Genomic DNA, 141120 nt, shown 5'->3' with positions numbered 1-141120 from the left:
GTCCAGACGGTCATTCCAGGGTGGCCCTCCCGATAAACAAGATTATCCAATCTAATGCCAAAGCACTTTGGCAAACCCTGTCCTCCATCGCCCCCTCCCCCAGCCAAGGGAATGGAGAAAACGTATTTTATCCCCACCAAAGGATACGAATATGTCTTCACTCACCCTGCCCCATGTTCTCTCATGGTGGACACAGTTAATGAAAAGGAGAGAGAGGGCCAACAGGGGCCTGCCCCAAAATCAAAGGAGGCAAAATGCACGGACCTCTTTTGGCAGAAAAATTTATTCTATAGGGGGCCTCTCACTTTGAATTGTGAACCAGCTTGCGGTTCTCAGCAGATATAGTTTTATAATTCGTGGTCTGCGATCCTTCAGTTCCAGGAACTCCTCCCATCTGAGTCCCACAAAGAATTGGGGCCATTGCTGAGGAGGGTAAGCTGGTAGCCTGAACCTCCCTCCAGAGCTCCCTTGACACTGCAGACGCGGCAGCTTGCACTTTGGCCTCCGGCATTGCCATGTGTCGGAACGCATGGCTCCAGACATCCGGCCTCCCACCTGAAGTGCAACCCACCATTTAGGATCTTCTGTTTGATGGCCAGGGCCTGTTTACTGAGCAAACTGACTCTCACCTGCATACCCTGAAAGACACAAGGAACACCATAAAATCCTTGGGTATGCATACTCTGGCAACTCAAAGCCATTTAAGCCTCAGCCTCCACAACAGTGCCTCTTCCCGCCCAGACCTAGGCAGGACTTCTCCCATAGGAAAGCAGGTACTCATGGCATAGACCAGTGGTCCTCAACCTTTTAGTCTGGCAGGCGCCAAACAAAGGACTGTGGCAGCGGTTAAGCATCCGCTGAAATGCCACCGAATTTCGGCGGCGACGCCTCTCGATGACATCACTTGTCAGCAGCAAGCAGCGTCATCCAGAGGCGTCGCTGCTGAAATGCCGCTGAATTTCAGCAGCATTTTGGCGGATGCTCGACTGCCAGCCAGGATGCGGGTGCATTTAGGTGCCCCCACAGGCACCACATTGGGGATCCCTGGCATATACCTCCTTCAGGACAAAGCTAGGGCCAATCTGAGCCCCCCCTTACCCCAACTCTAAGTGCCCATTTTGAAGGTGCGTTCAAGGATGGACTACCAGTGCAAAACCCGGCCAACTATCCCTTCCTGAATTGTCTATCTCGTTTCTACGATGCCTGGTCCCTTATTACATCGGACAGTTGGATCCTTGGCACAATAGAGGCAGGATAGTTTATCCACTTCCGGTCTACCCCCCTTTCCCACCATCCTTCCCCATCCCTCTTCAGGGACCCCTCTCATTAGCAACTTCTCATCGAGGAGGTATAGACACTCCTCACCCTAGGGGCAGTGGAGAAAGTGCCCCAAGAGCTCAGGGGCAGGAGTTTCTATTCACGCTACTTCCTCATTCCCAAGGCAAAAGGAGACTTAAGGCCAATTCTGAACCTCAGGAAGCTCAACGAGCACATTTGTCAACCTGAAGTTCTGCATGGTCTCCTTGGCCACAATCATCCCCCCCGTGAACCAGGGAGACTGGTATGCCGCCCTTGATATGAAAGACGCCTACTTTCACATCTCAGTCAGCCAATCCCACAGACATTTTCTCCGGTTCGTGGTGCACGAGACGCTCTACCAGTTCACAGCCCTCCCATTTGGCTTGTGCAGAGCCCCTCACGTCTTCATGAAGTGCATGGCGGTTGTGGCAGCTTTTCTTCGCCGTCATCACGTTCAAATGTTCCCTTACATCAATGACTGGCTTATTTGGGGTCGATCTCACCAGCAAGTCCAGTCTCAGGTGCAGTTAGTCATGGACACATTCAATCGCTTGGGCATCATGCCTAACGCCAGCAAGTCTGTACTCTCACTGATACAGACAATAGAGTTTATTGGAGCAGTCTTAGACGCGACCCAAGCTCAGGCTTTCCTCCCAGAGGCCCGGCGTCTAGCTCTAACAAACATAATCAACAACCTCTGCAGGTTCCCCAGTCTCAAGCTGCTGGGTCACATGGTGTCCTGCACCTACATAGTGCAACACACCAGACTATGTCTCAGACCCCTACAGATGTGGTTGGCATCTGTATATTGACCGGACCGCGAAAACCTAGATATGGTTCTTACAGTCCCGAGCCCCACGCTTGACTCCCTGCATTGGTGGCTGGACCCTCAAATGGTAGGTACTGGGGTCCCATTTCATCCTCCCCACCCTGACCCTCATGGACGCATCCACGTTGGGATGGGGGGCTCACCTCAAAGACCTGACAACGCAGGGTCTGTGGTAGGAGTACGAGCTAACTCTCCATATCAATATCAAGAAACTCAGGGCTATCCACCTTGCATGCCAAGCATTCCTCCCCCACCTACGAGACCATTGCGTAGAAGTTCTGACAGGCAACACCATGGCCATGTTTTATCTGAACAAACAAGGCAGAGCCCGGTCATCGCCGCTCTGCTATGAAGCTCTTCTGTGGGAATTCTGTTTAGCCCACTCCATCACTCTCCAAGCTTCGTACCTGCCAGGTGTTCAGAACGTGTTGGCGGACAGTTTGAGCAGATGCTTCCTCATGCATGAATAGCTGATTCACCCGGACGTCATCTACTCGATCTTCTGCACCTGGAGGTTTCCCCGTATCGATCTGTTTGCTTCACGGACCAACAGGAAGTGCCCAGCCTTCTGCTCCTTCCTGGGTCACAGACCAGGCTTGATCACGGATGCTTTCCTGATCTCATGGTCAAGCCAACTACTCTACACTTTTTCACCATTCCCACTGATCCACAAAGTACTTCTCAAGGTCCGCAGGGACAAGGCAGATGTCATACTGGTGGTCCCTACCTGGGCCTGCCAATGCTGGTATCCCACCTTGTTGGATCTATTGATATGGACGCCCCAACGTCTTCCTCTCAGTCCTGACCTCATCTCGCAGAACCACGGTCATCTCCTACACCCGGACCTTCAGTCGCTCCATCTTACAGCCTGGAGCATCTGTGGTTGAACCAGGCTGAGCGCGCCTGCTCAGACTCAGTACGGCGCGTACTCCTGGAGAGCCATAAACCCTCTACCAGACTCACTTACGAAGCTAAATGGAAAAGATTTTCCACTTGGTGCACCCAGCGGCAGGTATCCCCGCTCCAAGCTCCAACCCCTGCATCCTGGACTACTTAATGCACTTGAAAGACCAACATCTCACCTTCGGTTCCCTTAAGGCTCACCTCGCGGCCCTTTCAGTATTCCATCCAGGAGCAGCAGGGCTCTCAGTGTTCGCACACCCGGTCGTGTGGCACTTCCTGAAAAGTTTTTGGAAAAGATCCACCCCCTGACGAAACCTCCCATGCCAGTCTGGGACCTGAACTTGGTTCTCTCCTGTGTGATGGGTCCTCCTTTCAAGCCACTGGCTTCCTGTTCACTCCTCTACCTCTCCTGGAAGGTCGCCTTCCTAGTGGCCATTACTTTGGCATGCCGGGCTTCCAAGCTACGAGCTCTCACATGTGAACCACCTTCCACAAGGATAAAGTTCAGCTGAGGCCTCACCCAGCCTTCCTGCCAAAAGTGGTATCTTATTTCCATGTAAGCCAGGACATTTTCCTGCCAGTTTTCTACCCGAAACTGCAAGCCAATCTTTGGGAGCAGCATCTTCATTCACTGCACGTTAGAAGAGCCTTCGCCTTCTATATAGACTGTGCAAGGTCATTCCGTAAGATGACCCAGCTGTTTGTCGCCATCACGAAACGAATGAAGGGCACTCTGGTCTCTGCCCAGCAGATATCTTAATGGATTACCACATGTATCCATACCTGCTACAATTTGGCAAAAGTCCCTCCTCCTGCTGTTACAGCTCTCTCCACAAGGGCTCAGGCATCGTCTCTGGCCTTTCTGGCAAATGTGCCCCTTCAGGACATCTGCAGGGCTGCCACATGGGCCTCAGTGCATACCTTCACGTCTCACTACGCCATAGTCCAGCAATCCTGCAATGATGCTGCTTTCGGCAAGGCTATTCTTCAGTCCACACTACCTTGACTCTGACCCCACCTCCGAGGTAAGGCTTAGGAGTCAGCTAACTGGAACTGATATGAGCAAGCACTCGAAGAAAAACCGGTTACTCACCTTTTTATAACTGTTGTTCTTCAAGATGTGTTGGCCATCTCCAGTCGCTCCAGCTATAGCAGGCACCAAACCGTGGCCAGCAGAGAGTCCTACTCTGCATGGCAGCCACAGTGGCCTCCTCCGGGACTATGGCAATTCTGGACCCCATGGGCCTACCATCAGCAACAGGTCACCATTTCCAGAGCATCCAAGTCTGGGCATTCCAGGCAGCACCATTCCAAGTCGCCACACAGGCACACATCAATGGCAAGAGAGGCCACTCTCTCTAGGCTGCCCTTGGATCCCCAAGAGCAACTAGCGATGGCAGGCCCAGTGCCCACAGCAATACCAAGCACTATGACCTCAGGAGGTGTCAGCCTCGTTGGGCCCTGAGGTGACCCAGGCCTACAGGGACCCACAGGAGGGTATGGACGAGGGTAACCAGCAGCAACTCACATCCTCCTCTTCTCCAGGCGAAACAGTGGTGGGTACATCAGTCTCAGGACCGCCACCAATCTACCACAGGGCTCACCAGGAGCTGCTCTGCAGGATCGCCCTCAATATGGGCCTCCGGGTGGAAGAAACGGTCAAGCAGGAGGATGCGATGGTGGACATCCTGGCTCCCGAGGGTCCCTCCAGAGTAGTGCTCCCTCTCATAAAGACCATATAGACAAATTACAACACCATATGGCAAACCCCGGCCTCTATCACACTGACAGCCAGAGGGTAGAAAGGAAATACTTCGCCCCATTCAAGGGCTACGAGTTCCTGTTCTGCCATCCAATTCCCCACTTCCTGGTCATTTCAGCAGTCAACGAAAAGGAATGGCAGGGCCAACAAGCCTCAGCTCCAAAGGCCAAGGACTCAAGAGGCAAAGCGTCTGGACCTCTTTGGTAGAAAGGTCTACTCATTTGGGGGCCTCCAACTACTTATAGGCAACCAGCAGGCGATCCTTAATAGACATAACTCCAACTCTTGGACGGCCATGTCCAAGTTGAAGGCTCACCTGCCCCAGGCCTCACAGTCAGAGTTTGCCGCATTAATAGAGGAAGAAAGGTGGTAGCCAAGACTTCACAGGAAGCCTCCTTCAATTCAGCTGACTCTGCGGCCAAAACCATTGCCTGAGGGGTAGTCATGCAATGCTCAATGTGGTTTCAGGCATCAGGCCTCTCTCCAGAGGTCCAGAACACCCTCCAAGACCTCCCCTTCAAGGGCTCAAGTCTTTTCTCGGAGCAAACAGACTCCAGGCTGCACAGCCTTAAGGACTCTAGGGCCACCCTGAAGTTGCTAGGGATGCATATGCCGGCAACCCAGACAAAGCTCTTCAGGCCCCAGCCTCTGCAGCAGAGGCAATATCAACCCCACCCCAGATATGAGCCGTATCGCAGGCAGGGCACAAACAACAGACATAGACTGCAGAATAACATGCCTAACCAAGGCCAGAATAAACCCCAGCTTGGAAACAAGCAAGGGTTTTGAAGGCGCTCTCAAGGACAGTATACCAAACCAGTACCTACATCCATCCCCTCAGTTTTTAAACTGCCGGTCCCGTATAACATTGGACAACTGGGTCCTATGTACGGTGCAGGTGGGATACTTCCTCCAGTTCTCCTCTTTCCCTCCCTTCCACCCCACCTTCCCCATCCCGCTTCAGGGACCCCTCTCACAAGCATCTCCTTATGCAGGAGGGCCGTTCACTCCTCAAGATAGGGGCAGTGGAGGAGGTTCCACAGGAGCTAGGGGGAAAGGGGTTTTATTCCCATTACTTCCTAAGCCCCAAGGCAAAGGGGGATCTTTGACCCATTTTAGACCTTCGCGGACTCAACAAATGTATGGCCAAACTCCAGTTACGCATGGTCTCCCTAAGCACTATAATCCCATCACTGGATCCGGGAGACTGGTATGCTGCCCTCGACATGAAGGACACCTATTTCCACATCACCATCCATCTGGCACACCTCCGGTTTGTCATAAATCAACATCACTTCTGGTTCACAGTTCTCCCATTCGGCCTGTCGACAGCCCCCCACGTGTTCACAAAGTGCATAGCAGTAGTGGCAGTCTTCCTGCAGAGAAGGCAAGTTTGAGTCTACCCATACCTCAATGATGGCTACTGACAGGTCGTTCCAAGGACAAGGTCCAGTCCCACGTGACAATGGTCATGAACACCTTTCACAGACTGGGACTCCTCCTCAATGTACCCAAATCGTCACTCATACCTACCCAAAGGAGAGAGTTTATAGGAGCAGTCCGAGACTCAGTACAGGCAAAAGTGAGCCTTCCAGAGCCCAGGTTCCAAGCCATAGAGCAGATTGTCAAAACAATGCTTCAGTACCCCACCACAACAATCAGGTGTTGCCTGCAGCTAATAGGACATATGGCAGTATGCACGTATGTGGTCAAGCATGCCTGACTAAGACTCAGGCCCATACAAGCGTGACTCGCACTGTCTTACCGCCCATCCTGAGACCCCCTGCACATTGTGGTGATGATCCCAGGGCAGGTACAAGAATCCCTGCATTGGTGGCTGGACCAACCAATGGTCTGTGCTGGGGTCTCCTTCGCCAAGCCCTAGCCTTCTCTGACATTAGTAACAGATGCATCAGATCTGGGCTGGGATGCATATTAGGGGATCTGAGGACACAAGGCTTGTGGTCGAGGGACGAGATACCTCTCCATATCAACCTGAAGGCGTTCAGAGTGGTTTTTCTATCCTGCCAAACCTTTCACGCCACTTTGCAAGATCACAGTGTGACAGTCCTAAAAGACAACACCACCGCCATGTTCTACATAAACAAACAGGGCGGAGCCCGCTCCTCACCCCTTTGTCATGATGCTCTTCTCCTCTGGACTCCTGTATAGCCCAATCCATTCAGCTGGAAGCATCCTACCTTCCAGGGGTAGGAACGAGCTGGCGGATCGATTCAGCAGGTCATACCATGTGCACGAGTGGTCAATCAGATCGGACATCATACAGTCAGTCTTCCATAGGTGGAGTTATCCTCAAGTAGACCTCTTTGCCACCAAGAGCAACTCACAGTGCCCTCAGGTCTGCCCATTCCAAAACCACAGTCCAGGTTTGATTGCCAACGCGTTCCTAATACCATGGGGTGAGGGGCTGAAGTATGCCTTTCCTCCTATCCCACTGGTCTACCGGGTCCTTCTCAAAATTCGCAGGGACAGGGTGATGGTAATCATGATTGCCCCATCCTGGCCATAGCAGCGTTGGTACACGACCCTCCTAGAGCTGTCCATAGATGCCTCAATAGCCCTGCCCCTCTTCCAGGATCTGATCACACAGGACCAAGGGCACCTTCTCCACCCGAACCTGCAGTCTCTACATCTCATGGCTTGGAAATTCCGTGGCTAAATCCCATGGAGAGCCAGTGCTCTCAATCAGTGAGACAGATTCTCCTTGGTAGTGGGAAACCTTCCACTAGGGCTACCTACCTGGCAAAGTGGAAAAGGTTTTACTGCTGGTGTGAACCCAAGCATCTTCAACCACTCCAGGTTCCTGTCATGGTTATTTTGGACTACTTCCTACACCTTAAGCAACAGGATCTGTCCCTTTCATCCATCAGGGTACACCTGGTGGCCATTTCAGCTTTCCATCCAGGGGAGTCTGGGCATGCAGTGTTTTCAAAGCCCATGGTGGGGTGATTCCTTTAAGGGCTGGAGAGGGTGTTCCTGTATTCTTGCCCACCAGTCCCAGGGTGGAACCTGAACCTGGTCCTCTCCAAACTCATGAGCCCACCGTTTGAGCCCCTAGCCACTTGTTCCTTCCTCTACCTTTCTTGGAAGGTGGTGTTCCTGGTGGCCATTACATCGGCAAGGAGGGTGTCCAGATTGAGAGCTCTCACCTCTGAACCCCCGTACATGGACAAGGTGCAGCTTAGACCGCACCCCAAATTCCTCCCCAAGGTGATCTCCCAGTTCCACATGGGACAGGACATTTGCTTGCCAGTTCTTTCCAAAACCCCACATGAGCCCGAGACACTGCAGCCTACACATGCTGGATGTCCGAAGAGCCTTAGCATTCTACATAGGGTGCATGAAACCTTTCCGCAAATCAGCCCAATTGTTTGTTGCCATAGCCGATAGTCGTAGCCGATAGAATGAAGGGTCTTCCAGTCTCTGCGCAACACATATTGTCCTGGATCACAGACTGCTTTTGCACATACTACGAGCTGGCCAAGGTTCCAGCCCCAGCAATTACGGCCCATTCAACCAGAGTGCAAGCATCTTCGACTGCTTTCTGGTGCAGGTCCTCATCCCAGACATCTGTAGGGCAGCCACCTGGTCTTCAGTGCACACATTTACAGCTCACTATGCTGTCAACCAACAGGCCAGAGATGCGGCGGTCAGCAGAGCTGTTCTTCAAGCAATCGTTCCATGACTCCTACCCTCCTCCAATAGTAAGCTTGGAAGTCACCTAATTGGAATGGACAGGAACAGTCCTTGAAGAAGAAAAGACAGTTACTTACCTCTTGTAACTTGTTCTTCGAGATACGTTGTTCACGTCCATCACGTCCACCTCCCTTCCTCTCCGTTGGAGTCAACAGCAAGAAGGAACCGAAGGAGGGTCGGGCTAGCAGGGTACCATAAACGCCGCCATAAGGGTGCCACTCTAGGGGGTTCCACTGCCATCCTGACGGGCACTGCCAAGGGAAAAAGTTTCCAATGTACGTGCATGTGACGCGTACACACACCTAATTGTAATGGATGTGAACAGCACATCTCAAAGAACAACAATTATGAGAAGTAAGTAACTGCCTTCTTTCCATTTTGTAGTCTTTAATTGCTAAAGGAGATGCTCCTGTATTTTTCTTTAGTCTTCTACCTGTGAAGAGCATTTCTGATTTAACAAGCTTTTCTCAAGAAATTTCATACTCAAATGCTTCTCTGTGCTGAAAAAGACAAGTCCAGGGCCTCATTAATATCCTTACTGTGCAAACAATGCAAACATGAGTGGAAAAATCTCTTTATAAAATCAGAAATTCTATTCACTAAAGACAAAAGTACAACATATCCATTTTAGCAATGTACCTTATTTCATGTAGTAGACCATTTTAAGAACTAACAGCATGTAAATAAAACAGCTGATGTAATTTTTAAAATAATGTATTTGCCCTGTCTTGGACCTGTCTAGGTTCCTCCCTAGACTGACTATCCTGTAGTGTTCTCACCACAGGTGCCAGCTTCTTCCTTTTTCCCCTGGAGTGCTCAGCTCAGGCCTCACCCCCACCCCTCCTCTTCCTGCCCCCATTCTGCCCTGCCTCTTCCCACTCACTTCCACCCCTTCCCCCAAGCACGCCTCCTCCCCCTCACTCCCAGTGCCTCCTGCATGCCATGGACAGCTGATCTGCAGCAGGTGAGAGGCACTGAGGAGGAGGGGCAGCTGGCTGATGGTGAGTGCTAAGCACCATTTTTTTTCCCTATAGGTGCTCCACAGCTGGAGCACTCACGGAGTCAGCACCGATGGTCCTCACCTAGGATCCTGGGTCATTCTTGTGGTCTGGCCTGGTGCTGGCCATCTCGGTTTAGGCTTTCACAAGGTGCTTAGCTCAATCCTTTCAGGTGTTCACTATCATTGAACTGCCTCAATATTTAGAGCCTATTGTGAGAACGCTGAAAGTTTCAAGTTAAGTACCCAATAAATGGTGGCCCCTTCTGAAAATATGGCTGCATCTATTTTCAGATGCTCCACCACCAAAACACCTGGGCCCTTTCTAAAGCTTTGGTATTACTCAAACATTTCCCCAGCTGCATTACCTATAGTAGTGCCCCATCTTCTGAATGTTTCCCTCTTCAGCTGGATCTCTGCAACCTGGTGCTGTGTCCTGTGCCTTCCTGTGCACTGTAGAAAAAATTAATTAAATCAGTTGTGGCTTGGCAAAGTCTCTCTCTGGTGCTGAGTGACAAGGTAAGCTGCTTCCAGGACAAAAATCCTACTGCATTTTACTCACGCACACAACCTGCCAAAGAAAAACCTCACTTCAGTGCCCCGTGATCATTTTTCATGGGATGTGTATGGGGAGGAACAAAAACAATGAAGTGGATAGGCACTTCCTGGCTCTTTGGGCTGAGAGGAAGGAGCCCTAAAAGCTGCATCAACCACTGAGATATAATTGTGAGAAGGGAAGATAATCTGCAATACAGGGCAAATATCTGAACTAGGGCTAATAGCTGCAACACAAGGCTCCAGGTACTAATTCACTGATGTCCTCAACAAAAGAAGCAAATAGCAGATGTTAGAATGGGTTGTTTCTTTCAACTTTTGTGTCAATTATTTCAGCCGTGAGCAATTAGATTAAGGCGAAATAGAGGTACTATTAACCTCTCCCAGCTCTATGCTGCCCTTCAGTGCTGATTCACAGTACTGCTGCTGTTCTTGTCCTGGGTCTCATTCTTCCCCACTGGCTCTGCTGATTACTTTCTGTCTTTGCACACGCATGCACACGGGCCCCCCGGCTGACTTCTGTACCCTGGTCTCCAAACAATGATCTCACTGCCACATTCAGCTGGTGAGAAACTATAATAAAATGGAGGAAAATAAACACATGAGGGGAGAGTGAGGCTGCTGATTTAGGAGCTAGGAATTTGCCTCTTGCTGTCTCCTGCATTGTGTATCTGATCTGAGAAAGTGACAGCTTGACCTAGTGCTTTCCTAGTTGAGACTCTTGCTATGCTTGTTCCTCTGGAAACAGTCTGGTTCCTGCAGATGTTGCCTGCTGAATACATGAATAGCTCAAAGGAACATACATTCGTAGATTCCAGGGCCAGAAGGAACATTGTGATCATCTAGTTTGTCCTCCTGTATAACATAGGTCATAGAACTGCCCCAAAATAATTCCTAGTGCATAACTTTTAGAAAAACATCCAATCTGGATTTTAAAATGGCCTGTGAAGAAGTATCCACCACCACCCTTGATGTTCCAATAGTTAATTACCCTCACTGTTATGCCTTATTTCCAGTCTGAATTTTGTCTATCCTCAACTTTTTCAGGCATTGGATCTTGTTATACCTTTGCTAGATTGACGAGCCTATTATCAAATATTTGTTGCTCTTGTAGACTCCTAGAGACTATAATCAAGTCACCCCTTAACCTCTTTATTAAGCTAAGCAGGCTGAGCTCCTTGAGTCTATCGTTATACGTCATGTTTTCCAATCCTTTAATCATATTCTCATAGCTCTTCTTTAAACCCTGTCCAATTTATTAACATCCTTCAATTGTGTACACCAGAACTAGACGCAGTATTCCAGTAGCAATCACACCAGCATCAAATACAAAGGTAAAATAACCTCTCTACTTCTCAAGATTCCACTGTTTATGCATTCAAGGATGGCATTAGCCCTTTTGGCCACAGCGTCACACTGGGAGCACATGTTCTGCTGGCTATCTACCGTGGCCCCCAAATCTTTTTCAGAGTCACTTCCCAGCAGAGAGTCCCTCAGCATATAAGTAGGGCCTACATCCTTTGTTCCTACATTTACATTTAGCTGTATCAAAACGTATTGTTTGTTTTGCACCCAGCTTACTAATCGATCAAGCTTGCTCTACAGCATTGACCTGCCATCTTCATTATTTGCCACTCCCCCAGTTTCTCTGTCACCTGCAGCCTTTATTGGTGATGATCTTATGTTTTCTTCCAGGGCATTGATAAAAATGTTAAATGTTCTTTGAGTGCTTGCTCATGTCGATTCCATTCTACGTGTACGCGTGCCCATGTGCGTGGTCGTCTGAGATTTTTTGCCTTAGCAGTACCCATAGGGTCGGTTGTGGCACCCCCTTGAGTGCCACGCTCATGCATCGGTATATGAGTGCCACCGGCCCTACATCCTCTCAGTTCCTTCTTACTGCCCGTGGTAGTTAGTTAGAGTGCCTTTCCTTGCATAGCAAGGGCTAGCGGTTTTGTCTCTTCTGACTTTGAGCTTTAGGGCCTTGTAAATAGTTGTTTATAGTAGTTAGTGTTAAGTAGTTGTTTGTTAGAGTCCCATCAGAGACTTTGTCCCAGGTGAGGCATGCCCCATTCTCCGGGGTTTAAGCCCTGCACAGACTGTAACAGGCCTATGCCTGTAAGTGACCCCCACAGCAGCTGCCTCAAGTGCTGGGGGGAATTGCATGTAAACGACAAGTGTTGTATTTGTAAAAACTTTCAACCCAGGACTCCCAAAGATTCATTTGAGGGCTCTCCTCATGTAGGCTTCCCTCCGACCGGCTTCTGAGCCATCCTGGCCAGATTCGACTGCTAGTACCTCGTTGCATGGCGCACCCCTGTCACCGGGCTTTGTCCAGCGCCACTCTCCGTCACCGGTGCCCAGTAAGAAAACTAAGAAGCATGGCTCCCCGACACCAGGCAAGAAAGGCCATCAGGCAAACAACCCAGTTCAGGCCACCCGGCCATGCCGGAGCCACGCAGATGTGCCTCCTCAGTCAGAGCCCTTAGCCCCTTAAAGGATCCACCACTGACTCCCAGGAGTGGTAGGGGACCCAAACTTTTGGTGACACTGATGCCTTTCCAAGCTCCACCAGTCCCAAGAGAGCAGAGGCCTCCACCGCCACCAATGGCACCATGTGTGTTGAAGGAAGCAGCAAAGGCTGCATACAAGGGCAAGCCAGTTGCCAAGACCTCCCAGAGTGCAAAGGCATGCCACTTACCCCCTGGAGCGAAGGCAGCATTCTCCATTTCCATGTTACAGATCTCTGGCATCGCAGCCCAGATCCTTTGGGCCTAGCCCTTGGTCACTGGCACCACGTTTGTGGTCCCGAGCATCTCAATGTGAATCATCTACGGGGAGGTGCCAGTCACCATACTATCAGCACCGTTCACCCTCCCACTCGTCGTCCTCCCGGCGCAGATCTCCATCACCTGCCCCATGGAGCACTCCCTGTCGTGATACCAGTACGCCTGAAACTAGCACTTGTCCTCCCACTCCAAGCACCTGTCTCCGGTGGTGACGGTCATCAGGCAAACACAGGTGCTGACAGCCCCTCCATGGTCACCAGAAGGGGATTTCTCCAGCATAGAAGGGCAGTTCAGTCCATTGCTGAGACTCCACTGGTGCTATTGAGCACCAGAGGCCACATCTACGTCTACAGACCACTTTGGTAGCACAGCCAGTGGTCAGTGCAGTTGCCCTATTAGAGTGCATGGGGTATACCAGTGATGCTGATGCCCCCTTCACATCACTCAGCTGCTTCCACCTCAGAGCAAAAGTTGACGGCACCAGTGGCACCAGGATCAGTGCATGAAATGCACTTGGAGGTTGGGATAGAGGAGAGAGTGCCCACCGCAAACCTTCCTTCCCCCATGGGAGATGATGTCCCGGGGCCTGCCCCCAGCGCTACAATCATCCTCATCCCCAGACAAGACAGTAGAGGGACCCTTGAGGGCCAGCCCACTGGACAATTTTAAGGAACACCAGACCCTGCTTCCACGGGTGGCTGAGAATTTGGGCCTAGAGGTGGAGGAGATGGCCGAGCAGGCAGATACCTTGTTCAATGTGCTCTCGGGCTCTACTCCTGCCCGTGTTGCACTACCAGTGCATGACAGGTGTGATGTTGCACCCCATAATGCTTTATGGGAATATGCTTATGAAATAACTGGAATATGTTTTATGTTACATATGCCATGTAACGTATCTCTGTAAAGGTTATGATCTACTGAATATATTCATCCTATTTGTATGCATGTATCATTTTTGTATTCGAAGTTATGAATATTGGCTGTGTACTTGTTTAATTTTAAGTAGCCTCAGTGAAGCAGTTGGTCAGCTTCTTGAGAAAAGACTGTTCTCAGTAAGTGCCCAATCAAGAAACACTTAAGCCAACAATGAACTTGGGGACACCAATCCACATCTGAGTTTTCCCAGGAATGTGGGCTGGCTGGTAAGGAACTCAGGCATGCATGGACATGTGACTTGCCCATGTGACTCCAAAACTCCATCTTGGAGCTGAATTTTGCATGGGGGCGGGTCTCCACCCACAAGAGAAAGTCTCTTTAAGCCCCTGGGAAACCCCTCTCTTTTTGTCTTCAGCTGGCTCAAGAGAGAGCCTCTCCACCCCCAAAGGTTACCTGAAAGAGACTGTAACAAAGGACAGTAACCACAGGGGTGGAAGTGATTGCTGGACCCAGACTGGGAGAAGACTAGTCTGTAAAAGAACCTTATTGGAACATCTCTGAGGGTGAGATTTCATCTGTAACCACTTTCTTACTGTATTAGGCCTAGACTTGCATGTTTTATTTTATTTTATTTTGGTAATTCACTTTGTTGTGTCTGTTATTACTTGGAACTACTTCAATTCTACTTTTTGTATTTAATAAAATCACTTTTTACTTGTTAATTAACCCAGAGTATGTATTAATACCAGGAGGACCAGGGGGAACAGCTGTGCATATCTCTCTATAAATGTTATAGAAGGCGAACAATTTATGAGTTTATCCTCCAATGATAGAACAAGAAACAATGGGCTTAAACTGCAGCAAGGGAGATTTAGGTTGGACATTAGGAAAAAGTTCCTAACTGTCAGGGTAGTTAAAGACTGGAATAGATTGCCTAGGGAAGTTGTGGAACCTCCATCTCTGGAGATATTTAAGAGTAGGTTAGATAAATGTCTATCAGGGATGGTCTAGACAGTATTTGGTCCTGCCATGAGGGCAGGGGACTGGACTCGATGACCTCTCGAGGTCCCTTCCAGTCCTAGAGTCTATGAGTCTATAAGCTTTATACAGGGTAAAATGGATTTATGTGGGGTTTGGACCCCTTTGGGAACTGGAAATCTGAGGGTTAGAGACAGGAACACGTCTTAAGCTGTTTTCAGTTAAGCCTGCAGCTGTTGGGGGACGTGGTTCAGACCTGAGTCTTGGTTTGTAGCAGGCAAGTGTGTCTGACTCAAACCAGGCAGGGCACTGAAGTCCTCAGCTGCTGGGGGAAACAGGCTCAGGGGTAGTCTCAGCCCATCAGTTGGCAATTCCCAAGGGGTTTTCTGTGATCCAACCCCTCACAACAAGGGGTTCTGAACCCTGTGATCCATCTCTCTCACCTCCAAAAGGGCCAAAAGGAAGTACTTCATCCCAGCCAAAGGGTTCAGGTACCTTTATACCCACCCCTCTCCAGGCTCACTGGTCGTCTCTGCGGCCAACGTGAAGGACAAGCAGGGATGCACCAGTTCAACTCCCAAAAATAAAGAGGCCAAAAGACTGGACCTTTTGTGGAGGAAAATGTATTCAACTGCCAGCCTGCAATTCCAGGTGGCGAACCACCAGGCCCTCTTGGGCAGGTACAATTTTGAACTTACGGAGGGAGTCTCATAAGTTAAGGAGTCCCTCCCTCAAGGGTTGGCCCAGGAATTTGTCACCCTGGTGGAGGAGGGTACTGTGGCTGCAAGATGCTCTCTCCAAATGGCATGGGATGTGGCTGACTTGGAGGCTAAATAGCCATCCGGAAGGAATTTGTACTAAGGTAGAAAGGTCCGGTATTTTTCCCACTTCCTCTTTCCCCCCATGCAGAGTGAGGCACTACTGATTGGCCGCCTGGGCCTGATTGAGCTGCTCCCATTGAGCCTCCAGCAGCCTCAGCACGCTGCAGGGGAGGGGCTGTGCGCTGGCAGCATGTTTAACTTTGGCTCCACGGGCAGCCAGCGGCTGGAGCTGCATGGTGGTAAGAGGAGTCCTGGGGGGGCAGTCAGGGACAGGGGGAGGGTTGGATGGTTCGGCGGGGGGACTTTCTGGGGGTGGGGCTGTGGAGAGGGGCTGGGGCAGTCAGGGAGCAAGGGAGAGTAGATGGGTTGTGGGTTCGAGGTGGGAGGAAGTGTAGGCCTCTTTCCAACAGCAAAACACAAGCACATAAAAGCCGGCCTTCAGCGTGAAGTACTATCAGATGGCCCAGGCAGCCTGCACGGCGCCCAGCCCACAGAGGTGGGGCACTCTGCTTGCCTGAGCTATATTATTGATGCATTTCATTTGGAAGATGCATCCCAAGTGATTTAAAGGCCCCAAACGCAGCTGAAAGAGCTGGGAAAGTTGCAAGCTTTCTCTGCTGGGCTTTTCATCTGGGATACAATGCAAACCTGCTTGAGGCACCGCACAAGATTTATTGAGGAAGTTCATGCATCTCCCACCTTAAGCTCTTCTAAGCTTGCAGCCATGGCACAAAAGAATTTGGGAGCAGTTAACAGTTATGTGTGGTTAAGAGATTTTCATTTCCCTGGGCCCTGCTGCCCAATGCCACAGGGGAGATTGAGTGAGTAGCCTCACTTGTCCTCTGCAATCCCTTCCCTGCTTCTTTCCCTTGTGTTTGCAAGGGTCTCATTAGCATACATCTGAATGCCTCTCCCCCAGACCTTCCCTCCAGAGACAGCCTCCTGGCTTCTCCTTCTTCCTCACTTTCTCCTCTCTGTCTCTCTGTTTTTCCTCCATGTCCTGTCCCTTTGTCTTTACTCCCCACCTCCGTGCACTGTATTAAGCACATCTCTGCCTCTCTTGTTTATGGGCTCTGTGCTGGGATGGCAGAGGCAGAGCTATTGTTGTGTTCTCTGCTAGGTCTGTTTGTATCAGACTCTAAAATCAAGCGCTCCCTTTGATAGCAGTAACCCTCTGCCTTCTGGCTAAACACTAAAGCCAGGTGCTAGGGCAGAAGCAGATGCCCATGTACCCTCAATGGCAGGAGCCGTGGGTGGTCCCTCACCCCCCCCTACACTGTGGATTATGTGGTGTGTCTGTGTATATTGGGGTCCTTACAGGGGGAGGGGAGCAGTTGGATAGGCGTGGGAGTCCTGGGGGTCTGTCTGGGGGTGGAGGTGTGGATAAGGGTCGGGGCAGTCAGGGGATAGGTAGGCTCCTAGGGGGCAGTTAGGGTGGGGGGGTCTCAGGAGGGGGCAGTCAGGGAACAAGGAGCAGGGAGGATTAGGTAGGAGGTGGGGTCCTGGGGGGCAGTTAGGGACAGTGGTCCTAGGAGAGAGGCAGTCAGGGGACAAGGAGCGGGGGGGGGGGTGTTGAGGGTTCTGAGGGGGGCAGTCAGGGGGCGGGAAGTGGGAGGGAGTGGATGGGAATGGGGGTGGGGTTCCCCGTCCTCTTTTTTGATTGTTGAAATATGGTAACCCTACCCAACAGGGATGACCTAGACTGAGTAGTCAGGGTGCGAGATTGCATCCAGTCATCACTGGATTGGTGGTTCGACCCTGGGTCGGTGTTGGAGAGAGTTCCTTTCATGGCCCCAGCCCCATCATTGACACTGGTCTGCGATGCTTCAGACTTGGGCTGGGGAGCCCACCTGGGTGAGCTCAGTACCCATGGCCGCTGGTTGAAGGATGATCTGGTTCTCCATATCAACATCAGGGAGCTCAGAGCAGTTCGCCTGGCCTGCCAGGCTTTCTTGTCCCACCTGAAGGACAGGGACTCATCAGTTATAGGTCCTGATGGACAATACCACTGCAATGTATTATATCAACAGGCAGGGCAGAGCCAGGTCATCGGCCCTTTTCCAAGAAGCTCTCCGTCTTTGGGACTTTTGTGTGTGGAATGCCATTCATCTGGTAGCTGTGCACCTGCCAGGGACCAGGAACGAATTATCAGATCGCCTCAACCGGACCTTCTCATCTCGCCACAGGCACTTGCTCCACTCAAAGCCTGTCAGTGCAATCTTCCAGAAGTGGGGGACTCCCCAGGTGGACCTGTTCGTGTCCAGGCAGAACAGGAAATGCCATGTTTTCTGTTCAATCCAGGGGAAAGACAAGGGTTCCCTGTCAAATGCATTTCTCCTTCCATGGTCAGGGGCTCTGATGTACATCTTCCCGCCAGTGCCATTGATTCACAGAGTCCTAGCGAAGATCAAACAGGATAGGGTGAAGGTTATCCTAATAGCCCCTGTGTGGCCTTGCCAGCAGTGGTTCGGCACGCTACTCAAAGAAGAAAAAATAGTTACTGTGTAACCCTTCTGCCAGGCAAAGCCAGCAGCAACTAGGGCCGGGTTCAATATCTAGGGGTTCCTTTCCAATGATACAACACAGAACCAGCTTGACCCCCACCCAGTGACCTGGGAAAATTACACATCACCTGTGGGTGCCTATGAGAGACAATACTTCCCCACTTGCAAGCACAGAGTCTGTGTGTAGCAGAAAAACTTTTAACAAAAGGAGGGCAGTAACTGAGCGTTAATTTGGGAAAACACCACAAACAGGGTTCATAAACCTAAACCATCAGCAGAAGACTCACTGATCACGTAAGATGGGCAGTGTCCTTTCCCCCTCAGGTTCTTAAGTCCTGCAACCCAAAATTCCCTTTAGGATGCCCATCCCTTCTCTGCACTCCACTCACTGTCCTCGGTCAGTGCAGACCTAGAGTTCAAAGGCGCATCTGCAGAGTTCACCTCCCACACTGGGTGGAGGTAAAGAGGTACCTTACTCGCTCCACTGCTTGGGCACTTGTCCGCCAAGCCTCTCCAGCTCTCGTTTACCAGCCAACTGTCAGCCACCTTCAGCTGCCACATGCCCGTCTGCTGTGACCTCTGCACATCAGTCTCTTAGTGATTTTTAGCTATTGGCAGGCACAGAGCTGTAACAAGGAATTTTTGCACCCAAGGCAAGGGCCAGCTCCAGGCTCTTCAGCAGCAGGTCCCTGAGTCCCTGCCACCGAATTGCCACCGCCGCTTCCCAGAACTCAGGGACCCACCACCGAATTGCCGCCGAAGCAGCAGCAGCGGTAGAGCTGCACCCCTCCATATTGAATTGTGAGTATAAAAAGATATATAGAGTAGGATTCAAAAAAGTATGTAGGCACCTGACTTCCATTGAAATCAATGGGACTTAGGCACCTAGCTACCTTTGTGAATCTCACACATTCTGTCCATACCATGCACAGAATAAGGCAGGAATCCTGTGGGGGAAGAAGAGGGGAAGAAAACAGTATGCAATCATATAAGACTATCATAATGTGCAGGGGCCAACATGAATTCTGATGTTTCCTAACTTTCAAGTGCTTGACTTTAATAAATATTCCTTTTAAAAAAATTAAGGTTGTAATATAATAATATTAGGTGCCAGTTAAGGCAGAGTTGAGTTTTACAGCTGAAGCAGCAATTCGGTCCTCTTAGGTATGAGAGATACAACCTAACCTCACAAAAATTACAGCAATTCAAGTACAGAATGTGTTTTCTGAGAATTTAAAAGGAAATCTGTTGTTTAGATTAGGAATTAAAAATAATGAAATGGATCATTTAACACCAAGTGTCAGACTTGGTGTGCCCCTAATGATCTCACTAGCAGGATGCCACAGTCTTCAAATTTCCCACATAGTTAAAATTCACTGAAATCTTGTGCATAGGTTAAATTTGAATATGTTATGTTTGGATTAACAGTCACTTTCCCCTTTATGCTTCATAATGGAAAGTTCCTCATTTAGCAAAGGCTGTGAAGGGGTGTCGGTCAATGGTAAAACGATAGCACGGGGGTGGGCAAAGTTTGGTCCTTGGGCCACTTTAGGCTGGCCCGCGAGCTCCTGTTGGAGAGCAAATCTGGGGTTTGCCCCACTTCGGTGCTCCAGCCCAGCCATGGGCACCGGGTCGGGGACTGCACCACGTGGATCGGCCCTGCTCCAACACTCCAGGCGGGGATCCGGGTTGGGGGCTGCACCACGCAGCACCTGGAAGCAGCTGTATGGTCACACTCCGGCACTCTAGCAGGGTCAGGGTCTTCTCCACTCATAGAAGCCGAAGAAGGAACATGCCACTGCATCCGGGAGCCATTTGAGGTAAGCATCGCTCGGCGCCTGCACCCCTGAACCTCTCCCTATGCCCCAACGCCCTGCCCCAGCCCTGATCCCCCTCCTGCTCGCCAAACCCCTCAATCCCAGCCCAGAACACCTTACTTCACCCCAAACCACTCATCCTAAGCCCCACCCCAGAGCTCGCACCCCAGTTAGAACCTGCACCTCTTCCCGCACCCCTGCCCCAGCCCTGATCCCCTTCCTGCCCTCTGAACCCCTTGGTCCCAGACTAGAGCACCCTCCTACACCCCAAACTCCTCATTCTCAGCCCACCACAGAGCCCACACCCCCAACCCCAATTTTGTGAGCATTCATGGCCCACCAGACAATTTCTGTTCCCTGATGTGGCCCTCAGGCCAAAAAATGTTCCCAACCCTGCTATAGAGAATTGTATGAAGAATTGCTTTCTTTCAGAATGGTTGCCAGTCTCCCATTCGTCTCAGTCGGTGGCCATTTTGAGAAATCTCTTTCCTCCTCCCCCTTTCTCATTTTTCCTCAGTGGAACAGAGTGTTTCCATCTCCTCACAAAACAGGGGTTGGGGCTACCCCTTTTCACTCGGGGCAGCTGTAACTTCAGCCTAACTGAGAACAATGGGAGATGATTCATGACAGCTAAACTTTCAGTATGAAAAAGAACAGCAAAAAACGACCATTATCTTAAATTAGAGAGACAAAGTGGGTAAGAGGTAAAATCTTTTATTGGACCAACATACCTACAACTACACTGCATATATTATCTTAAATATCTTTCCAAAAGCCACCTATTGCATGAGAACCACTGAACAGGTAGGTCAGGAGCAGAGGGGACATTGGGAGGGGCATGAGTGCATACATGGTAACATAAGGAGGTGTAGGGAGATTCAAGAAACAAGGATTTTGGAGGACGGGGTGCAGGGAATCGGATATGTGTGCCAGCTGTTTTGCACTGCTCTGGCAAAACAAAGCCTATACACCCACTTTAGCTGGCTACTGTTTTCCAGTTGCATTGTGCTGCTCAAGAGTAAGCTAAAGCAGTTAGAAAGTACAGGAGAATCTGGCGTTAACAGTTAAAATTAAAGTCATTTCACATCTTTAGATGATTTGAAATATTCCATGCTAACATTCTTTGAGGTTTTTTACTGTTTATGAATGAAGTTTAACAACCAACATGGGAAATCTGAGACAAAACACATAAAAAGGAAGTTAAAATTGAGATTATATATATGTAATTTAGGGTAGAAAGGGACATTGCAATATTCTCAAAACTAAATGTTAAACTCAGGAAATTAAGAGTTAACAGGTTAAGGGAGCCTTAATTTCAAAGAAAGCCAAACGAGCAATTTCTGATCACACGTCCTATAGTGCTGCCAGAAGAGGTGGGGGAAAGTGAAAAATAATCTAGTGTGTTTTAAAACTCAGTTTAATCTAATCTGGATCCACATACACGAAAATGCCTTATTTATAATCCTGTTGTTTTTGCACTGGGTCAGTGCAAGGGCAGAGGGCAAAGTTCTTGTTCCCTGAGAGATGCCATCTTGCTGGATTGGAGGTACCAGTTCCTCTTCTTCCTTTCTGCAGATTCCTTTCAAGCCTGGCTCTGCTGGAAGCTGGATGGGTTAGTGTGGATGGGCACAGAGGGGCAGTGACACTCCAGCGCTTGATGGGAGGAAGGGTAATCACCTGGATGAACTGAAGGGAGGGGGCAAGGAACACAGGGAGGTGAATCAGGGTGGAATAGGACACTCTGGATCTCACCCTGTCTCCTTTCTGAGTCTGTCTCTTTCTGTCTCCTTTTCTCAGAGGTTCCTTTCCCAGCTGCTGCTCTTGGATTCTGAATCCATGCTGGCTGAAGATAACATGAGGGAAGGATCCACTTTTGGACCTTAGTTGCTCCCCTCAGGCCCACCAATCCTTCCTTCCAGAGCACATGCTGTCTGGGTAGCCCTTTGGCATTGGACCCTGGCCAGTCACAAGTGGGCATCATCTGGAGAGTGGTCATGGAAGGCAATGCCCTGGGCTGTTTTGGGCTGAAGTTGGATTGGACTGGAATGTTCAGTGGCCTTGGATGCAAGCTCTGGAGGGGCACAAAGAAGCGAGCATTGAAATGAGGGGAACAGGTAGGTGGGACCAAAGGGCAGGGGGTCATGAATGATGTGGTGGGAGTTGGAGTTGAGGACATCTGAGTGCTGGGTGGGCTGGGAGCAGAGGAATAAGGGGTTGTGGAGCTAAGTTTCTCTCTTCATGAGATGTGGTGGTGAGAGATGTGGTGAGGCTGAGCCTTGTGGAGGTGGGTCATGTTTTTTTTATTTATTATTTATATTATTGTAGTAGGGGCGGGTGGTGCACAGATGGCAGGATGGCTCCAGATTGCTGTGTGGCTGAGGTATATTGTTTTTTCCTAGGCACAGGAGTTACAGACACTCAGCCTGTTATTTGGGACAACTCATAACAAAGCGCCCAGTATATATGCACTTGAAACCCTTCAACTCCTTTTGTCTTGTGCTCCAAACTGGAAACTGGGACAAGGGGGTTGTAACTTGTGCAGACAGTTGAACACAACCACCCCCCAACTGTGCCATTACCTTTCAGTCTGGTCTGATAGTGCCCCCTTCTTATGCCGTCCTGCACCTCTGTCAATACTCCTCAATCCTCACCTGTTGCCCTACAGCTCTGCCCATGCTCCTCAAGTCTGACCTTACAGAAATCCTAATGCCCCTGTTGTTCTCTTATCTATATGAACAATGTTTTAGTTTCTGTGTTTAAGGACAAATTTGGTAATTAAAAAGATGGGTAATTGATTTGTCTTGTAGAGTTAAATTAGCCCAACATCAGTAACAGTAAAACCTTATCTGCAAAAGACCTTTTTTGACTGGTGGTATTTGTGAAAAAGAGGTATGTTGAGAAATGAGGGTGATAGGAACCATAGAGGTGAAAGACCCCTGTATTCTGCTCCTCAAGCCCCTGAGATAGCCAGTCCCCCTGCCCTGGAGTCTACTGGAACCACTAAGCTAAAAGTAAAAAGCCCCTGAGCCCCTTGGAGCCTCACATCCATTTTTATTCTCCTGCCCCATGAATCTTTATTTGGGTTGGTTTTTTTGCCAGCAGGTGGCAGCAGCATCCCAGGCATGGTGCAACCATCTGGTGTCAGTTTACTGACATGTTCTTTCATGCTCCAGTTTCCCCTTTGGAGATTCAGTCAAGGGGCTCCAGTGTTTCCACTGTACTAATCATGATCATTCCACATCTCACCACCAGTTTAAGAGACTGGCTGAATCCAGACACATTATTTGCTGAGGAAAGACTCCCCAGCCCTGTACTGTCACAGAAAATCTTTCATTCTCTCTGTCTTTCACTCGTAGCCTCACGTAGACACTGTTCTGTTGTGTTCACCTCACCAGCTGTCCCAGCCTGACCTAACACTTATGTAACAGCCATTCAAGTCTCATTCCTGCCCTTGCCAAATCCCACATATGAATCTGCCATCCCTTCTTCCCTTTCCTAACAGCAGCAAAGTCACAGAAAAGCCAGAGCCTTACAGAGAGGTTGCTAATGAACCGGCTGCTGATTATGCATTCCCCTTGTTAGACTCTCATACCCAGGTCCTTGGCAGCCCAATTAGGAGATGACTGGGAACAAATCCCTCCATCTCTCTGTGCCCATCTACTAGCTTCACATTCAACTCTTCTCTCCTGGCAGCCTCAGAGGAAACGGCTTTCCAGTCCTAGAGGCCTGGACAGAGACAAGAAGATGGCATATTCCAAACCATAAGTGATCTCTTTCCTGCCATCCATCACCACCCTCTGACAAACAGAGGCTAGGGACACCATTCCTTACCCATCCTGGCTAATAGCCATTAATGGACTTAACCTCCATGAATTTATCTAGTTCTCTTTTAAACCCTGTTATAGTCCCAGCCTTCACAACCTCCTCAGGTAAGGAGTTCCACAAGTTGACTGTGCGCTGTGTGAAGAAGAACTTCCTTTTATTTGCTGCCCATTAATTTCATTTGGTGGCCTCTAGTTCTTATATTATGGGAACAAGTAAATAATTTTTCCTTATTCACTTTCTCCACACCACTTATGATTTTATATACCTCTATCATATCCCCCCTTAGTTTCCTCTTTTCCAGGCTGAAAAGTCCTAGCCTCTTTAATCTCTCCTCTTTTGGGACCCGGTCCAAACCCCTACTATTTTAGTTGCCCTTCTCTGAACCTTTTCTAACGCCACTATATCTTTTTTGAGATGAGGAGACCACATCTATACTCAGTATTCAAGATGTGGGCGTACCATGGATTTATATAAAGGCAATAAAATATTCTCCATCTTATTCTCTATCCCTTTCTGAACAATTCCTAACATCCTGTTTGCTTTTTTGACTGCGTGGATGTCTTCAGAGAACTATTCGCGATGACTCCAAGATCTCTTTCCTGATTACTTGTAGTTAAATTAGCCCCCATCATATTGTATGTATAGTTGGGGTTATTTTTTCCAATGTGCATTACTTTACATTTATCCACATTAAATTTCATTTGCCATTTTGTTGCCCAGTCACTTAGTTTTGTGAGATCTTTTTGAAGTTCTTCACAGTCTGCTTTGGTCTAAACTATCTTGAGTAGTTTCGTATCGTCTGCAAACTTTGCCATCTCACTTTTTACCCCTTTCTCCAGATCATTTATGAATAAATTGAATAGGATTGGTCCTAGGACTGACCCTTGGGGAACACCACTAGTTACCCCTCTCCATTCTGAGAATTTACCATTAATTCCGACCCTTTGTTCCCTGTCTTTTAACCAGTTCTCAATCCATGAGAGGACCTTCCCTTTCATCCCATGACAGCTTAATTTACGTAAGAGCCTTTGGTGAGGGACCTTGTCAAAGGCTTTCTGGAAATCTAAGTACACTATGTCCACTGGATCCCTCTTGTCCACATGTTTGTTGACCCCTTCAAAGAACTTTAATAAATTAGTAAGACAGGGTTTCCCTTTACAGAAACCATGTGGACCTTTGCCCAACAATTTATGTTCTTCTATGTACCTCCAGTGTATTCTCCTGTTAGGAAAGACCAGGACTAGGTGCTGTAGAGGGGAGCAGTGGCGGTTATCTCTCAGTTACTCTAGTTCTGGTTCCCCCTTACAGGAGGCAGAAGTATTGGCTGTGGGGAGAGTGTTGGCTGGTATTCAGGCTTGAAGTATAGTGGTTTGCAGCTGTTGTGGTGGTCGGTCTTACTTGCCCTCTCCCCTCTGCACAGAAAGCTCCCAACGTTTGTGTATACTCAGCAAACACAGGGCCTTGGGTTTGTGCAAATGCTTAAGTAATCCTAGAAAGGTCCTCTGTCCCCTCTTCTTTCTAAGTCCTCTATAAGGTTTTGCCCAGGATCTAGCCCATCTCCTGGTGAGGCAGAAGTGCCAAATTGTTCCCACTTCCCTGGTTCCTCTTTACTGTTGTGGTATAAACCACCCCTGTGGCCTTTAATTAAAGGTCATAACTTCAATTGGAGCTAAACTTAGCTCCCTCCCACTTTCATAGCACTGGGAATAGCAGCTGGATAAGAGGAGTTAGATTACTCCTCAGCCAGGTGATTTGTCTCTGCCCTCCCCTTGGTATCTGCTCTGCTACCCACTCCCATCTGTGCTTTCCCCTGCTGCCTCTTATCCCTACAGATCCTGCTCTGCTGACCCACACAGTCCTGGAAGACTGAGCTCTGATATGAGGGCTGGGGAAGATTTTACTCCTCATTTATTACCCGTATACATCTCCATAACCCACATATTCTCATGAAAGGGGCACTCCTTAGATATTTCAAAAAGGTGTAGTTTCAAATACCCTCCAGCTCTCAATCCTAAAATGGGATGCCTATTCTGCAGGCATCTTGTCCCATGCTGGGCACTGCTGAGATGAAGCCTGTATAGCGGGCATCCCAACTTGGGCTGGGCGTAGCCAGGGTGCTGCTGTGAGAAAGGATCCCAATCTGGGCTAGGCAGGTGTAGCGAACGGATGTGAAGCAGGCACTGTATCCAGGCAGAGCACTGCCAAAGACAAGTTGTTGGAACTGTGGGCGCTCCCCCTTCACACACACAATTGTGTCATTACCAGGCCCTGGCCTGTTCTCCAGCCAATGAAAATGCACTGCCACGGCTGCTGTGAGCAGGCTAGTCAGGTGGTAGGCAGGATGTCCGCAGTCACGTCCTAGCGGGTAGGAGCCTCCCAGTGCCTTATTCAAAAGTTACTCATGCTTGCTGAGCGCAGCCTGATGGGAACCTGGCCTGAGGGTGGGGAATGCCAGGCCAGCCAGCCTGGGAAACACAGTCCCATTCTAAGCATGTCTGGCTGGAGCAAATCAGGGGAACGCAGAGCCAATGAAAGTCCAGGGCAATTTTTGCTCAGGAGGGCTCGGGGCCAGCAGCACTGTAAGCCTCCTTGCAGCTGTGCTGAGCCGAGGGAAAGGGGCCCGCGGCTCTAGATCCTCCCTGTAGTGTCCTGGCAAGTTCCTGAGGGGGTAGAATCGGTTTGGGGGATTTGTGCCCTCTGATTCCAGCTGGTAGCTTGTCTGAGCGACAGTTGTTCCCTATTCTTTCCAGGGGCGGGGGAGGGGCGGTTGTGCAACTCCCACCCAGCCCCCAGCTCAGAGCCGAGCCGCTGGGCCTGGCCTCTTGCCATATTACCATAGTGTTTATAATTGAGGTGCATACACTTTCCTGCCAGTCTTCGGTGAGCGGAATAGAAGAGAGCACCAGGTGTAACTCAACCTGAGTGGAGACACACCCCTGGCTCACACCAGTGAGAGACCCATAGGTCCCATCCCCCATGCAGGGCCTTTGAGAAAGATGGGGAGGGGCTTCCAGAACCCTTGCCCTCTCCCTGCGTGAAAATGTCAGAGCTCCTGAAAACAGGTGCCCCCAATAGAGGGATCCCTTCAGGCTCCTGTGTGCTTCCCCTCCTGCCACTGTGTCTCCAGCGTCCTGTGCGATTCTGTCCTCATGCAGCTGACCTTTCCTGGCCCACCATACAGCAGAGGGGCTCATCGGGGGATGCACAGGAGCCAAACAAGCAAGTGCAGATAAAACCCCACTGAGAAACCCTGCTATAGTCCTTCAATCCTGTGTTATAATCCTGTGCTATTCCATTCGTGGGCTCCTCACATACAGCCCTAACTATGTCCATTAGGTGTAATCTGCAACCTTCCTGCGATTTCACTCACCAGCGTGCCCCATTCCCAGACACACAGGGCACGCTACTGATTATTTGTATTACTGTAGCACTTAGATGTCCCAGCCAGGACCATGGGTCCCTTGTGCTGGGCACAGAACATAGTGACAAGCCTCTTTCTATTCCAGTCAGCCCCTGCCTCTACAGCTCTCCTAGTGCCCCTCAGCCTTGATGGCTGGGCCTGTGTCCTGGGTGCTGTGTTGGGCTAGCTGTGTTTGTGGATACAGTGTAGCTGGTGAATCTACTGCCTGTGTCTCCTCTCACACACGTGCACGAGATTCATGGTAGGGTGACCAGACAGCAAATGTGAAAAATTGGGATGCAGGAGGGGGGTGTAATAGCAGCCTATATAAGAAAAAGACCCAAAAATCAGGACGGTCCCTATAAAATCAGGACATCTGGTCACCCTAATTCACAGGTTGGAGTCTCCCTCTGCCTCCCCCTTAACAGCAGATGGGGACACAGGAGAGATCTGAGTGTGACTGGCTGTGTGGGGCTTGCAAGAGACGGGAGAGGGAGAGGGAGAGCCCCCACCCCGCTTCTCCTTTGCAGGCCAGGGAGTGCAAGAGAACAGCCACAAATGGGCGTGGGAGGCGCGCAACGCAGCAGCATTAGGGCTGCACGTACACGGCTCTCTGCTGCCCTCCGCCTCTGATTTGACGCTTTCTCCAAAGGCCGGGCCCAGCAATTACCATACGGGGCTCTATAAAGGCCGGGGCAGCGAGCCTGTCTCCTTCTACCTTCCCCCTACTGCAGGATCGCGGCTCAGAGGCAGCCCCCAGGTAAGAAGAGGCTCCCCACAACGTGGAGCCGGAAGACGGCAACCAGGGTGGCCTCCCGCTGCGCTCCCGGGCAGCGATGCTGGCGGCTCTGGGGTGGCAGGGGGCGGAGTGCGGGTTGCTGGTGCTGGAGGACTAAAGATCGCGCGGGCCAAGAGCGGGGGGGGGGGTGGCTGCGGGGACAGGAGGGAGGGGGCCAGCGCTAGGGCCGCTGAGAAGTTGTAGGGGCAGGTGCACGTGAGGCGCTGGCTGATTTCGGATTCTCCTTTGTGCTCAGGCGGGCGGAGCAAAATGGAGGCGAGGTGACAAAACCCGCTGGGGTGGGGGTGTAGCTGCCCGATGTGCAAGCAGAGCCGGGAGTGGAGTGTGGTGGGGGCGGCGCGGAAGCTGGCGCTGGCCCGGGGAGAAGGAAGTCGCGCTCCGGGGGAAGTGGGTTTGGAGGCCCCGGCAGGGCGCCTGTGTCCCGCCCTGCACGCACGCGTGGGGCTCTGGGGCTCTGACCCCCGCCCGGCGGGGCTTTCCGGCCCGGCGCCGCGGCTGAAGTGCTTGGGGCTAGTTTGCTGACCCCCCCCCCCCCCCGGGAGGCGCAGCCGCGGCAGGGTGCGTAGCTGGAGTGCGGCTCCTGCTGTCCCCCGCGGGTGTCTCAGTGTCTCCCCCCCCGCAGGAGCATCTCGGCAGAGACGATGGTGAAGGTCGGAGTTAACGGGTGAGTCTCTGCAGGGGCGGGTGCTGGGCGCGGCGGGGCTGCCCCCAGGGCAGGGTAAGGCCCGAGTGTGTGGGGCGGGGGAGGGGGCTGGTCTCCAGCGCTGAGGTGGGGGGGGTCCCCGCGCCAAGGGCGCGGCAAGGTCGCTTGGGCCGCGGCTGGCCTGCACCCCCGCCCCCCTCCCGTTGCGGGCTCTCGGCGGGACGGTCCTGGCCCGGCTGACTCACTTCTCCCCGCGGCTGCTGGGGGGAGGGGGGCCGTGACTCACCCCGAGCGGGAAGCGCCGCTGCATGCCGGGCTCCTGCCTCCGCCCCGGGAAGGGCGCCCTGGTATCGCGTGTCCTCCCCGGGCCCGGGGAATGTGACCTTCTCCTGCCGCGCCGCGGAGTAACCGGAGCCGGGGCCCGGGGTAAATTTAGCGCCCGACCTTTGGGGGCGCGGGGCGGGGGCTCTGCTCATCTCTAATCTCTGCTCGCCCCTTGCAGGGCTGCGGCTCCCTGGGGGCCCCCCCTAGCGGCAAGTAGCTCTCTTCCCTCCCCTCCCCCCACTGGCCGGGGAGGGGCTACAGTAGCGCGGGGGTCTGAATCTGGGGTAGCCTCTGGGAATGAAGCCAAGCCTGAGCTCCCCATCAGAACAGCTCCCCAACCGCTTCTGTTCCTCTCCTAGATTTGGCCGTATCGGCCGCCTGGTCACCAGAGCTGCCATCAACTCTGGCAAAGTCCAGATTGTAGCAATCAATGACCCGTTCATTGACCTCAACTACATGGTGAGTGGGACCCTGATCTCTAACTTCGAGCTTGCTGTGTGGCCTGTGCAGGTGCTGTGCTGCAGGTGGGGTGGAAAGGGGTGGGGAAGGAATGCAAGTTGTCTGACTTATTTAGTATGTGCATTCCCTGTGAAAGCCAGAGAACAACCCAGGGGGTGAGATGAGATTTAATAGGACCGGAAACTCCCATTTGAGCTAAATACAGATGAGCAAGATCACTACAGGCTGCAGCAAACTACACCCACGAATTCCTGTGGTTAAAATCAGAGTTGAGGGGCATTAACAGACCTATGAGCGGGCTTTTGAGGATTGAAACAGGGAAGTTTTTGAGAATGCAGCCAGCGCTTGACTTCGGTCCATTTCTACTTCTAGGTTTACATGTTCAAATATGACTCCACTCATGGGCGTTTTCATGGCACTGTCAAGGCTGAAAATGGAAAACTTGTGATTAATGGAAACCAAATTACCATTTTCCAGGAGTAAGTGTGACTCTTCTTTGCCTTTCCTTTGGAGCTATGGGAGAGGGCATTTGACAACCTTGCAGTTCCTAAACGATTTCTCTCCTCTCAGGCGTGATCCTGCTAACATCAAGTGGGGAGATGCTGGAGCAGAGTATGTTGTAGAATCCACAGGAGTTTTCACCACCACAGAGAAGGCCAGCGTGAGTGATGGATCACATCTGGCTTGGGTATGGGAGGAAAAGAGTGTAGGGATGACTCCATCCCCTGCAGGTGCAAGTGGGTATGTACAGACTTCTCCCAGTCTGAGGCTGTATTGCAGTGGAGGTGTTTTGGTTTTTGCTTTTTTTGAGGGGAGAAGGGGCAAGATATCCCAAATGTGCTGCTCTACTGGAGCTGTAGAGGAGTCTATTAATGTTTGTCTCCCCCAGGCTCACCTGAAGGGTGGCGCTAAGCGTGTCGTCATCTCTGCCCCCTCAGCTGATGCACCTATGTTTGTGATGGGTGTCAACCATGAGAAATATGACAAGTCTATGAAAATTGTCAGGTGAGGATGGGGGGGAATCAGAGTTGAACCTGAGGTGCAGAACTGACTGTTGTCCTCTCCTGTGAATGTGTGTGGCGAAGATGAGGAGTGGTTGGCCCCTCCTGCAGAGGGACTGCCTTCTGGGGGGTGGGCCCTGACTGCCTCTAGCTGACTCTGCTTCTTGTCTGTCTTCCAGCAATGCTTCCTGCACCACCAACTGCCTGGCTCCTTTGGCCAAGGTCATCAATGACAACTATGGCATAGTGGAAGGTCTCATGGTAGGTGATCTGGAGGCACAGAACCCCTTATTCCTGAAAGCCCCCAACACCAGCTCTCTGTGGGGCAAACTACAGAGCTCTGGATGGTGCCTCTTTCCCCAATCCACAGTTTTGGGTGAAGAGGGATGGTGACTGTGATCCCACAGCAGGAGAGACAGGTTCCCTATGCTACCTGGAATAGAGGAAAAGGGAAGGTTGGGGGAGGAATACTTGAGCTCAGTGGGATGAGGCTCTGTGTAAATGTTGATTCTGTTCTACCCCCACCCTCTAACTTTCAGACCACTGTCCATGCCATCACAGCCACACAGAAGACTGTGGATGGCCCCTCTGGGAAGATGTGGCGAGATGGCAGAGGTGCTGCCCAGAACATCATCCCAGCATCCACTGGGGCTGCTAAGGCTGTGGGCAAGGTCATTCCGGAGCTGAATGGGTGAGTATCGGTTACGTGCATCCCTTGCTTTGGGGCACAAGGACATCAGAAGGGGCAGGGAACCTGCAGCTGGCCCACTTTGCCCTCTCCCCAGTAGGATATGCAGAAGTCCTGGATATGCAAGAACCTGTTCTGATCCACTTGTGTGTCTCACAGGAAGCTCACTGGAATGGCTTTCCGTGTTCCAACTCCCAATGTCTCTGTCGTGGACCTGACTTGTCGTCTGGAAAAACCAGTGAGTATTGCAGGAAGTGGACCAGGCAGGCCCTGGAGCCTGCACCTCTAATGTTTCTGTCACCACCTTAACCTATGGGGCAGGGAGCAGCTGCTTTGCAGCCTCCATCCTATTTGGAAGTAGCCCTTTATGTTGCTTGTTTCTTATTGCTCTAAAAGATTATGCAAGAGGCTGCCCCTGTCTGGTGTAGTTCCTGGCACAATGGGGTCCTAGCTATGCATCTCAGCTGTGCAGTCTCAACTGGCAGCAATCTTCCCCGGGAAGCAGCTACTACTCCATGGGGTCTGGGATGCTCTGACTTCTCTCTCTTTCAGGCCAAGTATGATGACATTAAGAAGGTGCTGAAAAGTGCCTCTGAGGGGCCTATGAAGGGCATCCTGGGATACACCGAGGACCAGGTAAACTCTCACCATCCTTTCAACAGATTGGGAGAAGAATGGAGTGAATACCTCCTCACATGAAGGGGGGTGGGGGGAAAGGAAGCTACCTCCCTGGGAGTGTTAATGTATCAGGGTGTCAATAACACTTTTGTGGGCTTGGATGGAGTTGAGGACAAAATGGGTGTGTGAGACAGTCTTTTCCTTTTCCCTCCTCACTTGCAGGTTGTCTCCAGTGACTTCAACGGTGACAGCCACTCGTCTATCTTTGATGCAGCTGCTGGCATTGCTCTCAGTGATCACTTTGTCAAACTGGTCTCCTGGTATGGAGAAGAGAGGCTGTGGAGATGAGGGATTTGGAGGGTGGTTTCTCTGGGATAGGTTGGGAGTCCAGGGGAGACTTGGGGGTCATTAAGGGGGTTGGCAAGGATCCTATCATGGCAAGCTTTGCATTCTCTCCCTCTATTGCCTCCAGCTGGAATTTTAGGTTGAAAACACTTTGCAGCTAGCAGCAGAGTTTTTGGTTGGCAAAGAGGCAGTATCTGCCTAGGAAGACCTCATATAGAGTGAGGTTGACCCCTAGTATCTGAACAACTGCTGTCTCAACCTTTCTCAGCTGGAGGAATGGAGGTTGTTCTGGGGCTTGGGGGGGAGACCCCCATGGGGGACATACAAGGGGTCTGTCCATCCCTAACTGCTCCTTGTCTACTTCTGTCTCCAGGTATGACAATGAGTTTGGATACAGCAACCGTGTTGTGGACTTGTTAGTTCACATGGCATCTAAGGAGTAAGCCAGGTGCATAGATCAGCCTGTGCCTGGGGAATGAGGTGTGTGTGGGGGAAGTCTTACTGGAGACCCTTGTTCCTCTCACCCCTCTTCTTGCCGCCACTCAGCTCTGCAGCCTGCAGCAAGAACCTGGTTCTGTTCCATCTGTCTTCCCCATTCCTCTATGTGTATCTGAAGCTTGGGGGAGGTGAAGAAGCTAACAGAAGCTGACCTGTTTCTATACCACATTTTTTTTTTCAAATAAAGTAATAGCTGTCCTAAAATATTTGTTTCTGTCTGTCAGGAGATGCCACAAAGGGCTCATAGCATGTGTTACTGTGGCCACTAACATAACCTGGGACTTTTCCACCACCCCAAATGGTAGCTACTGGCCAGGAAGTGCAGCTGTTGCAAACTAAGAATATTTCATATAAGACTAAAACTAAGGTTTAATCCAAGCAGTCAAACCTTGGGAAATGTCAGAAAAAAGGCTGTGCAGGGTGTGGTTAGACTTTTTTGTGGGGGTGGGAAGAAGACACATGGTGTTCCCTCTGTGTGCTGCCCCAGCCCTGCACAGACAGCTGGCATGGGTGACCACAAGGTCCATTAAGGAACGAAAGCATCCAGCCAGGTTTGTCAATGAAGCACAGGACTAGTGTCCCACAGACTCTACTGCACCACTAATGCATGTAGGCCTGTAACAGTGGACCAGCTCAGTGAATGGTGGGACTTTCCATTCCTCCCTAGGCCAGACAAAGATATTCCCTCTGATACATAGTACTGCTCCTTGATGTGGCTAACTTGTTTGCATCTGGGTATAAAAATGTATTATCCATCACCATGTACATGTTGGTTTAATTAAAACATTTCTATTAAGGTCAGGATGGCAGCATGTATCTTTTAGGAAGGGTCAGTGTGCTCCTGCTATTCTTGAGGAATGTTTTTGTACCATCCCTGATATCGGGATGTATTGATACCACTTAATATCAGGCTGTGCTTGCATGAGTACTTTGTGACACACACATTCCTAAGTAGTGCTAATTTGCAATATAAGCCCTGTTCTTGGGAGATTCTGGGAGCAGGCCCTACCTCATACCAGGGCTCTGATACAAAGGTTTAATGTTTCAGGCTTTCTTCCTGCTATGCAGGAAACCTTAAATCTGCCTTTTAATGATCATATGGAGTGCCTTTTTTAATCCCTAGTACCAGGGTCGGCTTTAGGAAGTGTGGGGCCCAATTCGAACAGTTTTGATGGGGCCCCAGCAGGGAAGACAAAAAAGGCCACGTTTTTAAAAAAAAAAAAAAAAAAAAAAAAAAAAAAAAACCACTTGGGGCTTGTACTTATTGGGCGGTGCTCCGAGTCTTTGGCGTCACTTCGGCGGGGGTCCTTCACTCGCTCCAGATCTTTGGCGGCACTGAAGGACCAGCTACCGAAGACCCAGAACAAGCGAAGGACCCATTGCAGAAGTGCTGCTGAAGACTCGGAGCGCCACCAGGTGAGTAAAAATTAAAAAGTTGCCTCTAGCTAGGGAAGAGATTCTCACTGGGCACGGGGCCCAATTCGGGGGAATTGGTGGAATTGGCCTAAAGCTGGCCCTGCCTACTACCTATGCTTTATTCATTCAGAGCACATGAACAACAAATGAGATGGGGTTATATGAAAGAAGTTCTGGTACAGTTCTTGTGTGATGCTGGGCCCTAACTTTCAGGGGCGGCCACTAATTGTGTTCTCAGTATCACAGTTGACAACTAAAGCCTGACTTTCAGATGTGGTGATTGAACGACTGCAACTGAAGTCTGAGAATCCCAGGTGCTTAGCAGCTCTGGGAAATATCAGAGCCTGGGTCTGCCAAGTCGGGCACTTCTACAGAGGTTTAGCCTTCATCTTTTTCCTCCGTTGCCTTCTAAAATACTTCCCTGCTTTCTAGCAGTATTAAGGTAAGTAAATTCATTAATGAGGTGAAGTACTTGGCTACTGTGGGTGTCATGAAAATAAAACCTGTTCAGTGCAAGGTTTGGGTGGTGTATGATTAAGGATGTGGCAGTACCTCTGTAATGGAAACAAGCAGCTATTAAATATTTTATGCTCAGTCCCTGATCACTGTCCATCTTGTGTAAGAAATGAGGTGGGAGGACAGTTCAGTATATCAGGTAACTAGGCATTGTAGCTTTTTTGGTTATAATTTTGCAAAGTCAATCCCAACTAAAAGTTCCCTTTGAAATATTTGGTTCTGTTGCTCATATGAGTGTAGTCTAAAATTCTGTATTTTACAGAGCTGCTAGAAAGAGAAATACTTAGTTACAAATGTAGCTCCTGGCCTCATTTACTATCGACTATCTACCATCCAAACAATGCCCTGAAAACATAACTTACTTTCACAGCTCGCAGGTGAGCTAAGAGGCATATTACTATGCTTATGTTACAGCGAAGGGCAAGTGAAGCATAGCTTAAGGCAAAATATATCCACTAATTTTGGGTACCTAATTGAGTTCACCCGAGTCTTGAATCTTCAGAGTACTTAGAAAGTGAAAGATAATGCTATGTGGCTAGCAAAGCACTTATTGGCCTCAGAAGTGAGTGTTCAGCACTTCTGTAAATCAGAGCCCAAGATCTCAAATTAGGCATATGGGGGATGGGGGGGGGGAAGAAATGCCTGCCCTGTTCTAAAGCCTAATCTAATTCATCACACATCCATGATTCAGTCTGACTGAATGAGGCAGGGGCCCTGTGGAAAAATTAGTATCTAATCATGTAATTAAAGACTATCAATGGGGTGGGTGGGTGGGTGGGGGCCTGTGTAACTTCAATTCTGGCATTTCCTACCATCTGAGGGCATTACTACACACACACAGCTATACTGAAAAGGGGAGTGATTTTCCTAGGCTTGTGAGAAGGGAAACAAAACAACTTTCACTGTGTGATATAGTATTATCCATGTGGTTCATTAACAGGATTAGGGTCAGTTAGGTGATTATTTCACTTGAGATTGTTACTGGTATCACTTACCTCACTAACAGTTATCTGGCAGTGGAGGGGGGCTAAGAACTTGCCAGCAAGTTTCACAGCTGCTTGTGCCAGTGGAGGAATAAAAAGACTCTGAAATATTAGAGTCTCCTCTAGCTCTGGAAAAGAACATGCTCTAGCGGTCATTGTCACTTCTGCCCATTGAGCTTGTTCTTCTCCTTCCCTGGGATCTCCAACTCCTTAGCCTTGCTCCATTTTCCTTGGCTAGTGAGTCTGCTTCCTGCCTGAGCTTGGTCTCTCAGTCTCTATCCCCAATCCCTGTGGCTTTTTATCCCGTCTTACTCTCTACCCATGCTCTTTACCCATGTTTTCCCTAATTTTGTTCTTGGAAATGACTGAATTTTTTGTTGAAACCTTCCAAAAAAATTCAGCTGGTCCCTGATTGCTGGCATAGGAAGTGTCAGTCTGAATGGTTAATAAACAACTGAAAACGTATATTCTTATAATAATGAAGTGTCAGTCAACTATAACCAGCACATTGAGCTATACACAGCACAGACCTATCCCTTAAGCTAAAGCAGGGGGCAGCAACCTTTCAGAAGTGCTGTGCCAAGTCTTCATTTATTCACTCTAAAGTTTTTCATGCTGGTATTACATTTTAACCTTCTTAGAAGGTCTCTTTCTAAAGTCTATAATATATAAGTAAACTATTGTAAAGTAAATTTTTTTTAAAATGTTTAAGAAGCTTCCTTTTAAATTAAATAAAATGCAGAGCCCCTAGACCAGTGGCCAGGACCCAGGCACTGTGAATGCCACTTAAAATCAGCTTGCGTGCCACCTTTGGTACCCGTGCCATAGGTTGTCTACCCCTGAGCTAAAGGAACAACTGGAACATACTTAAGAGAGGACACTATCCTGGGAAGCAGTGCCTCTGAAAGAGGATAATCAGCTGAGCATGAGGTCCTTGTACAACACTGTAGCCAAAAGGACTAATGCATGAACAAGGGAATCTCAGGTAGGAATAGAGGTTATTTTAGCTCTAAATTTGGCACTGGTGCAACTGCTGCTGGAATATTGTATCCCGTTCTGGTGCCTACAATTCAAGAAGAATGTTGATAAATTGGAGAGAACGATTAATGAGTTAGAAAACCTGCCTTATGGTGGTAGACTAAAAAAGCGCAATCTGTTTAGCTTAACAAAGAGAAGGTTGGGAGTGACTTGATCACAGGCTGTAAGTAGCTGGGGAACAAAAATTTAACAGCTCTTCAATCTAGCAAAGGTATAACAGGATTCAATGGCTGACAGTTTAAGCTAGGCAAATTCAAACTGGAAATAAGGTGTAATTTTTAACAGTAATTAAGCACTGGAACAATTTACAAAGGGTAGTGGCAATTTTAAAATCAAGGTTGGATTTTTTTATTTTTTTTTTAAATGCTTTAGCTCAAAAGAAATCATTGTGGGGGAGGTGTATGGTCTGTGTTATATAGGCGGTCTGCCTAGATGATCACAGTGGTCCCTTCTGGTTTTGACTATTATGACTCTATTAAGTTTGTTTGTCTCTGTGGAGCTGTGGCGCACATTGCCAATGGGTTACAGAACAGCTTTCTAGACAGCAGTGGCATGTGTGTTATCAAGATTCCTGGATCCTACTTCTGTTTCTGAAAGGATAGTTTGGTGGTGGTTGGCTTGCAGGTATGTGCAATGTGGTCAGAAAATTAAGGACCAAGAATGAAACAAGTTCTACTGATGCCAGGTGTAAATGGTGGGGGTTTTTTTCTGTGTATATTTTGAAGGTGGCCAATTTGTTTATGGATTTGTGTGAGGCTAGCACGAGGCCCTGTTCTGCAACCCAAGACTGTTGTGTCTTAAAATGTGGTTGCTGCTGCTTTTATATTTATATAATATTTTACCATGAGAGAAATGATCTCTTTTTCCCCTAAACTAGTTCTTAAAAATGTTGGTATTGTTTTTTGCTGGAATGGTTCAAAACGCTTTAAGCTCAGGCATGGACAACTTTAGCCTCAACAGTTTGGCAAATTTATAAGCCACTGAAAATAGATTACACAGATTGTCTGAGTGACTATGTGCTTTGTCTATAATTCAGTGTGTGTATTTAAAAAAAAAATTAGAGCGTCTACACTTAAAATGCTGCATTGGTGCAACTGTGCCACGGTAGCACTTAACACCGATGGGAAAGCGGTCTCCTATTGGCATAGTTAATCCACCTCCATGAGAGGCAATATACTGCTGGCTACACCAGTGCTTAAGTCGGCATAACTACATCAATCAGCGGTGTGGATCACTGGGTATCTGTCATCAATATCCATGTGCACTGGTCGGGTGGTGCATGATGCTTATATCATTAAGAACACAGGACTGTTTAGAAAGCTGCAAGCATAGATTCTTCTTCGAGTGATTGCTCATATCCATTCCAGTTAGGTGTGTGCGCCGCGCGTGCACATTCGTCGGAAAACTTTTACCCTAGCAACTCAGTGGGCCGGCAGGTCGCCCCCTAGAGTGGCGCCGTCATGGTGCTCGATATATACCCCTGCTGGCCCACCCGCTCCTCAGTTCCTTCTTACCGCCCGTGTCGGTCGTTGGAACAGTGGAGCGTGGCTTAGCTGACCTCCACTTCCCTAGCTACTCGTAGTTCTCGTATATAGTTGTTATCCTTTTATACATATATTTGTATAGTTATACATTTTTTCTTTGCTAAAATAGTTAGTTTAGTAATAGTTAGCGGAGTTCAGGAAGTAGCCCCTTCCCTGCACCCGGTGCCGGAGCCCATGCACGGCTCACCGGGTATTAAAATGGACTCGGCATGCCAGAAGCCGATGCCGAGGGGAGATCCACATGACTCCTGTTTGAAGTGCCTCAGGGAATCACACTTGACAGCTAAGTGCCCCATTTGCAAGGCTTTTAAGCCGAGAACAAGAAGGAGCGGGACTTTCACTTACCCCTCCACCTTTGGCACCGAGTGATGATCAAGCGGCTGGCAGAAGCGCCTCCTCGGCACCGGACCCCGCTGGTACTGCCAAGGCCTTTCGGCACCGGCCGTCGCCGGCACCGAAGTCAACTTGGCACCACTCCCTTCCTCCGAGTTCGAGCAAGGGAGATTTAGGTTGGACATTAGGAAAAAGTTCCTAACTGTCAGGGTAGTTAAACACTGGAATAGATTGCCTAGGGAAGTTGTGGAATCTCCATCTCTGGAGATATTTAAGAGTAGGTTAGATAAATGTCTATCAGGGATGGTCTAGACAGTATTTGGTCCTGCCATGAGGGCAGGGGACTGGACTCGATGACCTCTCGAGGTCCCTTCCAGTCCTAGAGTCTATGAGAGAGCCTACAATTCCTGCTGGTGCCTGACGGCTCCCCAGCATGCACCGTGGTTGAGCCCCCTGCTCCTGCTGCTTCCGTGCCACCCGCATCGCAGCCAGAGAGCTCGTCTAAGTCGGATCGCCCGGCACCGACACCTGCAGAGGCACCGATGACATTGGCACCGTCGATCCCGGTCCCACAAGGGCCGTCGAATCCGGTGCCTGACAGCTCCCCGGCACGCGCCGTGGTTGAGCCCCCTGCTCCTGCTACTTCCGTGCCAATGGCACCGCAGCCAGAGAGCTCGTCTAAGTCGGATCGCCCGGCACCGACACCTACCAAGGCTCTGATGACCTCGGTGCCGTCGAATCCGGTGCCTGACAGCTCCCCAGTATGCACTGTGGTTGAGCCTGCTGTTCCCTCCACGCCGGAGACATTACCAATGGCGAGGGATCTCATTGCCATGACAGAGTCGATGCTGCCTGACCCCGGCACCGCCGGTGCGGGTAATACAGTCTCTTCATATGACCGTCCTCTGTCAGCACAGCAGAGCGGCACCGTTCATGATCACGGACCCGCAGACGCTCCAGGTCCTGTCGGCATGCCCGACACCACTTGCAGTCCCGGTGCTGTTTTCCTCATCGGTACTGGGCACTCGCCGCACCGGTCGGTATCCCGTTCGCCGACCCGCTACTATCGGCACCGTTCTGACTCCTGGCACCGAGACAGGTACCGTGACTCCCGTAGCCTCTCCCTGAGCCTCGAGATCTCGGTCGACCTCCCGGCACCGTTCTGGTTGCAGGTCTGGATCTTGTTCCAGGTACCGGTGCTGGTCCCCGGTGCCGAGTTGGGCAAGGTCAGAGACTCTGCCCATGCCTTCTTTTAGTACCTCCATGGCCATCCAGAAACGCATCCGTGTCGTCCCACATGCTCAGATCTTATGCTCAGGACCACGATTCTGATACGCCCCCCGACAACCTGAGGTGGAGGAGGTCCCAGAGGTAGAGGACCCGGTATGGTGCCCTCTAAGGGGTACGACTACTCGTCTGTCCGCTCTCCTCTCTGCTCACTAGTCTTTCAGTCTGTTAAGGAGAGGTATTGGGAGGCTTGGCGAATGAACCTATTTGGCCGCCAGGTGTGCTCTGCAGAGGCCCTGCAGCTCTGGGTAGCAAAGCAACAAGCCTTGCTTAGCTGCTATAATTATAGCACCTGGGTGAAGGTATTTTAGTTTATGGAGTTTCTCCCTCAAAACTCCCATCAAGAGTTCGCTGCCGTCTTGGAGGACGGGGGAAAAAAGTACCCAGAGCGTCCCTCCATGCCTCGTTGGACGCAGCAGACTCAGCAGCCAGGACTCTGGCCTTTGGTGTTGCCATGAGGTGCATCTCATGGCTTCAGGTTTCAAACCTCCGGCTGGAGCTGCAGTATGCCATTCAGGACTTACCCTTTGTTGGTAAAGGCCTCTTTGCGGCAAAGACAGCCCCAGGCTGCAAAGCCTGATGGACAACAGGGTCCTAATGCGCTCTCTCAGCATGCATATGCCAGTGACCAAACGCAGGCCTTTCTGTCCCCAGCCGCCATACTCTGTGCCTAGCCAGAGATAGGACTTTGGCAAAAGGCGAGGCCAAGGTGGTCGCAGACAAACGTCAGGACCCCTAAAGAGCCAAGGTCAAGGTCCCTCGCAATTACCACTGGGACCAAAGACAAACCTTCCAAGGTGCTCCTGAGGGCGGTGTACCAGTCACAGGCCCGGATCCCAATTCCGCTTTCTCCTGGCGTGGCCCCAGTTAATTTCAGATTGCTGGGTCCTGCGCACGGTGGAGCATGGATACCACCTCTAATCTGTTCCAACCCTGTCCCCCTTCAGGGACCCCTCTCACGAGCATTTCCTCATACAAGAGGTGCAGACGCTGATGGACGAAAGGGGCAAGGGGTTTTACTCCCGTTATGCCCTAGTCCCCCACTCGAACGGAGGTCTCAGACCTTCCTAGTCCTGCGCGGTCTCAACCAGTTTAGGATAAGGTTGGAGTTCCGCATGGTATCCCTGGGAACCATTATCCCATCCTTGCCTCCTGGGGACTGCTATGCCGCCCTCGATATGAAGGACGCGTACTTTCACATCGCCATCTTCCCTCCACACAGGAGATACCTCCGCTTTCTAGCCAACCGTCAGTACTTCTGGTTTACGGTCCTGCTGTTTGGCCTTTCTACAGCCCCACGGGTATTGTCCAAGTGTATGCCCATAGTCGCCGCCTACCTTCGCTGATGTCGGATATGCGTTTTCCATATCTGGATGATTCGCTTATCCAAGGAGACTCCGAGACACAAACCACTCAGCACGTGGTCATTGTCATGGTCTTATTCACAGGTCTAGGCCTGATGATTACTATAGAGCAATCCACTCTGGTTCCCACGCAGAGGTTGGACTTCCTAGGGGCTATCCTGGTCTCCGATCTAGCCGGAGCCTGCTTACCACAGCCGCGGTTTTAGGCGATGACAACAATCATCCGAGATCTGCAGGCTTTCCCAACGACCTCGGCTCGCACTTGTCTCATCTCCTGGGTCCATGGCTGCCCGCAAGTTTGTAACCAAACACGCCAAGCTCCGCCTCCGTCCTCTCCAAGTCCGGCTCACCTCGGCGTACCGCCCGGACAGGGAACCAATGGTCATGGTAGTCACCGTTCCCTCGAGCACCTTAGGCTCCCTAGAGTGGTGGCTAACTCCCTCCCTGGTGTGGGCAGGGATGCGGTTCCATCCACCCCAGCCCTCACTACCCCTGACGACGGACCCGTCATCTCTCTGCTCGAGTGCTCATGGTCACCTCCAAGCTTAAGGCCTTTGGTCTTCTTGGGAGCTGGCATTCCACATCAATGCCCCAAAAATGAGAGTAGTCCGCCTGGCGTGCCAGGGGTTCCAGCGGCAGCTGCGAGGCCGTGGTATCTTGGTGTTTACAGCCAACGCAACGGCCATGTGCTTCATAAATGACCAGGGAGGGACATGGTCCTCCCCCCCTTTTGTCAGGAGGCCATCCATTTCTGGGACTTTTGCATGGCCCACTTGATGGAGCTGGTGATGTCCTTTCTCCCAGGCGTTCGGAACGCCTTGGCGCTTTGACTCAGCAGGTCTTTCCTGTCTTACGAGCGGTTACTCTGCCCCATGTGAGGCGTTCTGCTTTCCAGAAGTGGAAATTTTTCCTCACATAGACCTGTTCGCTCACCGCGAGAGCAGAAAATGCCAGATGTTCTTCTCCTTCCAAGGTCTCTCCTCGGGATCGATCTTGGACGCATTCCTGATGCCGTGGAAAGGCCAACTCCTTTATGCCTTCCCACTGGTTCATTAGGTCCTACTCAAACTCCGCAGGGGCAGAGCGCTCATCATGATCACTCCAGCGTGGTCCAGGCAGCACTGATATATACCACATTGCTCGGCCTGTCAATAACCAACCCAATTACCCTGCCACCCCACCCAGACCTCATCACTCAGGGCCACGACAGGCTTTGTCACCCGGACCTGCAGCCTCTTCGCCTCACGGTGTGGCTGCTGCGTAACTGAGCCGGGGTGGCAGGAAGCCTTCCACCTGGTCAATGTACCTGGCCGACTGGACGCGTTTCTTCTACAGGTGCAATACGCTCGATCTTGCTCCTACTGAGGTCTCGATCCCCTCTATTTGGCCTGCCTCTGGCCTTCAGCGGCAGGACCTGGCGGTATCATCGCTGAGGGTACACTTAGCAGCCATCTCTACCTTCCAGCCAGGCTAAGGTGGACGTTCCGTGTTCCCACACTCTATGGGTTCGAGGTCCCTCAAGGGCTTGGAGCGCTTGCACCCTTGGGTGCGCCGCCCAGCCCCAACCTGGGACCTCAACCTAGTTTTAACCAGACTTATGTCTCCCCCATTCGAGCAGTTCACGACCGGCCCTCTGCTATGCCTGTCTTGGACACCAACTTTCCTCGTAGCTGTTACATCGGCCAGACGAGTCTCCGAGCTCAGAGCTTTTACAGTGGTTCTGCTGTACACTAGGTTTCACAAAGACAAGGTGCAGTTATGACCACACCCGGCTTTCCTCCCTAAGGTGGTTTCGGCCTTTCATGTTACCCACAGCTCAACGCAGTGGGCGCAACAATTGCACTCCCTGGACATCTGTAGAGTGCTCGCATTTATATTGCGCTGACAGAACCTTTTCGTAAGGTGCCCTAGCTCTGTCACGGTAGCAGACCAAAGGGAAGGCTTGCTTGTTTTCCTCTCAGAGGATCTCATCTTGGGTGATGGCGTACATCCGCACTCGTTATGATTTGGCTCATATTTCCCCAAGCCACATCCGTGCATTCTGCTAGGGCTCAGGCTTCATCTGCCGCCTTGCTGGCTCGTGTTCCTACCCACGAGATCTGTCGCACAGCTCCATTGGTCCTCGGTCCATACCTTTGCTTCGCAGTATGCCCTGGTTCAGCAGTCAAGAGATGCTGTAGCCTCTGGCTCAGCAGTTTTCATTCTGCCACATTTCACTCCGACCCCACCGCCTACGTAAGGCTTGGGATTCACCTAACTGGAATGGATATGAGCAATCGCTCGAAGAAGAAAAGACGGTTACTCACCTTTGTAACTGTTGTTCTTCGAGATGTGTTGCTCATATCCATTCCACACCCGCCCTCCTTCCCCACTGTCGGAGTAGCCGACAAGAAGGAACTGAGGAGCGGGCGGGCCGGCAGGGGTATATATCGAGCACCATGACGGCGCCACTCTAGGGGGCGGCCTGCCGGCCCACTGAGTTGCTAGGGTAAAAGTTTTCCAACGAATGTGCACGCGCGGCGCACACACCTAACTGGAATGGATGTGAGCAACACATCTCGAAGAACAACAGTTACAAAGGTGAGTAACTGTCTTTTTTTCCCCTATTGTTGGCTTACCATTGGTGATGTTGAAAGGCCAGTAGTGGTCCTAGGGGACTTAGCCTACTCCTTCCCCAGGCTCATGAAGCCGTACATTGGCCACCTCCACAGCACCAAGGAAAGATTCAGCTACTGACTCAGCAGGTGCAGAATGACAGTTGAATGTGATTTTGTTAGAGAGAAGGGGCACTGGCTTTGTAAAAGCACTGGTTTGGACCTCAGTGGTCCCCAGGCATGTACCTGAGTGCCTGTGCAGCACTAAATAGATGGCGGCGCAGCCATGCAGCTTACAGGGAACTAAGTGACCTAAAGGTCCCATTTGGCCTTAAACCCTATTGAAACTATATTTTTTATTTATTTTAATCAAGGAAAATCAAAGCAATATTATGTGAAGCAGCCTGCCAGATAATTTCATTTTGTGACAAATTTCCAGGTTTTGAAATTTCTTTGTTCCACATGGGCACTGACTCTCTCCTATGAAGTGACTAGCAATCTCTGGACCCAAAACTCCTTCCCAACAAAGTGCCTCATTGTTAAATATTTTTCCTTCAACAAAAGTTCATTTAGTCAAAAATGTTCTGCCTAGCTCTAAACTAGTCAAGTTGCACAAAACCACAACGAACAATGCCAAACATACACATACATTTGGTCACTTTCCATTGCCATAACAATTCTACCTTTCTCAACTACAAAGTTCACATGCAGACAACCTGAACTCTGTGAGACAGGTTGTCACACACACCTCTCTCTCTGCTCCGGGGAGCAATCCAGGAGCTGTGGGAACCACTTTGCCCCTTACCCATACGGCTGAGCTAGTCTCTCTCACACTGCTCTGCTGGTGGTTCAGCCAGCTGCTCCAGGCCCTGTTATCACCCAGCATGACAGCAGGTGGTGCCACACACCCAACTGAGGTTGCTGAGTGTGTTACCTAAGCCACTCAAGGACAAACAAAAGATAACAGCCAATTTCCCAGCTCCCCAGCCTTGCACCCTTGTTGGAGTATAAACCCAGTATTATACGGTCTTGCACTGCACAGCTTACAATGCAAGCTCATTAATATAGTTGGCGTTCCCCTCCATCTTGGAAAGATATGTGACAGGCTTTGTTTACAGAGCTGAGATTTTCCCAGACATTTCACTCAGAACACTGGTTAAGATAAAACATGTTCATTAACTATAGAAAGATAGACTATAAGTGATAACAAACAGATCAAAGCAAATTGTATAGCAAATAAACAAAAATGCAAACTAAGCCTAACATACTAGCGCAGGGGTCGGCAACCTTTCAGAAGTGGTGTGCCAAGTCTTCATTTATTCACTCTAATTTAAGGTTTTGTGTGCCGGTAATACATTTTAATGTTTTTAGAAGGTGTCTTTCTATGTCTATAATATATAACTAAACTATTGTTGTATGTAAAGTAAATAAGGTTTTTAAAATGTTTAAGAAGCTTCCTTTAAAATTAAGTTAAAATGCAGAGCCCTCCAGACCTGTGGCTAAGGACCCGGGCAGTGTGAGTGCCACTGAAAATCAGCTCTCATGCTGCCTTCGGCACACGTCCCATAGATTGCCTACCCCTATACTAGATAGATAGGATTTGAATTAGCAATTCCTCACACTGACTGATGATAAAAGCAGTCTACCAGGTTTCCCCCACACAGGCTAGAAATCCTTTTAGCCTGGGACCAGCACTTCCCCAAGTTCAGTCTTTGTTCCTCAGAAGTTCTCTTGTGTGGGGAGTAAGGCCCAGAGATGATGTCACTCCCCACCTTATATAGCTTTTCCATATGGCAGGAACCAGGAGTGTAGCGAAGGGGGTAGCAGGGGGAGTGGCTGCTCCCCCTGAGCACATTATCCAAAAGTGGCACCTTAGGCCCCAACCCCATGGGTGCTCCTGCCCCTGCCCAAGCCCCAGCTCACCTTGGCTCTTTCTGCCTCCTCCCCTGAAGGGTCTGCCCCACTTCTCCCCCTCCCCCTGCTTCCTGTGAATCAGCTGTTCGCGTGGGAAGCCTGGGAGGATGGAGAAGCAGTGCGGCAGCTTTGCACTCAGGCCCAGTGTGGTGGAGCCAGAGCCGAGATGAGCTGGGGGAGACCACCCACACCGCAGCAGGTAACCGGGGGGGGGTGGCGGGGGTGGCGCAGGGGAACCTTTCCTTGCCCCAGTTCACCTCTGCTCTACCTCCACCTCCCTGGGCCTGAGCACGAAGCCACCGCTTGCTTCTCAGCCCTCCTAGGCTTCCCGTGTGAACAGCTGATTCATGGGGGGGGGGGGAGGGCTTTGAGCTCTGCCTGACCCGGTGCTCCAAGCGCTGCACCGTGGTGGTGTGGCCCAGCTCCAGCCAAGCGGTGCGACTGTAGCACCACCAGCCACTTACAGGCAGCGTGGTAAGGGGGGTTGGATAGAGGGCAAGGGAGTTCAGGGGTGGGAGGGTGGATAGGGGTTGGGGCAGTCAGAGGGCAGGGAATGGGGCATTGAATGGGAGCAGTCAGGAAGGAGGGGTGGTTGGATGGGGTGGCAGGGAGTAGTCAGGGGAGAGGGAAGGGGGGTGGATGGGGCAGGGGACCAGGGAGAGACATCAAGGAACATGGGGGTTGGATAATTGACAGTGTAGCTGCAGGAGAACCTGATCTGTGTACTTGTGCCGGAGAGCACGCTCTGCTGTACTGCTGGGGAACTCAGCCTGTACAAGGAACGGCTTGGAGGGGATTGTTCATGGGGACAGTCCCAGCCCTGCGACCGCACCCACTGGCAGCTGCCTCCCTAGCTGGACTCCAAGGACTGGTAGCAGGAGTGGAGCTGTGTGGCTCCCAAGCAGAGACATGGGTGAGCTCTGTCCACCAAGATGAACCCTGGATCGGCTGTGTCAGCCCTTAGCCTATAGCAGTGACTCTTAAACTTTTGACCCCTTTCACATAGCAAGTCTCTGAGTGTGACCCCCCCCTTTATAAATTAAAAACACTTTTAAATATATTTAACACCATTATCAATGTTGGATGCAAAGCAGGGTTTGCAGTGGAGGCTAACAGATCACCCCCCATGTAGTAGGGTCATGACCCCCTGAGGGGTCTGGACCCCAAGTTTGAAGGCCCTTGGCCTATAGCACCAGCTGGGCTCTGCTCAGTGTGTGCTGGCCACATGGGCTGGAACCTCGGGTCACAGCTTTTATATAGCACCTTTTTTATTTACCTTCTTGTTTTTATCAGGCTGTGTAATCCGGGGGGCGGGGGGCAAAGAGGGGGATGAAAAGGGCTGAGCGCCCCCCTTTGTCACTGCCATGGCAGTGCCACCCCTTAGCAGCACACTTCCCTATCCCTCCCAGCCTGGGGCGCAGTAGAGATTGCTGAGTTTATGTAGCAGAAGGAGTTCCCCTGATGGAGCCCTTCCTCCCTTAGGCAGGGGAAGCCCAGCTTTGTAGGGGGCTAGGAGAGTTCAGGAAAGATGCTGCTCTCCAGACCTTGTTTCTGCTCTTAACTCCCCCCCACCCCCCAGTTGGGAACTGATGGCACCCCCAGAGCCTGGGTACTCTGTCATTCTGCATCTTGCTTTTTCCAGTCTCAGCTCTCTTCTCTGACTGCCGCAGAGATGCCCCACTGAGGGCATCACTGAGTTGCACTGTGCTGGGCGCTGTCTGCAGCCTGGACTCTTGATAGGTTGGCTTTAGTTTTGAAGGTGTTTTTTTTTAAAATGTTTTCAAGCTGCCTCCCCCTCCCACAACATGCAGTGCCGGGGAGGGGAAGGGTTGGGCCCTTCCTGCTGCCTCAAGATGTTCAAAAAAGTCTTTGGGGCCTTTATTTTTTGTCCACATTTGTTACCTTTAGAAACAGTCTGCTCTCCCCTGTTCCTACTGGAGGTCTCCTTGGAGGAGCAGAGAGTTGGGAAGGTGGGGAAGGGGGTATGGCTTCTGCCTGCTGATGAGAGAGGACATGCTGGGGCCTTGCACAGACCTCTTCCACCTTGAGTGTCTGGAAAAGGCTTGGCTTCTGCGCCAGTCCCTTCCTATCCAAAGAGCTGTGGCTCTTGCTCTCTAACATCACAACTCTGCTAGACCCCAAGCCCTTCAGAATCCTCCAGCTCAGGATGGCTAGCCCCTTGCACCACTGTGGCTCCGTTTCTATTTTTAGCACACTAGCTTGATCAGCGCTAGCACAGGTATGTCTACACAAGCTGGAAATTACACCTTCCTTTTCCAGTGTAAACATAGCCCAAATCATGGGGATACTTCCTTTTGTCCACCCTCTGTATATATGGGGAGTGGAATTATTGACCTTGTATATATGTAATGGTGTTTGATGTTTGTAAGACAAGGTATAATAATCACACTTCCAAATTGCAATGAACTGTGGAAAAGTTCCTGTTTGGTGTGAGAGATGTTACTTATACCTAGATGCACTCCCCTTCCCCACCCCCAGCCCTACACATGCTGGCTTGGGAATATCACTGCTGTAGTGTCAGCTTTTAAGACACTTTTCACATGCACCACTTCTAGTATTATGGTAAGTTAAAACAAACTACAGTACATTAGGACATTAATATTCTATTACAGTGTTTGCATTAGCATATTAAAAGCAATAATGCTTAACAGACCAGTATATCCAGGACATTACTAGCATACTTTTCCCCCACTGATACATAGTAGTTGCACTGTCATCTCCCATAGCTACTTATGTTGCAGCTTTTTTTGTTAAAACTACATTGAGAAGAAAGACTACTGATTCTGAACTTGTTTAATGGTTACTTTCTTGCTAAAGGGTGTAGTGGGGTGCAGGCTTGGAGGGAGGAAGGTTTCTATGATGTAGGCAAGATCAGGTGTTTTATCCAAAACCAGAATAGGGTGACTCTTCTCCTTCCTCACATTTTGGTTGAGGATTCCATCGATAAAGGGATTGGCCTCAAATACCTGGTTGTAGGATTCTTCCATGGTGTAGTTTTCACCTTGGGTGGCCCAGTCCTCATTATATTAAAGCATGTACTTTAGTCTTTGTAATTATCTGTTATAACTCTGTAGCTTTTTATGAAGGCGGGAGTAAAATAAAAGTAGCTGCAATAGTTCTACAGTTAATTAAAACTGAAAATTTACATAATTTAAATCAGACTCCTAATCTTAACTTTTGCTTGATAAATAAATCCATAAGAAAACTCTGTTGGGGAAACTGCTACAGTTTACTTAGAAAGTGTGCTTCTCCTATATAGGTCATAAGGATCCTACCTGTCTGAATACTGGCTGCTCTTCCTTTCTTTGATCTGCAGAGTGACTGATGCTTTTCAGGTATCAGTAGTGGGTACAGGAGGGTTTCGTTGCATCTTCTTTCTTGGCCCCAGCTACTGTTCTCCCTTCTTGTTGTATTGATTGTGGGTGGGTGTCTCTCGCCTTTTTTTTAAAATCTCATATGCTAGGAACAGTCTTGTCCTCTTCTCCTCTCCTGATGTCAGCATAGATGCAGGCAGCGCAAAATGTACTACAGTCATATAGTGTCTCAAATGGAAAGCTGCATTTCTCTGACCTGAGGTTTGAAGAACAATGTAGAACTAGCTATTTTATGGGATGTCTAGATTTTGTTCCTGTAGTAACAGAACTTGTGATAGGAAAGCAGGAAGAGGGTGTGTGTGTGTGTGTGTGTGTGTGTGTGTGTGTGTGGCTTAAATTGATTAAAAACTCTAACTTTCAGTGTTTCAAAAATGTTAGACTGCAACTTGTGTCAGAGAGATGTCTTTTGTTTAAAAAAAAAAAAACAACCCATGAATAAAGCTACTTTAAGGGAAATTACTGCTTTGTCCAACCCTGAAGAGCAATGAGATCTTTGCTTACCAATTCTCATAAAACTTCTATTTGTCATGCATTTTTGGTGGCTTTACTATTACGATCTATTATAAATAAAGTGCATTTCATTGATTTTAAAATGAAATTAGTAACTGGAGAAAATAACCAGTATTTTTTTTAAACCTGTGACAATTATAAACTACTGTATTCTGTCATTTACTTTCTAGAATCTAAAGTATATCTAAGTATAATCTAAAGTTTTCCTGTGAAATGCTGGCTGTTCAAACCCTTCTGAGGCTGGATCATTCTTGTGGTTTTTATTTAAAGTACAAATAAATATGTATAACAAATTTAAAAGTATGTAATTAGTAATTTGATATCTCGAATGGCACCTCTTCTTATGTGTTCACTTCCCCTGTTAGAACCTGGCTACGTCACTGACAGGAACCCTTTGTTCCAAGCTAAGTTTCTAGTCCAGTTTGTGTAAAAATACAAATTCCAAAAAGGAGCTTAGTGTTATGTGGACCCCTGCATGCCTTGCTGGGTCATAGCAGCCATGACTCATAGGTTGGATGAAATGTTCACAGGAAGGCTAAGCTCTTCCATGGTCCATTGTCTTTGCTGATGATCCATTAGCACTGTCTAGCTTCTTCACTGTTGTACTCGAAAGTCTATCCAGAGTAAGCACATTTGAAATACAGATATACAGTCAATGTTCATAACTTTAGATACAAAAATGATACATGCACACAAATAGGATAATCATTTTCAGCAGATTATAACTTTTCCACTGACAGTCTTGTACAAAATGCATCATAATTGTCATAATCATATCACAATCATACCACTATGATGAATATGGGGGTGCAATGTCACACTCTGTCCCCTATGAAATGATATGAGAAAGAATGTATGTGTCTTCCAGACAGGAAAAAAAAATCAAAATAATAGACACCCAAGAGATTAACACGGGCATTCTGATAATGCCACTCAGACAAACGAGCCTCAGTGGTATTTGTCTAAAACTAACCTTTATACATCAAAATAGTTCTGTATAACAGTGTGTACAATGCACAGTGTTCATGACCTGCCATCGTTTACAGAGTCACAGTAAGAAAACTTAATATTTATGCAATTTTTACAAAACATGTAGAATTTATTTAAAAAATAAACCCATCACACTATGGAATTATATATGTGTATGTATGTATGTATATATAAAACTAGAAAATTAAAATGAGCTCGTAGCCTACATTTGTGAGCTGGATAGAAACATAGTGTCTTAATATAACATCTCCAAAAATAGCATAACATTCACAACTAATCTATTTCCACATGTAATCGTGTTGTACACAGATTCGTCATCTTACACTTTTACTGCACACACAAAAATAATTGTTTATAATGAGCTTGTTATGCAGCACAGCTGTCAGAAAGACAGCTACTTATAGATTGTACTCAAGCCACCCCCTAACTGTCTTTTCCTTAAGCTATATAGATTGAGCTCCTTGAGTCTAGCACTCTAAGGCAGGTTTTCTAATCCTTTATTCATTCTTGTGGCTCTTCTCTGAATCTTGTCCAATTTATCAACAGGCTTGGCTTCGTGAACTGTGGACTCTAGAACTGGACACAGTGAGATGTTGCACTCGTGTCAGATATTCCTACTTGAGATTCTCCTTTTTATGCCTCCAAGCTTTGCATTAGCCCAGCGATACTCAAACCTCAATGGTTCAGGAGCTAAATTAGTCCCCAAAAGTAAAAGAGCCACAGTAGTGTGACTTCATTGTTTCATTTATAATTTTATTATATGTATAATTCTCACAGCAAAATGGCTGAGCCAGTATTGTTTTATTACTATAATTAACTACAATTGGTTAATAACCTAGTAAAAGCATCCTGACTGGTTAATAATTAAATCAGTGTTTTACTATGTGCTACAAAGAGTAGCAGGAGACACATTAAAGGCGCTTCAGTCTGAGGATCTGGCTACATATGGATAGGGCCCTACCAAATTCACGGTCCATTTTGGCCAATTTCATGGTCATAGGATTTTTAAAATAATAAATTTCATGATTTCAGATATTTAATCCTGAAATTTCAGTGTTGTCATTGTAGGGATCCTGACCCAAAATGAGTTGTGGGAGGCGTGGGGTGGAGTTGCAAGGTTATTGTAGGGAGGGTTGCGGTACTGCTACCCCTACTTCTGCACAACTGCTGGCAGCAGTGCTGCCTTCAGAGCTGGGCAGATCGAGCGAGGCGGCTGCTGGCCAGGAACCCAGCTGTGAAGGCAGTGCCACCACCAAGAGCAGCGCAGAAGTAAGGATGGCATGGTATGGTATTGCCACATTTACTTCTGCGTTCCTGCCACTAAGGGTGGCATGGCATGGTATGATATGGTGGGGTGCTGCCTTCAGAGCTGGGCACCCAGCCAACAACTGCTGCTCTTTGGCCACCCAGCTCTGAAGGCAGCACAGAAATAAGGGTGGCAATACTACACCCCTTCCCCCCAAATAACCTTGCAACCTCCCCACAAGTCCATTTTGTGCAGGACCCCCCAATTTAAGAAACACTGGTCATCCCTGTGAAATCTGTATAGTATAGGGTAAAAACACACAAAAGACCAGATGTCACAGGAGGAGACCAGATTTCATGGTCCGTGACATGTTTTTCATGGCCGTGAATTTGGTAGGGCCCTAACTATGGACCTTCAGCAGCACAGTTGCACCACTACTAGTGCAGATGCTCTAAGCTGATGGGAGAGAATTCTGTCAACTTAGGGTATATCCACACTACGGGATTATTCCGATTTTACATAAACCGGTTTTGTAAAACAGATTGTATAAAGTAGAGTGCACGCAGCCACACTAAGCACATTAATTCGGTGGTGTGCGTCCATCTACCGAGGCTAGCATCTATTTCCGGAGTGTTGCACTGTGGGTAGCTATTCCGTAGCTATCCCATAGTTCCTGCAGTCTCCACTGCCCCTTGGAATTCTGGGTTGAGATCCCAGCGCCTGATGGGGCAAAAATCGGGAAAGCAATGGCAGACAATCATTTCGTGCCCTTTTTCCCTGGATTGCCCTGGCAGACGCCATAGCACGGCAACCATGGAGCCCGTTCAGCTTTTTTGTACTGTCACCGTATGTGTACTGGATGCCGCTGACAGAGACGATACTGCAGTGCTACACAGCAGCATTCATTTGCCTTTGCATGATAGCAGAGACAGTTATCAGTTGTTCTGTATCAGAGGGGTAGCCGTGTTAGTCTGGATCTGTAAAAGCAGCAAAGAATCCTGTGGCACCTTATAGACTAACAGACGTTTTGGAGCATCAGCTTTTGTGGGTGAATACCCACTTTGTCAGATGCATGTAGTGGAAATTTCCAGGGGCAGGTATATATATGCAGGCAAGCTAGAGATAATGAGGTAGTTCAATCAGGGAAGATGAGGCCCTGTTCTAGCAGTTGAGGTGTGAAAACCAAGGGAGGAGAAATTGGTTTTGTAATTGGCAAGCCATTCACAGTCTTTGTTTAATCCTGAGCTGATGGTGTCAAATTTGCAGATGAACTGAAGCTCAGCAGTTTCTCTTTGAAGTCTGGTCCTGAAATTTTTTTGCTGCAGGATGGCCACCTTAAGGTCTGCTATAGTGTGGCCAGGGATGTTGAAGTGTTCTCCTACAGGTTTTTGTATATTGCCATTCGTAATATCTGATTTGTGTCCGTTTATCCTTTTCCGTAGCGACTGTCCAGTTTGGCCGATGTACATAGCAGAGGGGCATTGCCGGCATATGATGACGTATATTACATTGGTGGACATGCAGGTGAATGAACCGGTGATGGTGTGGCTGATCTGGTTAGGTCCTGTGATGGTGTCGCTGGTGTAGATATGTGGGCAGAGTTGGCATCAAGGTTTGTTGCATGGATTGGTTCCTGAGCTAGAGTTACTATGGTGCGGTGTGCAGTTACTGTTGCGAATATGTTTCAGATTGGCAGGTTGTCTGTCGGCGAGGACTGGCCTGTCATCCAAGGCCTGTGAAAGTGTGGGATCATTGTCCAGGATGGGTTGTAGATCCTTGATGATGTGTTGGAGAGGTTTTAGCTGGGGACTGTATGTGATGGCCAGTGGAGTCCTGTTGGTTTCTTTCTTGGGTTTGTCTTGCAGTAGGAGACTTCTGGGTACACGTCTGGCTCTGTTGATCTGTTTCCTTATTTCCTCATGCGGATATTGTAGTTTTGAGAATGCTTGGTGGAGATTTTGTAGGTGTTGGTCTCTGTCTGAGGGGTTTAGAGCAGATGCGGTTGTACCTCAGTGCTTGGCTGTAGACAATGGATCATGTGATGTGCCCGGGATGGAAGATGGAGGCATGAAAGTAGGCATAGCGGTCGGTAGGTTTTTGGTATAGGGTGGTGGTAATGTGACCATCACTTATTTGCACCGTGGTGTCTAGGAAGTGGATCCCCGTGTAGATTAGTCCAGGCTGAGGTTGATGGTGGGGTGGAAGCTGTTGAAATCGTGGTGGAATTTTTCCAGAGTCTCCTTCCCATGGGTCCAGATGATGAAGATGTCATCAATGTAGCATAGGTAGAGAAGGGGCGTGAGTGGATGGGAGCTGAGGAAGTGTTGTTCCAGGTCAGCCATAAAAATATTGGCATATTGTGGGGCCGTGCAGGTGCCCATAGCGGTGCCACTGATCTGGAGATATATATTGTCATCAAATTTGAAATAGTTGTGTGTGAGGATAAAGGCACAGAGCTCAGCAGCCAGTTGTTCTGTAGCGTCTGCTGTGCCATTGTAAATTGGCAATGAGATGAAGGTTATCTGTCGTTCTGTACCATCTGCCGTTGTCATGGGTGCCCCTGGCTGAGGTCTGCCAGAGGTGCAAAGACAAAAATGGGAATGACTCCCTGAGTCAATCCCTCCTTTATGGTATCTAAAAATAGTCAGTCCTGCCTAGAATATGGGGCAAGTGTACTAGAGAACCAGTGTATCGGAGAACCAGAGAGCACAGCCGCTCCGTGTCAGATCCCGCAGAAATGGTGAGCTGCATGCCATTAGGGGGTGTCCCTGCAACAACCCCACCCATTGCTTCCCTCCTCCCCAAACCTTCCTGGGCTACCGTGGCAGTGTCCCCACCCCCATTTGTGTGATGAAGTAATAAAGAATGCAGGAATAAGAAACACTGACTTGTTACTGAGATAAAATGAGGGGGAGGGAGTCTCCAGCTGCTATGATAGTCCAGGCAGGACATTAAGCAGTGTGGGGGAGAGGAGCTCAGCATCCCGCTGCTATGATAGTCCAGGCAGTACAGAATCTTTTCTTTACACAGGAAAGGGAGGGGGCTGATGGAGCTCAGCCCCCCGTTGCTATGATGAGGATGGTTACCAGCCATTCTGTACCATCTACTGGGAATGACCGGGAATCATTGCTATTTTTACCCAGGCGCTCCCAGCCAGCCTCACCTGAAGCCGGCTAGGAGCACTCATGGGCTGATAATGATGACGGATAGCAGTCATATTATACCATCTGCCACAGAGGAGAAGAAGGTAGCGGATACTGCTCTTCACTGCCGCAGCATCGCATCTACGAGCAGAATTCAGTAGACATAGGGTGACATTGAAAAAAGTCAAGAAACGACTTTTTTCCCTTTTCTTTCACGGGGCGGGGGAGGGGGTACATTGACGAGCTATACCCTGAATCACCCCGGACAATGTGTTTGACCCTATAGGCATTGGGAGCTCAGCCAAGAATGCAAATGCTTTTCGGAGTCCTCAGTCCCCCTCCCTCCCTCCATGAGTGTCCATTTGATTCTTTGGCTTTCCGTTACGCTTGTCACGCAGCACTGTGCTGTGGCCTCTGTCTATCATAGCCTGGAGATTTTTTTTTTCAAATACTTTGGCATTTCATCTTCTGTAACAGAGCTCTGATAGAACCGATTTGTCTCCCCATACAGCGATCAGATCCAGTATCTCCTGTACGGCCCATGCTGGAGCTCTTTTTGGATTTGGGACTGCATGGCCACCCATGCTGATCAGAGCTCCACGCTGGGCAAACAGGCAATGAAAATCAAAAGTTTGTGGAGCTTTTCCTGTCTATCTGGCCACTGCATCCGAGTTCGGATTGCTGTCCAGAGTGGTCACAATGGTGCACTGTGGGATACTGCCTGGAGGCCAATACCGTCGATTTGCGGCCACATTAATCCTAATCCGATATGGTAATATTGATTTTAGCGCTACTCCTCTCGTTGGGGAGGAGTACAGAAACTGATTTTAAAGGCCCTTTATATTGATATAAAGGGTCTTGTTGTGTGGATGGGTACAGCGTTAAATCGGTTTAACGCTGCTAAAATCGGTTTAAACACGTATTGTAGACCAGGCCTTAATTATTCCAGCCCATGTTAATGGCACTAGCTATGTCGGTGCTTAGGTTAGCGTAAGCTATGTTGCTTGACGAGGAGGCTTATAAGTGACACAATTTATACCGACATAAGCTGTATTGTGTACATAGCCTGCATATCACTGCCTTAGCCCTTTTGGCTCAGAATCATACTGAGAGCTCATGTTCAGCTGATTATCCACCATGACCCTCCGAAACTTTTTTTTAGCATATCTGCTTCCCAAGATAGAGTTCCCCATCCTGTAAGTGTGGCATACATTCTCTGCTTAGTGTTTCCTTCCCCCTGGTTATCAAGCCATCCAGATCACTCTGCATAAGTAATCTCTTCTCTTCAGTATTTACCACTCCCCCAATTTTTGTGGCATCTGCAAACTTTATCAGTGATGGGGGGTTTTTTGTTTTGTTTTTTGCGTGATTATATGCAGGGCCGTTCCTAGCCATTCTGGTGTGGGGGCTGGGGGGGGGGCAGGCCTCCACGGGGGGAGCTGGTGCCCTACGCAGCTGCTTACTGTGCGTATGGGTAGAGACGACCCTGATTGTATGTTTTCTTCCAGGTCATTGATAAATATGTTAATAGCCCAGGGTCAAGGACTGAGTGCTGCCAGACCCCACTAGAAACACACTCTGATCATTCTTACCGCTGCAACCATGTCATGGTATAATTCCCCAATCTGAACCTTAGAGCCCAAAAGTTGGGGTACCAACATGAATTCCTCTAAGCTTAATTACCAGCTTAGATCTGATAGGCTGCCACCACCCAAATATATAGTGTTTTGGGGCACTCTGGTCCCCCCAAAAAACCCTTCCCTGGGGACCCCAAGACCCAAATTCCTTGAGTCTCACAACAAAGGGGAATAAACCATTTCCCCTCCCCCTCCTTTCTTCCTCCCAGATCTTTCCCGCTCTGGGTACACTAGGAGATCACCGTGATTCAAACTCCTTGAATCACAACACAGAGAAATCAGGTTTTTTCTCCCCTTTCTCTCCCCCTCCCAGGCTTTCCCTCCCTGGGCTATCCTGGAGAGAGAGACAGATTCAAGCTCCGTGAATCTAAAACACAGAGGAAATTCACCTTTCCTCCCCCACTCCTCCTTCCCTTCTCCCACCAATTCCCTGGTGAGTACAGACTCAGTTCCTTTGAGCCTTAACAAGGGAAAAAAAATAATCAGGTCTTTTAAAAAGAAAAGCTTTTAATAAAAGAAAGAAAAAGTAAGAAATCTCTGTAAAATCAAGGTGGAATATTACAGGGTCTTTCAGCTTATAAACACTAGAAAGAAGTCTCACCCCAGCACAAATACCAATCAAAATCTGTCCAGCAAAATACACATTTGCAAATAAAGAAAACCATCAAAAGACTATAACCGCCTTTTCTACTTAATACTCACTATTCTGAATATATAAGAGACTGTAGCAGGGAGATTGGCAAGAAACCTGGTTGCACGTTTGGTCCCTTTCAGGACCCAGAGAGAACAACACAAAACCCAAAGAACACAAACAAAGGCTTCCCTCCACCGAGATTTGAAAGTATCTTGTCTCCTGATTGGTCCTCTGGTCAGGTGTTTCAGGTTCACTGTTTGTTAACCCTTTACAGGTAAAAGATACATTAACCCTTAACTATCTGTTTATGACGGGGGGCGGGGGAGCAGGCCTCCACGGGGGGAGCTGGTGCCCTACGCAGCTGCTTACTGTGCGTATGGGTAGGGACAACTCTGATTGTATGTTTTCTTCCAGGTCATTGATAAATATGTTAATAGCCCAGAGTCAAGGACTGAGTGCTGCCAGACTCCACTAGAAACACACTCTGATCATTCTTAGGGTACCCAGGACTGGGAGTCACCTTGTTACCCCCATGCCTCCACTGTGATGGAGACTTGCTTGTGCTTAACTCTGACATGGGTGATGTTGTGGTGGGCATCTGCTATAGACCACCAGACCAGGAAGATGAGGTAAACAAGGCTTTCTTCTGACAACTAACAGAAGTTTCCAGATCACAGGCCCTGGTTCTCATGGGGGACTTCAATCACCCTGATATCTACTGGGAGAGCAATACAGACAATCCAGGAAGTTTTTGGAGAGTGTTGGGGACAACTTCCTGGTGCAAGTGCTGGAGGAACCAACTAGGGGCCATGCTCCTCTTGACCTGCTGCGCACAAACAGGGAAGAATTGGTAGGGGAAATAGAAGTGGGTAGTAACCTGGGCTGCAATGACCATGAGATGGTCGAGTTCAGGATCCTGACAAAAGGAAGAAAGGAGAGCAGCAGAATACAGACCCTGGACTCAGGGGCGGCTCTAGACATTTTGCCGCCCCAAGCACTGAGGGTCCGCTGGTCCCGCAGCTTCGGCGGACCTACCCTGCGGGAGGTCCACCGAAGCTGTGGGACCAGCGGACCCCCTGCAGGCAAGCCGCCGAAGGCACTCTGCCTGCTGCCCTAGCGGCGACTGGCAGAATGTTCCCTATGGCTTGCCGCCCCAGGCACGTGCTTGAAGCGCTGGTGCCTGGAGCCGCCTCTGCCTGGACTTCAGAAAAGCAGACTTTGACTCCCTCAGGGAACTAATGGGCAGGCTCCCCATGGAGGCTAATATAGGGGGGGAAAGGAGTCTGGAAGACTCCATCCCAATGTGCAGAAAGAATAGTAAATATGGCAGGTGACCAGCTTGGCTTAACAGAGAAATCTTCGGTGAGCTTACAAGGAAGCGTACAAGAAATTGCTCGAGCATGCAGGGGTGTAATCAGGAAGGCCAAAGCACAATTGGAGTTGCAGCTAGCAAGGGATGTGAAGGGTGATCGGTTTCTACAGGTATGTTAGCAACGAGAAGGTGGTCAGGGAATGTGTGGGACCCTTACTGAATGGAGGAGGCAGATGATGTGGAAAAAGCTGAAGGACTCAATGCTTTTTTGCCTTGGTCAACGTCAACTCCCAGACTGCTGCACTGGGCAGCACAGTATGGGAAGGAAGCGAGCAGCCCTCACTGGTAAAAGAACAGGTTAATGACTATTTAGAAAAGCTAGACGTGCAAAAGTCCATGGGGCCAGATGCAATGTAGCTGAGGGTGCTACGGGAGTTGGCTGATGTGACTGTAGAGCCATTGGCCATTATCACTGAAAACTCATGATGCCTGAAGAAGGTCCCAGGTTATTGGGAAAAGGCAAATATAGTGCCCATATTTAAAAATGGGAAGAAGAAGAATCTGGGGAACTACAGACTTCACCTCTGTCCCCAGAAAAATCATGTAGCAGGTCCTCAAGGAATCCATTTTGAAGCACTTGGAGGAGAGGAAGGTGATCAGGAACAGCATGGATTCACCAAGGGCAAATCATGCCTGACCAACCTGATTGCCTTCTGTAATCATATAACTGGCTCTGTGGCTATGGGGAAAGTGGTGAACATGATATATCTTGACTTTAGCAAAGTTTTTGATATGGTCTCCCACAGTATTCTTGCCAGCAAGTTAAAAAAGTATGGATTGCATGAATGGACTATAAGGTGGCTAGAAAGCTGGCTAGTGATGAATGGCTCGATGGCTAGTTGGCAGCCTGTATCAAGTGGAGTGCCACAGGGCTCAGTCCTGGGGTCAGTTTTGTTCAATATCTTAATTAATGATCTGGATGATGGGATGGATTGCACCCTCAGCAAGTTCGCGGATGACAGTAAGCTACGGGGAGAGGTAGGCATGCTGGAGGATAGGGATGGGGTCCAGAGTGAGCTAAACAAATTGAAGGATTGGACCAAAAGAAATCTGATGTTCAACAAGGACAAGTGCAGAGTCCTACACTTAGGACGGAAGACTCCCATGCACCGCTACAGGCTGGGGACTGACTGGCTAAGTGACAGTTCTGCAGAAAGGGACCTGGGGATTACAGTGGACAAGAAGCTGGATATGAGGCAACAGTGTGCCCTTGTTGCCAAGAAGGCTAACAGCATATTGGGCTGCATTAGTAGGCACACTGCAAACAGATTGAGGGAAGTGATTAATGAGGCCACATCTGGAGTACTGCATCCAGCTTTGGACCCCTCCCCCAATACAGAAAGGATGTGGACGAATTGGAAAGAGTCCTGTGGAGGGCAATGAAAATGATTAGGGGACTGCAGCACATGACTTATGAGGAGCAGCTGAGGGAACTGGGCTTATTTAGTCTGAAGAAGGGGAGAGTGAGGGAGGATTTGATAGCAGCCTTCAACTACCTGAAGGGGGGTACCAAAGAAGCTGGAGCTAGGCTGATCTTGGTGGTGGCAAATGACGTGACAAGCAGCAATGGTCTCAAGTTGAGGTGGGGGAGATTTAGGTTGGATATTAGGAAACACTATTTCACTAGGAGGGTGGTGAAGCACTGGAACGGGTTACCTAAGGGGTGCGGGGGAGGGTGGAATCTGAATTCGTAGAGGTTTTTAAGGCCCGGCTTGACAAAGCCCTGGCTGAGATTAGTTGGGGTTGTTCCTGCTTTGAGCAGGGGGTGGGACTAGATGACCTCCTGAGGTCCAACCCTAATCTTCTATCATTCTATGACACCACCAGCCTGTTGGCCACGCAAGCACTGCCCTCTGGGCTATGCTAGCCCTTATTTTGCCTTGCAGGTTAACAACAGGTGCACTCCAGTCCCCGAGTCCCTCATAGGGTCCACACACTTATCCACTGAACACTCAGATACACCAGGTCTTCTGTCCACAGAGAGACAGTGTATTCATCAGCTTGTCTGATTCAACACTAGGATCAGCACTTTGCTTAATATCACAGCACTTAGCGATATTTACAATGAAAACAAGGATAAGTTTATTTTCAAAGATGCAAATGGCTACATATAAAAACAAAGTCATAACATGCTTTATAGAGACTAAACCAACAGGTTAATCTCACCCTCAAAGTCCTCTGCAGTGTTTCAACAATGGCTTGTTGTGATCCCATTTTCATAAATAAAGGTGCTATCTGTTCGCTTTCTAGGTGCAGGATAAGAGGATGTCATCTTTGCCTTCTACATGTACTCCCCAAAGTTCATTATCTTTGCATACAGACCGGCTAACCACCTGTGGTTTATTTTTCCTGGGTGCTTCTTCCTTGTTAACTTCACATCTCTTTGCTAGCTTCTGACTTTGCATGTAAATAGGCATCCATTGTATTAGCTTACAATGCTTAATTTATATCTGATAGATATACATTTCTTACCTCCTGTTGGGAGGAAAATCTGCTTTTCAGCCTTACCTTGATATTTAAAGAATATTTTTCAGTGTGTATATATATATATATATATATATGTGAGAGAGAGAGAGAGACAGCTGTCAATTAATTGCAGTTAACTCAAAAAAATTAATCGTGATTAATTGCACTTATAACAATAGAATACCAATTGAAATTTATTAAATATTTTTGGATGTTTTTCTACATTTTCAATATTGATTTAAATTACAACACAGAATAGAAAATGCACAGTGCTCACTTTATATTATTTTTTATTTCAAATACATATACTGTAAAAATGATAAAAGAAATAGTATTTTTCAATTCACCTCATATAAGTACTGAAGTGCAATCTCTTTGTTGTGAAAGTGTAACTTACAAACGCAAATTTTTTTTTGTTACAGAACTGCACTCAAAAACAAAATGGTGTAAAACCTTAGAGACTACCAGTCTATTCAGTCCTAATTCTTGGTCAGCCAATCACTCAGACAAATAAGGTTGGCTACAATTTGCAGGAGATACTGCTGCCTGCTTCTTGCTCCCAATGTTACCTGAAAGTGAGAACAGGCATTCACATAGCACTTGCCAGATATGCTAAACATTTGTATGCCCTTTCATGCTTCAGCCACCATTCCAGAGGCCATGCTTCCATGCTCATGATGTTCATTAAAAAAATAATGCATCAATTAAATTTGTGACTGTACTCCCTGGGGTGAGACTTGTATGTCTCCTGCTCTGTTTTACCTGCATTCTGCATATATTTCATGTTATAGTAGTCTCGGATGATGACCCAGCACATGTTCGTTTTAAGAACACTTTCACAGCAGATTTCACAAAATGAAAAGGGATTTCTAAAAATAGCTACAGCACTCAACCCAAGGTTTAAGAATCTGAAGTGCCTTGTAAAATCTGAGAGGGATGAGCTGTGGAGCATGCTTTTAGAAGTTTTAAAAGAGCAACACTCCGCTGAGAAAACTACAGAACCAAAACCACCAAAAAAGACCTTCTGCTGGTGGCATCTAACTCAGATGATGAAAATGAACATGCGTCAGTCCACAGTGCTTTGGATCATTATCAAGCAGAACCCATCATCAGCATGGAAGCATGTAATCTGGAATGATGGTTGAAGCATGAAGGAACAAATGAATCGTTAGTGCATCTGGCATGTAAATATCTTGCAATGCCAGCTACAACAGTGACATGCGAATGCCTATTCTCGCTTTCAGGTGACATTGTGAACAAGAAGCAGTCAGCATTATCTCCTGCAAATTGTAACTAACCTTGTTTGTCTGAGTGATTGGCTGACCAAGAAGTAGGACTGAGTGGACTTGTAGGCTCTAAAATTTTACATTGTTTTATTTTTGAATGCAGGTTGTTTTGTACATAATTCTACATTTGTAAGTTCAATTTTCAGGATAAAGAGATTGCACTACAGTACTTGTATGAGGTGAATTGAAAAATACAATTTTTTCTTACAGTACAAATATTTGTAATAAAAAATAAATATTAAGTGAGCACTGTACAGTTTGTATTGTGTTGTAATAGAAATTAATATATTTGAAAGTGTAGTAAAATATTTAAAATAAATGGTATTCTATTGTTGTTTAACAATTAATTTTTAATTACTGGTTTTTTTAAATTGCTTGACAGCCCTAATATATATATTGTGATAAAGTTCCTCCTCTACCTGGGTGGGTCTTGCACTTATTGGTAGATTTTGCTTGCCTCAGAGATTCATAGTAGCCCTCAGTTTGGCCACTTTCATGGCTCAAATCTGCTGTTCATTCAGATAACCTCATCAGTGGCCAGCATGGTGAAAAAAGAGTAAGAACAATCGCTGCAGTTTCTGCTGATCCGCCATGTGGGTCAGGGGAACAGCCCAGATACCTTCCCCTCTGGTGGAACCTCCTGTGTTGGATGAGGAGTTGGGAGGTTTGGGGGGAACCTGGCCTTGCCCTCTACCTCAGGTTCCAGCCCAGGACCCTGTGGACTGCAACTGTCTAGAGTGCTTCCTGGTACAGTTCCACAACAGCTACAACTCCCTGGGCTACTTTCCCATGGTCCTCTCCCAACACCTTCTTTGTCTTCACCACAGGACCTTCCTCCTGATGTCTGTTAATGTTGTAATCCTCAGTCCTCCACTAGCACATCCTCTCACTCCCAGCTCCTTACACACACCTCACTGACTGGAGTGAGCCTTTTTAAACCAGGTGTCCTGATTAGCTTTAATTAATTCTAGCAGCTTCCCAATTGGCTACAGGTCCCCTTATTATCCTGCCTGCCTTAATTAGGTCTAGAAAGTTCCTGAGTGTTCTGGAATAGTCCCTGTTATCTTACCCAGGGAAAAGGGACCTGCTTAACCTGGAACTAATGTATCTACCTTTGAACAGTCTCTTGTAGCCATCTGGCCTGACCCTGTCACATATCCTCCCCTCCTCTGCTCAACATCACAGGGTTGGGCAACTTGGGAGGTCAGGCAGTGTACTCGCAATAAGCTGTCTGCGTTGCCATGGTGGCTTCCGGCCCAGTGTTGTATGGTGAATTGGAATGGTGGTAAAATGAATTCTTTGTTGAAGTCTGGGGCTATGAAAGCACGCAGTTACTGCAGAGGGCTGTTCGTAGATCCGTGAATGCGTTCTTTGCAGTTTCAGTTCACTTTACCAGGTCTGGACCCCTGGCTTTTATCAGGTCTGTCAGGGGACTTGTTTTGGTAGCAAAATGGGGAATAAATAGCTGGTAAAACCCCACCACCCCCAGGAATGCCCGGACTTGCTTTTTCTGATTCTTCCGGGGCCAATTTTGGATAGCTTCCAGTTTGTTCAGTTGGGGCTTGACCACGCCCCTTCTTACAATGTAGCCAAAGTATTTAGCCTCAGCTATCCCTATAGCACACTTGGCTGGATTAGTTGTAAGGCCAGCCCATCTTAGCATGTTCAGAACTGCTTCCACCTTTTCCAAGTGGGTCTCCCAGTCGGGGGTGGGTGTGTGTGAGAATAATCACATCATACAAGTATGCAGCTGCATAACTGGTATGGGGCCACAGGAGCTTGTCCATAAGATGCTGGAAGGTGGCAGGTGCCCCACGCAGTCCAAAAGGAAGAACAGTATATTGAAACAGACCCTCTAGTGTAGAAAAATGCCGTCTTTTCTTTCGCATCTTTCACAAGGGGAATCTTTGTATCCCTTTGTTAAATCAAGGGTGGTCAAAAATCAGGCATTGCCCAGGCGATCAACTAACTCATCGATGCAGGGTATGGGGTATGCATCAAAGCTGGATATCTCGTTCAGTTGGAGGAAGTCATTACAAAAATCTAGTGGTGCCATCGGGTTTGGGCACCAACACAATCTGGCTCTACCAGTGACTGTGGAACTCCTCAATGACTGCTAGTTCCAACATCCTTTTTACCTCTGCCTTGATCTCCTCTCTTTTTGCCGCTGGGAGCCGGTAGGGTGTTAAAGTTACCTTTGCCTCAGGGTCTGTGATAATGTGGTTATATGCTTCGGTGGGCCGACCTGGTTTGGTTGAAAATACATCCTGGTACCGGTTGATCATCTCAGTTACTGCCTTCTTCTGGTTCAGTGTCAGATCAGGGGATATCCTGAGCTCTCATGTAGGTTATTTCCCTGGGTCGGGGGCCTCTTGGGTCACCACACATGCCTCTCATTGGTGCCAAGGTTTGAGGAGGTTAATGTGATAAATTTGTTCTTGTTTCCGGCATACTCGCTGCCGCACCTTGTAGATTATTTCCCCTACAGGTTCAACCACCTAATAGGGCCCCCACCATTGGGCAGCAGCTTGCTTTCTGCCATGGGTACCAACACCATCAGCCGATCCCCTGGTTGGAACTGTCGGACTTTTGCCTGGTGATTGTAGTGGGTTCTCTCGGCCTCCTGCACCTTTTCCAAATGTTCCAGTACAATAGGGGTGACCCGGGCAATCTGGTCTCACATCTGCAATACATGTTCAGTTATGCTTCTCCCCTCATTGGGTTCCTCTTCCCAGATCTCTTTGGCAATATCTAATAGGCCACAGGGATGGCGTCCATATAACAATTCAAAGGGTGAAAACCCAGTTGAGGCCTGAGGTACCTCCCGGATAGCAAACATAAGGTAAGGTAGTAGGGTGTCCCAGTCCTTCCCGTCCCGACTTACCACCTTCCTTATCATTGCCTTGAGGGTTCGGTTAAACCAGGGGTTCTCAAACTGGGGGTCAGGAGGTTATTACGTGGGGGTTGCAAGCTGTCAGGCTCTCCCCCAAACCCTGCTTTGCCTCCAGCATTTATAATTGTGTTAAATATATTAAAATATGTTTTTAATTTATAAGGGGGGGGTCGCACTCATAGGCTTGCTATCTGAAAAGGGTCACCAGTACAAAAGTTTAAGAACCACTGGATTAAACCTTTCTACCAGCCCATCAGTCTGTGGATGATAGACTGAAGTTCTCAGGGTATGTATATGGAGCAGCATACAGAGGCCCTTCATTAGCTTCAGCATAAATGAGGTTCCTTGGTCTGTTAATATCTCCTTTGGTAGCCCCACTTGGGCAAAGATCCCCACCAACTCTTTGGCTATTGTTTTAGAGGCTGTGTTCCGCCGGGGGATGGCTTCTGGGTAGCAAGGAGCATACTCCAAAACAAGTATATATTGGTGGCCCCGAGCCGTCTTCTCCAGGGGTCTCACTAGGTCCATCACTATTCGCTCAAAGGTGACCTCTATGATGGGAAGGGGTACTAAATGTGCCCTCCGGTGGGGACGGGGACTGTGCAGCTGACACTCCGGGCAGGACGCACAGTACCTCTGCACTTCTTCAAGTACCCTGGGCCAGAAGAACCATCGTAGGACTTGTGCCAGGGTCTTCTCTACCCCTAAATGCCCCCCCCAAAGATGACCATGGGAAGGCTTAATATGCCATTCTGGTGTTATTGAGATACTAGGAGCTGTTGTACCTTCTGCCCCTGTACTGGCGCAACCTGGTACAAGAGAACCTTCTTCATTATGAAGTAGGGTCACAGTCCCTGTGTTTTTCCTTCCACGGGGACCCCATCTATTTCGGTCACCTCCTTCCTAATGTTGTCATACCTTGGATCTTCAGCCTGGTCCCGTTCAAAATTTTCTCTCCTGGGGCTGGTCTGTCCAAATTCAGTCTCTGTTGCCTCTCCTGGTTCAGAGATATTAGGGTGGGGGTCAGGCTCGGGTGTTTCCTCCTCCGAGGCAGCCTCCTTTCCAGCTACCCTGGTCCACCTGCCTACAAGGGCGACCCTCTGTCCCTGGGTCAGGATCCGAGTCCCCAAGGCCTTAGCTGCCCTTTCCATTTTCATCATTGTACCTGACTTGGGAATGGAAAACAAATCGGGGGATATTTCAGAAAAGACTGGGGGTTGACAGTCTACTGTGGATGCCTCACTAACTTCAGGGTTCCCCTCTTTCTCCAATCCTCCTACTGGGAGTAAGTGTCCAAACCGTGGGAAGTCCCTCCCTATGAGCACCAGGTATGGGAGTTTAGGGACTACACCTGCTGCTACCGCAGTAGTGTTCCCCTGGCTTTCAGTTTTTACTGGGATTGTGGGACAGTAACTAACTGTCCCCTGGATGCATGTTATCCTCATACATTTAGCTTGCAGCAGCTGACTATGCTTCACAAGCTTCCCTGAGATAAGCGTGATAGCACTCTTCGAATCAACCAGTGCCGTGGTCTCTACCCCATCTAGTTTCACTGGTCTGGTGTACACATGTGGGGTTAGTGAGACCCCACAAGGTGGATTAGGGAGCATGGATCTGCCCAGTTCCCCAGGTTACACTGCATAGGCTCCTCACCATTGGGACACTGTGCAGCTATGTGTCCCCACTCCCTGCAGGCGTAACATCTGTATGGGGCCCTAGGCATCCCCCGATCTCTTGGTTTGGGCAGTCTAACATCATGATCCTCTTCTTCCATCAGTGCTCCAGCTCTTTGTGGCTCCTGGTGAGCCTTCAGCCCCTCTCTTTTTCCACCTGGGCTCTCCTGGTGGCCCAGTTACCCGAGCTCTAGGGCTTGGTGCTGCTAGTTTAACCTGGGGTGCCTCTGGTTGGGGTCAGCTCCCTCGCCGACCTTTGCCTCTCTACCAGTGCGACAACCTCGTTGTAGGTGGAGGGTTCGTTCTACCTTACCCAGGCACGAAGGTCTGGCAGTAGCCCCCTCATGTATCAATCAATGACCAGAACCTCTAGTGTCTCTTCAACCACTTGTGTGTGAGATGGATGAGGTCATAAAATTGGGACTGTGGGGTTTTGTTTTCCTGGTACCTCCACTTGTGATACCGCTTACGTAGTATTTGTACATATATTTCATAATAATATTAATGATGAGTGTGATCCCGGCTTTCGTTTAATACCTCACATGACATTCTTTGGTGAACCAGAATGGTCGTACTTGAATCAGGACATTCCTGTAACTCCCTTGCCAGTTGGCATTAATGAGTTCTTGGGTCCCACACAACCCCATTTGATGATGCTTTCCCCATGAGACCTGTAAGTTAGTCAGTTTTTAGTGTACTTACTTGTACTATGTTAATTTTGTAACATTCTAGTTTCTTAATCAAAATATTATGCTGTACCAAGTCAAATGCCTTATAGAAGTATAAGGATATTGCATCAGCACTATTACTTTTAACTGAACTTGTAATCACATCAAAAAAGATATTAAATTAGTTTGACAGGATCTATTTTCTATAAACCCATGTTAATTGGTATTACTTCTATTACCCTCCTTTAATTCTTTATTAATCAAATCTTGCATCAGCCATTTCATAGTTTTGCCTAGGATTAAGATTACAAACAGTGAAAAACAAAGATTAATTCCTCAGGAACATTAACATTCAATAGAGGGGAGGGTTCAGAGCATTTGGCTGTTACCTTAGTGACTGTTGTTGTTTCTAGGCTATATGTATAAGAAGATTGAATGGACATGTGTTGATTCATACAGTTTAAGGGACAGAAGGGACCATTAGACTACCTAGTCTGATCTGCATATCAGAGGCAATTACATTTTATTCTCTTACTCCTATATTGACCCCAATACCTAAACCAAATCTTCCAGGAAAGGATTCAGTCTTGATTTGAAGATATCAAGAGCTGGAGAAGCCACCTCTGCCCTTGGTACTTTGTTCTAATGATTAAATTTTTTTGTTTTATTTCTAGTTTGAATTTGCCTGGTTTCAGCTTCCAAGCCACTGGTTTTTGTTATGCCAGTCTCTGTTAGATTACAGGGCCTTTTAATACCCAGTATTTTATCTTCATGAAGGTACCTATAGATTGTGATCAAGTCACCATTCAATCTTTGTTTTGATTGATCTCTTTTTTGGTCTAAATTACTCCTCACAATCAATGTCTCTCATAATTTTCTTTATTTTTGAGAAGTTAGTCATTTTGAAGCACCAAGAATATAGATTATTCGTTAGGACTGTCCTGTTTGCTCATATTGAATTAATCATGTCATGATCACTGCAGCCTAGGCAACCATCAGTCCAGTGATTAATTCAAACTTAGTTGTCATAATGAGGTCTGAAAGGAGGTGGATCCTGTGCTGTGTGCATTAGAAAATTATCATCTATAATTTTTAGGAACTCTAATGGATGTTTTACTACTTGTTGCATGAGAACTCCAGAATGTGTGTCACAAATTGCAGTCCCCTATAACACACTTCCCCACCCCCCCATACATTACAGACAGGTGCTTGGAGAGAAACTCATCTTGTTCTCTGGTTTGAGTTGGTGGTCTGTAACTGACCTCCACCAGTATCCTTTTCTTGGGGTTTGTTTCTTAGCACATTGATCCACATGTATTCAAGAGCCTGTGGTTCTGAATTATCAGTAACTCAAAAACTAAAACTTTAATATAGAGTTCAACCTCCACCCCACTACCTTTTCCCCCTCTCTGTCCTTTCTAAATAGTTTGCGATCAACATTTTTAACTTTCTAATCATGCAAATCATCTCCCAGGTTTCAGTACTGCCAATTATATATCACATTTCCTTTTCTCCATGAAAATTTCCAAGTCCTCTTGCTTGTTACACAAAACCATAGCATTGGTATACAAGCAATTGAAAAAATGTCATCTTTTCACATTCTTTGCCCCTTTGGTTCAATTTGTTCATGACAGAGTTTGCGTTTGAATTGTATTTGCCTTCTTAATACTTTTCTCTTGCATTGCTAGCCCAACATTTTCCTGGCTACTCCAGCAAGTCTCCCCTACCCATGAGATGCAGGCTGTGCCATTAGTACAGCCTCCTTTCCCACTGGAGCATTGACCAATGCTCTACCCAACGGAAATCTTCAAGTTCACACCTGTTGTTCAGCCAGTGGTCACCTCCAATAGCTTCTGCCTTCTCTCACTCACGGGACCAGAAATATCTCCACTTCATCTTTTCTCTTCTTCAGTTCCCTTCCATGATCTCTGATATCTTTTATAATCTGTGTAGTTCCATGTGATGCCATATCATTGATTATAATTTATTATAAATGTTATAATTGTGACAGGCAGGGCAATTTCCTGCATTATTCTGGACAAACCTTATTGAATTAAGTTGAAGCATCTTAGGTGCTCATTGTATTAAAAATGCAAAGGTTTATGCACTCTTGGGGGATTGTAGGTAACTTGTCTAGGAGAAATAACTAATGCAAATGTTGGGAAGTGTTATGAGATTCAAAAGACTCTTTTAAACAATGGGTAGAAAACAAGAATGAATTGTTAGTTGAGGTGGTTTCCTAGGAAATACCTGTGGGGAGGGGAATACCAATGCCCACCTCCAGACCTGACCCTTTAAAGCTTCCTTCATGGGGAGGGCACCTTTATCTATGAATTACCTAGTCTCAGAATCAAAAAGCCCAAATAACTCTCAGACTCACAGGTGCAGTGGTTCTGAACCAGAACCGTTATGAATAGCAGTCACTAAAAAATCCCTTGGTGGGATTTGAAGGACCGTTCATTGACCAGAGCCCTTGCTGGAGTTAGGGAGTGGTCTCTGGTAAGCTTGTTAACAGGTGTGCAAGTTCTTTTATTGTTTTAATATGTTTTATCTGTAATACTTTACCCTATGAATAAATGTGCTTGCTTAGAAGGAGCAGTGTGGTAACTTGACTGTGTCAATTACACTGTTTACCATACCAGAGGAGAAAAGTAAAGCAGACCTGCTTAGAAAGTCTGGCCTTGCTGGGAAAATCATGAATGGAGGTAGAGAGCTGTGCAGCCTGGAAATACCCCAATCAGGAGGGAGAGAGGGACATGTGTCTCTGCCCATGAGAGGGTATTGCTGGGGAGACAAAAGCCTAATTATGAGTACCCTTGGTGGACCACAGAAGGGGAATGGTGGTGCAGTTGCCCTGAACTGTGACTAGAATCATCAATGGAGATTTGCCAGAGAACCTCATAATATATCCAATCTTGCAGTTACACCTTGTATCCAGGGATACAACACTGAGGCCATGGCTACACTGGTGCTTTACAGCGCTGCAACTTTCGCGCTCAGGGGTGTGAAAAAACACCCCCGAGCGCTGCAAGATACAGCGCTGTAAAGCCTCAGTGTAATCAGTGCCGTAAGGGATGTGGTTTAGGTGCAGCGCTGGGAGAGTGGGAGAGCTCTCTCCCAGCGCTGGCGCTGCGACCACACTCACACTTCAAAGCGCTGCCACGGCAGTGCTCCTGCAGTGCTGCCGCGGCAGCGCTTTGAAATGTCAAGTGTAGCCATACCCTCAGTCTTGATGTCCTTGTGTCCCTGGCTGAATTCTCTGTCCATTGCTTTCTTAATATGGAGTCATCAATGCTTGCTTTAGCAGGATGGTTGAAGAACCTCTCTTGGTAGCTGCTTACTTTATATCACAAGGACACCCTTTAAGCGTGTCCCCTGTTTTGTTCATCCAGAAACAGGTTTCTCAGTAGTTTACTCACTGAGTATCTGCTAGTAATTGGATCCTTCTAGCCAGGTTGAATGGCTTCTTGGTCTGTTTCCTTTCTTAGTCACAAATCACCATTCCACTTCCTCAGTGTTTATACTCTCTTCAGTTTCTTACTGTGATCCTTTCCCGCATGGTGTCCCTGGCAATGATTTCTGAATCTGATTGTCCAAAAGATCTCCGTTTTCTCAGCTGTTACGTACTGTTGAAACTCACACTTCCAGACAACATATCCTCTCTTCCAGCATAGCTACCAACTTGCACGTCATACACTAGATCTCTCTTCCATCTTCCAGCAGAAAGGAAAACATAGCACATAAAAGGGCAGGTCACAGCAGGTGTGTGCAGAACTATAACTAAACAGAAGGACCCACAGTGCCTCCGAAACTCCCATTTGCCACTCCTGATCAAAGGTTCCCTTGACAATTGATTTATATACAAAGTCTTGCTGCTCAGCGTCACTGTTCAGGACAACTGGACCTGTATTCCCTGCTCTGTGGTCCAGCAAAAGCACCTGCTCTTAAGAATCTGGCTGTCAGCCATCACCTCTCTTCGATTTAGACAAGCATCTCTCCCCTTCCTGACCGGGGATCTTCCAGGCTGCACAGTTCACTGTCTACACTTTTCAGAGTAGCAGCTGTGTTAGTTTGCATCCACAAAAAGAACAAGAGTACTTGTGGCACCTGAGAGACTAGCAAATTTATTTGAGCATAAGCTTTCGTGGGCTACAGCCCACTTCTTCGGATGCATCCGAAGAAGTGGGCTGTAGCCCACGAAAGCTTATGCTCAAATAAATTTGCTAGTCTCTCAGGTGCCACAAGTACTCCTGTTCTTTTTGTGGATACACTTTGAATTCCCTAGCCAGGCAGATTGCCTCTGCTGGACTGCTCTGCTTTTCTTCTCTGCAGCTATAAACAGGGTAATTGCCCAGTTATAAGGTACCACACAGCTTTTCTTAAGCAAGCATATTTATTCTTGAGGTGAAAGCATTACAGAACAAACATAATAAAAATAAACGAACATACATGCATACTAATGAGTTTACCAGAAATCATCCCAGCAAGGGCATGTGAAGAGCCCTTCAAACCCCACAAGGGTTTTTCGTGTAGTTACAAGTTCATAACTACCTTGGCTCAGAACAAGCACCTCCATGAATCTGAGACACTCCAAGGCCTCTTACCTTGTCCTAATGTAACAGGTGATCAGCAGACAAAGGCAAAGCTTCAAAAGGCTGAGCTCTTGCACAACTAGAGGGGGTACACATTTGCATAGATCTCCTGCTACAGGACTTCCTGGGAAATGAAGGACGTAGTTTCAGATAGTCCTCTGAAGTGTATAACACTTTCCAGTAGGGCTTTGGAGCGGAGCCCGGAGCAGCGAAACTGCAGGTTTTTGCCTGGAGCTGGAGTGGAGCCAGAGCACAGCTCCAAAGCCCTGTTTCCCAGGGTTTGTATTAGTCATGTCTGCCCCCTACACACAACCCACAATAACACAAATATTTTCATTTTTAATACAACGAACTCTAAAATGCTTAAACATAATTCAATAAGGTTTATCCAGGATACTGCGGGAAATTGACATACCTGTTACACTCGGCTCTACCCTTCATTGATATGGAAGGATTAACCACTTGGAGACTTCAAACATTGGGGCTGATCAAAGACCCAAGTGCCCCAGTCACATGGTCCTCACAGAGACAAACAAATGGTCCAAACACACAACCTCACCCAGTTCCATTTTCTAAAAGCAAGGCGGAGGAAAAATCAATTCTTTTTTTAAATGTAAAAATCAGATTAATAAAAAAATGCTATTTTGTGTATTTTTTGAATTCCAATCATGAGTAATAAAATTAACTATCTTCTAGTAAACAAGAAATAGGTCATTCACCATTTTCTAACATAACAAAATATAAAAATTAAGACTCTGAATAACTGTATGTTAAGCAATATAATTGCTTAAATAATATATATGTATGTATGTGTCCTCCTGGTTAGCAAACAAAAGCACCAAATTTAGTGTAAAGGCTATCATTAGTTCCAAATCAATGTTTTAATGGTTACCACTCAATGTGAAGGAATCTTTAAGAAAATAAACAAACAACAAACAAGATTCAAATGGATGATTGAAACTAAGGTTTCCTGCTTGCCAACTTAAATCATGATTTGAATTGGTGAAGCATTCAGTGCAGCCTGAATCAGCCAAAATGAGAATGTTCTGCAACATACAGTGAACCTGAGAGACCAGTCTTCCTTCGTCTGGAAGAGTACTACCATCCCATCCCACAACAGATGAGAGACAGAGTATTTTCCATTATCCTGTAGCCAGTTGTTAGTCCTGATGAATGTCAAATGTCACTTTAACAACAAGGAGTCCAGTGGCATCTTAAAGACTAACAGATTTATTTGGGGATAAGCTTTTGTGGGTAAAAGGTTTGCAAGGAGATAGTGAGTGAATTCTCAGTTAAGGGTACTGGACATAGAGGTTAATTCCAGGTATGTGATGAGAGCAGACATTGCCCCTGTGCATAGTGTCACAGGAACTCCCATTGCCAGCAGTGGATAAGAATGTGCTGAGAGCATGGGGAAGGGTGACAAATGGGAGGGTAAGGCAGGTTCCTGTGGGGTCCTTGAGCAAGGGTCAGAGCAGCATAAGCCCCGTCCTTGCTTAGAATGGAAGCTCAGCAGAGCAAGGACCAAGTCTACTTTTTTGTTATTTTTAAAACCAAGCCTAGCGCATTGGAGGGAGCCTCTTGATTGCTACCACAATCAAAATACTAAGTGCAGTCCCTGGAGGGCAGTGTGACCCCAGCAATGGGCCCTCTTACCCACCATGTTCCCCACACATGGTGATAGACAGACGGAGGGATGGAGCATCATTAACTCCCCTCTGAGACTCCAGCAGAAGCTGCAGCAACAGACCCTTCCCTGCAGCAGTGCCCAGGCAGTACCCAATGTGGCCTGCCTACGGGAAGCTTCCTCTCAGCAGTGCCCTCCAAATCCCATGCCAGCTAAATAAAACCCCACACAGCTGTAGAAAAAGGGCATTATTGTCCCATTTAATGAGTCCTCATTTCCATCACAAACATACACACTGTCATCACACCACAGATGCACAGCAAAGCAAAGTGCATGGAGGGGGCAGGAGCCAATGGCCCTTTCCTTGTCCCCAAGGAGAGAAGAGGCTCTCAGTACCTTGTGTGCTGTGGTGCAGGGACCACGGGAGTGTTCAACAAGCACAGAGGGCAGAGAGAGTCCAGCACTCGGTCCAGTTGGCACCAACGTTTGCAGAGGGACACAGCTCCAGTTCTACTTCTGAGCAGCACAAGGGGTGCAGAGGGAGACACGTCAAGTATACCAGGACAGGGGACGGAGGCAGTGGTCCCCAAGAGACAGGTCCCAGGGGATGCTGCTATAATAAAGTAGGATCCTCCCTGTCTGAACCCCAGTAAGATCCAAGTGGGGGAGGCCAAGACAGAGGTGGGGAGAGGGAAGGGGACCCTGTGTGAGGGCCCTCAGCTCTAGCTAGCTGTTCTCATTTACAACATGTCCTTTCTGCGTAAATTCTCCACCCTTGCCCCAAACGAGGAGGGATTTGATAGAGTTCTGATGGTGGCTCCCTGTCAGTCTCTCCCAGCCACAGTTCAGACACCCCTGCTCTCTGCCTTGCCAGGAGTGGGCAGGGCCTCTCAAATAATTATCTGATAGAGGCATCCGCTGGGAGGTCATGATTGGACTCCTCGGTATCCTCATTCAGGGCTGGTTCACTGTTAGAGGGTGGTGTGAAAGCAGGAGACTTTCTGAAAGAGAACAAAGGGCAGGGGTCATGTAGGCACCAGACTGGGGGCGGAGGGGGTGGGCAGGAGAGAAGCAGAGCTATTATAACTAGGGCTGTGGATTAATCACAGTTAACTCATGCGATTAACTCAAAAAAATTAATCTCGATTCATTGCAGTTTTAATTGCACTGTTAAATAATAGAATAACATTTAAAATATATTAAATATTTTGTATTTTTTCTATATTTTCATATATATTGTATTCTTGTTCTAATTGAAATCAAAGTGTATATTTTTATTACAAATATTTGCACTGTAAAAATGATAAAATAGTATTTTTCAATTCACCTCATACAAATACCATAGTGCAATCTCTGTCATGAAAAATGCAACTTACAAAGGTAGATTTTATTTTGTTGCATAACTGCATTCAAAAACAAAACAATATAAATCTTCAGAGCCTACAAGTCCACTCAGTCCTACTTCTTGTTCAGCCAATCGCTAAGACAAACAAGTTTGTTTACATTTACAGGAGATAATGCTGCCCTCTTCTTATTTACAATGTCACCAGAAAGTGAGAACAGGCATTTGCATGGCACTTCTGTAGCTGACACTGCAAGGTATTTATGTGCCAGATATGCTAAACATTCGTATGCCCCTTCATACTTCGGCCATCATTCCAGAGACATGCTTCCATGCTGATGACGCTCGTTAAAAAAATGTGTTAATTAAATTTGTGACTGAACTCCTTGAGGAAGAATTGTATCTCCCTTGCTCTGTTTTACCCGCATTCTGCCATATATTTCATGTTATAGCAGTCTTGGATGATGACCCAGCACATGTTCATTTTAAGAACACTTTCACTGCAGAATTCACAAAACGCAAAGAAGGTACCAATGTGAGATTTCTAAAGATAGATACAGCATTCAACCCTAGGTTTAAGAATCTGAAGTGCCTTCCAAAATCTGAGAAGGATGAGGTTGTGGAGCATGCTTTCAGCAGTCTTAAAAGACCAACACTGTGACGCGGAAAGTACAAAACCCGAACGACCAAAAAGAAAAATCAACCTTCTGCTGGTGGCATCTGTCAGATAATGAAAATGACCATGAGTCGGTCTGCACTGCTTTGGATTATTATCGAGCAAAACCCGTTATCAGCATGGATACATGTTCTCTGGAATGGTGGTTGAAGCCTGAAGGATCATATGAATCTTTAGTGCACCTGGCACATAAATATCTTGTGACGCCGGCTACAACAGTATCATGAGAACACCTGTTCTCACTTTCAGTTGACACTGTAAACAAGAAGCGGGCAGCATTATCTTGTTCAGCACTGGCTGAACGAGAAGTAGGATTGAGTGGACTTGCAGGTGCTAAAGTTTTACATTGTTTTATTTTTGAGTGCAGTCATGTAAAAAAATTCTACATTCATAAGTTTAATTTTCATGGTAAAGAGATTGCACTACAGTACTTGTATTAAGTGAATTGAAAAATACTATTTCTTTTGTTTTTTTACAGTGCAAATACTTGTAATCAAAAACAAAGTGAGCAAGGTACACCTTATTTTGTGTGCTGTAGTTGCAATCAAAATATTTGAAAATGTAGAAAATGTCCAAAAGTATTTAAATAAATGGTATTCTATTATTGTTTAACAGTGCGATTAATCATGATTAATTTTTTAAACGCTTGACAGCCCTAATAACAACTGATACCTAGGGGGTGCTGTAGAACCGGATGGATTCCTCAGGTACTGGAAGGGGTGTAGTTAACACTGGGAAGTTAACATGTGACATTATATGGGTCCTGTAGAGTACCACTGAGAGGGCAAGGGGGTTATATGGAGCCTAAATAAACGCTGGGGCCAGTGATGGGGAGCTTTGCTCAGAGCAATATCCTGGCAGTATTCTGCGGAGAGGGATATGGGGGAGGGAAGTGACACTGTGAGCTCATTCCAGCAGGGCCCAGCCCAGAGCTGCACTGACTTTATACTCCTACAGGCTGGAAGAATGTCCCAGCAGATCAGTGATGCTCTGTTCCAGGCTCTTTTTAGATAGTGATGACATCTGTCAAAGCTGACAGCTGAGCACGATTCATCTGCCATAGGCACCTGGTACCAAATTCAACTCCTGTGAGGAGTCTGCAAGATGGTTACAGCTGATCATTCAGAGTCCAATCCAGTTGTGACAGCCAGCCTGGCCCCTCACCCATCAATGCACTAGCTCCCATTCCTCTGCGAGAACTGGGAACAGAACCCAGGAGCCTCAATTCCCAGTCCCCCTAGTAGTGCCCACTCTTCTCCCAGCGCTGGGAGTAGAACCTTGTCTGTGTGGCAGATAGAACAAACCTAAGTGCCTTCCTCTCCAAGTACAAGGTGCATTTCTTTGACTTTGCCTTCTCGAACAGAGGATACAGAGTAACATGTACATTCAAAACAAGTAATGCCCCCCAAACCAAAGCACTGCACTGGCACACTTCGCTCCCAGGGGAGAGGATGAGTGAATAACCACCTCGTGACAAACACGTCCTCATGATGCTTCATCTGGAAGGCATTCAGATACTACAGCGAGGAGTGCAGTACACAAACCTATACAGCACAGAACTGAATTGAACTCAAGAGTCCTAACTCCGTCCCCTGACTCTGAGCCACTAGATCCAATGCCCCCGCCCCCAGAGCTGGGACTGGAACCCAGGAATCCTGGCCCTCCCTCTCTTGGAGCTCACCTGTCTCCAGACTGGGTGATGAGCCGGCGGCAGGTCTCCATCTGCACATCCAGCCCACGCTTCATGCTGCACATTTCCATGTATTCATGCAGGTGCCGATTCATGTCATTCTTTGCCGTTGCAAGCTCCAGCTGCACAAAGAGGAGCAATGAGGAGCTGAACCTGCCAGCGTAGCACTCTCTGTGCCACATGGGGACACTGCATACTGTCCCAGCCAGCCCGCCAGAGGACACTGCCTACCTTCTCCTCCCACCAGGGGACACCACCCAGCTACACTAGCCAGTCAGAGGCAGACATCCACAATTACCGATTTTCTTGTCCCTCCTGGGGTCTATTCCTACATCTCCCACCTCCTTGTCCGCCCTCATCTTCCCCACTATGTCCTTCTCCCACCTCTATTTGGTCGATGGTTTCCTGATATTCTTTCTCGCGGCTCTTGAAGAGTGACTCTGTGTCCTTAATCACCTTCTCCAGACAGTCATCCTGCTGCTGGGGGAAAAGAGGATGCCATGATGTTTGGAGACAGGGCAGTTACCAGAGATCAGAAAGCACAGAGTGAGAGATCAGAGAAAGACTCAGCAGCAACAGAGAGGGTGAGGAAAGGGTAGAGAACAGAGACAGACAGTGACACAGGATTGGGGGGTGGGGGGTGTGCCCCCAGTTCACACAAATCCCATTTAACAGGCCACAACTACAGCCTGACCTCATGTTTGCATTCACCCCATATTTGCTGGTACAGCTACACCTATACCCACTTGATCAGCCAGGGCTCTCCCTCCTAGCAGCAAGGATGGGACAGACAGCCTGGAACCAGTGGCAGTGTGAAGTTTTGTCCCACAAAAGCACAGCATTGCCCTGAGACATTGGGGATTGTGGCAGAGAGACAGCCCCCTATCCTTAACAGCCCCTGCCCCGAGACCCCACAACTGTTAACCCACCAGGGTCAAGGGGAGCAGCTGGAGTGCTGGCTATGCAGGGGCCTTGGCCAACTGGACTTTCAGGCCTCATCTTAGGTGGTGCAAAATGAGTTTCCTTCTCACTCAAGGGCTGACAGTCTCGTAGGCAGGGTTAAGGGACAGAATGAGGGGTCACTGGAGCCTGGAGCAGCTAGAGATGGCACCTTACCAGCTGGGTAGGATTTTTCTATGCTTGCTGGCTTTGGCAAGGACCTCAGACAAGAGGCCTTAGGCCAGTCTGAAAAGGAGATCTGGATACATTTTACAGGGGCAAGGCGGTGTAGCTAACTGGTGGGGGGAAGGCCATGTAGGGCCTACACAGGGGTGTTCGAATATTCTGCATTTGAATGAGAGCTTCGGGGTAACAAACACTCAAGACTGCACAGCAGTGGGGATTTTAACATTCAGAGGGAAGAAAAAGAAGTAAGAAAGGATACAGCTGTGGGTAGGAGAATGGACATGAGGAGGAAGGGTAGTGTGGATACCAGTCTAATAGGTGATACTGGTGGTAGAATGTCTGTGCCTAAAAGGGTTAAAAATGTTAGTGAAGCCAAACGGCAAAAATTAAGATGTTTGTATACTATTGTGAGGAGCCTAGGTAACAAAATGGAGGAACTACAGTTATTGGTGCAGGAAGTGAAACCAGATACTATAGGGATAACAGAAACATGGTGGAATAGTAGTCACGACTGGAGTACAGGTATTGAAGGTTATGTGCTGTTTAGGAAAGACAGAAATAAAGGCAAAGGTGGTGGAGTAGCATTGTATGTCAATGATGAGATAGACTGTAAAGAAATAAGAAGGGATGGAATGGATAAGACAGAGTCTGGGCAAAAATCACATTGGGGAAGAAAGCTGCTAGAGCCTCCCCTGGGATAGTTCTTGGGGTGTGCTACAGACCACTGGGATCTGATTTAGATATGGACAGAGACCTTTTTAATGAAGTAATTACTAATGGCTATTGTGTGATCATGGGAGTGGGAGCCTTTAACTTCCCAGATTTAGACTGGAGGACAAGTGCTAGTAATAATAATAGGGCTCAGATTTTCCACGACATGATAGCTGATGGATTCCTTAGTGTCTGGGGATTGGTCCTGCTTTGAGCAGGGGGTTGGACTAGATGACCTCCTGAGGTCCCTTCCAACCCTGATATTCTATGATTCTAAGTAGTTGCTGAACCAACAAGAGGGGATGCTATTTTAGATTTGGTTTTGGTGAGTAGTGAGAACCTCATAGAAGAAATGGTTGTAGGGGACAACCTTGGTTTGAGTGATCATGAGCTAATTCAGTTTAAACTAAAGGAAGAACAAACAAAAATAGATCTGTGACTAGAGTTTTTTATTTCCAAAGGGCTAACTTAAAAAAATTAAGGAAATTAGTTAGGGAAGTGGATTGGACTGAAGAACTGTGGATCTAAAGATGGAGGAGACCTGGAATTACTTCAAGTCAAAGTTGCAGAAACTATCAGAAGCCTGTATCCCAAGAAAGGGGAAAAAATTCATAGGCAGGAGTTGTAGACCAAGCTGAAAGAGCAAGCATCTCAGAGAGGTGATTAAGAAAAAGCAGAAAGCCTACAAGGATTGGAAGATGGGAGGGATCAGCAAGAAAAGCTACCTTACTGAGGTCAGAACATGTAGAGATAAAGTGAGAAAGGCCAAAAGCCATGTCGAGTTGGACCTTGCAAAGGGAATTAAAACCAATAGTAAAAGCTTCTATAGCCATATAAATAAGAAGAAAACAAAGAAAGAAGAAGTGGGATCACTAAACACTGAGGATGGAGTGGAGATTAAGGATAATCTAGGCATGGCCCAATATCTAAACAAATACTTTGCCTCAGTTATTAATGAGGAGCTTAGGGATAATGGTAGGATGATGAATGGGAATGAGGGTGTGGAGGTAGATATTACCACATCCGAGGTAGAAGCCAAACTCAAACAGCTTAATGGGACTAAATCAGGGGGCCCAGATAATCTTCATCCAAGAATATTAAAGGAACTGGCACATGAAATTGCAAGCCCAGTAGCAACAGTTTTTAATGAATCTGTAAATTCAGGGGGTGTACCATATGCCTAGAGAATTGCTAACATAGTTCCTATCTTTAAGAAAGGAAAAAAAGGTGGTCTGGTCAACTATAGGCCTGTTAGTATGACGTCTGTAGTATGCAAGGTCTTGGAAAAAATTTTGAAGTAGTTAAGGACATTGAGGTCAATGGTAATTGGAACAAAATACAACATGGTTTTACAGAAGGTAGATTGTGCCAAACCAACCTGATCTCCTTCTTTGAGAAGGTAACAGATTTTTTAGACAAAGGAAATGCAGTGGATCTAATTTACCTCGATTTCAGTAAGGTATTTGATACAGTTCCACATGGGGAATTATTAGATAAATTGGAAAAGATGGGGATCAATATGAGAATTGAAAGGTGGATAAGGAACTGGTTAAAGGGGAGACTACAACGGGTCATACTGAACGGTGAACTGTCAGGCTGGAGGGAGGTTACTAGTGGAGTTCCTCAGGGATCAGTTTTGGGACAAATCTTATTTAATCTTTTTATTACTGACCTTGGCACAAAAAGTGGGAATGTGCTAATAAAGTTTGTGGATGACACAAAGCTGGGAGGTATTGCCAATATAGAGAAGGAGCGGAGTATCATACAGGATGATCTGGATTACCTTGTAAACCGGAGTAATAGTAACATGATGAAATTTAATAGTGAAAAGTGCAAGGTCATGCATTTAGGGATTAACAACAAGAATTACTGTTATAAGATGGGGACACATCAGTTGGAAGTAACAGAGGAGGAGAAGGACCTTGGAGTACTGGTTGATCACAGGATGACTATGAGCTGCCAATGTGATATGGCTGTGGAAAAAGCTAATGCGGTCTTGGGATGCATCAGGCGAGGTATTTCCAGTAGAGATAAGGAGGTGTTAGTACCGTTATACAAGGCACTGGTGAGACCTCATCTGGAATACTGTGTGCAGTTCTGGTCTCCAATGTTTAAGAAGGATGAATTCAAACTGGAACAGGTACAGAGAAGGGCTACTAGGATGATCCGAGGAATGGAAAACCTGTCTTATGAAAGGAGACTCAAAGAGCTTGGCTTGTTTAGCCTAACCAAAAGAAGGCTGAGGGGGGATATGATTGCTCTTTATAAATATATCAGAAGAATAAATACCAGGGAGGGAGAGGAATTATTTACATTCAGTACCAATGTGGACACAAGAACAAATGGATATAAACTGGCCATAAGGAAGTTTAGACTTGAAATTAGATGAAGGTTTCTAATCATCAGAGGAGTGAAGTTCTGGAACAGCCTTTCAAGGGGAGCAGTGGGGGCAAAAGACATATCTGGCTTCAGGACTAAGCTTGATAAGTTTATGGAGGGAATGGTATATGGGATAGCCTAATTTTGGCAATTAATTGGTCTTTGACTAGTAGCGGTAAATATGCCCAATGGCCTGTGATGGGATGTTAGATGGGGTGGGATCTGAATTACTACAGCAAATTCTTTCCTGGGTGCTGGCTGGTGAGTCCTGCCCACGTGCTCAGGGTTTAGCTGAGTGCCATATTTGGAGTCAGGAAGGAATTTTCCTCCAGGGCAGCTTGGCAGAGGCCCTAGGGGGTTTTCGCCTTCCTCTGCAGCATGGGGCACAGGTCACTTGCTGGAAGATTCTCTGCACTTTGAAGTCTTTAAACCATGATTTGAGGACTTCAATAATTCAGACATAGGTTAGGGGTTTGTTACAGGAATCAGTGGGTGAGATCTGTGGCCTGTGTTGTGCAGGAGGTCAGACTAGATGATCATAATGGTCCCTTCTGACCTTAAAGTCTGATTCTATGAATCTTTTAGAAATGCGTGAGTATTTGTGTAGGAATTAGCATAAAGAGGAATGAGGGATCCACACTGTATCAGAGAGAGAGACAGAGGGCAGCTGGAGATGGGCTATGACTGGAGCATAAAGCTGGTGTTACCTCCCCCTGCACCTCTGCAGCTGCAATAGCGTATCCGGAGAAATCCTCCCAGAGCAGCAGTGTTTCCTCTGTCTCCTCCCATGTGAGACTGTCACAGTCATCCTCAAAATCATACTCCCTCCTGGGGACAAGGAAATCACATGTTAGCAAAGAGAGGGGAACTCTCCCAGTAGGAAGAACTACAAAGTGTGAGGCTTGAATACTAACTGTGGGGGAATTCCCAATCCTGGCTTTTCCCCAAAGGAAGGTGCTGTAATGCAGTGGTTTTCAAACTGTGGGTCACGACCTAGTACTGGGTCACAGAATAGAAGGCACTGGGTAGCGGCAGCTCTGGTCAGCATTGCTGATCGGGCCATTAGAAGTCCTGTCTGCGGTGCTGCCCAGCTAAGGCAGGCTAGTTCCTACCTGTTCTGATGCCGCGCTGAGCCCTGGAAGCAGCCATCAGCAGGTCTGGCTCCTAGGCGGGGAGACCACAGGGCTCCGCGTGCTGCACCAGCTCCGCACTCCCATTGGCAGTGCCTGCGGGTGAGAGCTGCATGGAGCTACTCGTGCACCTCCGCCTAGGAGCCGGACCTGCTGCTGGCCACTTCTGGGGCACAGCGCGGTCCGCAGTGCTAGGACAGGCGGGAAGCCTACCTCTGCACCCCAGCTGCACCACTGATCAGGAACCACTGGAGGTAAACACGTGCCCCAACCCCCTGCCCAAGCCCTGAGCCCTCCCCTCAAACCCAGAGTCCCCTCCTGCACCCCAAACTCCTCATCACCAGCCCCATCCCAGAGTCTGCACCCCCAGCCCTGAACCATGACCCCCTACTGCACCCCAACCCTCTGCCCCCGCCCAGAGCCCCCACCCACACCCTTAATCCCCTCATTCCTGGCGCCACCCCACAGCCCTCGCCCCTGAGCTCCTCCCACACCCCAAACCGCTCATTCCAGTTCTGCTGGGTCACAGGCATCAACAATTTTCTTCAGCTGGGTCGCCAGAAATAAAGTTTGAAAACTACTGCTGTAATGAACATGGAAGAGCCATTGGCTGTGGGGGAACTTTCAGCTACACCCGTCCCAGCCTCTTCCAGCACGGGGAAGAGCAGTAGAGAACAGGGCAGGAGAGCTGGCTATGACAGAACTCACAGTGGCTCCAGTCCCAGCCTGTCTCAGCAGCAAGTGTGGGGCAGAAGTAAGGGCTGGGCTACACTCACAGCTGGTTTAGCATCCTCTGCATCTCCTCATTGATGCTCATGGCTGTGGTCTCTTCATCTTCCTCCTCTTCAGGCTTTTTGGAGGCATCGTTCTCAGACAGCGACGTGTCCTCATCACTGATCAGCTTCCGCTCCCGCTTCCGCCCCGCCGTGGCTGGGACCTTAATGGGAGACAAGTGCAGAGACTACAGAAACAAGGCCGGGTCCAAGGTCGGGTTGTTGAGAAGATATGGAGGGAAAAGGAATGGCACAGGGGTAGGAAGATAGGGAAAGTAAGAAAGAAAGAAGGAAGGAAGAAGAAAGAGTGAGAGAGGGGGGCTTATTATGATTAGGTTAAAGATGGTGCAATGGCTAAAATGTGATTTTAGAATATTTTAAAATTAAAAACTATGCAACTAAAGATGGAATCTGTGAACCTGATGAGAAGAATGTGGTTTAATTGAAGAACTCAACCCTCCCCGCCCCCAGATCCAGAGACAGAGGAAAAGAGAAAGGCAGAGAGGAAGAAGAGACAGTCTAAGTGAAATATGTCGATATTTACAGTCAAACCTCAGTTTACAGAAAGTGTCTAAATTGTACATATTCTTAACCGAGTGAAACTAACCAGCTGCTTCTGTACGGGGGGGAGGGAGAGAGAGTGAGACAGCGACAGAGCGAGAGAGACAGGGAAAGGGACAGAGAGAAAGGCAGAGACAGAGAGAAGGTGGGGTGGAGAGAGAAGGGGTTAGAGACAGACACTTTGCACCAGGTCTCCCTCTTCTGCAGCTGCTCTCAGGAGTCCCAGCGCCCAGTATCTCTGAATAACGAGTTGGGTGAATATTCCTAATGCCTCAAGTAACGTCAGGAGCTCTCAGCCTCCTCCTCTTGCCTCTCGGCCTGCTGCTCCCCACCCCAACACACATAACCCAATACGGAGAGCAGGTGAACTCGTGGAACAAGGCTTATGGTGACTGAGCCCCTCCTCTGCAACAGGCATGCAAGTGCTTTGGTTTCTCCCCTTGGCTGGAAGCTCCTTCCCCCAGTGGTAGCTGTTTCACAGCAGCAGGTGTGTCTCACCTGAAACATTTTGATCATGTCCTCACAGTTACGCTGCTGTGCCACGTCACACAGCTTGGCAGTGATGTCAATGCGCCGGCAGATATCCATGTCCACTTTCATGGCCTTCTCTTGGATCTTGGTATCCAGCTCTGTGAGGTTCTGACCCAGTGAGCACCAGCCCAGCACATGGTGGCAAGGGGACAGAGGAAAAGGATAGTTAGACAAGGCACATGGAACCCTCTGGCACAGAGTCCTGACAGAATTCTCCTGGGCATTGTGAGGGAGATCATCATGCTGGAGACATTATAATCAGGGCCAGGCACTGTCAGGGCATTGCTGAGGGAGCTGCTGCTGGAGGCTTCCCCCATGCACTCAGGTTGGGCGCTGCTGTGTCACTCTGTAGACATTCCTTGTTCGGCATTACTATGAGGAAACGCACAGCAGGTCTGCTGAGCCATTGGATGGGTTCACAATGTCTTGGCCAGTGGCTGAGGGTGTATGCTGGGTGGACAGGGGCACTCACATTGCTCATCAGTCCCTTGAAGACAACCAACTCTGCCTTGAGCTGCTTCACCTTCAGGGCCAGCTCCTCCTGGCACGCTTCAGCCTCCTGGGCCTCCTGCTCAGGGGAGAAAGGGAAACACTGGAATCAGTGCCAAGGAAATGAGGCTAGAGTGCAGGGAGAGTGGGGATGGGCCCCTCACCTCATGCAGCTCAGTCACTTGGTCCTGCAGCTGGACACGCACAGTATATTCCTCTTCCCACCTAGCGAGACAAATGTGCCAATTACACCCTGCCTGCCCCACAGCACCCTCTGCTGGGGAGGGCAGAGCTGGAAGCTGCAGCTTGCCTTCCTCACTGCTGAACTGCGAACTACAGGATCCACTCTAGTCATACAAGGAGAGTTGGGAGTGGGGAAAAGAATTTGATGCCCTTCCTTTCCAAACAGCTACAGCTGTTGGATGCATGTCACGCCTTCCAACCATGAGCTGGTCCTGGCCACAGACTCTACTGATCTCAGTCAGAATTCACCAACTGTCTTTCACGTCACAGTGTGAGGCTCTCAGGACACCAACCACAAGCCGTATTTAGCAGCTGAAACGCATTCCCCCCAGGACCACATTAGATCAATTGGCAGATCTAGCCCATTGTCCTCTCTGCCCATTCCCACCATGCCAGTTCAGGCGAGTGGCCTCCAGCCTGGGTTATACTGGGGTTTGCTGTACAGGCAGTAACAGGCGTTGGGCTGTATCGGGCACTGAGGGGCTGCAACAGTCTGTGCTGTGCTTGTGTTATATTTATATATAAATATGCTGTGTTATTAAATTGGGCTGTACTGGGACAGTGGATAGCCAAGCTCTGCAAAGGGCTCCACTATACAGGGCTGTACTGTGTTGTGATGGGCTATGCTGTGTGGTATAACCGGCTATGCTATAATCCCCTGTATTGCACTGCAATGGGCTGAGCAGCATTGCACTGTGATAGGCTGTGCTGAACTGGCCTATTTTACGCTAGGTTGTATTGGTTATTCAGGGATTATGTTACACCGGGTTGTACTGCACTGCAGCTGGGCTGCAAAGGGCTGTTCTGCCCTGGTTATGTTGGGTTTCAACTGGTTGTACTATACTTAGGCTGTATTGTGTTGCAAAAGATGGCTATATTAAGCTGTATTGCTCTGCAACATGCTGGGTATGCGGCAATTATTGCAAGATGACTGACAGTTTTATGCTGGTTGTGTTGTGCTGCAATGGGTTACAATACTCTAAGCTATATTTCATCACCAGGTGTTGCGCCATTCTGTGCTATATTAGGTTGTGTGGGACAGTTCTGTGTTGCGTTGTATTGCAGTGTGTTGATCCATGTTTTGTTACGTTGTGCTGGGTTGTATTTCACTTTGCTAATTAACTGTATCCTCTTCCATGTGCAGTTCATATAGGTTGGTGGTGCACTGTATTGGCCCCTGTTCTATTGTGTTGAACAGCGCAGCATAAAATTGTTGCTATTCCATTTCCTTTAGGTGAGTGGAATTCTCTCATTGGGCTGGGAACTCAAGAGTTGCCAACTCTTGCAATTTTATCATGATTCTTGCAATATTTGGTGTTTTTCTTAAAGCCCCAGCCCCTGGAGTTGTATAACATGAGAATCTCAGATTTCGTTTTTAACATAGCACATTTCTAGTGCTCGTGGCTGGGCAGAAAAGTCTGAAAATGTGAATCCTAAAAGATCAGAAACCAGATGGCAAATAGAGAGAATCCCACAGTTATTATGTTTTTAAGCCAGTCTCCTGATTTCTGGTGCCTGACATTACTTTGGAACACCTGAGGTTGGCAATATTGCTCAATGTGTTAGAAAATGTACCACTCTAAAGCTGCATGCTGGCCTTTTTTAGATACCCCAGACCACTGCCCTGAACAAGCAGGCAGCCCATCCTCCATCCGCAGGATAAGAGTCCATGGGGGTTCCTCTTACCTTGATAGGGGAGAAGAGGAAAAAGTGGAGACAAAAGAGATACACAACAGAGGGAAGGACAGAGATAGAGACAGGATGTATTTTACATGGGAACTGATCAAAGTTTCCCCGACACAAAATACTTCAGTATCTCTTCCTCTCCCTCCAGATCTGGCTTACAGTGCTTTCTACCTCTCTTTCCATTACTCAACCTCTCTCTCTAGCTCCGTCTACACTAGGAAAGTGACCCATTACTGAAACAGCTTTGAAGTAGTGATTCCCCATAACCATTATGGTGTAGAACAGACAGAGATTTCAACACTGGATAAGAAAATGACAGTGATACTTAGTGGAAGCAACACTTCTGTGTATCCTCTCCATCCTTCACCCCCTGCTTACTCTTTCCCTGGCACCCTCTCTCACTCTGTTTCTCTCCTCCTCTCAGCTACTCTATCATTCCCATCTGCAATGCACCATTCCTAATAACCACCTCCCTGAACACTTCCCCCACACAGCCCAGACCAGCCAAGAGGCTCCAGCCAGCATCCTGGATGTCCTGTGGACTGTGAGCAAGGCTTCCTCCTGTTACCCCGTCTCATCATCCCAAGTCTCCACGGGGAGCCACAGATCCTTCCTTTGTATGCAATGTAACACACACATCACTCCAGCATCGCAATATTCCAGTAACCTGCCTGAGGACCAGATAATGTGAGGGGAGGAAGACAGAAAATCTGAGAGATCCTCTGCCCCATATAGACCAGGCCACCCACTAGGCAACACTAGGCCAGCATCTCCAACCCATCCCCTCCCACGCCAAGGACAACACCCAGTCCTTCCCCATCCAACCATCACGACACCATGAGGAAAACAACATGAAAAAAAAATCCAATCTGCCTATAAAAATCAGTATCAGCCAATCTGGTACCATGAACAGTAAAATGTCTTAATTATCATCACGTGGTCATTGTGGTGCCACTAGTGGACAGAGTTAAGGTTGTTTGGGTGCCTTAAACTGTATATTTCCAACCTTAACATGTTTGGGTGACACTTTTAAGTTTAACCTTAACTCTGGATTTCCTCGGTTTGTAATACAAAGTTTGTGGATAATCACGCCATATCTGCCATGTAGTTTATTCTGAATTACTGATATGGAGTCTCCATCTTAACAACATCTTATCATTTGTGTCTGGGAATACATATATATACATGGAAGAAAGGGAGAAAGCAGACAAGACTGGGCTCCCAGCTGCATGATCCTTGGCAGTTTGCACACATGTTTTCTCCCCCTAAGATCATTGACTCATCATTTAATTTTATCCACCCTAAATGTGGTTCCCACCCAGTCTCTTGTCGCTGCTTCTCCTCCCTTCTTATTTCCGATCCCCTGCAAGCTGTGTTCTGCTCCAAAGTCCTGTCCCTTTTAAGAGAAACGTTCCTCATCACACTGTTGGGAGCTCAGCAGTCTTTGGGGCTCCTTTGGCCAAGGGGAAGATATTCAGCACTGCCCTATGCCCTTCCAGAATGCAAGAATTTCATTCTCAAAACTCAAACTATTCAAAAACCAGGAAATACTAAGTTAATGCAACTCTTCCTACAAAACACAACCGTAGCTGTGTCCCTATTAGGATGACAAGGGGAACAAGGAATTTCCTGGGTCTGAAGCATTGAAGTTTAGGAAATTCAACTCTTATTGCAGGAGGACATGAGGAGCCCATGGCCTGGGTGAGCTCCTGCAACCTTAATTCCATAGCATTACATTTTTGCATATGAACTTCCCCTGTTTTTGAGAAAGTGAGGGGCCATGACTGAAGGGAAACTGCAGCAGGGAATGGGAAAGGTTTCTTGGGCACACCTTATCACCTCTCAGGCATTAGCTTCCACAGACCTCCTCCTAGCCTCCAGCAGGGTTAGAAGCCCAGTGAGAGGAAGGAAGCGGGTAGTGGAGATACCTTGGGAAAGTCAGCTATCAGTTAAAGACTGCATGGGGTGGGGGGAGATCCCCAGAATCCGGGCCTCAGAGTGGGGCCCATGTAGCGGAAAGGGTCTCTGCACTCTCCTTGCCCCCAGGAATGGGAGATGGGGAATCCCAGAAGCTCTTCCACTGATGTGGGAGAAGTGTGTGGGAAAGGGGAGCCCCATAACCTCCTCCTCCCAGTCGGGACCATAGGAGGATTACAGCTGCAGCTGTGCATCTCAGAAGGTTCTCGATGCGGGGAAGGGGTTGTGGGGCTTCTCTTTATCCCAATGTAAAAACAGGTTACACCAAGCACATCACTAGCCCCCAGGCCTGCAGCATCTCTAACCACCCACCTGTCTCCTCCCAATGTACCTGCAGAATCACCTACACAATGCCCCTTTGAGTGCTGGGGTGAATACGAGACCCCTTCAAAGTTCTTCAGCATCAAGCCAGCTAAAACCAACTCTTGAACTGTGAACAAGCCAAAACAGGCTGATCATGCTCCTGAGGAGCCGAAATAGTTTACAGTTTTGGAAACCACCGGAGACTAAAGCCCAGGTCCTCAAGGGTATTTATACACCTAACTCCCATTGAAATCGCTGGCCCCTAAATACCTTTGAGGATCTGGGCCTGAGTGACTTGGCTAAGGAAACTCAGGAAGTCTGTAGCAAAGGTCCGAACTGGGTCTCCTATCATTAGTGCCTCAGGGCGGGCTAGTTCTCCAAAACACTCCAGAAGGATGGCCAGCTCCAGATGTACAATTTGAGTGACTGCTAACCACCACAGAGCCAGTCTGTGGAGGGGTTTCAAGAACAGAAGCCAGTTCTCCTGGGTCCTACTCTCCATTGTCTTAATCGCAAGACCTTGTTTCTTCCTACAATCTGTCCTTCATTATCACACCTATTACATTGACATTCCAGCTTGTATGACTACAGCCCTGGGCAATTCAGTTTTAGCATACTAATTTCAAAAGGCTAAGGGCTGAATGGATGATACCTGAGTTTGCTGTATTAGAGACCTGGATTCTATTCCTAGCGCTGATAGCAGTGACACTAGGCAGCATCACTATTACATGATCTGCAAAAAAGGGGCAATGGTAGTTGCCTGCCCCTAGGAAAGGGCTCTAAGCCTGCACTTCATAATAAATAATAATAATATGTATGTCGTGCACAGAAAAGTAACACTAGCAGTCCATAAAAGAGAAGACTTGAACTCTTGAGCATCTGTTTCCTAGTCAAGTGCACCTTCCTCTGAGTATCATAGAACAGTCTGGTCCCCCCCTACCCCTTCCTGTTCCATACATAGCTCACAGGACTTCAGCTTCCTGCTCCACAGAGACAAAAAGAAACCCTGATTATTTTTTAATTATCTGGATTGTGGCACCTGACAGCTAGGGGTTAACAGAGCTATACATTTTATTTGAATACTGACCTTAGTTTTGCCCCTTTCTTTGCTTAAAAAATCCCCCCAAAGCATCACAAGAACATTTTGTTTGTTTGTTTGTTTTTTAATTCACACATCATTTGGCTGTGGGGGAGGTGAGCAAAGAAATGAATGTCTCTAGGATCCCTCAGCCAAGTTACCCCAAATTTGCACCCAACTCTACCCTAGGCCCTGAACTGGGAACTGTTTGTTTTCAGGCTGATCTTATTAAACATATGAATTTTAGAGCAGTTTAAAACTTGACATTAAACAGAAATGTAGTTGCCACCTTAATTAGAGTAAAACAAGGACTTCTGGTTATATCAAAAGACTACCCAAGAACTTCGGGCACAAGCCAACCACTAGCTCTTGGGGTCAGGAGGAAACTTTCCCTGGGACTGGTTACCTCATCACTGCGCCCTGCAGGGTTTCCTGCACCTGCCTCTGAAACAGCTGGCGCTAGGATAATGGACTAGATATGCTACAGGACTACATTCTTATATGAGGTTTGGAGAGGAAGGACAATAGGGAGAAAGGGGGTTAGGTGGCCAAGAGACAGTCCTATCAGGGATTTCTCCAGAGCATTCCAACTACACAGCAAGGTCCACACTCTTGGAGATTTTCTCTTTGCCCTTACCTCCAAACTTCATCTCCTCCCTGACTCCGACTCAGCCCCACTCCCTATTTCCCTTGTAAGCCCAGTCTCCTTACTTGCTGTATCATCTCACTCAGAGTTGCTAACTCTTAATTTTTTCTTAAAGTCCCAGCTCCTAGAGTCATGTTAATTCAGGAGAATCTCAACTTTCATTAAAAAAAAAAAGTTTCAGGCCCTCATGGTTGGGGTGAAAAGCTGGAGAATGTGACCTGAATGCAGCATGAATGCTCAAAAACCAGAAGACAAATGAAAAGAGCCCAGCACTTACCATTTTTAAAGTTTTTGTGATTGGTATCCTGATCTCATGATTTTGTGGGACCTGACTTATGATTTTGAGTGCTTGGCGTTTGCAATCTGCATTCACTCATGTCCCTTTGCACCATCCCACTGTTTCTGCTCTCTCACCAGTGCTAGTTGTCACCTACTCACCACCCTCCTCCCTACCTTACACTCCCCTGCAGCCCCTGCACTTTCTCACCTTCAGGTGTATTCACCCCATTGCTCCCTACCACTCCATTATCTGCCCCCCTCTCTTGCCTGCACTGACACGTCTCCCAGTTGCCCTGGGGCTGTCACTCACTCCCTGCCCCCATTCTCCCTTCAGTCTCCTGCCTGCGCCAGACTCACCCTGCTCCTTCTCTCACCTGCGTTTGTACTCGTCGCGCTCCCTCTTCACCTTGGCCAACACATTGTAGAGGGCCCGGATCTCAGGGGTGATGGTGTCGATCTGCACGCCAACCCCGTCAGGGTGAACCCACGAGACCCCTGGCCCCTGAACCAGGGTGGTCTCAGGTCCTGGGCCCAGCCGACGGGCCTGCGAGAAGGACCAGATGGTGCCTGGCATGAAGCGAGATGAGGATGAAAAGGGGCTGCCAGACAAGGGAGGAGGCTGGGAAGAAGGCGTGAATGGCACCCCAAGGTGGCAGCTGGGAGAGCCCAAAACCCTAGAGGAGGCACCGAGCCCAGCGGGCCGGGGGCTGCCCAGGGCAAGCCCCAGTGGGCGAATGGGGCTGACGAAGCTGGTCTGCACCGCCTGATCCCGGCGCTGGACAGCCCGCTGACGGCTGCCCCCCTCCTCCAGCGCCTGCTGCAGCTGTTTTTCCAGCTGCCGGTTCCTGCGCTCCAGCTCGTGCACCTTGGCCAGGAAGCAGCGGAACCGCAGGTTCAGGGTCTTCAGCACGTTGATGTTGGAGCCCAGGTCATTGCGGAGCGCCATGGCCGCGGGGGGGGCCGGGAACGGGGGCGCTGCCGAAGCGGGGCCCAGCTCGCCGCCGAAAAACTCCCCCAGGGGCGCCGGCGGCGGCGGCTCCTGCTCAGCCAGGCCCTGCTGCTCTTGCTGCAGGAGGAAGAGGTTGGGGCCGAATAACGGGTTCATGGCTGCGCCTGGCCCGAGGGGAGCGGAGCGAGGGGGGCCGCGGGGCCAATCAGGGCCCTGGCTGCCGCAGGGCCGCTGTCAGGCAGAGGCGGGCCAGGGGAGGGGGCTGCGGGACCAGTCCCAGGCGGAGCGAGGGAGGAGAGAAGGAGGGAGCCGGCTGCTGCGAGGGGCGGGGCGGGAGACGCTGCAGATGGGAGGGGTCCGGGAATGCAGCAGAAGCGGCGCCGGTGCCTGCACGTAGAAGCCGGAAACGGGGAGGGGGGGGGAGTCGGAGCCAGGCACAAAAAGAGAAAATCCTCCGCGGAGGGGGGCGCCTCACTCGCGTGCCCCACCTGAGAGGAGTCCCGGGTTTTCCCTTGGGCTAGGGGTTCTGCAGCCCACGCGGGGCTAGGGGGAGTCAGGGCCACGCCCTGGTTTTCAGACTGGGGCAGCCTAGTGGTTCGTCCCTCTAGCCTAACATCCTGGCTCTGGCAGTGGCCAGCACCGGATGCAAGAAGCCCCGCAGGAGGCAGCGATGTGCTGGATAATCTGCTGTTGCCTCCAAGGCTCTCCTCAGTGTAGTCCTACCCTACCGCGCTGGCCTATGAATCATTGAGACATCCAGCTCCTGCCTTCTCGCCAACAAAAGCCTTGATTCTCCCACAAGCCCTGGGTGCTTTCTCCTCTGCAGCCCGTGAAATGTAGGGGAACCTCCCCCTCAAACCGTATCCACTTTCAGATCTATCCAGGCGTGGGTCACCATCCTCATGGTGCCTACAGAGAGTCGCCAGCTGATGATGGCTAGGCAGATGATTGGCAGAGCTTTTGTGTATGCAGCTAGTCTATGCAATGACATGCTGGTGTTGTTACCGTAGTCCTTCTCTCACCCCGAAATTGCTGTTTAACTCACCTGTTGAGTCTTGCCTTTATGATTACGCTCTTTGAAGATTACCTTTACTAGACTGGGACTCAGAGGAACTGGGAGGCAGAGAGTCTATGTCCAGCTCTGCCACTGGCTTCCTGAGTGACCTTGGGCAAGTCACTTAATCCCTGTGCCTCCATTTCCCCACCTGCAAACTGGAGATTCAGTCTTTAATGAGATGATCACAGGCTGTTTTTCTCACCGGACCCCTTTCTCATTCAGTGCACAGCTAAATGAGCAGCTATTATATATTTTATTTACTCCATGTTACTCAGTGTACAGCCCCAGGCCTCATTCATTGCACACTGTTCAAACCCTGCTCTGAAGACAAAAATTATGTATTTACTCATAGGCTTTTCTGCAGCTCTCACCACTATAATAGCCAAATGCTTCACAAACTTTACTTGATCTTTACAGCAGCCCTGTGAGACGATGGGGTTTTATCCTCCTTTTACAGACAGGGAAGGTCAGACATGCCTAATAATTTTAGATGCCCAATTTGAGATACCTAGGACTTGATTTTTCAGAGTACTTAGAGCGGCACTGATCAAAATCCAGCACTTCTGCAAATGAGACCCAGAAAATGAGAAGCACACAATTAGCAATGGCCTGTGAAAAGTCTGGTTGCTGTGACTTGCCCGCAGCCCAGCCTCAGAGGCAAGAATAGAACTCTCCAGGGCAGTATTCAGCTGCCATGAGGCCATCCTTTCTCTCCCTGCAATCCTTTCTGCAACAAATAAGATGGGGGGTCCTACAGACAGCAGTTTCCTTCACCACACAGAACAGGTCCGTCATGTGCAGTGAATGAGGCTAGGGATGCTATAGAAATAATAGTATGTGATCACATAATTAAAGACTGTATCATAATGCATCAGCCTAAGGGAGGGGGGATGGTGAATTAAAGTCACACAGGCAGCCTTAATTATGACACTTTCTAACTTATGTATTCCTGACTTTACAGCCTTAACATATTCTTTTAACCCATCATCCGCTCCAGTTAACTAGTTGCTTGTTCATTTTGCTCCAGCATCTTTTCTTTTGCAACTTCAATTGTTGACAGAGCCTCAGCGTTATTACCACAAAACAGCAGGTATCTCGTAACATCCTCTGTGGTCAAGACTAAGCCAAAGAAATGATATGCATCTCCATAATGTCTTCATCCCAGCATGGCTGGCCCCTGTAAATGATGCAGGTCCACCACCTCTGTGCCAGGCAGAACAGGTACAATTAAGAGCAGGGCTATAAAGGACCAGGGAAAACCTAGGAGGAAAGACACCTTGTGAGCTAGGGCTGGCAGTCTCTGTGGAAAGCTGCAGAGTTCTCTACAAGCCCTCCTGAGGAAAGGGGGGGATTTCTCAGGAAGCCAGGATAGGGGCTAGCCTGCTGACTTTCAAGAGTGAAAGTCAGTGCTGGGAGACTGGAGCTTAGAAAGCCAGTGAAGGGCTGGCCGGCTAGCTGGCTGGCCTTCCTCAGCTAGAGAGCCATGGCCAGAGAACGTGTGAGATGGCTAAAGATAAAGAACAACAGAGGGAATATGCTTGCAGGCTATTTGAGCCAAAGAGGGCTGAAGCCTGGGGCTGAGGTGTAGTGAGGGACACAGGCTACACTAGAGAGCTGGGGTGTGCTGAGAGCTGCTGGGACTCCATGCGATGTGCTTTCTGGACTACAGCTATGAGACTTGGGGTATGGTTTACGTGCATGGGGGTGGCTGTTGTTGTTGTAGGAGCAACAGTGATCTGTATGCTCTGTATAACCTGTATGTCCAAAAGGTCTGTTACACATCCCCTGCCCCCCCCCTTTTGTCTTCTCTCCCTCTTTGAATACCTGTGAACAGGGCCGGCTCTAGGCAGCAGTGCTCCAAGCATGTGCTTGGGGCGGCGCTTTCCAAGGGATGGCACTCTGGCTCCTTTTTTTTTTGCTTAGAACGCAAAAAGCTGCGAACTGGCCCTGAGTGGAGGTGAGCTGCGGGGAGGGGCGCAGGAAGTAACCTGAGGGGGGCAGACAAACTGCTCCCCCCCAGCTCACCTCTGCTCCACTGCCGCCTGCTCCCCAGCGCTGCCGCTCTGCTTCTCCCCCCCTCCCACCCAGGCTTGCTGCTGAATCAGCTGTTTTGCGGCAAGTCTGGGAGGGAGGGGGGGAGAAGCAGAGCGGTAGCAGCACAAGTGGAGCAGAGATGAGCTGAGGCGGTGAGGGGCATGGGGGGGGGCCACAAGAAGTAACCCTGGGGAACACCCCCCCCAGCTCACCTCCACCTCATCCCCCACACACAATGCATGGACACTGTCCGAGGTTGACTGTGACCACCCCATCTCTAGTCGCAGGCTATGAGGAGCAGGTCCTTAAAAGAGGAAGGGGACATGAGCTCAGGAGTGCACTCATAAGATTGTACCTCCCGTAAAGGCGCTTTGCCCAGATCACCTGGCCAGTGGTTTGCCATGTTGCATTCCATCGTGCCCCGGGAAGACTTACCTTCATCTCACCATCCATTGCTGTGCTGTGGGACGCTTACCTTGAAGGATCCTGACATCTCCAGCGCCGTGCCTGTTCTGGGAGAGTGTGTGACCCCCTCCTCCCCTTCTTTTGAGCTGAGCTGTCAGTATAATAAACGTGCTGCTTTCTGCCAAACTCTGGTGGGTCATTATTCCTCCCTAAGCTTACTAGCAGACCCAGTTTTGGTTAACATTACTGGTGGAGAATACAGGCAGCTTCGTGTAGGATTAGACCCAAGAGTAGGAGTCCTCTGGTCAGGGGCGGCTCTATGTATTTTGCGGCCCCAAGCATGGCAGTAAGGCGGCTTTCGGTGGCTTGCCTGCGAGAGATCTGCTGGTAACATGGATTCGGTGGCATGTCTATGGGAGGTCCAATAGTCCTGTGCCTTCGGCATACCCACCTCCGAATTGCCAAAACCGCGGGACCAGCGGACCTCCCGCAGCCACGCCGCCGAAGACTCTCTGTCTGCTGCCCTCTTGGCAACCGGCAGGCCACCTCCCCATGGCTTGCAGCCCCAGGCACACGTTTGGTGCGCTGGTGCCTGGTGCCACCCCTGCCCCTGGTGCCCCCCGGTAGTCTCTTGAGTGGGTCTGGCTTGAGCCTGTGTAAAAAGTGGTAGGCTAGAAACCCACTGCAGGGAGAAAAGGATGCTGCTACTAAGTATGCCACTGTGGGGCAATGGGAAGAAAAAGGGAAAGCAGCCTGAGCAAGAAGACTCCCCCCCACCCTTGGGACATGGCCCTGTTGCCTGGGGCTCCAAAAGAAAGGGGCAGACCTCTGGATGCTAGGGGCGGTTCCACCTGGGAGTACAATTCCTGAACTACAGCTCATGTTGAATAAATATGTATTTATATACAGTCCCAATAAGGCGGGACTGGATCGTGCAGCTGCCTGGCTGCTGTGGCAAGCAGGCTGGCAATGGCAGGTGGCAAAAAGTCAGCTTGCCACAGAAATAGATTCACTCAGGGACCGGTGTAATGAGCTGGAGAAGGAATGGGATACGTGCAAGGCACAGGTTCTGACTGCTAACGCCCAGGAGTCTTCCCTCTCTGTAGCCACAGTACAGGTGACGGCAGCAGAGGAGTGGGAGTGGGTGGAAGTAGAGAATGCCACTCTGAGCCAGGCAGTTACCTGCTGAAGAATCTGGTCCTGGAGGGGTCCACCTGGGAGAACAGGGTCCGGGGAGCTTATTCAGCCTGAGTCACTGCAATTGGGGTGAAAGCCCAGGGGGGTGCAGGATCATATAATGATTGTGACAGGGATATCTGGTATGATTCGGATCCCAGACACCATGTTGCGGCAGTCTGGAGGGTGGTCTGAAACTATGGGCCTGCACCTGCAGGAGGCAGAGCAACCCCAAGTACCAGACACACTGTGGCAGAGACTGAGTTGATTCCCGCTCAAACAATGGAGTTAGCAAAAACCCTGGGTGGCCCCTCACGCTGCAGGTGGGCCTGGGATATGGTGACCCTGTGTTTGGATCAGGGTCAGAACCTAGCTGAGACCCAACAGGTGTTAAAAGCCACATCCTGGTTGGGAGATTTAGCAGGGGCAGCTCATCAGCAGGCCGGTCATGCCACACACAATATCTTTAATATGTTGGTGGGGATGGCACCTGCTTGGAGCATTGTTGGCAGTTTGTCTTGGTGGCTGCTGCACCTGGGGAAGACCCTGTCTGGTTCGTAGAATGGTTCTCCTGGAATGCTTGTGTGGCTGCCACAGCAGGCGGATGGGCAGGTACCCCCGAACATAGCTCAGATAGCCCTGCCTCTGGAAGAATTGAGGCTGGTCACCCAGGGGGTCCCCATACAGCAGGTGATTGGGAGGTGGAGACCCAGGGAACCCGAGGATGTGGAAGCCCTGCTGGATGCAGTCCGGCAGGCTTCTCTCATCTCCGTGCCTGTGCTAATTTGTTTCTAAGCTTCTATCTTTCAGCCTCTGAACCAGATCATCAGAGCTGCTACCAGCTGAAGAGTTATAAAAATACCATGGTTATAGTATAGCAACAAAGTCAGTGTTGCATGTTCTGTGTCTGTCTCTGGTGGGTCTCCTGTGCTAGCATTGGGTCCAGAGAGAGGGGATACTATACTAGACAGGGTAAATACCTTTTCTTCTACTTCCCCCCATCCCCAACCAAATTATCAGTCACATCCACCTCAGTCCAAAAGACTTTGGTCCCCAATGCATTAGGTTTATTTTTTGTTAGGTTCTCTAATAATCATTGTGTTGTTGATAATAAATTTTCTCATACTGTTAATTCCACACTTTCCTCTATTCACGTTGGTTCTACTTCCCCAAGCCCTGAAGGGTAGTTCATCGGCCCCCATAACCTGTAACACGCATTATCACCCTCTAGTGGGATTTTTGACCTTGGCCCATGATTGTAGGGCCCTGTCTTTCAGGTCTTGGGTCTGTTTCCTCCCCACCCCCTAGGACCACTTGAGAACAACTGTTAGTTATACGGGATTCTGCAACGTTTTAGCAACTAGATGTTGGTGAATTGCTATACTTAACTAAGTTCTCTGTTACTAGGTATCTTCCAAATCAATTTAATCTTGCATGACAACTGTGGTACTCCTACAAATCTTATTTGTTGTGTGTACTTAAGGGTTAGGGTTGACGTTTATTGTTTGATGGCTATTGCAGCATCCAACTTGGGCCTCATTTTGTTTGTCAATGTACCCAATTGTGCTAGGCATAGGGCAGGTGCCAGGGTTTGTACGAAGGTTAGTAGCCTTCCAGCAGAAGCAATTCCCTTCCATCCTTTGCTAGCCCCACTTATTGAGCCACATCAGCCAAAGGGTGGATGAAGAGGCAAATGAACCAAGCTGTAAGGCAGCCCCCATCACTGGCCCAGGAGAGAAAGAAAGGGGCATAAGAGAAGGGTTTGAGAAGGAGGAGCGAAGTGACTGGAGTGGATGACAGAAGACTGGGAAACAGGAGGGTCAGAATAAGGGCAGGACACAAAGCAAAGAGGTAGTGAGGGAGAGTGATGGGAAGACAGAACAATGGAAGCCAAGTATAGAGGGAGAGGCCACAGTGCAGCACAAGAACAAGTGGCTACAGCTGAACATTTACTGCAGGGTCCAGTTACACTACACGGAAATAAATTCCTGCCTTAGACATACAGGGAGAGAGAGAATTTGATCAAAGTATAAATCTTTAATGAATTAGGATCTATCAATCCAGCATCCCAACCCCATGCTGGGGGAAGTACACTGGGCTGCAAGTCCAAAAAATGCTCCTTCTGTAGGGGTAATAGTTGTCCCAGACACTTACTGCTAAAGCAACCATCTGCACAAGATAGCGAAAAACAACCCTACATGGGTGGAATCTGGAGAGTCCCTGAGCTTCAGCCTTCAAGGAGAATGTCCCATCCCTGCAACTCTCATGAATCAGACACCAAAGCCCAGAGAGGCAGTCCCTCTTATTGTCTATTTGGGTGCACTCTGTGCTGCTTCCTGGCAGGTGGCCGAGCTCCTGGACGCTGGGGAAAGGGCCTTTTATGCCTTTGCACAGAACCTCCCTTTGAAGGGGGCTGCCGCTGCTTCTTCTGCCCCGTGGTGACTTTCAACTTCTCAAGTTTTTTCCTTTTAAGCTGTGGCTCTGCAGCTACTTCTGGAGCAGATGCTGGACTTGCTGTTTCCACAGTAGATTCCTCATCTAGAAGAAGAAACAAGAGAGTCAGAGAGGAAAGCGCAGATGTTGTGGTGAGCAAACAGTGCTGCCTGGATGGCAAGCTCTCTGCTGCTCCACACCAGCCAGCATTGTACATGAGTAAGGTAGCAGAGCAAGGGGGAGGGATAGCTCAGTGGTTTGAGCATTGGCCTGCTAAACCCAGGGTTGTGAGTTCAATCCTTGAGGGGGGCCACTTAGGGATCTGGGGCAAAAATCAGTACTTCGTCCGGCTAGTGAAGGCAGGGGTCTGAACTTGATGACCTTTCAAGGTCCCTTCCAGTTCTAGGAGATAATATCTCCAATTATTATTATTATTATTAGCAGCTCTGGAGCTCAGTTACCTTTCTGCATTTTGGGGATGGCATTAGAAAATTTCTTGAGCTTGGCGATGAAGAACCCATCCATGTTGTGGGTGTGAGGGTAGAAACGCCGTGTGGATTTGAGGGATGGGTGGAAGCGATGCTCCTTGAACCTGAGGGGAGAGAGAAGGAGAGAGGAAATATTAGTTTCCTAATTAAAGTTGAGGGTTAAAAACAGAGCAAACTTCCCTGATAAATCATCTGGAGAAAAGGGTAAAAAGTGAGGTGGCAAAGTTTGCAGATGATACTAAACTGCTCAAGATAGTCTGCTTCAGTCTTAACTGAAGAACTTCAAAAAGATCTCACAAAATTAAGTGATTGGGCAACAAAATGGCAAATGAAATTTAATGTGGATAAATGTAAAGTAATGCACATTGGAAAAAATAACCCCAACTATACATACAATACGATGGGGGCTAATTTAGCTACAAGGAATCAGGAAAAAGATCTCGGGATCATCGTGGATAGTTCTCTGAAGACGTCCATGCAGTGTGCAAAGGCGGTCAAAAAAGCAAACAGGATGTTAGGAATAGAGAATAAGATGGAGAATATATTATTGCCCTTATATAAAATCGATGGTACGCCCACATCTTGAATACTGTATACAGATGTGGTCTCCTCATCTCAAAAAAGATATACTGCACTAGAAAAGGTTCAGAGAAGGGCAACTAAAATGATTAGGGGTTTGGAACGGGTCCCATACGAGGAGGGATTAAAGAGGCTAGGACTTTTCAGCTTAGAAAAGGGGAGACTAAAAGGGGATTTGATAGAGGTATATAAAATCATGAGTGGTGTGGAGAAAGTGGATAAGGAAAAGTTATTTACTTGTTCCCATAATACAAGAACTAGGGGTCACCAAATGAAATTAATGGGCAGCAGGTTTAAAACAAATAAAAGGAAGTTCTTCACACAGCGCACAGTCAACTTGTGGAACTCCTTGCCTGAGGAAGTTGTGAAGGCTACAACTATAACAGGGTTTAAAAGAGAACTGGATAAATTCATGGAGGTGAAGTCCATTAATGGCTATCAGCCAGGATGGGTAAGGAATGGTGTCCATAGCCTCTGTTTGTCAGAGGGTGGAGATGGATGGCAGGAGAGAGAGATTGCTTGATCATTACCTGTTACGTTCACTCCCTCTGGGGCACCTGGCATTGGCCACTGTCAGTAGACAGGCTACTGGGCTGTATGGTCCTTTGGTATGACCCAGTATGGCTGTTCTTATGTTCCTCCCCACAGCCCCCACAGACTTAAACACACACCTGGTGAATCCTTCCTTGCCAAAGTCCAGCCCTGTGGGCACCAAGCGAACATTGCGTTTCTTCAGGGCATAATCCACAACCCACTCATTCTCTTCCACCTGCCAGAGACCAAGCATTAGAGACAGACTCTGTGGAGACTCTTTGAATGAGAGCTCCCCCAGCACACGGGCCAGCTGCCTGGCACCCAAAGGGAACTCACCATGATGGAGCAGGTACAGTACACTACGTAGCCCCCCGTCTCGGAGGCAGCATTGACTGAGTCAATAGCACTGAGAATCAGCTCCTTCTGAAGATGAGCACAACGCAGGACATCCCTCTCATCCTGAGAGACACAGAGGGGGGTTAGAACACTTGAGCTATGCTGATCCACTCCTTCCCCTGGCCTAGCTCACTTCACCCTCTATGCCTGCTGCGAATGGAGGTGTGATGAGAGCAAGAGCCACCAGTGGTGAGGTAGCAGGACTTAGGTGGGCTTCTACCCCTAAATCTGGTCCCAGAACAGTGTGTGCGAGGGAGACAGGTCAATTTCTTCGGGTTTCTCTGATCCAGACATCTCGGTGCAAGGACAAGAGTCCAGAAGCCCCGCTCTTCCATGGCCTGCGGGCAAGTTCACATCTCACTCTATACCTTACACCAGCAGTTTTCAACCAGGGGCCCTCCGGGGGGGTGGGAGGCACAAGTTTCAGGGTGTCCACCAAAATAAACCAGACATCAGGGCCAGTGTTAAATTCACTGGGGCCCAGGGCAGAAAGCTCAAGCCCAAGCCCCTTCTCTCTGGGCTGAAGCAGAAGCCCAACCAACGTAGCTTGGGTGGGGCTCCTTGTGTCTGGGCAATCGCTCCCCTTGCTGCCCCCTAACACCAGCTCGGCCCTGGCTTTTAATCTACTGACAAACAATTGTTGTTGCATGGGTGGACAATGGAATTTTTATAGCATGTTGTGGGGGCGTGCAGGGGGGAACCTCAGAAGGAAAAAGTTTGAGAACCCCTGAACTGCACCAGAAATCACCCAAGCTCCTTTCCATCTTCTCCTGAGCCGCCCCCACCCAGGCTGCTCACCTTGTTGGTTTTGACAGCAGGGTCCTTGGAGATGACACCTGTGCCACTGCAGGGAGCATCAAGGAGGACACGGTCAAACCCACCCAGCACCTAGAGGTGGGTGGAGAGACAGAGGTCTTGGACTCAATTCCATTGAAAGGACAACAAGGGGGACAACGCAGAAAAGGGGAAATTGTGGGGGAGGGAGGGAAGAGAGATGCCCCATTGCTTTCTCCCCCACCCCATGTGCATTCCTTTCTTGTGAGTCACCCACCCGCTGCATACAGTCAAGGAGACCATAGCTGGATTCCATGAAGCCTTGTGACGGCCACAGCAAGCATGAAACTACCCAGTGGCTGCATACCATGGGGAACTGGCGTCCATCGCAGTGGCTCAGGACGGCATTGGTGACTCCCAGACGGTGCAGGTTCCCCACCACACTGCGCAGCCGCTCAGCACTGCTGTCGTTGGCCAGGATCACACCTGTGTTCTTCATCAGCTGAGCTGCCAGGGGATGAAGGTTACATCAAGACCCAATGCGCAGCCCCACCACTCCCAATCAGCAGCAGGAATACCCCACCCCTCCATTCCCCGGTGGACCCCTCACTGTCTCCCACTCCTACCAGGCAACCCATCCCCCAGCTTCCCTCTATTTCCCTGTTCCCACGCATCCCCACAGACCTCTTTCCCCCAGGCTCTCCTCCCAAACTCCAGGGCCTTGGTCCTTCCCTCATCCCCCAACCCCCGTCAGGTACCTATGTAGCTGGTCTTGCCTCCTGGGGCACAGCACATGTCCAGGATGCGTTCATTCTCTTGGGGGGCCAGAGCCATGACAGGGAGGAGGCTGGAAGCTCCTTGTAGCATGTAGTGTCCAGCCAGGTACTCAGGGGTGGCACCTGGGGGGTGGAGGAGAGGTGAAGAACAGAGCCATGAGAAGAGGGGAAGCAGCCAAAAAAATGAGTCAGTCAGCTCAGCCCTGTGAAGGGAGGGTCAGTTTCTCACCAATGGGCACAGAGGAATCGTAGACAACAAGCCCAGTTTTCGACCACTTCCCCAGGGGGTCAAGATTCACACCACGATTAATCAGAGCCTGAAGATGAAGACAGAGGGGTGAGATCTTTGCTCCATAACTGGGACAGAGGTTGAGGGATCACGATGCTTTGCTCACCTGTGCCAGGTCTCGTCGCCGTGTTTTCAGCGTGTTGGTACGAAGTGTCATGGGGCGAGGAACCTCATTAGATTCTAAGAAGTTGACCAGCTGGAAACAGAGTCAGAGTTCAGGGCCAAAATGCACCACCAGATCACCTAGACTGTCTTCCTGTACATAACAGGCCACCCACCAACCCCTCCCAGTACTTGCAAGCTATGCCCAACAACCAAAATTAGAGTAAAGTATTACAACCATCAGGAGACTAGACTATTGTGTGCTACAAGCAGAGAACAGGAGGGAGAACAGGAGGAACCAAGATGCACCAATGCCTGAGGCCTCTGCAGTGGCAAGGAAGCATTTACAGGAGATATACCCAGATAATCCCAGCAAATGATCCACACTCACATGCTGCAGAGGAAGACAAACCATCCCTCCTGCTAGGTCACTGCTAATCTGAGCTGGGGGAAAATTCCTTCCCAAACTCATGAGGTGATCAATTAGATCCTGAGCATGTAGCAAGAACCAGTCAGCCAAGCACCAGACACACAATGATCAATACCACCTCTGAGCCTTGGCCCACCCTGTCCATGGACCCTTCTCCAGCTGTGGCCATCTCTGATGCTTCAGAGGAAGAAAAAAAACAGAACACATTGCCAGGGGGGAGTCCCTTCCTGACTCCTGCAGGTGACTAGCTGAAATCTCGAAGCATGAGATTTTACAAACATTGGACATGAACCAGAAGGAACCTCCAGGACTGCTAAGACCTGCACTCAGCCATATAATTCCACTGATAAATTTGTCCAACTCTTGTTTTCCCCCATAACTTCTAGAATCTGTTCCAGAACCTGTCCTCTGATGGTTAGAAACCGCCTTCTAATTTCCAGCTTGAATTTGTTCACGTCCAGTTTATATCCACTTGTTTTCGTGCCAACATTGTCCTTTAACTTAAATAGCTCTTCACCCTCCCTGGTGTCTACCCCCTATGTAGATGTATAGCGCTATCATATCCCCTCAGCCTTTGTTTTGCTAACAAGCCAAACTCTTCCAGTTTCCTCCATTCCCCGTTTAAATTAATCTTTGTTGAACATGGGAGACTAGAACTGTACACAACATTCCACATGAGGTCTCACTAGTGCCTTGTATAAAGGCATTAATTCTTCTTTACTGGAAATGCCTTGCCTCACATCCTAGCCTTTCTCACAGCCGCATCATGTTGGTGGCTCAGTCACCTGTGATCGGCCCATATGCCCAAGTCGCTCTCCTCCTCTGTTGCTTCCAACTGATGAGCACCCAGCTAATAGCAGACCCTATGGGCATGAACTTGCCCTTTGCGCTATTAAATTTCCTCCCATTTCTGTTACTCCAGTTTTTAAGGTCATCCTATTCCTGTATAATATTCTGAACCTCCTCTGTACTGATCATGTCTCCCAACTTTAGCAGCAGCAAATTTCATTAGCACTATTTTTTGTGCCAAAGTCATTAATAAAAATATTAAATACAAGGTCCCAAAACCAAGAGGAACTCCATCAGTTCCTCCATCCAGTCCAATAGTTCACCTTTCAGCATAACTTGTTGCCTTCTCTGCTTTAGCCAATTCCTTATCCACCTGACAGTGCTTGGACTGATTCCCCATCCTTCCTAATTTAACTAACAATGTTCCATGTTCCTGTGTCAAACAGGCTGTCGAAGCCCAGAAATATTAGATCTATTTAGATAAATTTAATTATTCTTTTCTTCACAATTTGCTCTAAAGCCCTGCATGCTACTGAGGTCAGACTACAAGGTCTGTAACTGCCCGGGTTACTTTCTTCCCGTTTTCTTAAATACAGGTACTGTAGCTATCCTCCAGGGGAGGAAGGGGAGAAAAGAAAATGAGATAAAGAAAGGGGAAGGCAGCAAGGAAGCCAGATCCATATCTGGGAACTGGGTGGGCAGACGGGTGAACACCAGTCAGTGTGGATGTAGGCTGGGTGAATCAAAAGAACATAAGAACGGCCGTACTGGGTCAGACCAAAAGGTCCATCTAGCCCAGTATCTGCCTACCAACAGTGGCCAATGCCAGGTGCCCCAGAGGGAGTGAAGCTAATAGGCAATGATCAAGTGATCGCTCTCCTGCCATCCAGCTCCATCCTCTGATGAACAGAGGCTAGGAACACCATTCTTTACCCTTCCTGGCTAATAGTCATTTATGGACTTAGCCACCATGAATTTATCCAGTTCCCTTTTAAACATTGTTATAGTCCCAGCCTTCACAACCTCCTCAGGTAAGGGGTTCCACAAGTTGACTGTGCGCTGTGTGAAGAAGAACCAGAAGCATACCTGGACCTGGGTGGGGTTCATACCTCAGGGAGAGGGAAGAGCTCCATGAGCTTCTTAAGCAAGAAGTCACTGTAGGAATAGTAGGCAGCAAGGTCCTGGTGTAGCAATGCGAGGTACTCCTGCCGGGCACGTCCCGTCTCCCGCTTCACCTTGAAGTCCTGCAGCACCTCCACGTTGTCCTTGATACGCTGATGAATGAGGTGCAGGTCAGGTGGCTCAGCAGGTAATGAGGCAGTTAAGGAATCAAGAAAGAGTCACATGACCCTGGGCATTGCTCAAATGTGAATTATTGTGTGCATACCAAGCCATGCAATGCACAGCTGCCTTTAGTGGATGACTTTCAGGCTACACATATGGCATCACAAATGCCTTTGCTGTTATGCTGGAGTGTGCTACTTCCCCTCTCCCCCCAATCACACACAAGCGCAATCTAACACATGCAGGTGATATGGCTCCTGTGATACACTAGTGCAGCCTATCATAACCAATACACCTCCTCTATGCAACACACATGTACAACCCAACATGGTTCTGTGCAAGAGTGTTGGTGCTCATCTGCGTTGTGTACACAGTTTATGTGCACCACACACGTTAGAGGGAAGGATATTCTCTTTCTCGATCTCCTCACCACTGGGTAACACAAATTGCTCATCTATCTCCATATTGAGCTGCAGGTCTGTGTCCTCCTCTTCCTCCTGCCCCTTGCTTTGGCTGCTCACCCGCTCCTCCTCTTCTTCACTGTCATCCTCATTGAGACCTTCCCTGAGCATAAGAGAGGGAAGGGTTTGCATTTACGCATGGGAACCGTCATCCTCTCCCTCCCCCCACGTAAGCAGAGAAGTGTCCATTCTGGTACCCACAATTCCAGAAGGATGGTGATAAATTGGAGAGGGTTCAGAAGAGACGTGAGAATGATGCAAGGATTAGAAAACCTGCCTTCTATTGATTAATTAAGCTAAATACATAGGCTCAAAGAAACAGTTAAGGGGTGACTTGATTACAGTCTATAAATACCTACAGGGGGAACAAATATGTAATAATGGGCTCTTCAAGCTAGCAGAGAAAGGCATAGCACAATCCAGTGGCTGGAAGCTGAAGCTAGAGAAATCTAGATGGGAAACGAGTACATTTTAATGGTGAGAATAATTAGTCACTGGAACACTTTAGCAAGAGTCGTGGTGGATTCTCCACCACTGGCAATTTTTAAATTAAGACTGGATGTTTGCCTAAGGAACATGCTCTCGGAATTATTTTGGAGAAGTTCTATGGCCTGTGTTAACACAGGAGATCAGACTACATGACCACAGTGGTCCCTTCTGGCCTTGGAATCTAGGCATGCTAGAAATGTGTGTGGGGGGGGTGGGGGTGGGGGGTGGGTAATGGAAGAGACAGCCTCACCCCAGCCTAGGAGAGAACCTGCTGGCCTCCAGCTCCTGAAACCCTCACCTGCCAGACTTCTGCTTCCGGGCGGCTTGTTCGATGGGCAGCAGCTAAGAGAGCCATGGGAGAGTTAATGAAAATATGGCATCAGATGGCAACTCCCTGTTACCCCCATTCCTGCCCCTATAAAACCCACTCACTCTATGCGAGAGCACATACAGACCAGCAGCAGGTGAAGGCAGGATTAAGTATTCTATCCCTGGACCCATCTCCATTCTTGAAGTCTCTCTCCCATGGGGATAAAGTCTTTCAACTCCTCCCACCCACCCCAGGCCTCCTCCATCTCAGTGATAAGGTCATGATGTCTGAGTCCCACACTACCCCCAGCTGGGGAAGTCTCAAGTGTTTACTGTAACATGCAAGTCAGGAGTTCCTACCTCCTCTTCCTCAGAGGACGAGGCTCCATAATCATCCACCATCTCCTCATTGCTCCCATCATCCCCCATGCTCTCCCAGGCATCCACATCCTCATCTCCCTCACTTTCACTGGACTTCAAACGCTCTTCTTCATTATCCCCAGCAGGCTGTGATCTCTTGGCCGGAGTTAGTGAAAGTGAGCAGAGGGTGCCGAGAGGTGCTGGCCCCCTGCATTTTCCTCCTTTCTGTGGTGATGGCTGCTCTGCAGCTGCAGGCAGAAGAAAAGGTTAATGATTTGTAACAACCCCCAAAACCATCTTGTCTGTTCAATGCAAAATAAGAGGGATGGGAATTCTGCACTGTAACTTCTAGCTAGAAGGGCCAATTAATTCTCTGTCCCTCAGTTTCCTCACATTCAGTCAATGGGGATTTATGATACACATCCCTTTTTCACAGGTCTAATATGGACTTTAAAATTCTATTTGTTTGTTATGATATTTCTCTTGCTTGTTTCCAAGTTCGATTCTTATGCTACATCAGCATGACACCAGAGCACCTTTCACAATGCGTTATGTGGAGCAGCTAACAATGGTTTACATGTAGTTGTTCCTTTCTCCGTTCCTTCCTTTTTCCAAGGGGGAACACCCTTTTTTTTTTTTTTTTTTTTTTTTTTTTTTAAATCTATGATGTGGTATGAGTTTGTATTAGTGAAGGCAGGTCACAGAAACATGTCCTATACTTGTAATGGAAAATAGTGAGGTTTACAGTAGTTATAGAAAGGATGGTCTTGTAGAAGGCGGCACTGGATTGGGACTCTGCAGATTTGGGTTCAGTTCCTGACATCACCATAGACTGTGCGTCTCTGAACTGGTCTCAATTTCCAAATGTAAAATAGGGGTCACAGTATTTTTGTTCATGTCATCTGTTTAGATTGTAATCTCAGAGTCAGGGAGTGCCTTTCACTATGTTAGTGCAGTGTTTAGCACAATGAGGTTGTGATCTTGGTTGGGACCTTTAGGGTACGTCTACACTGCAGCTGGCAGTGTGCCTGCCAGCCTAGGCTCGAGTAAAAATAGCAGTGTACACACAGCAGCACGGACAGAGGCTCAGAGCCACCACCCAAGCTTGGACCCAGGAGGACGGGCAGGTTCTGACTTGGGGGGCTAGCCTGAGCCACCATCTGTGCTGTAATATTTATGCTGCTATTTTTAGCGAGCAAGAGTGAGCAGAGCTAGCACTACTCTGTCTACCTGGGCTGGGAGGCTCACTTGCAGCTGCAGCACAGACATACCCTTTGGCACTGCCGTAAACACAAACTCTTCATTCTCCTCATTACTAAGTGGTTCTTGGATCTGTGAAGATTTCCCTCTACACTTTTGGATTAGTCCCCAAAAATTCCCAGATCCTTCAGTGTATCCTGAGCCCAGGTTATTGTGCACCCTGAGGTCAAAGACTAAGACCATTGCATTTGAAGCTGTATTTTATGGGGAACCAGCATAGAAAGCAGAAAATAAGTCTGATGTGCCTGCTCTCAGTGTTACTGAGGAGAGAGAGTTTTAAAAATCCAGGTTTTACAAAATTTAATTTGAGCCAAAATTAAGTTACGGTGGTTACAAGGCGCTTCTTAGTCCTGTGCAATGTATGTGTTTAAAACCCTGGCTACTAAAGATGCCCACAACACCCTGGAGGTCAGGTGGGAGCAGTTGAAAGAGATGTCCACTGCTTAAAACGACTTAAGCTATGCCAGACTCCTGCTCTGCTCACAACTGGGGATGAAAGTGAGATTTAAGAATTTAGAACATTCGGAACTCTTCATTAGAAAAATGCTTTTAAATGATTGAAGTCAACTCATTAAACACGTACTTGAGCTGATGCCATCCATCTCCCCCTTATCTGTTGGCTTCTTTAGCTGAAGCAGATTTTTCCTAGCTTGGGTTTTTCCTGACTCCATTCGTCTCTTTGCAGCCCTGAAAACACATGGACAAGTGAACAAAAAGAATAAATGAATAGAAAAACCTTCTGATGTCAGAGAGCCTAACAACCCCCTCTGACCTGGGTCTGCCAGATTGCAAATAGTGCCTTGGATTCTATCCTCTCTAGAGGAGAAATTAATTCACGTATTTGTACACTCACCTTTTTCGTGCATGGCTGGATAATTTGTTTCCACTGTTACCAGTAGCTAGAAACAAACAAAGATGAAAGATAATTAAGAAACTGGTCACAGAAGGAGGACAAACAATAGGATGATGTCCTTATTTAAAAGCCCTTACAGGTGTGATTGCGTGTGGGAAGTGCATGCATGTGTGTGTGCATGTGCAGAAAATGTAGAAAAGGAAACAGAAACAAAGACACTTACCTGGGGGAAGAAATTTGGCTAATTCTACCTCTGCTCCCTTCTGTTTGCGGGCTTTGCGCCCTGGGCCACGTTTTTCCTTCCTCAGTACATCAAGCTTGCGCCCCATAGTACTGTTCACCTTGTGAGGTAAGTGAAGGAAAAGGAAAGAAGGAAAATGAGATAAAAGAAAATAGAACAGACCCCCTCCACACACACACATTTACCCATATAGCATGGCAACCTCTGGGGCGATTCCTTTAGGACAGCAGTTCTTCCAATTGCATGTCTCAGTCTCTCTAACACAGTGGTTCTCAACCAGGGGTCCATGTACCCCTGGGGTTACACAGAGGGCTTCCTGGGGATACTTCAATTCATCTAGATATTTGCCTAGTTTTACAACAGGCTACAGAAAAAGCACTAGAAAAGTTAGTACAAACTAAAATTTCATATAATAAGTTGTTTATACTGCTCTATATACCATACATTGAAATCCAAGTACAATAATTTATATTCCAATTGATTTATTTTATAATTATATGGTAAAAAATCAGAGAGTCAGCAATGTTTCTGTGTGCTGTGACACTTCTGTATTTTTATGTCTGATTTTGTAAGCTAGGAGTTTTTAAGTGAGGTGAAACTTGAGGGTATGCAAGACAAGTCAGCCTCCTGACAGGGTAGTCTAGGAAGGTTGAGAACCACTGATCTAACACACTCCCCGTTCTAAGGCATCTTTGGTTAAACCCCATGCTCCTGTATCTCATTTCTGAGCTCTCAAATCTCCCTTCCCAGAAACCACTTAGCTCAGGGTCTTCTCCAAACCCTCAGCCTCGGAGTTTTTCCCAGTTCAATCACAAGGAGCCCGCGGCTGGATCCCCCCGTCAAGGCCCGAGCTCTGCTGGAGCTTTCACCCCACGTTACCACCCGGCCCGGGGCCCCTGCACGAACCCCGGCCTCCCTCCCGCGCGCTACCCCGGCTGCGAGCCAGGCTGGGGGTGTGGGGACACGGGCAAGGCACCGGGCACCGGGCCTCGGTGAGAGCAGCGGCTGCAAACCCCCACCTACCTTCCGGCCCCACGTGCTCAGCAGCTACTTCCTGGGCCGGCCTGAGCGTAGCTCTCGCTCCACGCAGGCTCAGCCCGGCTCCGCCCTCGCCCTGGGATTGACCGGACGCTTCTCCTCCTGCCACCCCGCCATTGGCTAGAATCGCCCCCCCCCCCCCAATTAGGCAGCCTGCCCCACCCCCACCCCTTCCCCTAGCCGAAAAGAGGCATAATGGAAGCCCCTTCCCGGAGTGGGGGTTGTTCGGCTGGCTTCGGAGTAAGGTAGGTGTGAATCTGGAGTGCAGCTGCGATCCCAGAGTAATCCCATGTGTTGGGCCAGACAGCTGTAAAAGCTGGAGGCTTAGTCTACCCCAGGGGTCAGCAACCTTTCAGAAGTGCTGTGCCAAGTCTTCATTTATTCACTGTAATTTAAGGTTTGGCGTGCCAGTCATACATTTTAATGTTTTTAGAAGGTCTTTCTATAAGTTTGTATATTATAACTAAACTATTGTTGTATGTAAAGTAAATAAGGTTTCTAAAGTGTTTAAAAAGCTTCATTTTAAATTAAAATGCAGAGACCCCTCCCTCCCCCAAGACCAGTGGCCAGGACCCAGGCAGCGTGAGTGCTACTGAAAATCAGCCCGTGTGCTATAGCTTTCCTACCCCTGTTCTACCCTGCAAAGTTAGGGCAGTATTGGTGTCAGGCAGGACTCTAGAGAACCTCCCCCCACAGGGCCGAGCTAGGCTAACCCCAAGCATGTCAAGGAGAGGGTTTATTGACCGACCCTGGTTTGGGGAGGGGATGTACTCACATCGACAGAAAGTTGTGCCAGCAGCTGCTCTAGTTCTGCAGGCAGAGGCTCTATAGCCTAGATTTACCTCGTTTGTTCAAACATGCCTTAAGCCACGTCCAGACTAAGGTATTAAAATCGATTTTAGATACGCAACTTCAGCTACGTGAATAACGTAGCTGAAGTTGAATTTCTAAAATCGAGGTACTCACCCGTCCAGAGGGCACAGCATCGATGTCCGTGGCTCTCCGTGTCGATTCCGGAACTCCGTTCGGGTTGATGGAGTTCCGGAATCGATGTAAGCGCGCTCGGGGATCGATACATCGCGTCCAGACTAGACGTGATATATCGATCCCCGAGCAATCGATTTTAACCCGCCGATGCCGCGGGTTAGTCTGGATGTGGGCTTAGGCTACCATTGCAAGAGACTGTATTGAAATAAGCTTCTTTACATTTACACATGCCTTCTGAAGTTTTAAGGGGTACAGCTCAGATTTTTCTTCATAGGCTGTAGTGCTAAAATCTTTACTATTAGACAGTTGAGTGTGCTCTATTCACTTCTGTCCAAACATCACATACAATGAGATTAACAAATAGCAACACTGATTTGTCCCAACAGCTGCTCCAGAATTATTTGAGGGAGGGAGGTAAATGTGCACTTATTTGCCAGATCAGAACAAAATTACCACCCTCTGCTCCAAAAATGGCAAGGTGGGGAAGCTATCACACAGCTCTGGCCTGTGCTGATAGCAGCAGCCCTAGCAGCACAACTCAATCATGGGGGAGAAGACAGTAGCCACAGAGATCAGAGAGTGGGTGTAGCCACAAAGCTTTCTCTGTATGTTTCTTTACTAGCACCTTGGGTATGTGTACACTACAATGGGATACCTGACTCAGGCTCCTGGGGCTCGGGGGGGGGGGGGGGGGTTTGGAGCCCAAGCTCTGAGACCCTACCAGCTTGTAGAGTCCTAGAGCCCAAACTATCTACACTGCAACGAAACAGCCCCTTAGCCTGAGTCAGCTGGCACAGGACAGCTGCAGGTTTAAGTGTAGTGTAGACATACCCCTTGTGCTAAGAGGCCACTTGCACTGCTCAGCATTTGTAAAGGCACAGAAATCAGGGACATGAGGGCCCCAAGCCAGTAGCCAGCCTCTAACAGCTCATTATCTGAGCAGTAACATAAATGACAGATCTGTACTGATCACAGATTGGGCTGGAAAGGAGATATATGCATGCTGAGATGCTGCTGAGGATCTGACAATTTTTCTGTCTTTGTGGAGCACAAAACAAGGCTTATGCTACAGGATACCAAGGACCCACCCCATGCCATGCCATAGAAGGGCAAAGAAGTAGCAGCACTCCACCAGAGATCACTTGTTCATCTCCTGCTAGTTCCTCCCCACAACTTCTTGTCACAGCTAGTAAAGACAGCAGAATAAAATACAAGGAAACCTTTATTTTTCAGTTTTATCAAGATTTTTTTCATCTTTTTTAGCTGTTTATTAGTGGACAAGTCCAGTCAGTTTTTGTATTAAAAACGATCTTGATGGAGGTAGCTGTGTCTCTGTCCTGGCTTTTGCTTGGTCTCATCTGTACACTCATCTCAGTAAACAAACTCAAAATAAGATTAAAACAAAAAACGTGGAACTCCAGGCTGAGGCAGCGAGCAGTGCAGCCAGGATTCTGTGTAACAGGACGTGGCGCTGTGGCCTCCAGTCACTATGTACAGAGTCCATCATGTCCCCTCTAGCCCCAACACACTCCTTGCTTGTGTGGGCTGGCAGCGGAGGGAGGAGTCTCCTCTTCCTCAGGGAGGCCCTGTGCAGCAACATCCACCAAGGGGAACAGCACCCGATCAGGAACATCAGGCAGAGGAAGGGTAGAGTGTGAAGAAGAATCATTTGAGCTTGGTCAAGAAGCCAACAGTACCAAGCTAGGGATTCATTGCTGCTGGGCCACCTGTGGTGTGAAACAACATGTATTAGGAGCCCTTACAGACAGCACCTGTCCAGCTGGGACACTCACTGTGGGTCCCACTCCCTCCCAATAAATGACCGGATTGGAGTGGGGTGGATTAAGCTCCAAGAGGAATGGGGATCTCTACCGGCTGGGGGAGGGGAGGATGCTTACCTGCTGGGGAGGTGGTGGGGGTGGAGGTTCACTGCTGCGGTTGGCCAGTCGACTGAGGATATTGCGCTCAGACATTTGGAGGCGCACAGCCACAGGTGGGATGCGGGCAATAGTGGCAGGCAGCCGAGTCACATCTGCCTTCATGTCACTCAGAAGCTCCTCCAGCTGCTTCAAAACTGGAAGAAAAAAGGGTGTGTATTTAGAGGGGGACGAGAAGGGGCACCCTGACACAGGGAAACAAGTTGGGGGGATAGCGGCACAAGAGACAAGCCCACCTTTGCTTAGCATGATCTACTGCCTCACCTTTGTGAAGAACAGCATTGGCTGGCTTGTTCCCAGCCATTGACTCCTTAGACAGGTGCTGGTGGCTCTCTGCCAGACACTCTACCTCAGCAAAACGTGTATTGAGGGCCATAGATGGGTGCGATGGATCTTCTGACATGTTCAGATAGGCAGCTCGCCGCAGCTGCTCCTCAATCACCAGTGCCTGCTCCAGCAGCTGAGAGAGAAAGGATAAGCATGAGGGCCTTGCCATGCCTCCTCTAGTTACTTCTTGCAGAGTAGCCTAACAATCACACCTTCCTACTCCCCTAGATTCTAAGACTTACGTTCTGCCAACATCCCTGCCCCATCTTCTCAGGACTGAGCTACTGCAGCTTGTTCCCTTAGCCCCACTTCCCAGGCTCTTATTTATATTGGGGGTAGTGCCTAGAAATGCCAGTCAAGGATCAGGTCCCCACTGTGTTAGACACTGTGCACAGAAGAACTAGTCCTGTCCCAGAACAAAAAAAATCATCTCATAAGCATCCTCTCCTCCATGCAACGGTAGCTCACTTTTTTAAGGACTGTTCCCTTGGTACCTTCATGGTTTTATCCTCTATCCCTTGAAGGAGCAAAGAGACCACAAGAACACATTAACAGTGGGTGGTCCCTGAAGGACTTTCAGGCTGTTTCTTCCCCCTAAACCTCAGGAAGAAGTGCTCCTAAGAAAACAGTGGCCATTTTCCTGCTTTCCAGTAGGCAGAGCAGCCTGGGACAGGTTTTCATAGTAATTCAATCAGGAGAAACACACACACTAACAAAACCAAAACAAACCAAAAACAGTTCTTGTGTAGTCTCCAAGGGCATGGCTAGGCTAGAAGAAAAATGGTTTTATTGAAGCATTGGTTAACTTGTTTTAGAACCCTACTGTAGTAGTGTGAATGCAACATGCACTATCTACGCTAGAACTCTATAATGTGTTCAAACATGTTTTCAAATTATTTTTAGTCTAGACATACCCTGAGCAGGCTGTAATACAAAGGAGCTCAAGGGTGGAGGGGGGTGAGGGGGAGACACAGGACCAAAAAAAAAAAAAAACAAAAAAAAAAAAAAAAAAAAAAACACAAACACACATCACCCCACCCCTTTGATGCTAGAGCACTCCCAATCCACTTCATAGATTCTCCTGCAATCAGGGAATATAACAGTGGACAAGCATGAAAGACAGCGATGCTCTCTTTATCCATCAGAAATAGTCTCAGAGAGGCAGACACCCTCAAATTTTCCTTCTGCAGCTCCCACCTTGAACCTCCTGGCCAGGAACTTGTTCTTGATCTCCAGGAAGTTGCCCCTGTTCATCTCACCCTTGAAGGGTTCATTGAGGATGGCATAACGTGGATCATTCTGAATGTCCTGCCAGCGGGCATAGCCATGACTGAGATAGAGAAGCTCAGGCAAACAAAGAATGAAAACAAGGGAACACGTATTCCAGGCAAATAGGATTGTATCCCATTGGGTGAGGGAGATGGAAGAGATGAGACTATCTTGCTCACTGTATCCTAGCCACCCCATTAAGATCCCCACATGGAGCTGTGATCTTCGTTAGAGAGGGTAAATATGAGGCTATCCCACTAACTATATTCCAGCCACCACTTGATAGGATCCCCTTTATGGGGATGGGTCAGAGTCCCAGAAAGGAAAAAGGGTGTTCTGTCAGGGGAAGGATACTTGATGATCCCAGCCAAGAGCCAATAGTCATGGCGCCGGTGCCAGATCTCGTAGGTTTTCTTGGTGACAGTTGCTGCTCGTTCTTCATTTTGCCATAGAGAATGCAACTCTGAGAATGGGAGAAAAGAAAGTCAAAAGGGATTTCACTAAGATGAGCAGAGGCAGGTAAGTGTAGCTGCACTCAGGCCCCCTCATACCAGTGAAGCCACCATCAGCTATGTTGAACATGAAGCGCTGCTTCACTGCCTTCTTGTGCCTCTCATCAAGAGAGTCCTTCAGCATCTCCCCATTCTGCAGCATCACCACATCCCTCTTGTCATCTTCCTTCTTCTCCTCTGCAGACACAGAGACCCATTAGAGAGGAAAGGAGAGAGAGTACCACAGCAGCTGCACTCATGAGGTACCCCTCTAAAAGGTGGAGAATGAAGAGGGCTGGCAGTACCCTGCCACACTTACCCTTCTCGTCCAGGTTGATAGTTGGAGGTTCAGCAGAGGGCTCAGCAGACACTCTATCTTCAATCTTCTCCACATCAGCTGCATGAGAAAAGGGGAAGAGAAGACATGAGATCAAGTCTGGTAGCTACAAAGGGTTTAACTGTTCAGTCTAAAACCTGGCCTGTTTCCCCAATCACATTTATGTTTAAAGCCTCACCCAGACCAAAAGAGGATAGTCTCTGTATAGCTCTGGAAATATGCTAACTGGGGTCCTGCACACAGTTCTGGGCTTCTAACAACCTCCAATACCTTTGCTTTCCATTTCCATTGGCTCCTCCTTCACTTCTGGTTCCTCAGGCTTTTTCTCCTCTGCTTCTGGGGGGTTCATTGGGGACTTTGCCTCTTGTGGGGGTGTCTCCACAGGCTGGGCACACTGCTGATGAGAGAAACCCTGTTAACTCAAGGAGGAGCAGCGTTGGACAAAGCCTGTGAAACCCCACCCACCACCAGAAGCTGAAGGCAGAGTGAAAGACATCTGAGTGCGCCACACAGAGGGTAGCTGAGGGAGAACAGAGTGTCAGAGAGCACAAAATAGGGCTCCTTCATACGTCCACAGAGTGTTAACAAGGAGATGCATTCTTCTTAGGAATCCCCAGAGTCTAGCTCTGTCCCAGGCGGGTGGTCAGGGGAGGGGACAGGAACGGGACAACAATGGGCACAGCAGAAGGAGGAGGAGATACCTGTAACAGTATGAAACAAACAAGCACCTACTAACTCACCTCCATTGGGACCTCTGCTTCAGCAGAAACTAGGTTGGGTTCCTTCTCAGACTCCATGAGCTCCCCTTGCTCCCTAGTACTGGCTCCTTCTTCCACCTTCACACCCTCTTCTGTGCCTCCCCCACCGAAGACCAGCATATTTTTATATAAATAAAAAAAAATAAAAATAGAGGCCAGCAGTAAGCTCCAACCTTCATTGCGATTTGGTGCACATTTCCCTTAGCTCTCACAAAGCGGACCTCCATCCCCACTTGAACCACAACGGAACCAAAGCCCTCCGACGCCACAGGACAGATGCCCACCCAGGGAAAGGTAATGTTCTCTCGTGCCTTTAAGGGCATGCACATCTCTTGGGGGCAGCCCTCCTAACCTGAGAGGCAGGTTGATCTGCGTCCGCTCCCAGGTCCTCCCCACCACAGCTCTGGTGAGGGGAACAGCACTGGTAGGGACAGGACGGGGCTATGCAAGGGGAAGGCTCTCACCAAGTGGAGGGACAGCGGCAGGTGTGTTAGGCTGCGTGTCCCCTGGTGTGGAGGGTGTGGGGGTTTTGGGGGAGGGCGAGCCCGGCTGCAAAAGCTTCTTGTTCTCCTCTATCTCTGCTAGTTCTGGCATACTCCAGCGCCCATTCACATGCTCAAATTCCTGCACCTAGTGGGGGAAGTGGAGAAACAGACATGTCATGAGAGAGATCACACCAGGCTGCCCCTTTAAGCAGGGCAGATGGGGATCTCAAGACATCATAGGCTGGGGAGTCCCCAAAAATGGGTGGGAGAGGAAGAGAGCAGTTACTGCTTTGTCCACTGCATACAAGAGCTCAGGGCTTCTGTGATAAGAGGACCTCTGAGGCCTGGTCCACACTACGCAGTTAAATCGATTTTAACAGCGTTAAATCGATTTAACGCTGTACCGTCCACACTACCATGCACTTTAAATCGATTTCTGTACTCCTACAAAACGAGAGGAGTAACGCTAAAATCGATATTACTATATCGATTTAGGGTTAGTGTGGACGCAAATCGACGTTATTGGCCTCATTCTTTTACAGTAGCTACCCACAGTGCACCACTCCAGAAATCGACGCTAGCCTCGGACCACGGACGCATACTACCGAATTAATGTGCCTAGTGTGGACGCGCACAATCGACTTTATAGTATCTGTTTTATAAAATCAGTTTAAGCTAATTCGAATTTATCCTGTAGTGTAGACGTACCCTGAGAAGAAAGGGATGCTGTGTGGTGGAGGGAGAGTTCAGCATTGCTCCACTAAGCACCCACCTTTTTGCGTATGAGTGACATGACTCCAATGCGGGTGAGGACATGCTGGCGGGACAGCCCCTCCCGTGGGACCCCATCTGCAAAGGTCTCCGCACCATCTGCTCCTGGCTCACATAGGTGACGCATGAACAGCGAGACATAGGCCCTGTAACAGTATTAGATAAGCTTAAGGTCCAGCATATATGGAAAAAGATGCCCTAGGGCTCCTAGTCCCCAGTGACCCAAGCAACAGGCTCCTGGCTCAGACCCGTAAATACTCTGGGATAGTTCCTGAGCTCCTTTCCCTTGGTTCAGTTTCCTTTTGTTATTCCTCCTCAGCCTCCCCAAACAGGCTTCTTGCCCCTGCAGCATGCAGCTCCTTTTACCCCTTGAGCCCTCTGCTACTATCCTCACCCTTTCCCAGTGGGTTCAGATGCTGCCACCTCCCTTCCCTTGCCCAATGCAGACTCACTTGAACTCCTTCTCAGACTTGCCACGCAGGTCCCGGACAAGCCACTGGGTGGTGAAGGCATCCTGGGGTGGCATCCCATAGCGCATGATGGCATTAAGGAAGGCTTTGCGCTGGCGGGCATTGAAGCCCAGCACCTGGAAAAGGGAAGGACAGGTATAGTGAGAGCCCCAGGCACACAAACACATGGGCTCAAAGGCCCTTTCCAGGGTACCACTTACTTCAATGTTCCCTCCCACACGGGCAAGAAGGGGAGGCAAGGGCTTGTCTTTGTCATTTCTCAGGCCTTTGCGACTGGGCCGGCGAGCAGCTGTAAGACAGACAAGCAGGTAAGAGGTACACAACCTACCATAGTGAGAACATTCACTCATGACATCCTATGCTACATGGAGATGGACTGGAGCACCAAGCTCCCAAGCCAAGGTGTCCTGACTGCCACCTCCCAGAGATAATATCGCCCAGGCTCTTGGGGCATCTACCTTCAGATCTCTCATCAAAATCTTCATCTCCTTCCTCAGAGGCCACTGAATAATCTGACTGGTTATCTGACTGGTCATCCTGCCAATCTGGAGGAGAGGAGAGAGAAGAAAAAAAAAAAAAAAAGTGTGAGCCTGACAGACCCTATCCTTGCAGGTCTTGTTCTCCCCAGCCCCACAAAAAAAATCCCTGTGTCCCCCTTCTGTACCTCTGTCCTCCTGGGAGCCGTCATTGTAGTTGACCTGCTTGCGGATACGTTTACCCTTGCCCAGGTTCCTAGCCAGATCCTCCTGCTGCTGCTCATAGTGGTGACGCAGCAATTTTTCCCAGTAATCTGGGTCCACTGACTCTTCTTGTTTAATAATCTCCCGCTCCACTTCCTCCTCCTCCTGCTCCAGGGAGAGAGGGATAAGAGAATAGCCATGCATTCAAAACCCCCACCCCCACAGAGGCAGATACCTGCTCACCCCTCCCCACCACTTCTGGATGTCTACACCCTAGTCACATCTGTTCCTGTTTAACTCCTGCACCCTGGAACAGGAGGGGAAAGACACTCACCCCCATCTCCTCTTCCCGTACCACATATTGGGCCACCTTGAAGGAGCTGAGATACTCATTCATGCCCTGCAGCTCTGTGTCTTCAGTCTCATCCTGATTTCGGTCCAGTAGTCGCTCGATTGCTTTGTCATCGTAGTGGATGACACTGCTGTCCTCGCCCTCTTTGCTATCACCTGAAAGAGGAGCACAGTCAGTTGGTGTTGAGACTCAAGGGGCTTTTGGGAGAGTGCCACGCAAGGCCTCTCCATGAGGCAGCATTCAGCCCTCTTGCTATTCTCCGCAAGCATGGGTCCGCCCAGGAGCTGGACCTGCTGCTGGCTGCTTCCAGGGTGCAGCACGGTCCACGGTGCCAGGACAGCCAGAAAGCCTGCCTCTGCATCCCAGCTATGCCGCTGACCAGGAGCCAGTGGAGGTAAGTCCATGCCCCAACCCCCTGCCCTGAACTCCCCCCAAACCCTCATCTCCAGCCCCAAGCCCACACCCCAACCCCCTGCCTAGAGTCCTCTCCCACATGCTGAACCTCTCATTCTTGGTCCCACCCCATAGCCCTCACTCCAACCCTCTGCCCCAGAGTGGAGCACGTCCCACACCCCAAACTGCTCATCCCCAGTTACGTTGGGTCAAGGACATCAAGAATTTTCTTCAACTGGGGCCCCGGGAAAAAAGTTTGAAAACCACTGCGCTAGAGAACACCCAGGCACTCACCACCCTCAGTGGCCTCATCCTTGAAGAGCTCCTCAGTCCCAAACTTCAGGATGTCATCAAGCTCCTGCTTGGACATGGAGCCCGTCTTGGAGCCCAATCCTGGCCTCACCACCAGATGTGTTAGCATCATCTTCTTCTTAGCCACTTGAGTGATACGTTCCTCTACTGAAGCCCGTGTCACAAAACGGTAAATCATCACTTTCTTGTTCTGTCCAATCCTGTGTGCACGGCTGAAAGCCTGAGGGGAAGATGGTGTGTTCAGAACAACCCCCAAAACCAAGTTCTATACTGCTTCACCCATCTGACCTTGTTTACATAAGCCTGACCTTCCTGGGATCTTTCATCCTCCCCTTCCTTTTCCTGCAGGTTACCCCTTGGGAGCAGCCTTTACTGCCAAATCCCTTCCAGCCGCCCCCTCTCCACTTAGTGCTTTTGTTTCTCCACAGTGGAGTCTCCTCCTCCCCTGCCTAATCACATATATACTTCCTTCTCTCTCCTCCCTCTACTCTCTTTCACCCCCCCGCCCCCATTCCTAAGGGTCACCTATTACCATTAGTGACTCTAGTGCCATCCTACAGCCTTACCTGGATGTCATTGTGTGGGTTCCAGTCTGAATCATAGATGATCACTGTGTCTGCTGTGGCCAGGTTGATACCGAGCCCCCCAGCTCGAGTGGAAAGCAGGAAGCAGAACTGCTGAGCACCAGGAGCTTCAGGAGGAGAGTGAAGGGGATGGGGAAGAGCATGCGCATTAGATTCAACTCCACAGACTCATCACATCCAGCCCCTCATGCAGGGAGGTACTGTCAGCCCAGAGGCCTAGGAATGGCATAGCAGGATGTGCTGCAGATCAGCACTAAGGATTAGCAGCAGATGTGGGGCCCCAAGCATCTGTGAGGTGAGGGAGGGTTCTTGTTTTCTGTGAGGTGTATAGGGTTCCATACCATTGAAGCGATCGATGGCCTCCTGGCGCATGTTCCCTGTGATCCCACCATCAATCCGCTCATATTTGTACCCTTCATGTTCCAGAAAATCTTCCAAGAGATCCAACATTTTAGTCATCTGGGAACAAGGAGATAAAGCTGAGCAGGAAGATACCAAACTGGATTGCCACCCCTCTCATACACAGGGACCCTAGCCTCTGGGAGGCACTGCCCCATTACCTGTGAGAAGATGAGCACCCTGTGGCCTCCTTCCTTGAGGTTCTTCAACATCTTCTGGAGCAGCAGCAATTTCCCAGATGCTCGGATCAGGGCACTACCATCATACATCCCATTTGGCATCTTTGGAGCTTCCTAGGGGAGGAACAGAAGAGAAGGTACATTTGCCCTTAGATCTCTGAGTCACACACCACCATCATCATTTGTGCAACTGGTATCTTGGAGTTTGGCTCCTACACGCCCATTCCATTTTTCTTTCTTCCCACTCCTTTCCCTTTTTGCATCTTCCCCTCCCTACCTCTTGTGGCCCCTGCAGGGAGACACTATCTGCTTGCCACTTGGCAGGGGCTGCAGAGGGAAATACAGGAAGAGCCTACAAACATTTCAAGCCCAAATTAAGAGGAAGGATAGCTGCTCCAGGTGCAAGGAAGTTCAGGCTCACCCCAAACGAATGGTAAGGAGGCTTGCTCAGGGGAGGACTGAGGGGCTAGAACATACCATAGCAGCAACGGGAAAGAGGTAGGGGTGATTACAACATTTCTTCAGATCCATGACCACATTGAGCAGGGAGACTTGGTTGCCACCACCTCGTGCATTCAGTGCCTCAAAGTTTCTTGTCAAAATGTATTTATAGTATTTCCTGTGAAGAGAGAATCTGAGTCACTAAGCCCCCATCACAAGAGGGCTGATAACACCCTCCCCACCCCCAGCTAGCATCAGTCCAGCTCCTGGCACTACCTGGGCAATTCTTCCCTGCTAGCACTACCTATACTCTGCCAACGGTCAGTCATTATCTCTCCATCTCCTACATGAGTGTGTAAGATTATTTCTTCCCGGCAGCAAGTCTTGATCCCACCCAGCATGTCCAAAGCATATGGATCTAGAGAAGGCATAAGTTGGTCTCAAGTAGCTCCTCCACCCTCCCATGCTCACTTCTGCATGGGGCTCAGCTCCACCCGGACAATGAGTTCTGTCTTGGAGGGCATGTTCTTGAAAACATCAGCCTTGAGGCGCCTCAGCATGTGTGGGCCCAGCATGTCATGCAGCTTCTTGATCTGATCCTCCTTGGCAATGTCTGCAAATTCTTCCAGGAAGCCTTCCAAGTTACTGCAGGAGAAACAAGCACTCAGGGCAGAAGATGCAGGTCCATGGGGAGACAAATAGGGTGGGGGAAGGGAACAAGGAAGCAGACTCAGTCTGGACCTGCATTACAAGACATACTGGAATCTCTCAGGTGTCAGGAAGTTGAGCAGGTGGAACAGTTCCTCCAGGTTGTTCTGCAGAGGGGTTCCTGTGAGCAGTAGCTTGTGCTGGAGGGAATATCCATTCAACACCCGGAAAAACTGGTGAAGAAAGAAAGGAAGGGAGTCAATGGATTCATCCAGGTAGTCTGCCAGTCCCCATTCCCAACCCAAGATACTGTGCCATAGAGGAAAATTCCTTCCAGGATCAATCCTTCAAGCCAGGGTTCATCTTAGATTACAGGGACAGTTTGTGCAAGAGTCATATGTACTAGACCTGGCTAGTGTCTTTACAGAGGCCGATCTCATTCACACATTGCCTAATACTCACTCCTTAGACCTGTGAGACCCTGCTGCAGCAAATTCCCACAAATCTGATGCCACATATTTCCTTTGTGTGTCTTGAACTGCAGACTCTTCCAGCCAACCAGCCGTCTCCAGGCTGACGTATTATCCACTCTACTGTCTCCTGAACTGGAGTCCTACATTCCTTCAGTCTCCCTCCCTCTCAAAGAGTTTAAGAGATGTGGCCAAGTAGATCTAACTATTAATGGCAATTTTTAATTAAATTGTGAATACTAGGGAAGTTCCAGAGAACTGGGGCTGGGTGGAGGGCAGTTAAAGTTGTGCTAGTATGTATAAACAGTAAAAATGGGTTGACCCAGTTAACAGGCTGGTTAACCCAGCAATCAGTCCCAGGCAAAAACATGGGAATGCTGGTATGTTACTCCAAATTAAAACGAGTGTTTATGCCAGTCAACATGGTTCTGTGAAAAATAAAGTTGTCAGACAGACTCGATATTTTGAGATTACATTTAGCTGACAAAAGGTAATGGTTGACAGTATACTTTCACTTAGTACTACATAACACTGATTAAAAAGTCAGAAGTATAACAAGTCAATGTAGCCCATCTGAAATGGATAAGAAACAGTCCAAAACAGATCTCTAAATGTAGTTAGTAGGGTGTCACTGTAATGGGGATTTCTTTTAAATCCCACAGGGATCTGTTGTTGGTTCACTATTATTTAATAGCTTTATTATCTGGTAGAAAATATGAAATTGCTGATCAAGTTTGTAGATGACAGTTTGGTGGAGTTGTAAATCATGGGAACATCATTCATACAGAACAACCTAGCTTGCTTTATAAACTGGGCACAAATATGCATTTTTATATACCCAAAGGGAAGGTCATACACATAGAACAGAGAATACAGTACCCCATCCTGTAAGTATAACCTATCTTAGAAAGTAGTGACCAGTAAAGACTTGAGGTCATGGTGGATAATAAACCAATTTCCCAGTGAAATGCAATGACTAAGAGCACTAACATGATCCTTTGTATGAACAGGAATATTTAATAGATGTGGGCAAGCTAGTAATATTTCTATATGCAACATTGATGACAGTGTCATTGAAATCATGTCCCACATCACTGTTCACACTTCAAAAGAGATGTTGAAAAATTGGGAAACATTCAGAAGACACCTACAAGGGCTGGAAAACCCAGCCTTACAGGGAAAGGCTTTGAAACTAAATCTATTTAGCTTAGCAGAGAGGTAAAGAGGTGACTTGATCATGATCTAAAAGAAGAACCTACATAATGGAGAAGATTTTCAATAGGAGAGGGCTCTTTAGTTAATTTATTATATTAAAGGAGTCAAGGACATAAGATCCAATGGCTGGAAGTGAAAGCTAGCTAATTCATACTGGAAATAAGGCACAAGTTTTTGAACAATGAGCCCATATGAACATCTTGCAAGGGATGTGTTAGATCAGGGGTGGGCAAACTTTTTGGCCTGAGGGGTCTCATTGGGGAATAGAAATTGTATGGCAAGCCACATAAATGCTTACAAAATTGGGGTTGGGGTGCAGGAGGGGGTGCAGACTCTGGGGATGAGGAGTTTGGGGTATAGGAGGGTGCTCTAAGCTGGGACTCAGGGGTCTGGACTGTGGCAGGGGGAATCAGGGCTGGAGCAAGGGGGCAGGCTCTGGGGTGGGGTTGGGGGATAAGAGGTTTGGGGTGCAGGAGGGTGCTTTGGGCTGGGATTGAGGGGTTTGGAGCACAGGAGAGGGAATCAGGGCTGGGGGAGAGGCTCAGGAGGTGCAGGCTCTGAGTGGCGCTTACCTCAAGCAGCGGCATGTCCCTTCTCCGGCTCCTATGCGGAGGCATGGCCAGGCAGGTCTGCATGCTGCCCCATCCATTGGTGCGCATAGGAGTCAGAGCGGGACCATGCCATGGCTTCCAGGAGCCATGCGGTGCAGCTCCCAACCCTGTGCCCGGGCCGGAGCAGGGCTAAGCCACATGGTGCGGCTCAAGGGCTGTAGTTTGCCCACCCATGTTAGATTTTATCATCGCATGAAGTCCTTAAATCAAGATTGGATGTCTAAGACATTATGCAGCTTATCTGAGAACATAGGCTTGATCAGGAATTATTGGGTGACATTCTCTGGCTTGTGTTATGCAGGAGATTAGGCTAAAACAATGGTCTGGCCTTTTAGGAAAAAAAAAAAGCCTATAAATCCCACCACCTTCAGCCTCCTGCCATCACTCCAGAACTCCTCCTATACCTTAGATTGATTGTTCTTGAGACGGTGAGCTTCATCCACAATAAGACAGGCCCAGTCAATAGAACCCAGAATGGCCATGTCAATTGTGATCAGTTCATAGGAAGTGAGCAGCACATGGAACTTCACAGATGCTTCCTTCTGCAAGGAAAAGTGAGAGTTTAGCCATAGGTGAACAGGGAAGTATAGGTACAGCCCCAGGCCAAAAGCAGCAAGGGAAGGACCTGCCTTTGCATCAGGCTGTCCTGACCATTCACTATCATTCAAGGCTTCAAGAGTCAAGGTATTTATATCAGGCACTGAGGTAGTTCCAACTTGGACAAATCCATTTTGCCTCCTTATCAGCCATGTTCAGTTAGATATAGGATTCTCCTCCACAAGTTAATGTTTAAGGAGGTGGCTGAATACTTGCCAAGCCTCATTCCTGAAGAGTCTACTGTTTAGAAATGGGTGAAGAGAGGGAAGGAGAATCCTAGGGAAATGGACAATTACTAAAGAACAACAACTTGGAGGGGCAGGAGTGGGAGTGGTATGGCCAGAGAACTAAATCCATTCCATACAACTGATTAGTTGAAATTGTTTTAGTGCTGCCTGGAGCTTCATGGAGGAGAAGTAGTTGTCAACATGGTTCTCATTTTCACTGCCACTCACAGTGAAAGCAGAGGAATCCAAGCTTCCCTATACTGCTGTGGAAGCTTTAAGCAGCAACATCACTCACACCAAGCTGCTTGTCTGTAGGCTTGGCAAGGCAAGCAGTCAGTTTAAAGGCTTGGTTTCAATTAGAATGTTCAAAAAGTTATTTACTGGGAAAGCTGGAATGCTGGACAAACTAACAGCTGTGGTAAGAAAGGTTCTTTACCTATCAGGGAAAGGGGGCAAGCAGGGGGGAGAGGGGGAATTTTCAGCCCCCTAGTCAGGTGGCACGAATGTCAGAGGAACTGGCCCTTTCAATGGCTCTAAATGGAGTCAGAGCTTCAGTCTGAGTTTACTGCTTTGCTCTTATCTAGTGCTATAGATCTCAAATTCCTTTACAAAGCAAGGTCAGTGTCATCTACTTTACAGATAGGGAAATGGAGGCAGAGAGAAGGGACTTGCTTAAGGTCACACAGTGAGTCAATGACAGATCCAGGAAGCCCTAGTTGCAACCTCCCTTATTTACTACTGAACTTGGAGTGGAAATGTCTACAACATGAGCAGCATGTGTCCTACCAGGAGAACTTATTTCACAGAGGATTGCCTACCAGCCCTCAATTAGCAACCACTTTCACTTTTAAGGCCCAGATCAGAACCAGGTTTCTAGAGGCTGAAGTCCTCATATCTCTGAATTCTCAACTCTTAAAAGTGAGCCAGTAGGACTTAACTGGAATCAATTTCAGGCTCTTACCTTCATCCTGGATGCCTTCTTGCCCCCACGTATGGCATTGTCCTCGAAAGAGAACTCATTCTCCCGGATGATGGCCCGGCTGTCCTTGTCCCCAACGTAGGTCACCACATACATGTCTGGAGCCCACATCTCAAACTCCCGCTCCCAGTTGATAATTGTGGAGAGTGGGGCACTCACCAGAAAGGGTCCCTTTGAGTGGCCCTGGGGACAGAGTCATCAGGAGTGTTACAGAACTGCATCCCACCAGGGCAAGAGAACATTCCCCCAGATGTGTGTATCCTCAGCCACTTTTGCTCCTCACCTCTTTGTACAGGGAGTACAGGAACACAGCTGTCTGCACTGTCTTGCCCAGCCCCATTTCATCAGCCAATATCGTGTCTGTGCCCTGGGCCCAGGAGAAGCGCAGCCAGTTCAGCCCCTCCAGCTGATAGGGGTGCAGAGTCCCTCCTGTTACATCAAGGTACTCTGGCTGCCGGTCATACTTCACTGTTGGCTACAGTAGAAAGAGAAAAATGTTGAGTCCCTTTGCATCAGACAAAAAAATCAGCCACCAAGACTTCTATTCCCTATGCACTGGGTTCCAGCTTGTGCCTCCCTAGTTCAGGCACAGTTGAGACAGTGGCAGGAGAAGCTCTCAATCCCCCATGTCATGTGTTTCAACTGGCCCTGAATGGCATCCCCTCTGAAGAGCTCAATTTTGGAAGCCAAACCCTCCCTATGACGTCAGCCAGTCCCCTCCCCAGATAGCAAGGTAAAACTGAGTCAGAAGGTTCTGTATCCTCTTCCCTTCCTCTTTACCCCAATAAGGGGGCTCTCTGCAGACAGTATCCTTCTGCCTTCAACTTAGTAATTTACTGATGTGTAAGAGTCAGATGCACCAGCTGGTATCACTAGTGGGAGTGAAACATGCTTCACACCTCTACTCCTGTAGATGCAGGTATCCCACACATCCCAGAACCCACTCGCCTACCTAACGGGGAGTAGTAACTTACATCCACCGTGGGTGTGTCTGGGGGTCTTTCCAGCTTCCGCATCTTCACCTTCTTTATCTTCTTGCCAGGCCGACCCTCTTCACCTCTCATCAGCTCCCTGTACAAAGATATTATCTGGGTGTGTGTGTGTGGGGCTGTGCGAGTTTAATGGAATTTGCAGGAGACACCTAATGGGGAGGGGCTTCAAATTGCAAGGTGGACAATCATCCAAAGCGACCAAGAGACGAACAAACCCGGAAACACAGGGCCACTGCTTTAAGGAAAAGGAGTCAATAGGGGCAGAATGATTCCTTGAACCCCTTCATCCTTCCAATCCTGCAGACCCCACCCCCTTACCTGTGATTCCAGTAGGCCTGTTTGTAGAGGTCATAGTCCTGCACCTCCACATCCTCACTCTCCCAGGAGGCCTGGTCATAGGGCAGGTCCCTCCATTTAATCAGATAGTGGACATTCCCCTTCTTATCCACACTGCAGAGACAGACAATAAATCTTAAGCGTGGGAACCAGCCTTTACCCCACCCACCCCTTGCACAGAGGGGAAGGAAGGTAGGAAACAGAAGAGGTAGGGGTAAGAGCAGCCATGTCCATAATTCCCAGCATAATTGAAATCAAATCTCCAATCCCACCCTTTACCACAAAAGAGGATCCAGTTGATCCCATCATAAAAGGAACCCTGCCTTTACCTATAGTGGATGATCCACCTTCTTTCTGCCAAGTGTGACTGATATCTGTGGTTAGGGTCTCAATGGATCTTATCACAATGGGTCCTCCCCTCTCATGATGGAGAATTCAGTAGATCCTATTCCATTCCCTTAGTCATGCTTGACACCCTTGAGAAAGCTCCCCCCCCCCCACTATCTCTGTAGACTGGAATCCACTGGATCTTGCTTTGACAAATCCTTGCTCCCTCCCTCACCTGTGGTTAAGGATCCGGTGGATCATCATCCACTCAGGCTTGATCCCATAGCGATAGAAGCGCTCCTCCATCTCAGCAAACTTGGGGTCTTTGTTCTTTCGCTTGCGGCTCTTCTCCTCCTCACCCCCAAAGTCTCCTGAGGGCGGCTCATCCATATCATTCTTGCGTTGGTAATTTCGGAACATCACTTGGCAGTGCAGCTCCAGCTGGAGCCAGAACAGACATACATAGTTAAGAGTGGCATCATGCATCCTTCCCACCACACAAAGGTAGTGGTCCACCCCCTGGGCAGGCCAAAAGCCCACTAACCTGCAGTTCAGACACCCACGAACAGTGCCAATAGGACATGCCCTGCCATTTGACAAAGAACTGCCGCTCAGGCCGGCCCTCCAGGGGTCTGGGGGAGGGAGAGTTAGGGTCTGCATCAGCTGGTCGCGGCACTGGTGTGGGTAGTGGGGGCTGGCCCCACTTCCAGATCAAGATCTTCTGCACCTTCCCCTTCAGAGATGGGCACTGGAGAAGAGAGAGAGGCGGTTATGCCAGAATTTAATACAAACAACCTCCACTTATCCCCCCAGCATTTTTCTGAACTCTTGCCAATTTGTCATTTTTCCAGGACAACGGGTAGTGATCAATGGCTCCATGTCTAGTTGGCAGCTGGTACCAAGCGGAGTGCCCCAAGGGTCGGTGCTGGGGCCAGTTTTGTTCAATATCTTCATTAATGATCTGGAGGATGGCCTGGACTGCACCCTCAGCAAGTTTGCAGATGACACTAAACTGGGAGGAGTGGTAGATACGCTGGAGGATAGGGATAGGATACAGAGGGACCTAGACAAATTAGAGGACTGGGCCAAAAGAAACCTGATGAGGTTCAACAAGGACAAGTGCAGTGTCCTGAACTTAGGACAGAAGAATCTCATGCACTGCTACAGACTACGGACCGGATGGCTAGGCAGCAGTTCTGCAGAAAAGGACCTAGGGGTTACAGTGGATGAGAAGCTGGATATGAGTTGATAGTGTGCCCTTGTTGCCAAGAAGGCTAACGGCATTTTGGGCTGTATCAGTAGGGGCATTGCCAGCAGATCGAGTGATGTGATCATTCCCCTCTATTCGACATTGGTGAGGCCTCATCGGGAGTACTGTGTCCAATTTTGGGCCCCACACTACAAGAAGGATGTGGAAAAGTTAGGAAGAATCCAGCAGAGGGCAACAAAAATGATGAGGGGGCTGGAACACATGACTTATGAGGAGAAACTGAGGGAACTGGGATTGTTTAGTCTCCAGAAGAGAAGAATGAGGGTATTTGATAGTTGCTTTCAACTACCTGAAAGGGGGTTCCAAAGAGGATAGAGCTAGACTGTTCTCAGTGGCAGCAGATGACAGAACAAGGAGTAATGGCCTCAAGTTGCAGTGGGGGAGGTTTAGGTTGGATATTCAGAAAAACTCTCACTAGGAGGGTGGTGAAGCATTGGAATGGGTTACCCAGGGAGGTGGTGGTAGAATCTCCTTCCTTAGAGGTTTTTAAGGTCAGGCTTGACAAAGCCCTGGCTAGGATGATTTAGTTGGGAATTGGTCCTGATTTGAGCATGGGGTTGGACTAGATGACCTCCTGAGGTCCCTTCCAATCCTGATATTCTATGATTCTATGACAGAGGATCCCTTAGTAGAGTGCAATGTTCCTAGGGCAGGCAGGGGGACAGGTCTGACCCTCCTGCTGATCCTTGCAGGAAATGTCTTAGAGACATACAAATCCATATAGATTCTATATGGAAAAGAAATTACTGGACTCTGGGCTGATCCAGTCCACATAGTCCAGTATCCTGCCTGATGGCTAGAGGACAATTACGGAAAAAACAACCCAAAAAGGAAGTTTCTTCCTAGCTGGTCAGAGGTTGGAATATGCACTGAGGTAGGAGACCTTTTATATTTCTCACTGTGGATGTTCTCAGTAGCCACATATACATTTAACACCTTTTAAAATTATTTTCTTAGTGATATCTTGTAGCAGTAAGTCTATCCCAGCTCTGTTCTGGGATGTGAGGCCTCTGCATACACCACCAAATCTGCAGCTCACATAGGTAATTCACACGCCACTGCAGGGTGCTGGAACAAATTTGTATAGTGGGGGTGCTGAGAGCCAAACTATAAAGCCTGTATATAATGGAAACCACTTCAAGCCAGGGGGTGCTGCAGCACCCCCAGTTCCAGCACCTATGCCCTACTGATAATGAACTTATGAACAATTTTTGTCAGCTCTAACACTTTGGGATTGAATAGTTTTAACCATAGCCTTAGTTCTCAGACATGTTCAGGGTCCAGGAAATTTGGAGCCTCAAGTCCCTGCAGCCATGTCCATGGAACCATTTTGCACATGGTAGCATAAGTCTGTCCAGCACTGGGATCCATGACCATAGAGCCCCTTTCTGAAGTCTAAATAAGGTAACCAAGCTACGAGGCACTGTAAGGCTGGAGGAGAGAGACCCCAAACAAATAAAAAGAGAAAAAAAATGGGCAAGCTAGAAGAGCAACTACATCCCTGAGGGAACTACATAGCCCTGAGACAGAGAGGGATACCACTCTCTGTGGAGATAGGGCAAATGGGGGTAGCAGAGACTCACAGTGCAGCGAGGGCACAGCCATTCCCCATTAGGAATCTCTGGCAGGGGGGGATTTAGACAGTGAATGTGGTAGGAAGAGGGACAGGCATCACAGCAGAGCAGTTCCCCTCCATCCTTGCAGACCCGGCAGAACTCCATGTGGTGATCATCCTCCTCCTCAGGGTCTCCCACAACATCCTCCAGGATCTCCTCGCCTTCCGAGTTATCCTCCTTTGCCTCCCACTGGATCCCCTCCTTCTCCTACAGCAGAGAAGAAAACTATTAGCCTAGAGTATACAAAACCCCCATCCTCTTGATACCCCCAGCCTCCTACCATCTCTTCAACTTAGCCTTCTGCAAAACGGAGTACAGAACCCCCTTCCTCCATGGTTTTTCCCTTGGGTGTATAAAATCTGGTACTCACACAGTGTGGGCAGCTCCATTTGCCCTCTGGGGCTTTCTCCATGTCTGGGTCCAGGCAGACCATGTGGTAGGCACGGGGACAGGTGTCACAAAGGATGATTTCTCCTCCCTGCTGACACACCTCACAGTAGTCCTGGTGATCTGTCTCATAGCCATCCACAGGAACTGTGGAGTCATCCTCACCTGGAGAGGGTGATGGTGACAGTTACACATCACTGGAAGCCTTTGGCACTGGCAGAATTCCTTTCTGCAGCAGTGGGGATACCCCATCACACCAAAAGGCGACAGAGGAAGAGAGACATTGCTCCAGATCCAGACAAAAAAGGCAGGGGAAGGCAGCTCTTGCTCCACAACAGCCAAGGTGAGTGGAAACAGAAACCAAGGGCAGGGCAGAAAAGCAGTTGTTGCCAACTGCAATAATTGTATAAGTCCCTTCATGTCCTATTCTACCTAGGGGACCCAAGGCAGGATTGCTTCTCACAGTCCCTTGCCGGGAATTAAACTCTTCAGTGCTAACTGTGGGTGAGCCTCACAAGTTCCCTTCCCTTTCAGCAGTCTTACCCTATTCCAATAGTTCTTCCACCCGGAGCTCTCTCTAAATAATTCTCCTGTCCAGGGGTTTAAAGTCCTTAGACAGTAACAGCAGACAATTCTCATATCTCCGCCCACATCCCCTTAGTTGCGCTCCATCCAAAGCTGAACACTGTACTTGGATACCTTTCTTTTTCCTTTTCCCAGCCTTGAGTTTCTTGCGGCTCCGGCTGCTGCGGCTAGTGGATCCATCTGAAACAGAGTAGCTATTGATGCTAGCATCATCAAAGTCTGATTCCACATCCAGATCCTCATCTTCACTCTGGGAAACGCAGGAATAAAGTATGGTGAGTCAAGCAGCTATGGTTTACCAGCCTCCTACATCCTTGGAAACATCCTCATGCATTGCATGTTGGGAAGCGTAGAGCTGGTCAACTGCAAATACCTGCCATCATCAATGTATCAGTACCCCCAATGGGGAGAAAAGAGAAGGTCACTCACTGATGATCTCTTACGCTTGGAACTAAATCCTCCCAGTTTGATTTTCAGAGGAGCCACCTTCTTGGTTTTGGGTTTCTTGATGTCAGGAACACGAGGACTGGCCTTCGGCTTCCGCCGGGCATTAGGCCCTATGAGTAAGAGAGGCTGTGAGAGAGAGGATCACCATCTCTAGATACCACCTTCCACCTCTCATCCTTGTTTTTCATCTCACCTTTGCCCTCCTTGGTCTTGGCCTTACGTAGTGGCACATCAGCAGGGGGCTGGGGCAGGACAGCATCCACGTTGGCCACCATGCTCTCTACCACAGCCACAGCTGCTGCCGCTGCAGCCGCCACAGAGGCCCCTGAACTGCCTTTGAAGGGGTTGTTAGTGCTGAACTCCCGCCACTTGGCCCCCAGCACCATCATCATCTTTGAGACAGCTATTTTAGGGTTCTTGGCAGCTATTAGTGGCCTGTGTGGGGGCAAAGAGGGAGTGTTACTGAACGGACATGGATACTGGATCCCCCAACCCAGGAACTACAATCGAGCCTAACCGTAGGGTTACTAGCTGCTGCCATCCTCCTGAGGAGGGAAATATTTCTAGCTCTGGGAGAGGAATGTTGTCTTTATTAGAGCAGAAGGGGGCATGAAGATATGGACTTATGTCCCAGCTTTACAACTGACAGCAAATTCACTGCTGAATTTGAATCACTTCACTGTTGTCTCCATTCCCCTTGCCCTGGGGGTAACTGTCACCAAAAGGTGGCCATTTAGTGTCTAAAATGCTTTGAGGTCCAGGAAACAAGGGTATTTTGTCCTGTTTCCCTTCTGCTCCAGAGGCCCAAAAGCCTCATTGGCTCAAAACTTACCTGACAAACTGGCTGAAAGCCTTGTAGTTGGTGAGAGTGCGGTAATCCTCTTCTGTGAAGATGTGATCAATGTCCTCCATACCCCAGTCTTCCAGGAGCTGAGCAGATGATTTGGGTTCCTGTGCAAAGGGTGACAGGGAGCAAGTCCCAGGGTGACCAGACACAATGAAAAGGGGTTTAGCCTCTATATACTGCAGGCGAGCCCATCAGTCTGGGGGGTGAGGGTGGGGAAGAAATGACAACTCTGGGTCAGGGGATTTCCCCCCCCAACGTCTAGGGGTGAGAGGAAAGTAATTTGGGAATATGTCCCATATGGGCCAAGTCTAGAGGACAGAGGGAAGAACAAACAGGACAGCCCCCATGTGCTATTGTACAGGGGCAATGTGATGGTCTCTCCAGGTCAGATCTAGGAGACAGACTGGGGCAACAGGGCTGCCTCTCACCTTTGAGTCATCATCTTCCTCTTCTTCCTCCTCCTCCTCCTTGCGCTTGGCTTTGTTTTTCTTTTCTTTCTTGGGCCCTAATTTCTTCTTCTTCTTCCTCCCAGGGGTGTAGTCACTGCCCTCACTGTCTGAGTGCAGCACCTCCTCTTCCTCCTCCACAAACTCATTCCCCTCACCAGAGCTGTCCCCTAGCTGGAGGAAAGGGGGAAGAGAGATCAGGCAGCTTTGAGAAGAGACCTGAGAGAAGTACTCACTACACCTTCCCGCACACTCCAGAGGGTTCAAACTAGGGGTCACTGTCTCAGGCAGTCATTCCTGTTGCCGCACAGCCTATGTGCCCAGTCTTCAGAACCTGTTCCATGGCAGAATCTCCCCTCACAATCAGCCCTCTATTCCTCACCTCCTTTTTCTGGCGCTTGCTAAGTTTGGGCACTTTTGGTTCCTTTAGCTTCTTGGGTTTCTTTTTCTTCTTGATTTTGGGAGTTTCAGCCTCTGACAGCAGCTCTTCCTCTGGCTCTTCTTCAGGCTCTGGAGGGGGATGTGTAGGTAGGTGAGAGCAGAAGAATTAGGAAGCACTGATATATACCCAAGCACCATCATCATGCCCTCTGGGCCATGCTACACAATCCAGGGGCTTGGCTACACTCGAAACTCCAAAGCGCTGGAAGTGCGAGTGTGGTCGCAGTGGCAGCTGGGAGAGAGCTCTCCCAGTGCTGCACGTACTCCATCTCCCCGTGGGGATTAGCTTGCAGCACTGTGAGCAGTGCTCCCAGCACTGGGGCAGTGTTTACACTGGCACTTTGCAGCGCTGTAACTTGCTGCACTCTGGGGTGTGTTTTTTCACACCCCTGAGCGCAGCAAGTTGCAGTGCTGTAAAGCGCCAGTGTAGCCAAGGCCCAGAAGTGCTGCATCACAGCATACCCCACTCCCCACACAGCTCAACAGCTTCTCCAACTCCTTGGTGCACACACTGAAACCCACACATTCGTCTTAGCCCTGTCTAATAGTGTCCAGTAACAGACTGATCATACCATACTGAAGAGAGCAAAATCAAAAGCCCTTAGACCCCCATACCTCCCACATCACTATCTACATTAGTAAGCTCACTGCTCCTTCTCCAAGCAAAGCTACACACATTATTTAACAGGTTAGGAATTTCCTTAGCCCAGCAAGCATAGCAAAAATGGAATTAGGAGTTACTGGCCACGTGCAGAGGACTCAGCAGTCAGAGATGTGAGGAGCCCTCATTGGTAAGGGAGGAAAAGAGCAAGACAGGAAGCCCCCAGCTGATCTTTGGAACAGGCAGCGTGAGAGTGTAGCAGAAAGTTCAAGAGAACCAGCTGATCGGGGATGAGGGCATGGGCTCTATCCCAGGGTCCCCAGAAGAGTCCCTGTGCTGTAGAGGTTTCTACAGTGGCAAGCAAGGAACAAAACCATCAGTTGCAACTTGCTCTTCCCCTCCCACCTGGGCAGCTTCTGTTCAGGGCAACTCACTCACCAGATCCCTGCCTCAGCAGCCAGCCCACAAACATAGCTTTCTGGCACCACAGCCAGCACGCTCAGTCCCTCACTGTTGTAATGCATGCCAACTCTCCCCCACCCACAAAAACACACTCCCATCTGTGTTCTCACCCCCTCCTTCCCACACAAAGCCCAGAGAGGAATGGACAGCCAGACAGCCCTTTCCTTTGTGACCGGATCCACAGCAGCCCAACCACTCACCCTCTCTCCCGTCCTCAACCACCCCACCCATTACAGAGCGAGAGTTACTCATTCTCACTCCAGGGGAAAATGGCCTCCTGACCACAGAAGTGAGGCAGGATGGGAGAAGCCACAGCTCACAGCAGATGCAGCCACCGGAGAACAAGAGACACAGGGGAATGTGCTCAGGATGGGGTCTATATTCACAATGGACACAAGTATATCTTCTTCCAGCAATACTTGCTTGTATCTTATCTACCAGGACAGGCACCATTATCCTTCCCTTCCAACCAGTTCTGATTTAGGGCTCTGTCAGCACCCCCCAAAATTTCACCCAGTACATTCCTTGAAGCTCTTAAATTCCCAGTGACTTAAGTCAGTGGCTCTCAACCTTTCCCAACTACTGTACCCCTTTCAGGGGTCTGATTTGTCTTCTGTACCCCCAAGTTTCACTTCACTTAAGAACTACATGCTTACAAAAATCAGACATGAAAATACAAAACCGTCATAGCACACTAGTACTGAAAAAATGCTGACTCTCTCATTTTACCATATACTTATAAAATAAATCAGCTGGAATTTAAATATTGTACTTACATTTCAGTGTCTAGTATATAGAGCAGTACAAACAAGTCTTTGTATGAAATTTTAGTTTGTAACGGATCTTGCTTGTGCTTTTTATGTAGCCGGCTGGAAATCTAGGCAAATATCTAGGTGAGCTGCCATACTCCATGGAAGACCTCTGTGTACCCTAGGGGTACACATACCCCTGGTTGAGAACAAACTTAAGTGACTTCCCTTAGAAAGGCATTTGAGTCTGGGGCAGGGAGTCTAAGTGTGGGGGGGATGATTCTAGAGCTCCTATTTTACAGAGTGGTAAAATGAGTTGTACATCCATACAAGTCGGCAATAGAACTGGGAATAGAACCTGAGAGTTGACTCTCAGTCTCCAGAGCTCTAACTTCAGTCCCATTCTCCACACAGAGACTGCAGTTATAATGAAAATCAGGCATGAGGCCTGAAGATGCAAATACACCTCTACCTCGATATAACATGAATTCAGATATAAAGTGGTAATGCAGTGCTCTGGGGGAGTGGGGCTGCGCATGCCGGTGGATCAAAGCAAGTTTGTTATAATGCAGTTTCATCTTTAAGGCAGTAAGATTTTTTGGCTCCCGAGGACAGTGTTATATCGGGGCAGAGGTGTACTAAAGGAAGGAGTCTCAACATTTTTCTTTCTGAGGCCTCCCCAATATGCTATAAAAACCTCCATGGCCCACTCATGCCACAACCACCATTTTTCTGCATATAAAAGTCCAGGCCAGAAATTGCCAGGGGCTCCATGCCACAAGGGGCTCTGCAAAGTTAAGTTGATCAGGCTTCAGCTTCAGCCCTGAGTGGCAGGACTCAGGGCCCTAGGGCTTCTGCCCCACACAGCGGGGCTTTGACTTTCTGCCATGGGCAAATCTAATGCCAGCCTTGCTTGGCAGACCCCATGAAACCTGCTCACTGTCCTCTAGGGCCCTGGACTCCTGGTTGAGAACTGCTGTACTAAGGGAACTGAACAGGTAGTAAAGCTACTGACACAAGACACAAGAACAGGGCTAAGGTGAACAGTGTAGAATGATCCATGGGAAGCTTAGAGGTAGGGTGTGGTGAAGACAGAAAGTGGGTCATGCAACAGCCCAAGGCAGTTTCCTCTGGACTGTCAGCAGGTCTGAGCTCCCAGATGGATGATAGGAAGCCAGACACCTTGCCCTCTCACATACTTTTCTGCTCCCAGCCATATACCTTGCATATACATATACCTTGCAGGCACTCAGATGCCCCATTAAAACCAGATTCCCTGTCCCAGGGACCTCCAATAGCCTGCACTAGCTTGGAATAAAACCAATTCCACCTCATTATAGTGTGCAGACCACAGCTTTTAAAAAGGACACAATAAACAGACCTAAATATTCTAATCACCTGGGCTCCTAATGAAACAAAACTTCTCCCTGCACATCGTATTTTACCTGCAGCACCCATTCAATAAAATAGATAGAACAGCCCCACTACCACTCCCTTTTACATACTGCTAGTCACAGCCATCCTACAATGCCACCTATACCTGGGTGCTGAGGGATGCTGTTATTCAGCAGGATTTCCATCTCGTCATCATCACTGCCAGCAGAACAAGGTGATGGGGATCCAATGCCCGATGCCATGTCCTCCAAATTGGGGTACTTGGGCTCAGACAGCTTCTGCAGCTTTGTCTCCTTCCTGCCAGTCAGACCAGTATGTTAATAAAAATGCAAAACAAGTTAACTATGATAATCATCATGAACCCGCATTCTCATGCGATAATCCTGCCCAATGCACATCTGCAGTGAACTTCGAAATGTGCAGCCCCTGACATAAGGGCTGAGTAGGGAAGCACGGAAATGCTGAGACTGGGCACTAGTTTAGGGTCCTGATGAGGGTGGTTTTGTAGCTACTGGAATTGAACTATGTCATTAATTCATTTCATGCAAAGGGCCACCAAATGGCGGTCCGCTGGTAACAGCGTCCAAACCTTTGCAATATGATGCCAGACTGGTACCAATGCTGTACTGTACGGCTAAGTGGAGTTGTGTGACTTTTAGGCAATTGGTCGCCACTGAATTCGAGGCAGTTAAAACCTCTCTCAAAGCTCCTCTTGATGCGCCCCAAACTTTGGTGGTTTCCATCTGGCGGGAGCCAGCCGTGGCCGAGCGACAAGCGGGTGCAGCATGGAACAAGTGTTTGGGGAACAGCCAAACTCGCCGTCACAAAGTGTTCGCTGCCTCGAGCAGGCGACCAATTCATGAAGTAAAAACTCCAACGAAGACAAACCCCTAGCGGTGCGAGAGACCAGCATCGCAGCCCCCCCCCCCCAGTCCAGCCGTGCTTTTGGGGTCCCCCACCAGAAAAAGAGCCTTTTTAGTACCCGGAGGATTCACATCCCACCCGCCTCCCGGAGCCGGCGGGGCAGGACAATGTACAGACGCCCGTTCAGGGCGCCCCACCACGCCCCCGGGAGGCTGACACAGGCCCCCCGATTTCACGCAGGGAAAACAAAGACACGGCGAGCCCGTGGCAGGCACCGCGCGGGCTCCCGGCGAGCCCCCCCCGCCCCGCGCACACACACGCGGGGGGCCCAGCAGCAGCACGCGGCCGCCCCTGCCCCTCGCGGGGGGCGCGCGCAGCTGCGGCTCAGGGCGCTCGGCCAGTCCCGGCGGGCGGGGCCGTTCCCCGGGGGCAGCAGGGGGCGAGCCGGGCCGGTCGCGGCTCCGAGCCAAGAGGCTCCCGGGCTCCGCGGCTGCCAGTGCCCAGCGGGGACGCAGGGCGGCCGGGCCGAGGTCGGCGCCCCCGGGACCCGAGGACGGGCAGTTCCCGGGGTTGGGGTCTCGGCGGCGGCGCCAGGAAGGGGGTCGGAGCCATGAGGGGGTGCAGGTCCCGTGTCCTGCCCTCTGAAGCAATTTGGGGTCGCGTCCGCTCCCTGCCGCTCTCCTCACCCGGCTCGCCCCCCGGCTCCTCGCCTCTCGCTGCCGCCGCTGAAGGGAAAATGGCCCCGGCTCCGGCACCACCTCTTAAAGGGGAAAAAACCCGGCCAGGCCCCTCCCCGCTCCCGCTTCCAGCCCATAATATGTCCCGACACCTCGGCAATGGGTCCGCCCCCGTCACCCTGGCAACCCCCCAACTAAGACATCCCATAATACTTGCCCTCCCTTCAGAACTCCCTACTCACTGGCCAGTCCAGCATCCCATAATAATCACCCCTCCCGTCAGGAACATCCCATAATACTATCCTCCCTCTAAGAAACATCCCATAATATTCCCACACACTCACCCCTCACTCAAACATCCCATAATACTAATCCTTTGCTAAAACATGCCACCCCCTTCCTCACTATCACCCTCCCTCACTGAGACATCCCATAATTGCATTCTCCCCCACACACTGCCATCCACTCTCAGCCCCAAGCATCCCATAATACTCCCTCCTCCCCACCCCATTCCCCCTCCCTCACCCAGACATCCTACAATAATCCCCCTTCCTTGTTAAAATATCCCATAATACCACACACTCACTGCCCAACCTGGCATCCCATAATAAGCACTACTCCCTCTTCAACTCCTCCACTGAGACATTCCATAACAGCCCCATAATATCCCATAATAGTCATACTCCAGACATATATCCCATAATAATAGTCACCCTTCTCATCCTCCCCTCTCAGCCAGGCATCCTATAATAGTTGCCAGGAGCCACTGTCCAGCCAGGCATCCCATAATACTCTCAGCAATTCTTAGCCACAACCCACAATACTGCCTGCTCCCCCACTCCAGCCAGGCAGCCCATAATACTCACATTCATGTATTTCCCCACCTCCACTCACACAGACCAGAAGGAACAGGGTGCCATCTGAATAGTCCACAATACTGAAGCATGGAGACAAGCATCCTGTAGTACTACCTATCAATCACTTGTATGAAAATCTCATAATAATACTCATGATCCACTCTCACCATTCACCCCACCCCCACATCCCATCTACACAGACCATAATAACCACTGGGGGCACAGGGCCAGCCACACATCCCATAATACTCTGGCATAGACTGCCAGGATTCTTTGTTCCTCCAGATGATGCAGATTCAACATATCCCATAATGATCAACACCCCCCCAAATACACACTCGGGCAGTTAGCCCATAATATTCACCAGAATCTACCTCTAGGCAGACATCCCATAATAACTATGCTCACCTCCCTTTTAAAAGAGAATCAAGCATCCAATAGTACAGTCAAACCCCATTAAGGAATGGCATCCTACAATGCAGAAGAGCAATCAATGTGAACAACTCTGATACTCAAACATCCCTATCAAGGTCAAACATATTATCCACCCCCTCACGTAGATCATAGACATGACCATCCCTTAATGCTATACACCTTCATGGTATAAATTTAATAGTATCTATTTCCCCTCCATTATATGCATGGACTTCCCTCCATAGTGTTCCCTCCTTCCTTATATACACAGATATTCTATAATTATGTCCTTCCCATTGTATGTGTCTGTATATGTGGACATCCCATAATACTATTCACACCATTATATATACAGACATCCCACATTACAATACTTTCCCCTCTACTATGCACAAGGGCATGCCATAATAATATCCATACTATCCCACTACACACATTAGTATAGTATCTAACCCTCCCTTTATACACATGGACCTCCCATAGTATCATCCTTCCCCTTTGTTGTACACACAGACATCCCATAATACAATCACTACTAATCCCTTACTATAAACATGTAAATCCCATAATAGTATCTATCCCTATTTATGCACACACAGACCATAATACAATCCACCCTTCCATTACAGGCACCCATAAAACTATCCATACCCCAGTTATACACAGACTCCCCATCTTACTACCCATTCTTTTCATTATAGACATGGCCATCTTACAGCACTACACATCCCTCATTATGACCACAGGCATCTCGTGATACTCATCATCACCTTATACTGACCATGGATGTTTCAT

At 48.7% G+C, this 141120-nt stretch overlaps 4 protein-coding genes, 2 long non-coding RNA genes and 1 other non-coding gene across 17 annotated transcripts; 2 read left to right on the top strand and 5 right to left on the bottom strand.

Moving 5' to 3' along the window:
* Positions 1-306: 306 nt before the first annotated feature.
* Positions 307-29188, bottom strand: LOC127058225 (uncharacterized). The gene is made up of 3 exons (XR_007776317.1): positions 28801-29188; positions 9876-9960; positions 307-638 (listed from the first exon to the last, which is right to left on the bottom strand). It is a non-coding gene; the product is annotated as an uncharacterized LOC127058225 (long non-coding RNA).
* LOC127058217 (uncharacterized) lies at positions 19086-22751 on the top strand. Its single transcript, XR_007776313.1, has 3 exons — positions 19086-19850; positions 21423-21961; positions 22247-22751. It is a non-coding gene; the product is annotated as an uncharacterized LOC127058217 (long non-coding RNA).
* Positions 27708-32653, top strand: GAPDH (glyceraldehyde-3-phosphate dehydrogenase). Of its 2 annotated transcripts, none has more exons than XM_050967533.1 (12): positions 27708-27832; positions 28494-28535; positions 29198-29297; positions 29670-29776; positions 29868-29958; positions 30187-30302; positions 30478-30559; positions 30838-30989; positions 31146-31224; positions 31539-31622; positions 31827-31924; positions 32323-32653. In XM_050967533.1, the coding sequence occupies exons 2-12, from the start codon at positions 28513-28515 to the stop codon at positions 32390-32392; spliced, it is 1002 nt and encodes a 333-aa protein (XP_050823490.1). In that variant the 5' UTR covers positions 27708-27832; positions 28494-28512; the 3' UTR covers positions 32393-32653. The 2 variants fall into 2 exon arrangements, with proteins under 2 accessions (XP_050823490.1, XP_050823480.1); XM_050967523.1 differs by lacking the exon at positions 27708-27832 and adding an exon at positions 28106-28131.
* A 41150-nt stretch (positions 32654-73803) lies between these two features.
* On the bottom strand, positions 73804-92478 carry IFFO1 (intermediate filament family orphan 1). 4 transcript variants are annotated; one of them, XM_050967283.1, is made up of 9 exons: positions 91562-92478; positions 85140-85200; positions 84959-85054; positions 84454-84594; positions 83398-83582; positions 82199-82319; positions 77661-77753; positions 77268-77398; positions 73804-74569 (listed from the first exon to the last, which is right to left on the bottom strand). In XM_050967283.1, the coding sequence occupies exons 1-9, from the start codon at positions 92290-92292 to the stop codon at positions 74467-74469; spliced, it is 1662 nt and encodes a 553-aa protein (XP_050823240.1). In that variant the 5' UTR covers positions 92293-92478; the 3' UTR covers positions 73804-74466. The 4 variants fall into 4 exon arrangements, with proteins under 4 accessions (XP_050823240.1, XP_050823232.1, XP_050823258.1 ...); XM_050967275.1 differs by having other exon boundaries at positions 77661-77756; positions 91562-92477; XM_050967301.1 differs by having other exon boundaries at positions 83398-83558; positions 91562-92477.
* Positions 92479-98825: 6347 nt separating this feature from the next.
* NOP2 (NOP2 nucleolar protein) lies at positions 98826-110757 on the bottom strand. 3 transcript variants are annotated; one of them, XM_050967221.1, is made up of 17 exons: positions 110679-110757; positions 109638-109755; positions 109415-109460; positions 109145-109248; positions 107302-107549; positions 106931-106974; positions 106092-106246; positions 105508-105707; positions 103184-103273; positions 103018-103105; positions 102771-102911; positions 102380-102519; positions 102037-102126; positions 101179-101301; positions 100980-101077; positions 99703-99833; positions 98826-99346 (listed from the first exon to the last, which is right to left on the bottom strand). In XM_050967221.1, the coding sequence occupies exons 2-17, from the start codon at positions 109741-109743 to the stop codon at positions 99111-99113; spliced, it is 2040 nt and encodes a 679-aa protein (XP_050823178.1). In that variant the 5' UTR covers positions 109744-109755; positions 110679-110757; the 3' UTR covers positions 98826-99110. The 3 variants fall into 3 exon arrangements, with proteins under 3 accessions (XP_050823178.1, XP_050823187.1, XP_050823169.1); XM_050967230.1 differs by lacking the exon at positions 110679-110757 and adding an exon at positions 110562-110648; XM_050967212.1 differs by lacking the exon at positions 110679-110757 and having other exon boundaries at positions 109638-109834.
* Positions 110758-112884: 2127 nt separating this feature from the next.
* Positions 112885-139162, bottom strand: CHD4 (chromodomain helicase DNA binding protein 4). 5 transcript variants are annotated; one of them, XM_050967097.1, is made up of 40 exons: positions 139064-139162; positions 137659-137810; positions 134248-134375; positions 133848-134039; positions 133405-133523; positions 132766-133007; positions 132555-132682; positions 132240-132375; positions 131524-131705; positions 131121-131360; positions 128812-129015; positions 128503-128708; positions 127923-128054; positions 127587-127683; positions 126896-127087; positions 126595-126795; positions 125214-125351; positions 122625-122746; positions 122337-122510; positions 121902-122043; positions 121407-121538; positions 121188-121305; positions 120829-120953; positions 120245-120482; positions 119540-119712; positions 119190-119370; positions 118984-119070; positions 118726-118814; positions 118508-118641; positions 118057-118201; positions 117264-117429; positions 116782-116897; positions 116312-116438; positions 116024-116101; positions 115765-115902; positions 115568-115676; positions 115142-115274; positions 113882-114077; positions 113579-113754; positions 112885-113407 (listed from the first exon to the last, which is right to left on the bottom strand). In XM_050967097.1, the coding sequence occupies exons 2-40, from the start codon at positions 137753-137755 to the stop codon at positions 113390-113392; spliced, it is 5751 nt and encodes a 1916-aa protein (XP_050823054.1). In that variant the 5' UTR covers positions 137756-137810; positions 139064-139162; the 3' UTR covers positions 112885-113389. The 5 variants fall into 5 exon arrangements, with proteins under 5 accessions (XP_050823054.1, XP_050823062.1, XP_050823071.1 ...); XM_050967105.1 differs by having other exon boundaries at positions 116312-116435; positions 139064-139137; XM_050967114.1 differs by having other exon boundaries at positions 116782-116891; positions 139064-139137.
* LOC127043379 (small Cajal body-specific RNA 11) lies at positions 117096-117233 on the bottom strand. Its single transcript, XR_007772239.1, has one exon. It is a non-coding gene; the product is annotated as a small Cajal body-specific RNA 11 (non-coding RNA).
* Positions 139163-141120: the final 1958 nt, after the last annotated feature.

This window comes from Gopherus flavomarginatus, chromosome 1 (assembly GCF_025201925.1).
Source record: "Gopherus flavomarginatus isolate rGopFla2 chromosome 1, rGopFla2.mat.asm, whole genome shotgun sequence".
In the NCBI taxonomy this organism is placed as follows: domain Eukaryota; kingdom Metazoa; phylum Chordata; order Testudines; family Testudinidae; genus Gopherus; species Gopherus flavomarginatus.
This window is presented reverse-complemented; position numbering and strand designations above follow the sequence as displayed.

Excerpts from the sequence above, each read along its gene's own strand:
- CHD4 (XM_050967097.1), bottom strand. The coding sequence starts at position 137,755 with ATGGCATCGGGCATTGGATCCCCATCACCTTGTTCTGCTGGCAGTGAT. Across the intron at positions 122,044-122,336 it reads GAGCTGAGCCCCATGCAGAA|GAAATACTATAAATACATTT; the intron begins GTGAGCATGGGA and ends CTCTCTTCACAG. Across the intron at positions 114,078-115,141 it reads TCCTGGCCAGGAGGTTCAAG|CTGCTGGAGCAGGCACTGGT; the intron begins GTGGGAGCTGCA and ends TTTCTCTCTCAG.
- IFFO1 (XM_050967275.1), bottom strand. The coding sequence starts at position 92,292 with ATGAACCCGTTATTCGGCCCCAACCTCTTCCTCCTGCAGCAAGAGCAG. Across the intron at positions 85,055-85,139 it reads AAGTGACTGAGCTGCATGAG|GAGGCCCAGGAGGCTGAAGC; the intron begins GTGAGGGGCCCA and ends TCCCCTGAGCAG. Across the intron at positions 77,757-82,198 it reads CTGCAGAGGTGCAGGGGGAG|CAGCAGGATGACTGTCTGGA; the intron begins GTAACACCAGCT and ends CTTTTCCCCCAG.
- NOP2 (XM_050967221.1), bottom strand. The coding sequence starts at position 109,743 with ATGGGGCGCAAGCTTGATGTACTGAGGAAGGAAAAACGTGGCCCAGGG. Across the intron at positions 103,274-105,507 it reads AGCTCTTCCCTCTCCCTGAG|CTGGTCAACTTCTTAGAATC; the intron begins GTATGAACCCCA and ends CTCTGTTTCCAG. Across the intron at positions 101,078-101,178 it reads ACTGTACCTGCTCCATCATG|GTGGAAGAGAATGAGTGGGT; the intron begins GTGAGTTCCCTT and ends GGTCTCTGGCAG.
- GAPDH (XM_050967523.1), top strand. Across the intron at positions 28,536-29,197 it reads GTGAAGGTCGGAGTTAACGG|ATTTGGCCGTATCGGCCGCC; the intron begins GTGAGTCTCTGC and ends TTCCTCTCCTAG. Across the intron at positions 29,777-29,867 it reads CAAATTACCATTTTCCAGGA|GCGTGATCCTGCTAACATCA; the intron begins GTAAGTGTGACT and ends CTCTCCTCTCAG.